General features: G+C 47.6%; 3 protein-coding genes and 1 non-coding gene across 14 annotated transcripts; 3 read left to right on the top strand and 1 right to left on the bottom strand.

The window, feature by feature from the left end:
• Positions 1 to 23549: 23549 nt before the first annotated feature.
• Tfcp2 (transcription factor CP2) lies at positions 23550 to 79477 on the top strand. 3 transcript variants are annotated; one of them, XM_076556850.1, is made up of 16 exons: positions 23580 to 23715; positions 23916 to 24055; positions 46454 to 46605; positions 47057 to 47133; positions 49167 to 49272; positions 50658 to 50764; positions 52523 to 52675; positions 54125 to 54235; positions 54545 to 54633; positions 64658 to 64706; positions 65283 to 65376; positions 66104 to 66194; positions 69286 to 69416; positions 69830 to 69972; positions 75565 to 75616; positions 77274 to 79477. In XM_076556850.1, the coding sequence occupies exons 2-16, from the start codon at positions 23934 to 23936 to the stop codon at positions 77309 to 77311; spliced, it is 1515 nt and encodes a 504-aa protein (XP_076412965.1). In that variant the 5' UTR covers positions 23580 to 23715; positions 23916 to 23933; the 3' UTR covers positions 77312 to 79477. The 3 variants fall into 3 exon arrangements, with proteins under 3 accessions (XP_006981970.1, XP_015855947.1, XP_076412965.1); XM_006981908.4 differs by having other exon boundaries at positions 23550 to 24055; XM_016000461.3 differs by having other exon boundaries at positions 23553 to 24055; positions 77277 to 77779.
• Positions 79478 to 85830: 6353 nt separating this feature from the next.
• Csrnp2 (cysteine and serine rich nuclear protein 2) lies at positions 85831 to 102427 on the top strand. Of its 4 annotated transcripts, XM_042265123.2 has the most exons (6): positions 85831 to 85969; positions 86596 to 86711; positions 91479 to 91711; positions 93885 to 94144; positions 97086 to 97382; positions 99252 to 102427. In XM_042265123.2, the coding sequence occupies exons 3-6, from the start codon at positions 91561 to 91563 to the stop codon at positions 100173 to 100175; spliced, it is 1632 nt and encodes a 543-aa protein (XP_042121057.2). In that variant the 5' UTR covers positions 85831 to 85969; positions 86596 to 86711; positions 91479 to 91560; the 3' UTR covers positions 100176 to 102427. The 4 variants fall into 4 exon arrangements, with proteins under 4 accessions (XP_042121057.2, XP_042121056.2, XP_076412961.1 ...); XM_042265122.2 differs by lacking the exon at positions 86596 to 86711 and having other exon boundaries at positions 85860 to 85969; XM_076556847.1 differs by lacking the exons at positions 85831 to 85969; positions 86596 to 86711 and adding an exon at positions 90321 to 90456.
• On the bottom strand, positions 99075 to 113135 carry Letmd1 (LETM1 domain containing 1). Of its 6 annotated transcripts, none has more exons than XM_042265126.2 (9): positions 112940 to 113130; positions 112299 to 112450; positions 110365 to 110480; positions 109716 to 109798; positions 107188 to 107374; positions 106969 to 107070; positions 106720 to 106872; positions 105040 to 105136; positions 99075 to 99292 (listed from the first exon to the last, which is right to left on the bottom strand). In XM_042265126.2, exons 1-9 carry the CDS (start codon positions 113059 to 113061, stop codon positions 99156 to 99158), a joined length of 1149 nt encoding a protein of 382 aa, XP_042121060.2. In that variant the 5' UTR covers positions 113062 to 113130; the 3' UTR covers positions 99075 to 99155. The 6 variants fall into 6 exon arrangements, with proteins under 6 accessions (XP_042121060.2, XP_006981971.2, XP_015855948.2 ...); XM_006981909.4 differs by lacking the exon at positions 99075 to 99292 and adding an exon at positions 102828 to 104201 and having other exon boundaries at positions 112940 to 113135; XM_016000462.3 differs by lacking the exon at positions 99075 to 99292 and adding an exon at positions 102828 to 104201 and having other exon boundaries at positions 105040 to 105089.
• A 4714-nt stretch (positions 113136 to 117849) lies between these two features.
• Positions 117850 to 118013, top strand: LOC143269836 (U1 spliceosomal RNA). The gene has a single exon (XR_013046608.1). It is a non-coding gene; the product is annotated as a U1 spliceosomal RNA (small nuclear RNA).
• The last annotated feature ends 12570 nt before the right edge of the window (positions 118014 to 130583 follow it).

The raw sequence follows: 130583 nt of genomic DNA, 5'->3' as shown, positions 1-130583 counted from the left end.
GGAATTTTGCAGAACCCTGAAACAATGGGGCACCAGCATTACGCTAGCATTGATCTCAAACCCTGATATTTAGTGCTAATTAGCCACACAAGTGTGGGATCAGTAATGTGGTCCAGCACAAGGCAGGTGTTTGATAATCTTGATAATCGCCACATGGAAAAGTAAACGTGCTTCATCCCTTTGCCTTCAAGGAAACAGTGAAGTCTGAGACCCTGGCTTTGGGAATGCAGGCACAAGGGTTATACTTAGGCCTGAAGCTTTGGACTGTGAAACTTGGGAGTGAACAGAGTCTGAGCAGAGACCGCATCAGGAGGCTCCCGGGAGCTGGGGGCACTGGCTCAGGCCAGTTCAGAGTGGTTTCTGGCAGTTGGTCCAGGAGATTTTAGACTTTAGAGAAAGGGGGGTAGATATGTACAAGACTGCAGTTTTATTCCCACACTTGAGAAGGTCATTGCTCTGCAGATGGTTTTGAAGGGGAATTTTTTAATTTTTATTTTTTAATGCGCTGGAGAAGTGGCTGGTTTGGAGACTGGAGAAGAGAGAAAGCCAAGATGGTTTGGATCTGTGGGACGTTAGGAACGTCCGATTAGTTTTCAGCCACAAGGTGCTGAAAGCTCACCAGGCCTGAGAGGCTGCCTTGGAGAGCTGGGGAGAGTGAAGGCTGGGTTGGTCCTGAAAGGGTCTCCTGGGGTTAGATCTTTCCGTACCTGGAGGAAAGCGCAGGGGTTGGCCTAGACACCCAGAAATGCTGATTGACCAGAATAATTGAGAAGGGAAGCCTGGAGGACAGAAAGGTTGGGATCCATGAAGCCTGAGTCCTTAAGTCTGAGATGACTGAATTGTCTCAAGGTGTCGATAAGACAGCTAAGGTGTTCTTTCTGTCAATTAGAGCTAAGCTTCACCCATCACTATGTGCTACGCTTTCTTCTAAATTTGCAACGTTCATTGTCTCAGCTGGTCCTCACGATGATGTCACGATAACGTCATGCATTAAGAGCTGCCATCAGAGTCCCTTGACAGCTGGGGTCAAGGTTCAGGGAGGATGAAAGTGCTCAGAGTCACTTTGTTTCCGAGCGGCAGAATCGGGACTTGAACCTGGGCTATCTCTACAGCTTTTTTGTGTGTTTAACCAACACCTCACTCTGGACAGAGGATGACATCTTACATTTAAGAAGTGTCCACTTTCAGGACCTGAGCTAGGGAAACAAACCCTTCACAGTACATTTCTTTTGGGGAAGAGGTTTGAGATAGGCACTCACCTATGAGACTCGCAATCATTCTCAACTTCACCACAGTCCATAAAAGTGGATTAGGACCTTTTGTTATTGTATTTATTATGTTCAACAGGAACTATGCTTTTATAGGTTGAATTAATGGGTTCAGAAATCTGGCCTGATGGTACCTATTGCTGAATTTCTAGGGTGCTGGGCCCCTGGGACCCCTGTCTCCAACCCTGGAGCTCTAACTTCACTCTAGCTGCAGTGGGAAGGGAGGGGGAGGGGAGTCTGTGAGGCGGACTGGACCTGGACTGGGTCTCAGAGCAGGCTGTGTTCCATAGGATGGGCCAGTGCTCAGGAATTCTTTTTGCCATCTTGATTTGTTTTAGGATTATAAACAGGAATACCCTTGTGAATCTTAACTGTACTTCAAAATTCAAATTTAGGCTCAGACATTTCCAAGAAATACATGTCTATCTCTCTCTAAATATTCTGCCAAGGATCAAGTTCCATCATGTCCCTGAATATGGCAGAACTCTCTCTTCTAAAGTGCTAGCAGTATTTCTGGTTTGGGAAATCCATTGCCTTCTATGGATGAGAAAACAGCTTCATCCAATAAGTCTTTTTTTAAAGATTTATATATTTTAAAAAGATTTTTCTTTAAAAAAAAATTTTTTTTTTGAGATAGAGTTTCACTCTGAAACCCTGGCTGACCTAGAGCTCACTATGTAGACCAGGTTAGTCTCAAACTCAAAGATACATCTGCTTCTGCCTCCCAAGTACTAGAATTTGTTCACTATAGACCAGTCTGGCCTCAGACTCACAGAGATCCACCTGCCTCTGCCTTTTGAGTACTGGCATTAAAGGTGTGCCTCACAGTGCCTGGCATTCATGAAATATTTTCAATATTTATGTATTTTATTTTATGTGCTTGAGTGTTCTGCCTGCATGCCTATATTACCAAATGTGTGCCTGGTACCCTGAGAGGTCAGAAGAGAGCATCAGATCTCCTGGAACTAGAGTTATAGATAGTTCCATTATGTGAGTGCTGAGAACCCAATCTGGGGGCTCAGTGGTTAAGAGCACTGGCTGCTCTTGCAGAAGACCTGGATTGGGTCCCCAGAACCCACATGGTGACTCACAACTGTCTGTAACTCCAGTTCCAGGGGATCTGACACCTCTTCTGACCTCTGTGGGCACCAGCCATGCATGTGATACACAGACATACATGCAGGCAAAACACTCAAGCATACAAAATCTACAAATCCTTTTTTATTAAATTTTTTCATTTATTTTACATACCAACCAGTTTCCCCTCCCTCCTCTCTTCCCATTCCCTCCCTCCATCTACTCCTCCTCTGTTCAGAAAGGGGCAGGCCTCCCATGGGAGTCAACAAAGCATGGCACATCACTTTGAGGCAGGACCAAGTTCTTCCCCCTGCATCAAGGCTGGGCGAGGCATCCCTGCATGAGGAATAGGTTCCAAAAAGCCAGCTCATGTGCCAGGAACAGGTGCCATCCCACTGCTAGGGATCCCACAAACAGACTAAGCTACACAACTGTCGTCCATATGTAGAGGGCCTAGGTCGGTCCTGCGAAGGCTCCCTAGCTGTCGGTCCAGAGTCCATGAACTCCCATTAGTTCAGGGCTATAAGTCTTTTTAAAAAATTAATAAAGTTTAGATGTATTTTCATGTCTAAGTGTGTGTGTGCACATGTGCATGCTATGGTGTATATGTGGAGGCCGGCTTGTATGAGTCGGCTCTCTGCTTACACTCTGAGTTCCCAGATAGAAATGAGGCTGGCAGCAAGCACCCAGTGATCCATCTCACCGGCTGGGATGCTTAGTTGTTGTTGTTTTGTTATTGTTGTTGTTGTTTGTTTGTTTGTTTTAGGTTTTTCAAGACAGCGTTTCTCTATGTAGTTTTGGTGCCTGTCCTGGATCTCGCTCTGTAGATCCAGACTGGGCTGGCCTCAAACTCACAGAGATCTGACTGGCTCTGCTTCCCGAGTGCTGGGATTAAAGGCGTGCGCCACCGCCATCCAGTGGGAGAGCCATTTTAAAGGACATGGAGAGAGAAAGCCTTCGCTCTTGCCTGGGATGAGTTCATCTACTGCTGTTGCTGCTGATGATTTCGCTGACATGGGAACCAGCAGTTTTAGGCTTCCCATGTGGCCTGGCCATCAGCAGTTCCCCAGGAATCCTTCAGGCATCCACAGTGCCAGGTGAGGACCACTGAGGCTCCAGCCTATGGAGAGAGCAGCGACTGGGTTCTCTGCCTCTTGGGTGTGAGAAAGCCATTGTTGGACTTCTCTTAACTTTATCATGTAAGTCAGCCTAATAAATTCCTTTTTACTCTATATATTCAAGTCATCTTTTCCTTTAGAACCCCTGAATAATATACTAGCCCTCATCATTTAATTTCCTAAGACTGAACTGCCTTGTCTATGAAATGAATTTAATGCTAACTTTTTTATGGAGGGTGGTGAAGATGAGATAATATTTTAAAGCCATTAGGCCAATACTTAGGAAGGGCTCAGAACACATGAGACTGTTTGTGGTAATATTGTATTCCCCAATACATCGTGCATCCTAATAAATTTATCTGGGGTCAGAGAACAGAACAGCCACTAAACACACATAGAGACCAGAAAATGGTGGCACTCACACCTTTAATCCTAGCCTTCTGGAGGCAGAGATTCATCTGGATCTCTGTAAGTTCAAAGCCACACTGGAAACAGCTAGATGTAGTAACAAGAGCCTTTAATCCCAGGAAGTGATGGCAGGAAGCAGAAAGGTAAATAAGATGTGAGGACCAGGAACTAGAGCTGGTTAAACTTTTAGGATTTCAACAAACAGTTCAGCTGAGATTCATTCTGGATGAGGACTCAGAGGCTTCCAGTCTGAGGAAACAGGATCAGCTGAGGAACTGGCGAGGTGAGGTGGCTGTGGCTTGTTCTGCTTCTCTGATCTTCCAGCATCCACCCCAATACCTGGCTCTGGGTTTTATTTTCATTAATAAGAACTTTTAAGATTCATGCTACAACTGTTGTTACTATTATTTGCTTATGGAGTTTCTAGGGTTAGACTACCTACCGGCAGTGGGCATCACTGTAGACAAAGCCCTGCTGGAACAGTCAGGGGCCTGCACTGTACTGTTGCGGGGGGGGGGGGGGGGGGGGGGGGGGGACTAAAGAAGACCACACAGACACAGTCTATGAGCCAACCGAAAGTCTTTATTCCAGCTGGCTGGTGACTACATTTGGGTACTCAGGATCCACGCCTTTCTCAGGGTCCATACTTAAGCAACAACATGGCATCCTGTCTGAAAAATCCCCAAGGTTCCCTTTCTGAAATTGTAAGCTAAGCAGATGGTTACAAAGGCCCAAATATGCAATTAGCAAAAAGAGACAGGGTCGGGCTGACCATTCCAGACAGCCCATACCCATGAGCGGTTTTTCCTCCCGGGACTGTTTTTCTTAAGTTCCCCCTTGCAGTTACTGGCACTGTACTCAGCAAGACAAAGTTCATCCGAGGTACCAAAATAGTCACCATAGTCAAACCACGGTCCTTGTCACACTTCCCGCTGGTCCTGTGGGCATGAGTCAAACTGTGGACTCCTTCGGGAGAAGATGATTATCTTGTCCTCTAGGATTAAGAGTTTTATCCAGTTGATTTTTGTAAACATAGCAGCCATGCAGTGAAGGGTACAAGGGCCCACAGTTAAGGGCAAGAGGAGGAGGGTTAAGGGGCTGGTGACGGCAAAGCCCAGGGGTCAGCCAAGGTAACCAGGAAAGCAGGGACTGTTAGCAGAGCCATGTCTCTCTTTCCTCTCGCCTTTACGTGGTTTCTGACCGTGGCAAGGGTCTCTTTAATGACACCAGACTGGTTGGCATAGAAACGGCAGGTTTCCCCCGTGCCATGCCCGTCAGTCTCCCTGTTTCACGAAGAGGAGACCTAAGCTCCTTTGGTTTTCTAAGAAAGACCACCTCAGCCAAGACATCTACCCGGTTTTCTAATCTGGAGATGGAATTCTCCAGTGTCCAGCGCCCAGACCTGCTTGGGCACTGAGTTATCTGAAGTTTTTTATCTCCTATGAGGACGGCAGAGGTGTGAACCGTGGCTGACCCGGCTCTTCTTGCCCCTACTGAGAGTGGGATCAAGATGGGGCCATCTTATGGTCCTGACTAGTCCTGAGTCTAGGCTGAGGTGGGGCCTGCCTTCTTCTCCGCTCTAATCGTACCTGGGGAACAATGTACACAAATACACAGAGGGGGCGTGGCCCTCACACTGATCTGAGGAGGCACATGTAGTGAGTCCATTGGTGCCGGCCCGCCAGGTGGTCTCAGGAACATGGTAGAACAGCCAATCCCTCCATGCTGGGGAGTCGCTAGCTGTTACTACAACTCTTGGTGAGGGGGGGGTCGCTAAGTCAGATTTAGAGGAGACTGAGCAAATGCCTTTTCCTTGGAGGTCTCCCAGGGTTACCCTGGACTGACGCCAATCACAGCCTGCTGAATTTCTTGAAGGGGTAAGTCTCTGGTTTAATTTGACTCCTATGTAGTATGGGGGTTTGGGGTCTAGACAGCCAACAGTCTTATCCTACCTAGATCAGGGTTCAGAGTAGCTGGGTGTTTACTGCTCCAGTTGGCATTGTAAACCTGGGAGAACAGGGCCTAAAAAACGAAGCAGGCTAAAGCCTCACAAAAGAGCCACCTTTATTCAGAGCATCAGGCGATTTATACTCTGAGGGTTAAAAATCACATAATTAAGGTGTTCAATCACAAGGACAAGCCACATGTAGTGTCTTGGTTAGGGTTTCTATTGCTGTGAGGAGACACCGTGACCACAGCAACTCTTCTAAAGAAAACATGTCATTGGTGTGGCTTACATTTTCAGAGGCTCAGCCCGTTATCATCATGGTGCGGAGCATGGCAGCGTGCAGGCAGACATGGGGCTGGCTGCAACTTGATATGCAGGAAGTGGTCTGTCTCGCTGGACATGTCTTGAGCATATATGAGACCTCAAAGCCCGCCTCCACAGTGACACACTTCCCCCAACAAGGCCATACCTCCCATTAGTGCCATTCCCTTTGGGGGGCATTTTCTTTCATACTACCACACATGGCAAAAACATGTTTTTCCATAGAGACATGACTGCCAAGAGCTGAAGCCAACTCTCCCATCCACTACACCTGGAAGGAGCATGGAAACACATTCCAAGAACAGTTCTGTGTTTTTGAAGAAAGTGAAGTCACAAGACTCTAATTTTGTTTTCTTGGAGTTTTCTCACAAGCACTCAGAATTCTCCTCTGATGACTCCATTAGCTGATGTAACTTTCCCACTGGTTTTAACACAGATGGATGGGCCTCTTGATTTGGGGTTAGGGTGGTCTTAGGTGCCTCCCCATGTGGAGTTGGGGAACAGGGGCATCTTGTGGGCTAAGGGGTCAGGACTGGGTTTCATTTCCATCGGGACCAGCAGACAGGTTCCTATTGGGACCAGTTGGTCTATTTTCCCTGGGTGGGTGTTTCTTTTGTGTGGTGAATTTGTCACCCAGGTCTCTCCCAGAGGCATATGAACCGATTCCCCAGGTTCTCCTTGTGAGCCAGTAGTGGGTATCAGCCCCAGGCCACACCCTAATTGTAATGATCATAGGGTTACATGTTCCAGGACCACAGATTGAAGGCAGTCTCTCCCCTTCTTTCTGGATATAGGGACCTTTGTGTCCCCAGGAAGATTCTGTTCAACAACCCATGGCTTCACAATGATACTGTCAGCTTCCTTGACAGGGGATGGACCATTCACAGGACAGGCAAAGAGCTGGAGGTTTTGAAGCCCCCTTTTCCAGGAAAACAGTACCACAACTGACTCTCTTACACACATCCTTTTCTTCCTAGCCCTCTGAGAGGCACAGTCAAGAGGGCACAAAGGTCCACCTGTGTAGCTAGAGTTTTTCTGCCTTGCCCACAGTCAGGACAAATCTCTGTCACCCGCCAGTCCCACAGCCGCTCAGACCCAACCAAGTAAACACAGAGACTTATATTGCTTACAAACTGTATGGCCGTGGCAGGCTTCTTGCTAACTGTGCTTATAGCTTAAATTAGTCCATTTCCATAAATCTATACCTTGCCACGTGGCTGGTGGCTTACCGGCATCTTCACATGCTGCTGGTCATGGCGGCGGCTGCAGTCAGTCCTTCTGCCTTCCTGTCCTTTTATTTCTCCTCTCTGTTAGTCCTGCCTATCCTTCCTGCCTAGCCACAGCTGATCAGGTTTTATTTATTGATCAATCAGAACAACTTGACATACAGACCATCCCCCAGCACAGCCAAGTGCAGACCATCTCAGACACCTGCACTCAGGCCCATGGTCCTAATCATCCTCTATGCGGACCTGCTGGGTAACGCCACAAAGAACCCAAGAAGGGCTCCCACAGGACATACAGAACATCCCACAGCACACCTGGAAAAGCGGTCTGGTCATCTGAAGTTATGTTAAAGAGAATCTTTCTCAGTTCCCAAGTCCTAATTTCAGGTCTATGGGGTTTATAGACATACCCCCCAGGGAGGAGGGAGAAAAGAAACATGATGTCTGCGTTTGTCTTTAGGGGGTCGGAGGTTCTGGTGGTGGTTCTTTGGTCATCATCCTCCATGGTTTATGTTAGCTGGGAGTGATGAATCCAAGGGAAGGCACACCTAGTTTGTCATCAGTTGGATGGTGAGGATGTCTGCGTAGGGTCCCTTCCAGACAGGTTCCAGGTCTCCTAACTGGAATTGGTGTGTGTGTGTGTGTGTGTGTGTGTGTGTGTGTGTGTGTGTGTGTGTGTGTTGAGGGGGGTGTTGGAGGTGGGAGATGGCAGAGTTCCTTCATGGTCCAGTTAATGGCTTGGCAAGCTTCCTGCAAAGCCTGCAAGGACTTGAGAAGGGCGTGTGTAGCATGAATCTTAAAAGGTCTTATTAATAAAATCAAACCTGAGGCCAGATATTGGGGTGAACGCTGGAAGATCAGAGAAGCAGAACAAGCCACAGCTACCTCACTTTGCCAATTCCTCAGCTGATCCTGTTTCCTCAGACTAGATGCCTCTGAGTCCTCATCCAGAATGAATCTCAGCTGAACTGCTGCTGGAAAGCATGAAAGCTTAACCAGCTAAAAGCTTCTAGTTTCTGGTCTCCATGCCTTATATATCTTTTTGTTTTTGCCATCACTCCCTGGGATTAAAGACTCACTTCTTGGGATTAAAGGCGTGTGTCACCATGCCTGGCTGTTTCCAATGTGGCCTTGAACTCACAGAGATCCAGAGGGATTTCTGCCTCTGGAATGCTGGGATTAAAGGTGTGTGCTACCACTACCTATCCTCTATGTTTAATATTGTGGCTGTTCTGTTCTCTGACCCCAGATAAGTTTATTTGGGTGCACAATATTTTGGGGAACACAACACCACCACAGGCATGAGTAGACATTTCTGTTGGGGGATATTTCGGAGTTTGGGAACAATGGAGTCGATCTTTTAATTTTACCCTTCCTTTCTACATGACCAGACTCTGTGACCTATATGCACAATGCAACTTCCAATTAATATTTAACATTTTCGCCAAATTTTGAAATACTTTGACCATGAAGGCCAGGCAATTGTCAGACCCTAAGGCTTGGGGATTAATTTCCAAAGAAGTGGTTTTTTTTTTTTTTGTTTTGTTTTTTTTTGGTAACGATTGGAACGCTCTTTGTGCAGGTGGGGTAGGCTTCCACCCATCCTGAGAAGATGTGCACAGACACCAAAAGGTAATTATAGCCCGAAACAGTAGGCCTGATTTCAGTGAAGTCCGATGTTCAGTGCTCCCCAGGTCCATTCCCTCAAGCCCAGATACCCTGAGGGACTTTTCCTGCCCCCTTTGGGGTTTACCTGAGCACAGCGGCACATCTAGAGATCGTGTCTTTAACCAGTCTCTCCAAATTTGGAACATAATACCTGGGTCTGAGGAGTTCAGCAGTTTTTGTCGTCCCCTAGGTGGGTAGGTGGTGGAGACCCCAAACCAGGCATCTTCCCAGACCCATGAGACAGGTCTGCCACTTGGAAGTGTCCGCCATCCCTCTTCATCTTGTGTGGTCACTTCCTATTCTGTCCTGTCAGGGTCACGGGGTGTATTCCAGATGGTTCAGTAAACCGGAGGCTACCAAGACTTGGAGAGGCTCCACTAGTCGAGGGCCCCTCCCTAGATGGCCACACCAGCTGCTCTGTTGCCTCTGGCTTCAGGGGACTCCTCCTTCTGGTGTCCTTTGCAAAGGACATTGGCCAGCCTCTTAGGTAACCAGATAGCCTCCAATAGGGGTAAGATTTGTTTTTCATTTCTTTCCTTGCTGAGGTTAGCAATCCCCTTTCCTGTGTAGAGCCCCATGAATAGGAGCCATGGAGAAAGCATATGGACTATCAGTGTATATGCTGATAGCCTTGTCTTTCCCAAGCAGAGTGCTTCAGTCAGAAGTTCAGTTCACTGAGCTGAGGCTCCCCTGCTCAAAGACTGTGCCCAGATAATCTTATCTTGGGTCACCACTGCTGCCCCTGCATACCCGATTCCGTCTTGGACGAAACTGCTCCCGTCTGTAAACAATACTTCATCTGGTGTTGCCAACGGGATATCATGCAGATCAAGTCAGATGAACTAGATTGAGGAAGTCACCTCAAGGCAGTCATGCCGGGGTTTTACGGGCTCATTGTCTGTCAGGAGAATGGCAGGGTTGAGGGCTGATGGTCTGTGGAAACAGATTGGAGGTTAATCTTGAATCAGGGCAGAGTGTGAGGCCATCAGGAGCAATCCTCACCCTGAAATCAGTTTGTTGGCTTCTTTTACCAGCAAGGATGTCTTAGTCAGGGTTTCTATTGTGGTGAAGAGACACCTCGACCACGGCAACTCTTTTTTTTTTTTTTTTTTTTTTTTTTTGAGACAGGGTTTCTCTGTGCAGTTTTTGGTGCCTGTTCTGATCTGGCTCTGTAGACTAGGCTGGCCTTGAAGTCACAGAAATCCACCTGGCTCTGCCTCCCAAGTACTGGGATTAAAGGCACGCACCGCCGCCGCCCAGCTGACCACAGCAGCTCTTATAGAAGAAAACATTTAGTTGGGTGGCATTTAGTTAAATGAGGTTTAGTCCATTATCCTCATGGTGGGACTTGGCAGCATGCAGGCAGACATGGCACTAGAGAAGGAGTTGAGAATTCTACATCTTGATATGCAGGCAACAGAAAGTGAACTGACTCACTGGGCATAGGAGACCTCAAAGCCCACCCCACGGTGACACACTTCCTCCATCAAGGCCACACCTACTCCAACAAAGCCACACCTCCCTTTAGGGGCCATTTTCTTTCAAACCCTCATTCCACTCCCTGGCTCCCAAAGCCCTGTAGCCATATCATAATGCAAAAATGTATTCAGTCCAACTTCAAAAGTTCCCATAGTCTATAACAGCTTCAAACTTATTTAAAAAGTTAAAGTTCAAAATTTCTTCTGAGATTCATGCAATTTCTTAACTGTAATCCCCTGTAAAATTAAAATAAAAAAGCAGATCACCTACTTACAACATATAACAGCACAGGATATGCATTACCATTCCAAAATACAGGGAAGGGAGCATAGTGAGGAAATACTGGACCAAGGCAAGACTGAAAACCAGCTGGGCAAAGTCCAAACTGTTTGTCTCCATGTCTGAGGTTAAAGCGCTTTTCAGACTCCAGCTCCTTTCAGCTTGGTTGACTGCAGCACACTTCTTTCCCTTGAGCTGGTTCCACTCCCTGTTAGCAGCTCTCCTGGGCAGGTATCCCATGACTCTGGCATCTCTAACATCTTGGGGTCACCTAGGCAATCCAGGCTTCTCTTTTACAGCTTCACACAATGGCCTTTCTAGGCCTGCATTCAGGGACACCCCTGACATCTGCCTGGCCTCAGTGGCTTTCTTTAGTCTTGGGAGCAAAATCCATAACCTCTTTCTTCTATCTTTAACTTTAAAGCCAGAACCACATGGCCAAAGCTGCCGAGGTCTGCTGCTTGCTGGGGCTGGCACATGACCCACTTGTTCGGTTACATCTCTACTGCCTTTCTCCTCTTGATAGTTACCTTCACTACCTAGGCATGGCTGTCTCCACTGCCTTTCTCCTCTTGATAGTTACCTTCACTGCCTAGGCATGGCTGTCCTTGAACTTGCCCTGTACACCCATCTGGCCTTGAACTCAGAGATCTTTCAATTACATCTTCACCAGTGTTGTGTTTTCCATGGCTTCCTTCACTGCATAAGCTTAGCTATACTGAAACTGGATCTGTAGACCAGGCTGGCCTCAAACTCACTGAGATCTGCCTGCCTTTGCCTCCTGAGTGCTGAGATTAAAGGCCTGCACCACCACACCTGGACCTAAGCTGTTCTTTAATTCCTTTTTTACAAGTTGGAAACTTAGCTGGGTGGGATCTTGCCCTGAGGTCATCAATTTCCTTTATTCCATTTCTTATTCTGTTTATCTCTTTGAACACAGGACTTAACTCTATTCCACTTCCTGGTGCTCCTTTTCTCCTCAAATTGTATATCTTGTGTTTTTCCTTGCTCAGCTTGCTCCTTTTTATTATATATCTTCATTAGAGTTACCACTAATAACCACACAACAGAGTCTGTACTAGGCTGTTTTGAGATTTCATCTACCAATGGAATTGACCCAAAACTTTCACTTTAGCCTTTTAGCAGACTCTTTGGACATGGGCAAAAATCAGCCACATTCTTTACCAAAATATCACAAAATTATCTCTAGGCCACATATTAATATTCTCCTCTGAAACCTCTTGAGTGAGCCCCCACAGTTCAAATCACACTCAACACCACTGTCTCCCATGCTCCTGCTGGTATGGCCCACTAAGCAGCACTTAAATTAAACATTCAACTGCTCTTCTAACCCACGGTCCCAGTGCATTTTTAGAAGTAAAGAGTCTGAGAGGTTCTGTCAAGACAGGGTGGGCTGCTCAGGTATCTCTCAGGAAGCTAACACATTTGCCTCCAGTCTTGGCTGTCATCCTGGGATCCCAGGGGATAAGCTGTATGGAGCCCTGGCCTTGTCAGTTTTCAGTTATCTAGAAAACAGGTGGCTGTCCTCCTTCCCCCCATTTCCATTAGGGCATTCATTTCTCCCAGTGACCCTTCTGCTTATAATAGGCACATTGATCTTTCCCTTTCTCCTGGCCTGTTTGCCCATGTACTCTCCAGTCTGTTTCCCTAACAGCATTTTCTTCCCCTGTCTGTCTTCAGCTGCATCTCGGCTGATACAAATTCCTGAGCCCATTCGGCCCCTGAAGTCACTCTAACTTCTGGAGCTTTCTCCTTATATCTGGGGCCAACTGCATGACAAGGCAATATTGCTGACTTGCTGATTTGGGGGTGCCTCTGGATCTATGGGGGTAAATACCTGGTATACCTCACACAGCCTTTCCAGAAGCCCAGCGGACAATTCATTAGGTCCCTGAATAACCTGACTCACTTTGGATAGATTGTGGGTTTTCTGGCTGCTGCATGTAGCCCCCCAAATAGTATCTGGAGAAAAGTGCTCAGAGCCCCTCTACTTCCACTGATGTTGGTATTCCAATTGGCCAGGCGGGTGGGAAGGTTTGTTCTACCTGGGCTTCACTGTCCAACATCGATCCCTCCGCACTGCCCCAGAGCCTGTTTCCTGGATCCTGTCTCACTCCTCAGCTGGCAACAAGGTGGCCTGGAGTGGCCGACAGTCATTTCAGGGTGGTTGGTGAGTGTAAAAGACAGTTTCCAACAGACCGATAAGGGCCGGTGGCTTTTCAGAGAGAAGGGAGGGTTTCGGGTCTTCCAATTATACAAGTCACTGGAAGAGAAGGGAACATAAGCCATGATGGAGGTAAGGGGCTCCCCTCCACGTCTCCTTGCCTGTAGATGGAATGTGTTGATGCTTCTCTTCGGGGGAAAACAGGGTTGCTCCTGCAGCCTCATATGACACCTGCCTCTGTGGGCGTTATCCATATGTGGAGCTGCTCCTTGTGTGGTGGGGGAAGAAGGGACCAGGTGTAGTAGAGCTAGCCTCCTAGCTCCCCTTCTGAGAGAGGCTGTCTCTCCCGGTCTCTCAAGCACCTCCCATGGGTCTGGTTGGGAAGTAAGCAGGTCGAATTTCCATCTCCTCAGTTGGAATAGGAAGAGCTGGCAATACTTTTGGTTTCTTCAAACATTCTGGCCAGACTAAGGGTAGGGTAACAGGCTAGTGGAAAATCACCCTGCCCCTGGCCTATCTCCAAACCTGGGACTTGGAAATCCTCGCTCCCATGACTCAGGATTAACAGCCAAGCAATACTTTCTGGCCACGCTGTCCTTTTCCACTAGCTCCACTGTGTATGCTCCAAAGGCCTATAAAAGCCTGCCCCTCCACCCCACCCCTCCACCCAAACCTGCTGCTGTCTCTGTTCTCACCCAGAGGCAGCCACCGTTTTGTGTTTTTGCCCAATAAATCTCTTGTGTGAGGCTTGTTGTGTGGTATGACTTTGTGGTATTCCTTGGTTCCCAGTTGCCAAGATACCCTTGTGCCAGAAAACTCTTTCATTGGCTCTGTGACTTGGACATGCTCTCCAGGTGCCTGCGCCCCCTCTCGTCCTTCATCTCCAGTCCACCTCGCCTTCCAGCTCACCTATCACTTGGCTCCTCATCCACCAGCAGCAGCTCGGTCAGTTCCCCTCTTGGTTGGTGGAAACGCTTTTCTGAGTCCAAAGGAGTGGGAGCTGGGTATCCAGTACTCCTCTGGTACTCTTGGCGGCAGAGGTACCCCCAAACTACTGTCTTTAATGCTGCAGCTGGCCCTCTTCACCATCCCTGTCCCCGATCCTTTCCTGTGGATGAGACTTCACTCCTGAGCTCATTCCCCCTCCCCCGACCCCCTTTTTTGCCTCCTTGCTTTGTTGAAAGCCCTGGCACCAGGCACCACATCTCCTTGGACTATTAACCCTAACCCTCATTAATATGGTGAAAACCCACTTATTGGCTGGTCCTTTCTTGGTCTACTCTGAGTCTTTAGGACACGCTCAGCTGCAGACTTCGATCTCTGTCTCTCTTATCCATGAGGACAGCGTCATCCACACCCTCCCATTCTCCCTTGGGATGCCATTTAGAAAAAAATCCTCTACACCTCCACCTGGCACTGACCTAAAGGGCCCCAAATTTATTTGCTTTTACAATTAAATCTGGTCTCAATATCCCTTAGATAACTAATCCAAATGGTTGCCAAACGGCACCCGAGATCCTAATATTGTTCAGCACTTTACGACTACTGGGAGCAATTGGTAAATGGAAAGAGATTCCCTATGTTCAGGCTTTCTCTCATCTCCATTCCAAACCTTGTTTTTTTTCTCTGCTCTGCCCCCACCCCACTGTGTGAATGGTCTGTCTTTTTAAGTTCCTATTGATGGATCTGCAGATGTGGGAGCTGGGAACCTGACAGGGCAGGTGAAGGAGAGAACAAGGGCATAGGCCAGCTGTGGTGAGCGCGCGCACGCGCGCGCGCACGCACACACACGCGCACACACCCACACACACACACACACACACCCCTGGTGGGCTGGTGCTTCTTTTCACTCCCTCCTGCAGGGTCCTCTATACCCAGGGCTCAAAAACTTTCTCTAAGCCTTCTTTGTTCTCAGGTTACTGGACTCAGTTTTATAGGGACTTGGGTGTTTTTTAGGTATGGGTAATATTACACTGTTGTTTCATGCTGTTCCACTTCAGTGAAAAGCTGGCTCTAGAGCTGGGTTCTGGCTCTCTGTCCTCTTGACCCAAGTGAGCTTGTTTAAAGTTTCCTCCAAAATCTCTGTCCCACGTCAGGTGGGTCACCTGACGACGTGACAGAGAATGGAGAGCAGTGCAGGACGGAAGGTCAGGCGATTCCCTTGGGGACCACTGCTGCTCACCTCATACTCTTTCTGGCTTTGGTTTAAGTCTCTAAAACTTTTGCCCAGGCATGCATCTTAAGATTTGTAAAACCATTACATAAACTTCTTCTGTACTTCCAGATGTGTAAATATTCTGGGTATGGTTAAAAATCTGTAAAATCCGTAACAAAAGGGTTAATTTAAAACTTGTAACACAGGGGCTGATAGTTAAAAAATCTATATATAGGTCATCTTGAAGGAACCGTGTGGCATGACACCATTCTGGGAATGAGGCTCCCCTGGCCTGGCCACTGTCACCTCTAACGGGAAGCCCCAGGTACTTATTAGGGTATTTGGGCAACCCATCTTTTCCCTTCTGGATTTACTTGGTCCTGACAGTTTGGGGATCCACCTCTCCTTCTAGTTCCCCTATTATCAGGGGAGGGGAAAGCCTTAACAAACTCAACAAACCCCACCACTCAGTTGTATCTTTAGGGGCATTCCCCTTACCCACTTCTTTCTAGTGGTACCAATATGCCACATGCTTGTTGTATTTTCAGGTGTGTTACATTTGTTTATGTTGCATTTGCTCAACTCTGTGAAGCTGTGTTACTGTGCCTGTGTGAAACACCTGATGGTCTAATAAAGAGCTGAACAGCCAATAGCGAGGCAGGAGAAAGGATAGGCAGGACTGGCAGGCAGAGAGGATCAAGAGGAGAAATCTAGGACAAGAAAGGAACTAGCCAGAGAAGGAGGAGGACCCAGGGGCCAGCCACCCAGCTACACAGCCAGCCATGGAGAAAGAGTAACATTTACAGAACTAAAAGAACGGGAAAAGCCCAGAGGCAAAAGTTAGACAGGATAATTTAAGTTAAGGAAAGCTGGCAAGCAACAAGCCAAGCTAAGGCTGGACATTTATAATTAAGAATAAGCCCCTGTGTGCGATTTATTTGGGAGCAAAGAGCAAAACAGAAAAAAAACCACCAAAACAACAACAACAACAAAAACCAAAAAGACCAAAAACAAACAACAACACATCCTCTTGCTGGAAAAGGACAAAGTGGGATCCTCTATTTCCTTCTCCCCCATCCACTTGACTCCGAGCTCAAAGCTGCTCCCTTTCTCCTCCTTCCCCATACCAACTGATGGACACCAAGGACAAGATTCTAACCTTCCTAGGGTTGGCTGGCTTCTTACCTTCTTGGATCCTCTCTTCCTCCTTTCTTGCTCACCTCCTATGTGAAGTGCTCCTTGGCCCCTCACACAAGCCCCTCCTTGTGCCTATTGCCAAGTGGCCTCCCAGGTGCAGCCCTGAGTATGGGACACCCAAACCCCCCTATAAACCGACATCACGCCTCTCTCATCATCCAACTACAAAACCCTACCAGTGACATCACCCGGACCCAATATCCACTCCCTCCAAAGTCTCGGGGACTTAGACCTCTTATCTCTGACCTCGTAAGAAAAAACCTTTTGTGCTGGGCAGTGGTGGTGCACGCCTTTAATCCCAGGACTCGGGAGGCAGAGCCAGGTGGATCTCTGTGAGTTCAAGACCAGCCTGGGCAACAGAGTGAGTTCCAGGACAGGTTCCAAAGCTACATAGAGAAACCCTGTCTCGAAGAAAAACAAACAAACAAACAAACAAAAAACAAAACAAAACAAAACTTTTTGCACCCCACATTCTCCCCCTGTAACACTTCCATACTCGTGGGTTAAAAAGCCAGTGGAACCTGCTACTTGGTTTAGGGTCTCCTAGCTCTGCAGTGGTTCCCTTCACCCCACAGTACCCCACCCCTGTGCTCTCCTCTCCACCATCCCCTCAAAGGGATGCCTTCTTTTCCATCCCTCTTGATTCCCAGTCACAAAATATCTTTGCCTTTACTTGGACCAACCTAGACACTCACCTTACTATCTAAGTCATGTGGACCACCCTGCCCTGGGGTTCCAGGACAGCTCACATCTATTTAGACCAGGCTTGGGCCTCTGATTTATTCTGTCTCTTCCTAAATCCAAGCTTATACAATATAGATGATCTTCTCTGGTCCGTCCCTACAAACTAGTCAGGCTGACATCTCTACTCTGCTAAACCTCCTGCCTGGTTGGGGATACAGGGTCTCACCCTCTCAGGTCCAGCTGTCCAGCCTTAGGCTATTACCTTAGACAGCAAATGCCTGATCCAGTCACTCACAGTCCCCACCACCGAGGACAAGATTCTAACCTTCCTAGGAGTGGCTGGCTTCTTACATTCTTGGATCCCCTCTTCTTCCTTTCTTGCTCACCTCCTATGTGAGGTACTCCTTGGCCCCTCACACAAGCCCCTCCTTGTGCCTATTGCCAAGCCTTGTTGTAAACTTCATTGGGTCCCCCCCTCCTTTCCGCCAACCCAAATCACTGATCAACAGGTTGAACTAAAAGCTTGTACCTGGGCCTTTCAACTAGCAAAGGGACTTGGCTGCTCTGAGCCAAGCTCTGATCCGACTCGAGCTACTGTATGGCACTCCCAAGGTATGTACGGGTCGTTCATTTCTCTGCTTTCTGCCACCCACCACATTTGGTTCCACGTTCTAGAGTCTGCCTCTTCGGCCACTTCTTCCCTCCACCTCGCCTACTCAGTAAGTGTGTAGCTGAAGTTTTCTCTGGTCCTGCCCAGCCCCACAGACCCTGCAGCTACTTATAAAATAACCATTCAGAAGCTTATATTAATTAAAACTGCTCGGCCATTAGCTCAGGCCTACCACTGACTAGCTCTTACCTGCTGTGGGATGTTCTGTATGTTAAATGTGTTGCTCTGATTGGTTAATAAATAAAACACGGATTGGCCAATAGCCAGGCAGAAAGTATAGGGGGGACAAGGAGAGAGGAGAACTGGGGGAAGTGGAAGGCTGAGGCAGAGAGATGCTGCCAGCTGCCGCCATGACAAGTGAGATGTAAGGTACTGGTAAGCCACAAGCCACATGGCAACTTATAGACTAATAGAAATGGGTTAATTTAAGATAGAAGAACTAGCCGGGCGGTGGTGGCGCACGCCTTTAATCCCAGCACTCGGGAGGCAGAGGCAGGCGGATCTCTGTGAGTTCGAGGCCAGCCTGGACTACCAAGTGAATTCCAGGAAAGGCGCAAAGCTACACAGAGAAACCCTGTCTCGAAAAACCAAAAAAAAAAAAAAAAAGATAGAAGAACTAGATAGCAAGAAGCCTGCCACGGCCATACAGTTTATAAGCAATATAAGTCTCTGTGTGTTTACTCGGTTGGGTCTGAGCAGCTGTGGGACTGGCGGGTGAGAGAGATTTGTCCTGACTGTGGGCCAGGCAGGAAAACTCTATCTACACTTACACTTAAACTCAGCCCATTTTTGTTAATCTATATGTCACCACATGTTCCGTGGCTTTACCTTGTGCCATTACATGCTGCTCCCTAGTCAGTGGGCTGGCATCTCCTGAATCAGCCTTCTTGTTCCCAGAATTCTCCTTGTCCGTTTATCCTGCCTATACTTCCTGCCTGGCGGCCAGCCAATCAGCTTTTTATTTATCAACCAATCAGAGCAGCACATTCACAGCATGCAGAACATCCCACAGCACAAGTGTGTTGTCTCTCTGGCTCCTGGAGCCTGCCATGTTCTCCAGAGCACCCACCACACGGGCATCGCCCCACCACATGGGACACTGTCTAGATACTATGATGCTTGCTCCCTTCCCCTTACCAGAACCCTCCCTGTCTCCCTGCCTGCTCCCCCAGGAGCTGACTGCTAAGTCCTGCAGCTTCCTTAAGCCCTTCTGGGCCTCTTCCACCTTGTCCCTCCTGCCTCTTGGCTCCCTCTGGAAGTCTCACGGCTTCTCTCTGCCCTCCTGGGTGCTTTTCTTGTCTCTCAGCTCCCACTTGGAGCTTTTATAGAAACTCCCTTCCATGGAGTTCGTTTTCCGACCCTTTCTCTCTTCCTCCACAGACTCCGATTTTATTAAAGGCTTGCTCTGATACTACAAACAGGTTGAGCTCAGTACAGCCCAATGACCACAATTAGCATGCTCAATTTTCAAATTCTCTCATATGGTAACACCTGCCACCATACAAACAAATGATCCGAAAATCTCTTATATCTAAACTTGCTCTTTCCCCCTCTATTTCTTATTTATAGCTGTCTGGGGTAGCTCTTACATATTAGGTGTTTAATGTCGCAAAGACCCCTCTACCTCTGACTAACAGCCCACCCTACAAGGGTTGGGAGATTGCCTTATCTCAGGCTGTCAAAGGCCAACCCAGCTCTCCTTCACTGGGGCTTACCCCCATGCCTGTTTTCTCTATGACCAAAGGGAATATTACGTACGAAATGGCCAGAAACTTATGGATGTTGCCCATATTTGTCCTGCAAACACCATGAGACAAATCTCGGTCGTCCTAACTCCCCTTTCTCATCTTTACATACAGGAGCAATCCACCACTACATGCAAGACCCACGGGACACCAGATGGGAGGTGTTGTTGGCAAACTGCTTTGACCTGTTCAGGAAGTGGACTACAAGCATGGTCAAGATACAAAGAGAACGCCCCTCCCCCAACACCTAGGTATAGAAAAAAAATAGAAGCTGTGATCCAGCATTCACCAAAGCTTCTTACCTCCCTAACGGCTCCCCTCTTGGATGACACTGATCCCACCTCTCTGTCCCCACCGTCACTCCATCTCGATTCAGACCTTAACTTCTGAATATCAGCTACTAACTAACACTCTGCCTGGCCACCTTGGAGAATGCTGGTTGTGTGTCCCTCCTGCGTCAAAGTCACGGCCAGCATCTGTGGCCTCGCCCATTAGCCTATTAGACTTTCTTACCTCGCTGCTCATTAACTGCTCTAAACCAATTATCACTGCCACCCCGTATCTTTTCCATATCCCTCTCTTCAGTATCGCAGACTGCTTTCACTCCTCAGGGATTCATTTTATGGGCACACTGGATTCTTCAGACTGTAGCAATACCCCAGCCCTCAGCACCACCATCCAGCCCATATCCCTGAATGTTCACAATGCCTCCACCATTCACAGAACTCAAATTTGCTGCTGCCTACCTGCAGGATGGTCTAAGACTTGTACCCTGTTGTTCTCTTCCCTAAATTAGAGGTGATACCCAGTAAAGAACCCTTGCCGGTTCACAATTTCATCTAGGACCTCCAACCAGTGGCTCAGACCATCCTTACCCTCTAGGACCAAATAGACTCACGAGCCACCATAGTGCTACGGAATTGGTGAGGATTAGATCTTCTAAAGTTGGAGAAGGGTGACCTTCTCCTTAGGGAGGAATGTTACTTCTGTGTCAATCAAGAGAGTGTAGCAAAAAACAAGACCCAACACTCCAGACAGATCTCCAAGTCATAAGGAACACCATGCCTCTGGCTGGTGGCTCACTGATGTTCCAGTATGGATGATGTTTCTTACCTCCCCTTCTCCTTTTCCTACTCCTACTAACCTGTTCCCTGTCTTATAAACGTCTTATCTAGATCTCCTCAACGACAAATTAAAAAAAACTTCTAACCAAACCTTTAATCGGTTGTTATTACAGGATTATCAGCCCCTCCCTACAGAATCAGGGGCCCTCAACCCCCATTACACCCTAACAGTAAAGATCAAGCTTGCCTCAAGGACTTTGATGCTGCCACACAGCAGGAAGTAGTCTAATGATAACACATTGCCCTCTTTCCTGAGCCCCGATTAGTTATCAATAGTAAACTAAGAAGTGTGGAATGTAGGGTAACAGGCCATTGGAAAACCTCCCTGCCCCTGGCCTGTCCCCAAAACCAAAACTTGGCAACCCCCACCCCCATGACTCACAAGTAAAGGCAAGCAATACTTATACCCACGCTGTCCTTTTCCACTAGCTCACTGTGCATGCTCCAAAGACCTCATAAAAGCCCGCCCCCTTGCCCAGTCCCGTTATTTCTGTTCCCACTCAGAGGCAGCCGGCATTCTGTGTTTCTCCCCAATAAATCTCTTGTGTGAAGTCTGTTGCGTAGTGTGACTTTTTGGTATTCCTTGGCTCCCAATTGCCAAGATGTCCTTGCACTGGAAAACCCGTCCACCAGAGGACCCTAACTCCGAGGTATGCGCATAAGTTTTCAACCATGGCAATGGGTGAAGAGCAAGGTCAATACCTGTTCCCTTTTTAAAATGTTTGTTTTTAATGTATTTTATGTGTATGGATGTTTTGCCTGCATGTGTATCTGTGTACTATGTGTGTTCCTGGTGCCCTCAGGAGGCCAGACAGGATGTTGGATCTCGTGGGATTGGAGTTATAGACTGCTGTAAGCAGTCATATTGATCGGCGCTGGAGATTGAACCTGGGTCCTTGGAAGAATGGCCAGTGTTCTTGACCACTGAGCCATCACTCCATGTCCTCTTAAAATTTTATTTTTAACCATGTATGGGGGGGGGACGGGATATGTGCATGTGAACACCACCAGTAGTCAATGGGATTGAATCACTCCTGGGCTGGAGTCACACAAGGTTTTGAGCAGTTTTTGCTTTTAACCTCTTAGCCATCTCTCCAGCCACTCCCCCATTTTCTTTTTTCTTTTTTGAGATAGAGTCTCACTCTATAGTGCAGGCTAGCCACCAGCTTCCTATATAGCCCAGGCTGGCTTTGCAAGTGCTCATGATCCTTATGCCTCATTTTCTCAAGTGCTGGAACTATAGGCATGTGCTACCAGGCTTGGCCTTTTACCTATTCTTTTTAACACAGTTTAGTAGCCCTTGTAGACTAGGCTGGCCTCAAACTCATATTCTCCTGCATTTGCCTCCTGAATTTTGGGATTAAAGGTGGGGGCTACCACACTAAGTAATTTCCTCGATTTTTGGAGGTAGAAATCCAGTGGGAGAAGTAGTTTTATACAAAAATGTAAGTCAAAGCAGACTGTAAAAATGTTCAGATGAATTATAACAATGAAGTGCACTTTCACATATAGGCAATATCTTCCAGTGAGTCAGGTTTATCCTGACAATTTAGTCCTGACCCTCAGCCTGTTTTCTGATGAGTCAAGTAAGTGCCATTTACCTTTAGAATTTGTTTTAACACACTAAGTAGACCTGCTGTCCTGGAACTTGCTATGTAGGCTAGACTGGCTTGAACTTGTGGTAATCCTCCTGCCTCAGCCTACTGAGTGCTAGGGTTGTAGGAGCGCACCACCACACCCTATTAGCGTTCTAATTACAACCCTGTCTTGAGGGTTTCTAGTAAAGTAAAACTGTTCATAGCACACAGGTATATAGCCAATGCTTAATAAAAATGGCCATAATTACTTAATCCTCAAAAGAGCAAGGTGGAGCTGGTACCATTTCATCCACCTGCTCCAGGGTCTCCGCTATGTAGCCCTGGCTTGCCTGGAAATCAGGAGATCAGCCTGCCTCTGTCTCTCGAGTACTGGGATCAAAGGCATGAGCCACACGCCATGCCTGGCTATGGTTAATTTATTTACAATTAAGTAAATTCAATCTCTGTGAGACTATTCCGAAGTTATCGAACTATAAAGACGCCAACCCTGACTTTGCTCTGCAGATCTTTCCTCCAAACTCCTCCACCATAACCTTAAAAAAAAAAAGCGGGGCATGGGGGCCCAAGCTTTTCATCCTAGCACTCGGTAGGCAGAGACTGCGGATCTCTGAGTTCCCGGCCAGTCAAAGCGACGTAGAGACCCTGTATCAAAACATCAACCAAGCCGGGCGGTGGTGGCGCACGCCTTTAATCCCAGCACTCGGGAGGCAGAGCCAGGTGGATCTCTGTGAGTTCGAGGCCAGCCTGGACTACCAAGTGAGTTCCAGGAAAGGCGCAAAGCTACACAGAGAAACCCTGTCTCGGAAAACCAAAAACCAAAAAAAAAAACAAAAAAAAACCATCAACCAACCAACCAAACAACCAAACCAAAAACGAAAAAAAACACACTTCCCCGTCTCCTGCTCGAAGGCATTAGGGAGAGGGATGACAATAAGGGGCAGTAAGTGGAGAAAGTTCAAGACGCAGCACTGGGGGCAGAAAGTCCCTCCAGTAAAGCTGGAACCCACGCCACGATCCCGAGGTGCGCGCGACGCCGCCGGTTCACACCTGGGCACGGAGGCCGCCCGCCGCCTCGGGGGGCGGAGAACCTTCGCGCCCATAGCCTATCAGCGCTGCGGGGGCCGAGCCGGTCTCCTCTTCATTGGTGGGAGGCAAGGTGACGTCACCCCCGGGCGGAAGAGAGCGCCGTGATTGGTTGGCGCGGGGACGGGGGTGGGGTGGGGTGGGGCTTGCGCTTGGAGTCTGCGCCGAACTTTCTCCGTCCGTCCAGGCTTCCCGGCGGTCGTGGGGTCTCCGCGGGGCGTGGGGACGGCGCCGCGGGAACCTGGGCGTTGCTCTCCGGGCCGACTCCCGCAGACCCGCTGGCCGGAAGTGATCTGACTGACCGGAAGCGAGGCCTGAGGGGAAAGTGCGGGTCCCGCCCCCCCGAGGGTGGAGCTTTCGGTGGCAGGGAGCGGAGGGGACGCTCCGAGCAGTTGGCGTGCAGCGCGTCTCGGCGGAGAGGCGGAGTGGAGGGCGCGCGCGGAGCGGGCCGGGGAGCTCGGCAGCGCCGGGGCTGAGCTCTGGCAAGTCCGGAGGAGTTGAGACCCGGGGGGCGCCTCACGCTCCCGAGAGCCGAACCGGAGGGGCTTTTGCCGCCGGGGCACCCTAGGAGCAGCCGGGGTGCAGCCTGCAGCTCAGGCTTGGGGTTCTGGTGCGGCGCGCGAGGGACCCGGCTCCGGCGGCGCCCCTGCCGGGTAGAGTTACGCTCCGTGCCTTTGTCCAGGGCGAGGAAGGAGCCGGGATGGCCTGGGCTCTGAAGCTGCCGCTGGCGGATGAAGTGATTGAGTCGGGGCTGGTGCAGGACTTTGACGCGAGCCTGTCCGGCATCGGCCAGGAACTGGGTGCTGGTGCTTATAGCATGAGGTGGGTGCTGTTTTCCTCAGGCCGTCCTTACCTTCTGAATAACAAAGGCTTGGAAGTGGGGGAGGCGAGGGGGGGGCACGACAGAGCTTAAAAAGCTGCCTGCAGCGGGGTGGGGAGACTTTTTCTTTTTCTCCTGTTGGTTTGAGTAGTGAGAGGTGTGGGAGAACTGGGAAAAGACTGTAGGAAGTGTCAGCTCTGCGGGGCCCTTGGAAGGAGACGGAATGCCTCCTGATCAGCATCCAGATGGTGGGAGGCTTGCGCACTGGCTGTATGTGTATGTGCGTATGCCTGGATTCACGTGAGGAAGGGGTTATTACATTGAGCAAGTGAGGGGTGTCTGGGAAGTAGAGTTGGGAACGGAGGCTTAAGTTGACTCCTTGGCCAAGAGGTCCACACATAGCCGTCTCTTACGACAAACTTGTTATAAGGCTTCTCTTCCAGGGGTTCTGTCTTTAGAAACTTGAGCTGCGAAGTTTTTAAAAAGTGACCAAGAAAGCCATGTGTATTAGTGTAGGTCTGAAATACCTGCACCCCAGCCGGCACTCGGGGAATCAGGAGTTCAAGGCCATCCTTGGCTACATAGCAAGGACAGCATGGGCTACATGAAATCCTGTCTCAAAAAAAAAATGTGGCAAAGATAACTTCTAGATGTTTCTAGACACCTGTGTATTGAGCTCATTGTCAGGGAAGGTGGGGTAGAGGAGTGGTGTAGATGAAATTCTAAACGGTCGTTTAAATAAGAAACACAGCCAAATACAGAGTTAAAAGCCCAGAGATGGAAGAGTAGCCAAAGGCTAAGACCGCCTTATCTTACCACTCGCTCCCCTGAGAGAGACCTTCTTCCTGTGTCCTCTCTTTTTATTGCCTTCTGTTCTGCCTTCCCATTGGTTCTAAACCCAACCACATGACTTCTTCGTCACTGCCTGTCTATACAGACCTCCAGGTCTCTATGGTTGGTACTGGGATTAAAGGTGTTACCATGCTGGCTGTGTCCTTGAACACACAGAGATTTTGCCTGCCATGTGATTGGATTAAGGGCCTGTGCTGCTACCATCACTCCACGTAGTTAAAAGGATATTTATTTAATGGCGTAACTCACAAATTAAGTAATGGGTAGGTCGCAGGGTCTGGGGAAGGTGTAATGCAGTCCAGCGGTGTTCTCCGGAGCTCTGCACAGTCAATCTCCACCGGTCAGCGTTCTGGCACCAAGAGAGCGCCCAGCAAGAGCGCTCGCCCATCCAGTTCTCGGATCCCCAGGCGCCTCCCCTCGCCCCGCCTCGTAGGCGTGACAGTTGCCAGAGTCTCAATAGGGGTTGGAACTTCCAGAACCAAGCTGGAATGGCTACCCACTACATCTCCCCCTTTTTGTCTAAATAAGAAGGTTCTAAACTAATACAAGACTATATACAAAGGAATGGTTATCAAATATTGTCCAGAAATATGGCCGGGCGGTGGTGGCGCACGCCTTTAATCCCAGCACTCGGGAGGCAGAGGCAGGCGGATCTCTGTGAGTTCGAGGCCAGCCTGGTCTCCAAAGCGAGTTCCAGGAAAGGCGCAAAGCTACACAGAGAAACCCTGTCTCGAAAAACCAAAAAAAAAAAAAAAAAAAAAAAAAAAATATTGTCCAGAAATAATGAGAGATAATGACCTAGATAAGATGTAACTACAACCAATGCAAACAATATCAAGCAAGAAACACATACTAAAATCCAGAGAAGTATAGAGCATAGGTAAACAGCATGTTATAAAGATCATTCAAAGGTGTCCTATCCTAAAGAACCTGAATCTAATACTTAATATGTTCTAAGATATTATATATACTAAGTTGTAACTATAACTGCTAGTCTTCAATCCCATCAAAGACCTGAGAAGGAACATAATGGTCCCTGAGAAATGGTAGATGGATGCAAGCAACTTTCGGGAATCTTGCAAGAGTAGACCAAGACAGCTGGCAGCCTGGACAGTCACCTAATGTTTCTCAGCATTGTTGGTGCATTCAAATTGGCTACAGGCCTAGAGTATCTGACAGACCATTTTCAGAAGCAGGATTTCTGAAAGACCATCTTACCCTGTCTTGGCAGAGTACAGTGGTCGCTTTCCTTGTGTCCCGCTTGTCCAGAAAGGACAGCATTGCATTTGTACTGTCAGCCATCAAGGCAAGGGCAGTTCTTTGCCCAGTAGGCCATTTTGTGCCAAAAAGACAAACTTCCAAATGGAAATGTCTTAGAAGCCCAACATTCTCTCGGGATCAATTGGTGCAGCCAGGAGCAATTGTGTCTCATGTCAACAGAATTTTAAGTTATTTAAATGCCATATTCTCTAGGTTTATGAAGTGTTTGAAGATTACCTGCCCATCTGACCTATGTATCTGTAAATCTCGATAACCTAACTAACGTAACTATAGAGATGACAGGCATAGGCTACTATAAGCAAATGTATGGTGAAGAACGATGACTTCAAAATTGTGACAATACACAAGATATTTATAACAGAGGTAGGAATATATAGTGCCATATGCAATATGACAATAACCTTAAATATATATCAATATACCAATTATCCTAAACAGAAGTAGAACATGTATAAAGTATGACAGATATAAATTTACATTTGTATCAATATATGTTTCAAATGAGAGTAGAAATATATGTACATTATAACAAATATAGTTCTGTATTTGTATCAATATACAAATTATCTTAAACAGGAGTATAAAAATAGTTTACATTTGTATCAACATATAAGAATCTATAACAGTACAAATTACAGTGCAAATTATCTAAGGTTGCTATTTTACTAAGTTTGTTTACTAGTATATACAGTGATTTACCATCATATCTTATACTCATCTGTTCCATTTCTTCTCCCCCTCCCTTTTTTTTTTTTTTTTTACAATACTGAGTTAATATTTTCTTCCACCCCCAACCCTATAACCGTCATCCATAACCCTGATAATTATGAAACCTAAGGGAGAAGGGGCGTCATTTTCTTAGAATTGCTTCCTGCCGTTTAGGGGGTGATGTTATCTGTTGAGTACTGTGAGAAAGCTCAGATAGTTAAATCTCAGTTAGACTAACTGTAGCTTCTGCAGCAAGTTTTAGAGTAATGGGTAAGATTGTCTGACATTCTGGCAAGAAGTGTAGTATGATGATGATTACCATGGCATCATTCTGGATTGGGTAGAGTTGTTGTTGTGTTGTTGTTGGGGCCCCTGCAAGAACACCCATTGCTGGGAACTGAACCTGGTCCCTCTGTAAGAACACCCATTGCTGGGAACTGAACCTGGTCCCTCTGCAAGAACACCCATTGCTGGGAACTGAACCTGGTGCCTCTGGAAGAACACCCATTGCTCTTAAGCACTGAGCCAGCTTTCCAATGCCCCAGCAGTAGTCATTCTTTATCAGCCTTCCACACAGACAGAATGTTGCAGCAGTGGTACCTGACTTATGCTAAATGGCTTGCTCTTAACCTCTGATCTCCAGGCAACTTTATTTATTAACATACAAATAAAATCACATTTCAGCACAAATAAAATATCACTGTATTTTCCCCTTCTATTCTAATAAAAAGGAAAAAAGTTATAACTAATATAAGAACTATATACAATATATACAAGCAATAAATACCTAAACAATGTCTAGTCCATTTGCATTTGACAAATTCAGAGAAAATAATTCCATTATCTATCCTATTTTGGTAAGTCCAAAATGTACCTGATTGACTTTCTATCCTAACTTATATTACTAACAGAACTATCTTTTTTTTTTTTTCCTGAATCATTCCTCCCATGGAATTTATTCAAGTCAGTTTAGCTGCAAGTGAGTAGCTACAAGTCTATTATCACCATCATGCTTAACCTTACATACAGAACAATAACCAAAGCATGTCTGCTGTCTTCTAGGATTAGTGATGCAAAGCCATTTTGCTGTGCAATAGTTTTTTTTAAATAATTTAAATTTTAAATAAAAATATTTAAATTTTTTATATGTGTGTGCATCACGTGTACATGAGTTTGAGGAGGTTAGAAGTCATCAAATTCCCTAGAACTGGAATCAGACTGTTGCAAACCATGTGGGTGCTGGGAACTGAACCTGGTCCCTCTGCAAGAACACCCATTGCTGGGAACTGAACCTGGTCCCTCTGCAAGAACACCCATTGCTGGGAACTGAACCTGGTCCCTCTGCAAGAACACCCATTGCTGGGAACTGAACCTGGTCCCTCTGTAAGAACACCCATTGCTGGGAACTGAACCTGGTGCCTCTGTAAGAACACCCATTGCTGGGAACTGAACCTGGTCCCTCTGCAAGAACACCCATTGCTGGGAACTGAACTTGGTGCCTTTGGAAGAACACCCATTGCTGGGAACTGAACCTGGTCCCTCTGGAAGAACACCCATTGCTGGGAACTGAACCTGGTCCCTCTGGAAGAACACCCATTGCTGGGAACTGAACTTGGTCCCTCTGGAAGAACACCCATTGCTGGGAACTGAACCTGGTCCCTCTGCAAGAACACCCATTGCTGGGAACTGAACTTGGTGCCTTTGGAAGAACACCCATTGCTGGGAACTGAACCTGGTCCCTCTGCAAGAACACCCATTGCTGGGAACTGAACCTGGTCCCTCTGTAAGAACACCCATTGCTGGGAACTGAACCTGGTGCCTCTGGAAGAACACCCATTGCTGGGAACTGAACCTGGTCCCTCTGCAAGAACACCCATTGCTGGGAACTGAACCTGGTGCCTCTGGAAGAACACCCATTGCTCTTAAGCACTGAGCCAGCTTTCCAATGCCCCAGCAGTAGTCATTCTTTATCAGCCTTCCACACAGGCAGAACGTTGCAGCAGTGGTACCAGAGGAGAGAGTACTGTGGGCTGAAGAGAGGTCTTTCTGGAGGAGGTGAACCCCAGCACAGAAGCAGAAAAGAAGTGTGGCAGCTGTCCTGTGGAAACTGGGGTGACTGTTGTGAGCAGCACTTTCCACTCTGTTTTACAAAACAGTATTTGGCAATGGCAGCTTGGGGATGTGAATGGCCATGCTGGGTTAGACTGATCAGCTCCAGTAGGACCTGAAGGGAAGAAACTACTTAGCTTTCTCTGACAGACTTCCCACAGAACTCATTAGCATCTTTCAGAATGTCCAGGTTTCAGGTTCTATGGAAACACCAATAGCATGACTTAACAGAACTATCTTATGTCTTTCAAATTTATTATACATACACTTACACGTCTTTAGTGAGTTTCATTTCTAAAATTTTCTTAACAAGGAAAACTATATCTAATCTTCAACTATAACTATAATCTTAAACTCCCTCAGAAACACAAGAAGGAAATAATATTACCTAAAAAAAATAAAAACAGGAAGTGCATGCAAGCGGCTTTAAAAAAAAAGTGAGTTGATAGAAACAGCCAGCTGCCTGGAGAGTCACCTGAGGTTTCTCCGCAGTGTTGGGGCATCATCTTCAGCCTATAGGCTTAGCATATCTGACAGACTCATTTGTGAAGTAGGATGTACACAAGGTCAACAGTTCAACCTCACATTGGGTGAGAGCAGTCCATGTACCAGAAGCACCTGAATTCCAGTAGTGTCATGTCATGATTCAGAATTTTAAATTCTGGAAATCGTTGATGTTTTGTTTTTTGATTCAGCTGTCCATTCTTCTTGGTTGTGTGTGTGGCTTCATCTCTGCATCCGGTTCTTCTCCACATCCTTCTATCAAATGCCAGTCTACTTAGTTACTCTTCAAGAATAACTGTTTCAGCTGCTGTTTCACTGCACACCAGAAGCCATCAGTCCACTGCCAGTTCAGCTGCCTTCAAAGAAAAGGGCACTGTATCTTTTCCGGATTGCAAAGGCCACTTCAGGGATGGTGCCATATTGTCTTGGCCTCAGAAGATGCCTTTTGTTAAAGTCACAACCACACTTGTCTTGGCAAGAATTGGTAGTCCTTTGTTTCGTGTCCTGTCTGTCCATTTTGTCCTGTTGATTCGAGGATACTTTGTTGTCCAGTGGCTAACCTTTGCTACAATGAAAGTTAACTCCATATGCAGTTTCTTCAGTGCCCAATTTTTCTCTGAAGTAGACTGGTACTGCCAGAAGCCGACATGCCTCATAGTCATAAAAAAAAAGAAAAGATTTGTAAGTTATTAAAACATTTTAAATACCGTATTCTATAGATCTCTGAAGGGTTTGAAGATGACCTGTCTATCTAAAATATATCTGCTCAATCTTGAAAACATACCTAATATGACTATAAGTTCGATTGTAATGTCTAACTACTAACTTTCATTTCTTTATATCCTAATAGTTGGTGGTAATAACATTCAAGGATTAGCAAATTGCATTACATTGTTAAATGAACAGTATAAATACAATATCTTGAACAAGATTAGAAATATACGTATAGCATTTTCTAACAATATCAATCTCAATATATATATATAATTTATACAATATACAAGTTATTTATACAAATCCAATGTATTTAAAACTAGTAATTGTCTTTTAAATGTAGATTCAATAATCTATCTTTTTATTTTTATCGTATCTATATCTTCTCTTTATTTTTCCAAGTAGATTCAATAATCTACCCTCTATTCTATCATTTCTATATATCTTTTTTTTTTTTTTTCAGAGTTGAGGACCAAACCCAGGGCCTTGCGTTTGCTAGGCAAGCGCTCTACCCCTATCTTTTTTTTTTTTTTTTCCTAACAAGAACCTTAAATCTAATCTCCTTTGATTATCCTTTTTTCTGACCCTTAACATCTTGTAACCAACCCTGTAAACAATGAAAATTATCCCAGACCCCAAACCCATTAAAAGACCAAAAAAACCACCCGCCCCACACTACCTCTTTGGGAATGTGGGCATCGTATTCTTAAAATTGCTTCCTGCTGGATATGTGCAAAGGCATCTTTATTCTGAAAAGAAGAATTTTAGGTTAATTGTCAAATTCTAGGAAAAGTAGCTATATCCCTTGTTTTCCAGTCTGTGCATAATACCAAAGTTCAGGGCTTATCTCAAGTCCCTATTCAAGTAGTCTTTGAAACTGGATCATCTCAGCTAGCCATCTCAAAATTGCTCTGAGCAGTTTGTAGTCCAAAGCTAATCTGTAGATGATGTTTGTCAGCTTAGTGGTATTATTATTGTCCTCGTGGAATTGTTGTGGGACCCCATCTTCTCCCTGGAGACTTCAAATTTGATGTTAGGCCTGGTCATGATTTCCTTCAGAAAACTGATAAAGACTCGAACACAAAGACATGTATAGGCAGCTAATTGAAGCCTTTTTTCTAGAATTAGTTAGTACTCTATATGACCATTAATATCTTAACAAAGTTTAAAATATATATATATATATATATATAAATCTTGTAACTTTTGATATAAAATTCAAACTTTAAGAAAAGTTTAAAGAATCAGAATAGAATCAAAAAATTGAGATTAGTAGTAATAGAATAGTCCCTTAAATTTTTTGTTGTTGTTGTTTGTTTGTTTTCTCCTGTTCCATATCAGAAGACGGCTCTTTCTTCTGGCATGATACAGGGAGTTTACATTTTCCTTTTAACAACATGCTTGAGTTTAAAGAATCAGAATAGAATCAAATAGAATAGTCCCTTAATTAATTTTGCTTTTGTCCTGTACCATAGCAGAAGATGGCTCTTTTATTCTGGCATGATACAGGGAGTTTGCATTTTCCTTTTTTTTTTTTTTTTTTTTTTTTTTTTTGGTTTTTTTTTTTGGTTTTTTTCGAGACAGGGTTTCTCTGTGTAGCTTTGCGCCTTTCCTGGAGCTCACTTGGTAGCCCAGGCTGGCCTCGAACTCACAAAGATCCGCCTGGCTCTGCCTCCCGAGTGCTGGGATTAAAGGCGTGCGCCACCACGCCCAGCTGCATTTTCCTTTTAACAACATGCTTGGTTTTAAAGAAGGAGAGAGCCATTCTCCAACTCCAAAGCCAGCTTTATATTTAATTGAACTGGGACTACAAGAAGACCAATAGTGTTAAATGTCTTTAGAGAAGAGCAGAAACAAACATTTAGGAAGACTTAGGAAATTTTATAGATGATATACCAACGGTTTTTAATGAATTCTTGCTACGTGGGCACCAAATGTAGATGTAATTCTAAGCAGTCTTATTAATTAAGAAATACAGGGCCAAATAAAGAGTTAAAAGCCCAGAGATGGAGCAGTAGCCAAGAGCTAAGACCGCCTTATCTTACCACTCACTGCCGTCCTTCCCCTGAGAGAGAGATCTTCTCCTGTGTCCTGTCTTTTTATTGCCTTTCTGTTCTACCTTCTCATTGGTTCTAAACCCAACCACATGACTTCCTTATCATTGCCTGTCTATACAGACCTCCAAGTCTTTATGGTTGGTTCTGGGATTAAAGGCGTGTGTTACCATGCTGACTGTGTCCTTGAACACACAAAGACTCTGCCTGCCATGTGATTGGATTAAGGGCATGTGCTACCACTACCAGACTTCTGCTTAATGGCTTGCTCTTAGCTCTGATCCCCAGGCAACTTTATTAACATACAAATAAAATCACATTTTAGCACAAATAAAGTATCACCATACTGTGCCCCACACAACCGGGAGCAAGCTTGCCCACCATTCATGTTTCCACTTGCCAACCAGGATGTCAGTGACATCAGTTACCCAGAGAGGTCTGGGGAGGTCTTAGGACTTAAGCTTTATCTGGCCCCTATTCAAGATGGAAGTTTTGTTCAAATTGGCTTCAGTCTGGTTCCTTCTTTTATTCCCTCGTCTTTGTACATTATTCAAATCCTTGATTATCTATTTCTGACTAAGTGATTGCACTGGGTCCTTAGGACCATGGGCTTAACTGAATTAACTTTAGAGGGAACAAGTTTAACTAAAGCATTCAGGATGCAAGGCCTTATGAAGAGCAGGAGGAAAAGAAGGACCAGTTGTCCTGCTAAGGCGTGAGCAAGGTGGTTAGCCAAGGGGACCAATCAAAGGGATTCAGGTACCAGTTGCCAGCGTGGCTCCTCTGTTCCTTTCTATCCAGTAGGTTTTATTTTAGTTTTGCTAAGTTGTCTAGGATTATTTCAGAATGATTGGCATAAAAACAACAGGTTTCTCCCAAAGGGAATTTGCCTTTGACTTAACATTTTCAGCATGTTAAGGAAACAGGGATGATGTACTCTTTTCTGTAATTACTTCCAGCTGAAACTGGGGCGTCAGTTGTCAGAGCCTTGGAAGGCTGAAAGGCTAGTCAAAGGCTGGGCAATGAGGCATCTATCAGAAGCCTCTGATTAGCTGATCCAGGTGAAAGGACAGTGCAGATGAGTGTTTACAGCTCTCTAAAGGCAGTGGGACCTGGGAGAATGGAGCTGATAAATGAGGTGGACTAAAGTCTTAAGCAATAGCAACTTAATTTAAAGCATCAGGCAATTTATACTCTGAGAGTTAAAAAGAATCCTATGAATAAGGTGTGTAATCACAAGGACACGCCATACAAGGGAAAAACCTGTATATTTCATAGAAGCATATGATTAACCGCAGCTGAAGTAAGCTCACTTCTATCTGCTACACCTGGGAGGAGATAGCACTCTTTTATATAAAAAAGAATATTATTTCTATGTTGATAGTCTTCACACCAAATATGGTTTCTTGTGTTGGAGCCCCTCCCCCCCCAATTTATTTGTGTGTGAGTGTGTGTGTACACATGCTATGGCACTTGTGGAGGTCAGGGGACAACTTTGAGGAACTGGTTCTGGTCTTCCACCATGTGGGTTCCAGGATGGATTCAGGTCCTTAGACTGGGTGGCCAGGGCCTGGACTCACTGGCTAATGGACTCTCAGTGCCTGGGGCTTTAGCCACACTCCTCTCCCTCCTGTGGTAATTTCCCCTGCTGAGATGGCCTCCCAAGTGCTGGGATTAAAGGCGTGCTCCGCCACTGCCCAGCTCCCTCCGAGACTTTTAAGGCTAAAAATCTGTTTTCTAGAACCACTTTGGTGTTGGATAAAGTTGCAGACCCTAGCTATCCAGGGATCAGAAGTCTCAAACCTGTCCAACCTAAGGAGGACATGAGAAGGTTCAAGCTTGATTTTTTGGAAATCTGGAATAGAAGGTGTTATCACTTGGGTCATCAGACCACATAGCAATACAGCCAGTACAACATAGGCACACACATACACACCATCCCCAGTACAACATAGGCACACACATACACACCATCTTTAAGGTTTGTCTTTTATAAGTCCTTTTTTTTTTTTTTTTCTTTCAAATAAGCTAATCAGACTTTTTGGGATGTGCTTAAATTTGGTTTTCTTCTGACTTTTTTTCCTATTTCCATTTTGGAAAAATCTTTAGGACCATACTACTATCTGAAATGCATTTTCAGGGCTGGGGAGATGCCTAGTGGATTCTGCTTTACAGGCCTGTGCTGCACAGGAGCATCTGAGTGTGCATCCCTAGCATGCACATGAAAAAGCCGGTACAGCTGCCTCAAAGCACTCCCTACCCCAGGATCACTGGGACCTGACTAACATGCCTGTGTAAATGCAGGTGGAGATCAGAGGTTGGTGTCATGTTTTCCTCATGGAAGTTACAGATGGTTGTGAGCCGCCATGTGGGTGCTGGGAATTGAACCCAGGTTCTCTGAAAGAGCAGCCAGTGTTGAGCCGTCTCCCCAGCCCAAGCTGATTGTTTCTTTCATTGTGCAGAAGCTTCTTAGTTTCATGAAGTCCCACTTGTCAGCTGTCACTAATTCTTAGGCAAGTGGAGTCCTATTCAGGAAGTCCTTCCCGACACCTGTGTCATGTGGGACTAGGAGATGCAGGCACATGGTTTGTTCATTCTAGCAGTTCCAGTGTTGGATGTGTGGGGTTTTGATCCAGTTGGAGTTAGTTTTTGTGCAAGGTGATGGGTACAGGTCTCATTTCATTCTTCTACTTGCGAACAACCAGCTTTCCCGACACCATTTGTTGAAGACGCGTTCGTTTCTCCAGCGTTTGGTTTTGGGATCACCATCTAATAAAGTAGCTGGTGTGATGTTTGATGTTGGGGTCTTCGATTTTGTCTCGTTGGTCTGTGTCTGTTTTTGTGCCATGATATGCTGTTTTTATTACTGTGGCTCTGTGATGGATCTCAAGTCCCGGAATTGTGTTCCCTTTAGCATCATTCTTTTTGTTCAGGATGGTTTTGGCTGTCTGGGGTCTTCTGGTCCCATATGAATTTTAGGATAGTTTTTTTGTTTTTGTCTTCTTTTTCTGTGAAGATGGGGGTTTTGATTGGGATTACATTGAATCTGTAAATAGCTTCTGGTAGAATTGTCATTTTCACAATGTTGATCCATGAGCATGGGATGTTTTCCCATTTTCTAGTATCTTTATCTCTTTCTTCAGAGGTTTAAAGTTTTCACTGTAGAGGTCCTTCCTTTCTTGGTTTGATTTATTCCTAGATACTCCATTTTCTTTGAGGCTCTTGTGAATGGGAATATGTCCATGTTCTCCTTCTCTGTATGTTTATTGTTGGTGTACAGTAAAGTTGTCAATTTGTGCAAGTTGATTCTGTAGCCTGCCACGTTCCTGAATTTGTTTATTGTTCCTAGAAGTCCTGGTAGAGTTTTTGGGATCTCTATAGCATCATATCACCTGCAGGTAGGGGTAGTTGACGACTTCTTCCCATGTTTGTATGCTTTAGTTCCTTCTTGTGTGACTGCTCCAGCTAGAGCTTTCACCGGTTGAAAAGGATGGGAATAGTGGGGATCTGTCTGTCTGTCTTGTTCTGACTTCAGTGGGATTACTTCAAGCTTGGCTTTATTTAGGACAATGGTTCAAGACCCCCTTGGGGTTCTATATCAGATATTTACATTACAATTCATAATAGTAGAAAAATTATAGTTATGAAGTAGTAGTGAAATAATTCTATGGTTGTGGGTCACCACAACATGAGGAACTGTATTAAAGGTTTGCAGCATTAGGAAGGCTGAGAACTACTGATTTAGGATGATGTTGGCTGTGGGTTCCTTGTATGTAGCTTTTATTATTTTGAAGTATGTTCCCTCTAAGCCCTACATTCTCTAGGACCTTTATTATCAAGGCATGCTGGATTTTATAAAGGGCTTTTTCTGCATCTCTTGAAATGATCATGTGAGTTTTGTCTTTAGGTCTATGAATGTGGTTTATTGCATTTATTGACTTGTATATGTTGAACCGTCCCTGCATTTCAGGCGTAAAGCCTACTTGGTCATGGTGTATAATCTTTTTGATGTATTCTGTATTCTGTTTGGAAGTATTTTATTGTGTATTTTTGAGTCTGTGTTTAACAGGGCTATTCGCCTGTAGTTTTCTCTTTTTCTGTTGCATCTTTCCCTGGTTGAGGATCAGTCTGACACAGTAGGAGTTTGGGAGTGCTCCTTCTGTTTCCTTCCTTCTTTATTTTAATAGTTGAAGAAGGACTGACTGTAGATCTTTGACTATCTTACAGAATTCTGCTATGAATCCATCTGACCCTGAACTTTTTTTTTTCATAGTTGGAAGGTTTTTTGTCATTATTTCAATCTCCCCATTTGTTATGGGTCTGTTTAGGTTGTTGACTTCTTGGTTTCTACAATTTGCTGATTCTTTGCATTGTTTTGTTTCTGTTTTGTTGATTTCTGCTCTGATATTATTTCTTGCCACCAACTGGGTTTGAATTTGTTTTGTTCTTGTTTTTCCAGTTTTTTTTTTTGAGTTGCATCATTAAGCCATTTATCTGTGCTCTTTCTGGTTTGTAATGTGGGTGTGTAGAATGGATTTCTCATGGAGGACTGTCTAAAGGATGTCTTTGTTTTCATCTTCAGTTAGTTCCAGGGAGTTTCTTTCTTTCTTGATTCCTTTGATCCACTCGTAATTTAGTAGTGAGTTGTTTAATCTCCATGAATTTGCATATTTACTAGAGGATTTTTTAAATTTTTTATTTTTTTGCTGCCAATTTTAAGTTGGATTGCACTGTGGTCAGATAGGATACAGGGAGTGATTTCAGTCTTTTTGAATTTGGGAAGATTTGTTTTGTGTCCCAGAATGTGGTCTGTTTTAGAAAAGCTTCCATGTGCTGCTGAATAGAATGTGTATTCTTGTATTCTTTAGTGTTTGGATAGAATATTCTGTAGAAATCTGTTAAGTTCATTTGAAGTCTGATGTCAGTTATTTCTGATGTTTCTTCTTTCCTTTCTGTCCAAATGACCTGTCTATTGGAGAGAGTGGAGTATTGAAATCAACTACTATTAATGGATTGATGTTAACATTTTTCATGAGATTAGGTGTACATGTGTTTTGGATAGTGATGTCTTCTTGGCTAACTGTCCCTGAGTGGAGTGGAGTGTCCCTCGTGGTCTCTTTTGATTCGTTTTAGGTTGAAGTCTGTTTTGTCAGACAATAGGATAGCAACGTCTGCTCGATTAGAGTGCTTTGTTCATCCTTTTTACTCCAAGGCAGTACCTGTGTTTCTTTCTTTCTTTCTTTCTTTCTTTCTTTCTTTCTTTCTTTCTTTCTTTCTTTCTTTCTTTCTTCCTTCCTTCCTTCCTTCCTTCCTTCCTTCCTTCCTTCCTTCCTTCCTTCCTTCCTTCCTTCCTTTTCCTTCTTTTTTCTTTTGGTTTTTCAAGGCAGGGTCTCTTGTATTCCAGACTGCCCATGAGCTCACTGTGTAGTAGAGGATGATCCGAACTACTATATATTTTTTAACATTTATTTATTTATTTGTGTGTATGTGTGTTTGATGACAAGTGCTTCTGTCTGCTGAGCCGTTTCACTAGGCTGCCTGAACGTCTGGTCCTCCTGCCTTTACCTCTTAAGTGTAGGCTATAGGAATGTTCTGCCATGCCTAGTTTACGCTACAGACCAAACACAGGGTCTTGTGCATGCTGGAGAAGCACTCTACCAGGTGATCCACATCTCCAGCACCCATCTCATCCTTTAACAATTGAACTTTCTATACCTTATGTTTGATTAAAGATAGGCCAAATTGGCCAGGCATAGTGGCGCACACCTTTAATCTCAGCACTCGGGAGGCAAAGGCAGGTGGATCTCTGTGAGTTCCAGGACAGGCTGGTCTGTGTAGAAAGATGGTCTCAAAAAACAAAGAACAAACAGAAAATGATATGCCAAATTGACAACAGTCTATATAGCACTGATTCTGCAGAATTGAAACAGAAGTATAAAATCCCATCAGTAATATTTACTAAGCACACATGAGTCTTAGGGTTTCTACTGCTGTGAAGTGACACCATGACCATGGCAACTCTTGTAAAGGAAAACGTTTAATTGAGGGGGCCTGCTTACAGTTTCAGAGTTTCAGTCCATTATCATCATAACGGGGAGCATGGCAGCATGCAGGCGGAAGAGGTGCTGGACACGGAGCTGAAAGTCCTACGTCTTGCAGGCAACAGGAAGTCAACTGAGACACTGGGTGGTGTCCTGAGCATAGGAAACCTCAAAGCCCGCCCCCACAGTGACACACTTCCTCCTACAAGGTTATACCCACTCCAACAAAGCCACACCTCTTAATAGTGCCACTCCCTATGAGATTATGGGGGCCAAATACATTCAAACTATCACAACATAGAAGTCATCACTTCAAATAGCTTCACTGAAATGAGTTAAATGAATGAAACAATTTGATAATGTAATAAAATGCTTACTTACACATTGGCAGAAACTACAGAGAGTCTACCAGAATGGCTTTTCCTAATTTGTAATCAGCTTACCCTTGAGAACAGAGCAGACTTTCCCCTTGCTTTAGCATATATTAATTATACGTAATAGGTTTTCTTCTGACATGCTCATTTTGATAATTTTCACCCTGCATTGCTCTCTCTTGTACTCCCACTGATCTTTCCCCTCTTTCCAGCTAATCCTACTTTCATGTCATGTGTGTGAGTATGTGACAAGAGCTGGTGTCTTAGTCAGGGCTACCATTGCTGTGAGGAAACACCATGACCAAAGCATCTGGGGAGGAAAGGGTTTATTTGGCTTCCACATCACAGTTCATCATCAAAGGAAGTCGGAGAAGGAACTTAAGCAGGGCAGGAACCTGGAGGCAGGAGCTGATGCAGAGGCCATGGAGGATGCTGCTCACTGGCTTGCTTCGCATGGCTTACTCAGCCTGCTTTCTTACAGAACCCAGGACCACCAGCCCAGGGATGTCACCACCACATGCCCTACAGGCTTGCCTGAAGCCTGATCTAATGGAGCCTTTTTTTCAATTGAGGTTCCCTCCCCACTGATGACTCTAGCTTGTGTCAAATTGACATAAAGCTAGCCAGTACACTGGCTTTTATACTTCCAAATTGGTTTTATTTTGAATGCATTTTGTTTAAGAGTACTGGCTGCCCTTTCAGAGTTACTGAGTTCAATTCCCAGCAACTACATGATGGCTCACAACCATCTATAATGGGATCTGGTGCCCTCTTCTGGCATGCAGGCATACATGCAGACAGAGCACTCATACCTAAAAAAGAAAATATATAAATAAATAAAACTAAAAAAAAAAAAAAGAAGAAGTAGGGGCCTTGGACTGTGTTTACCAGGGATCTTTAGTCTGCATCTCTAGGATTGTGGAACTGAAAGTTCTTTTGCTCCAGCAATAAAGACATGTAGTATAGAAAAACATAGGTAACTCTAGAATGTAAAATCTCTGATGAAGGGCTGGAAGGATTGCTCAGTAGGTACAGGCGCTCACTGCTAAGTCTAATAACCCGAGTTGTGTCCCTGGAAACCACATGATGGAGGAGAGAACAGACTCCAGAAAGTTGTTGTCCTTTCTCCCTCAGACGTGCAGAGTGTGTGTGTGTGTGTGTGTGTGTGTGTGTGTGTGTGTGTGTGTCTGTGTCTGTGTCTGTGTGTGTGTGTGTGTGTGTCTCTGTGTGTGTGTGTCTCTGTGTGTGTGTGTCTGTGTGTGTATGTGGGTGTGTGTGGTGTGTGTGTATGTGTGTGGTGTGTGTGTATGTGTGTGGTGTGTGTGTATGTGTGTGGTGTGTGTGTGTGTGGTGTGTGTGTGTATGTGTGTCTGTGTGTCTGTGTGTGTGTAAATAAATGTAGACATATTTGGGGCAGCTGTACTGCTTTGGTAATTTTAGAATCTCAGCCTTAAATGACAGATCTTTGCTTAGTCATGGAGACTTATGTGGGGTGCCACACAGTGGGGACCAGGGCCTGTTGTTGTATGTTAGCCTACCTAGGCACTGAGCTTGGAGAAAGACAATACCAACCTGCGTTAATGAGGGTTGAGCTGTTGCTATGTCAGAATCCAATTTACCTCGATTCCTGGTAATCTTCATTAATCTTTCACAGAAATCAGCAGAGGTGACTGTTTGTCAGAGTCAAGTCTCCCAATGCCTTTTCTCACCTTGCTTTCTGTTTTCTACAGTGTTTGTTGTAGCTGATCTTGAGAATTGTGACAGAGTTCTTTTCTAGAAAACTCCATACTTCTATGGTTTGAAATAGTCTCCAGGGAGCAAGAGTGTTTTTCTCTGACTGATTGATATGCCTAGGAAGGAGAGATTCCCCACCTTGCATGCTCATTCTCATTAGGTCTCCTACAGCCCAGACTGGCTCTGAGTTCACGGTCCTCGTCCTTCAGCCTCCTGGTGCTGGGTTAGAGCTGTGCACCATCACACTGGGCTTCTCCACTCTTTTGTTTTTTTGGAAAAGTATTATTTATTTTTATTTTACATGTATGAGTGTTTTGCCGGCATATATGTATGCCCTGTGTGTGTACCTGGTGCCAGTGGGGGCAGAAAAGGTATTGGATTCCTAGGACTGGAGTTAGAGATGGTTGTGAGCCACCATGGGTGTGCTGGGAATCCAGTCCAAGCAGCTGGTACTCTTAACCACTGAGCGTTCTCTCCAGCCTCACTTTCCTCTTCTAACTGCATCCATTTGGACAGAATACGTACAGTTACAGGCCTGAGGAGGAGGGAGCGCCTTCCATGTCTGTTCTTCTCAGTACTTCTTAGCTACCGGCAACTTTCATGAAAACTGGGTGGAGTGACGCTGGGCTCTGTCCCAGCTCTTGGAGGTGGAGACAAGAGGATCTCTAGACTGGGGCCGGCTTGGGTTACGTAGGAGATTCTGCCTTTCAATACAGCAGACTGCGTTTCGTGAGCGGGACACGTGTGAATCTGGCGTTTTATTTTGGCGTTTCTCTCCTGCGGTGCTGTGGGTCAAGGCAGAGCCTCACAGACGCCCTGCTCTGCATGGAGCTCTTGTCTCCAGCTGTCTCTTCCCACTTAAGCTGGGCGTGGTTATGTGCTTGCTTGTGACCCCAGGGTGTGTGAGGGATGGGGACAGGCTTGTTGGGCTGGTAGCCACCAGCCTAGCTAGGTTCAGTGTGATGTCTTTCTCAAGGGGATAAGGCTGAGAGTGAGAGAGCAGGACCCCGACCTTCTCTGGCCTGTTTCCAGAAGTGCACACCCTCCTCTCAGGACACACACACCTCATACACACACGTGTGCACAAAAAACATTAGGAAAAGAAAACGCCACAGACAAAAGATGTACTTTTTGAGCTAGGCACACACTTGTAATCCCAGCACTCTGGAAATGAAGGTAGGAAGATCTCTAGATAAAGGCCAGCCTAGGTTACATAATAAACACTCTTAAAAACAAATGCAAAAATTCCTGTAACTTCATCTCCAGGGGATCTCACATCCTCTTCTGGTGTCTGAGGGTTCCAGGTGTACATCTGTTGCACATATGTATAGAATAAATAAATATTTTTTTAATGTAGACAAACAAAAAGATCGAGTATTTAAATTCTTCAGTACCATCCCCTTTCTCCAAAGGTTTTGTTGTTGTTGTTGTTGTTTTGGGATAGGGTTTTTGTTTGTTTGTTTGTTTGTTTGTTTGTTTTTTTGAGACAGGGTTTCTCTGTGTAGCTTTGCACCTTTCCTGGAACTCACTTGGTAGCCCAGTCTGGCCTCGAACTCACAGAGATCCGCCTGGCTCTGCCTCCCGAGTACTGGGATTAAAGGCGTGCGCCACCACCGCCCGGCTTTGGGGTAGGTTTTTTGTTTGTTTTCTGAAACAGGGTCTCACTGTCTAGCCTCGGCTGGCCTGGAACTACAGACCTGGAGGTCAAGGCCAGCCCTCTGAGTGCCGAGATTAAAAGTATGCACCACCACCACCATACTTGACTATGATTTTTCTTATTTACAAAAAATATTTATCATAGAAAGCTTCAAATACATAACAAAGTAAACATAAGATAATAAGCACCATATACTCAGAGAACCCTGTTTTGGGGCCCTTAACATGAAATTTATCATTTATACCTCTGCCAATTTCCCTTCTTACTCTCAATTTTTTTTAAATAAAATAATTATTTTTTAGTTTATGTATATGGATGTTTGCATGCATGTATGTGTTCCACGTGTTGTGCCTGGCACCTACGGAAGTCAGAAGAAGGCATTGGATCTCCTGCAACTGGAGTTACAGAAAGTTGTGAGTCACTGTGTGGGTGGTGTCAATTAAACCCTGGTCCTCTGCAAGAGCAGCCAGTGTCCTTAACTGTCCTTAACTACTAAGTCATCCCTCCAGCCCCTTAAATTCTTTCTTCTCTTCCTTCCCTCCCCCCGCTTGTCAATTTTATACATGTATACAGTATTTTGATCATGGTCACCTCCATTTCTCTCCCCACTTCCCCAACTCGCATCCTTTTTTTTCCTCAGTGAGTCTGGATAGTTCTGCCTGTGTGCACATGAACTGTGGGATCATCTGCTAGAGCATGGCCACACCCCCAAATACAGATGTCTTGCCCTCCTTCAGAGCCGTCAGGGTAGCTCCTCAGCCAGCCCTGGCCCTGTGCACCTCCCCACGCGTGCTGGAGTCTTGACTGGCCTGATCTCATCTGAGTCTCACGCTAACCACAGCTGCTGTGGATCTCATGAGGGCAACAGCCATGTCATGTCCAGGAGACAGCATTTCAGAACACTTCTTTGTGTCTCTTACATGTTTTTCTGCCTCCTGTGACATTTCCTGAGCCTGGGGATGGGCGTTTGTATGAATGTCCTGTTTAGTGAGTACAGTCACTGATTCTCAGCGCTTTGACCAGTTGTGACTTTCTGTATTGACTGTTGCCTGCTGTAAAAAGCTTCAGTGACAAAGGGTGATTGCAGCACAGATCTATGAATATAAATACAATACTTAGAAAGCAGTTTGACTGCATGGCCATTTAGCAGAACAGCAATAGGAGGTTCCCTGAGGGCCTGTGACCGCCTCGCTCCTAGGCTTCTGACCAGACAGACGTACAGTAGGTAGGACTTCCCTCCTGTGGAGCAGCTGTCCCATCTAGTCAGAAAGCACTTGGTTGCCACCATAACCTGCATGCCGTCATTCCACCACTGGGCACATCTTCCTGGGTAGGTCCAGGGCTGACAGGAAGATGACTGATAACTTTTCTCCCCAGCAGCCACATAGCACCTTCCAGCCCCATGAAAGTGGGCCGGGAGCTTCGTGACCAGTTCCAGATGGATGTTTCTGTATCGTTCAGTGAAAATGTGTGGTTTCTTCAGCAGCAGGGTCTCATCATCTAGTTATGGGCAATGAAAAGCAGTGTCAGTAGCCTGTGTTGTTTTGGGGGCCTCCATAGACTCCCTGACTAATCATTCTTTAGGGATCCCATGACTGTCACTGCCATTTTAATTTAGTACCCCATGTCTCCTGGGAGCGGTGTGTAGGGTGTCTCTGTTCAAACTCCTTAAGTTTTCCCCCCCTTTTCTAAAGTTGTATCATTGTACATTTCCACTGGTAGATTTTGAGGTCTCATTCATTTTTAAAAAAATATTTATTATGTATACAGTGGTCTGTCTGCATGTATGCCTTCATGCCAGAAGAGGGCGCCAGATCTCATTACAGATGGTTGTGAGCCACCATGTGGGTGCTGGGAATTGAACTCAGGACCTCTGGAAGAGGAGCCAGTGCTCTTAACAGCCACATAGCACCTTCCAGCCAGCTCTGAGCCATTTCTACAGCCCGAGTTCTTGTTCATTTAAATCTTGGTGTTCTGGTGTGTACATATTCTTCAGAGGAAATTGAAATACATTTTATTTTGAGAGTTTTATGATTTGTCTTCAGATAATTGGAAATGCACTATGATTTGGTAGATTCTAAGAACACTTAAGCCGGGCAGTGGTAGCGCACGCCTTTAATCCCAGCACTTGGGAGGCAGAGGCAGGCGGATCTCTGTGAGTTTGAGGCCAGCCTGGGCTACAGAGTGAGTTCAAGAAAGGCGCAAAGCTACACAGAGAAACCTTGTCTCGAAAAACCAAAAAAAAAAAAAAAAAAAGAACATTTAAAACACAAACTAGAGTGACTGTTCATCAAGATTCAGAGTAATGCCCACTATATCTAAGGTTAAAGTTTGTGAGAGAAAGATTTTGCTGATTGTTTACATCTATTATTATTTTATGGTTTCCAAAATATTTCTGATGTATTTGTTCTTGATCTGTTTTGAGATAGTATCTACAGTGTAGGCCAAGCTGGCCATGAACTCACAGATGTGCCTCAGCATCCTGGTAGCTGAGATAGGCATAAACAGACTTTCTTGTGACTTTTAAGGAATTATAAATATTGTAGCTGGGTGTGACAGTGCCTGCCTGTAAACCCAGCACTTGAAAGGTAAAGATAATAATGTCAGGAATTCAAGGATATCCTTGATGACATAGGGAGTTCAAGGCCAGTCTGTGGTGTATGGCGAGGCCCTGTTTTGTTTTGTTTTGTTTTATTGTTTTTAAAAAAACAAAAACAAAAAACAGGGAGCTGGAGAGATGGCTCAGTAGTTTAAGAGTCTTCCAGAGGAACAGTTTGATTCCCAGCATGCACGTGGCCGCTCATAACACACTGTAACTCTAGTTCCAGGGGATCTTAGACCCTCTTCTGGCCTCGACAGACACCAAACATGCAATGCACACTAGTTAAAACACCCATACACATAAAATCAAAAAACAAAACAAAGCTGGGTGGTGGTGGTGGTGCACATCCTGTGAGTTCCAGGCCAGCCTGGTCTACAGAGTGAGATCCAGGTCATCCAGGACTGTCTTGAAAAACCAAAACCAAACAGACAAAACAGCAGAAACAAGTTGTTTAAGTCCTGTAGTGATATATTGTGTACCCTAATAAAATTTGCCTGAAGATCAGAGAACAGAACAAACCACTAGATTAAACAAAGAAGCCAGGCAGTGATGGCATACACCTTTAATCCTAGCACTCGGGAGGCCGAGATCTGTCTGGATCTCTTGAGTTCAAAGCCACCCTGGATTAGATGAGATGATTTCAGTCTAGGAGAGAAACAAGCCAGGCAGTGGTGGCACATACCTTTAATCCCAGTATTTGGAAGTCACACCTCTTTAATCCCAGCATTAGGAAGGTTGAGACAGGAAATGATGACTGGGCAGAGAAAGTTATGTAAGGCATGAGGAGACAGGAACTGAAGACCTTTTCAGGCTGAGGAGTCCTAGAAGTAAGAGGTGGCTTGTTTCCTTTGTCTCTCTGATCTTTCAGCATCCACCCCAATATCTGGTTTGGGGTTTTTTATTAAAAGACCATTTAGTAATTCGTACTACAAAGTCCTTAGCGTAGATTAGCTCATGTGTTTATATAAAGTTACTGTAGTTGCTTTTGAGACCAAATGCATCTCGGAGTGTTGCTTAAACAGTACCCAGTGCTGGATAGTGAATAAAGAACAACTTTACTTAGTGCACTGTTCGGGGATTGGCCAGCCAGGTATTGGCACCTGCTCTGCTCCGTTTAGGGGTACTTGGCAGGTAGCATCACACATGGAGTTAGAGAAGGCCCTTATAAAACGCCATGCTGTCAGGAACTGGGCTCCACAGGACTCTGCGTCTCTCTCAGCGTGCAGCCCCCTCAGCCTTGTGTGCGTTTCATTTCCAACAATTCTGCTGTCTCAGTGTCACCACAGGAGGGGCAGACACACAGCTTTGGGGAGACTGCCCGTTGCTAACCCCTGGCCCGGACACCCTAGACTTGCATTTTCTGTGAGTCCTGTAACACGGGCTTGACACGCATGTGCTGTCAGAGGATGTTGTCATTAATTACGTTCTAGGTCGGAGGATGTCACAGTAATGTTGGAGGTGGTTTTACAAAGTTTCACCAAGTAAATAGTGTTCATGGCACCGGGCAGTGTTGGCGCACGCCTTTAATCCCAGCACTCGGGAGGCAGAGGCAGGTAGATCTCTGTGAATTCGAGGCCATCCTGGTCTCAAAAGTGAGTTCCAGGAAAGAGGCAAAGCTACACAGAGAAACCCTGTCTCGAAAAACCAAAAAAAAAAAAAAAGTGTTCATGGCTTTTCAAAGACTTCTGTGGCTAATTCTTTTATTAAGTTGAGTGAATCTGCTTTTGTACCGTTATCAGATATTAATAGAAGTCGTTTGTTTTATTTTAGTGATGTCCTTGCGTTGCCCATTTTTAAGCAAGAAGAGTCAAGTTTGCCTCTCGACAACGAGAATGAAATCCTGCCTTTTCAGTATGTGCTTTGCGCGGCCACCTCCCCAGCGGTGAAGCTCCACGATGAAACCCTGACCTATCTCAACCAAGGTCAGATGTTTTCTCACTTCCTGGACAGTAGAGACTGCTGGGCCTAGGACGTGTGACTGTAGACACTAAGGTGACAGGGTAGACCTGTGTAGTGTGACCTGTCACTCTAGAGCCTTATGAGATGGTGTCACCGACTCATTTTGTCTGCCCATTTCCAATTCATGACCCTTGGTTATCACTCTATAACTGTAACTAGCGTTATCAGTATTATTCTACCCAGCCGTGGACAGGTTGCTTTGACTTTGTGTTTTACTTTCCTTATCAGTAAAAATGGGGTTGATGATAACTCAGAAAGTTGTGTCTGTTACGTGTGATAGGGTAGGAGAGTGCCGGCACAGTGCCGGCCACTGTTGGTACCAATAGTGCTATTTGTACATTCGGCAACTGTGTTCTTTCTCCCTGAGTCTGGATAAGTGAATTGTGATAGGTGTAATTTGTAATTTTCTTCTAGGACAGTCCTATGAAATCCGAATGTTAGACAATAGGAAACTTGGAGAACTTCCAGAAATCAATGGCAAGTTGGTGAAGGTAAAACAAGCAACCTGTTCTTCCATATAAAAGCTTTCGCTGCTCCTTTCCGTTTTTCCTGTGCTTGTTTTCTTGGCAAAGCCTCGTTATCTATTCTAGGCTGGCCTGAATCCTGGATCCTGCCCCAGCTTAGCAGAGGGTAATGCTGGGATTCCGGGAATGTGCCATCAATCATAGATAGCTGTTAGTCCTTTTCTTTCTGTTTCATATTCTTTCAGATCCTTACAGGCAGGGCTCGAAGATACCTTTTTGTCAGACTGAGAGATAAACTGAGAATCTTCGGGGTCAGATTAAGCTTTGCTGTTCACATGGAGTTTTTAATTAACTAACTATGTGGCTGTGCGTGTGTACACATGCCACAGTTTGAGTGTGGAGGTCAGAGGACATCTTGAGGGAGTCAGTTTTCTCTTCCTACCACGTGGGTTCCAGGGATTGAATTCAGGGTTGTCCGTCTTACCTGCTAAGCCATCTTGCTGGGCTTCACGGGTTTCTCAGAGTTGCGGAAGACTTGCCAGTCCTTGTCAGGACAGCTTCCTAGTGGGGTTGTTTTGGGTGGTAGAAATCAGCTCCCTAAGGATTTTAATTTTAATGATAATTTTGTGTGTGTGTGGTGCTGGGGATCGAAGCCAGAGCCTACTGTATGTTGAGCAGATCTCTGCCACTGAGCTACATGCACCCCCAGCTGTTCCTTAAGGGTTAGGTTTCTGGTTCTTTGGCTACCCGGGCTTATAACAGGGAAAGCAGAAACTGCTGTCAGTGCCTCTCCTTTCTTCTTGTTGCATCCCGGATGTGAGCTGAGTCCGCAGCAGTTTACTGGGGTCACCACGGAAAAGGGCTCAGAGTTCTCACTTCTGACCTGTGCGGTCTGACCTGAAGATAAGGGCAGCCCAGGAGCCAACAGTGTTTCCAACAGTGCGACAAGGATGCTGACTTCAGTAACTGGGATGGGTTGTCTAGGACTGCCTACCCACTGCAGGAGATGGTGCATGCTCTGTCTAAAGATCTATATAAGATCTAAATAAAGATAAATAAATAAATAAAGATCTGTCTAAGATCTAAATAAAGATCTATAGCAGAACCAGAACCCAACAGCTCCCGTTGATAAATAGCGTTTGCTTTGTGGACTGGTGGTAAGGATTTGGAGAACTCACAGCAAACTTGGTACAGGAGTTCATCAGCCACTTTAAAAGTATGGGGGAGGGTGGTAGTTACCCCCACAAGGTGAGAATAACAGGAAAGTTGCCGGGAGTAGCCTAAGACCCTCGGTGTTTACAGGTTGTGTGTAGGATTGGCAAGTGGGTCCTCGTATGTGTCGTACAGACCCGAGGATTAGGCTGGCAGGATGGCTCAGCAGGCGGAAGCTCTTGCTGCCAGGGGTAGGCGACTTGAATTCCGTCCTCCACACCTACTTGGTGTAAGGACTCGGTGGTGTGTGTGCGTACACTCCCCCAGTAAGGAAATAAAGAAGGAAATGTAGTAAGACTCACAAAGAAGAAAAAGTACTTCCCATGGTGGTTATGGTGGCACAGTGGTTGGAGACTGTTCAAGGCTGGAGCGGGCTGTGTAGTGAGTTGGAGACCAGGCTAGGCTACCTAGTGAGAGCCTCTCAGCTTCACTTAGGAGTCCGTCAGCAGCTCAAGTATATTCTCAGCTAACTGTAAAATTGATGTGTGATCCCAGCGCTTGGGAGGCTGAGGAAGGAGGAGGATCCAGAATCTGATGCCAGGGCTAGAGATGGCTCATTGGCTAAAAGCGCGTGCAGCCCAGCCTGCCACCCTGACTGTGAGTCCTGGGTGGAAGGAGAGAGGCGTCTTCCTCACTCTGTCTGCTGCCGTGATTCCTGTGGTACGTCCACAAATGCCCATGCGCACACCCACCCCACACTCACACAAAGGCTGCGCGGGAGAGCTCCTGAGACTCACACAGAAGAGTTTAGATTGTGTGTAGAAGCCAGCTAGCATTAACTCTGCTAGTCCTCCTTTGTCTGAACTGGTTTTCTAGACTCCTGTGGCCTGACACTGTCCTTCCTTTAGAGCATATTCCGGGTGGTGTTCCACGACAGACGGCTGCAGTACACCGAGCACCAGCAACTGGAAGGCTGGAGGTGGAACCGGCCCGGAGACAGGATTCTTGACATAGGTGAGTCAGGAGAAGCTGCTGCTTGGAACCGTCCGGCTGAGTCTGGAGCTGGCTCTGCAGCTTGACTCCCCTGATTGTGTGCTTCCGAGGCTAAGCCAGCAGGGACCCTGAAGTGAGGACTGCCAGGCATGAGAAGGTCACTTGTAAGATGACATCAGGGTTGAAGCAGGACATGAACACCGAGTTCAAAGCAGCTTGTGCGTTGTTTCAAAGTGCTTTTGCTTTGAACTGTAGTAATATAAGTATTCATATGTAGTATAAAATTTCACTTTTTCCATTTTAGACAGACTGTTGAATAACATTAAGTGAATTTACTTTGTCTAATTATCACTATTATCTGTTTGCAGAACTTTTTTTGTCTTATGAGACTGAAATCTGTACTCTTACTTAGTAGCTCTTCATCCTGTTTTTCCCCATGCCGCTAGCCACTCTGCTGCCCTGTCACGGTCTGCTCCGGGCACCCCATGGGGGTATTTGTCCTTTGTGACTGGCTTCTGTGAGTTGGCAGTAGCCTTTCAAGATTCACCCATGTTGTAGCATATGTCAGAGTTTCTTTGCTTATCCAGTGTCCACGACATTCTGTTTACTCCCCACCTGTGAGGGACACGGATAACGTTTACGGTCGGGCTCTTTTGAGCAGTGCTCCTGTGCACGTGGTCGTGATAATATGTGTTTGAGCCTCTGCCTTGGTTTCTTGTTTGTCTGAAACAAGATCTCACTCTGTAGCCCAGGCTGGCTATGAGCTAGCTCATGGTGCTTTTGAGTGCAGACTGCTGATATGAGCCACCACACTCAGGCTTCTGTTTTCATTAAGAAGTGGGAGTGTTGGGCCATATGCCAGTTCTATTTTTAATCTTTTTTTGAGAAATGCCTGTCATGCTTTTTACCAGTAGCATTTAAGTACTGTCTATATTTGACAATATTTATAATTTTCTGGTCCAGTCCTTAAGAGGTAGAAGCAGGAGGATTGTGTCTCAAAAAGTTTCATCATTTTCCTATTAGCGTTAGTATGTAGACTTACTATAAGTTGCTTTCTTACATAAAACCACAATAGTCGTAGGCATGGTAGCTCATGCCTATAGTCCCCGCTGCTCAAGAGGGGGAGGCAGAGTTGCTGGAGTCCAGGCAATACACTGAGACCCTCATCTTAAAAACAAAAACAAGCCAGGCGGTGGTGGCGCACACCTTTGATCCCAGCACTCAGGAGGCAGAGCCAGGCCGATCTCTGCGAGTTCGAGGCCAGCCTGATCTACAGAGTGAGTTCTAGGACAGCCAGAGCTACACAGAGAATCCTTGTCTGGAAAAACCAAAAACAAACAAACAAACAAACAAAAAAGAACAAGGAGCCCTCAGAGTTGTTCAGTGATTCCTGTTGTATTTCTCAGATATCCCAATGTCTGTGGGTATAATTGATCCCAGGGCCAATCCTACCCAGCTAAATACAGTGGAGTTCCTGTGGGACCCAGCAAAGAGGACATCTGTGTTTATTCAGGTAAGGCATCCCAGTTGCCATTACAGTTAGAGAGAGCACCTGTTACTGCCAGTGTGTTTTTAAAGACTAAAACCTATCAGGGCTGAAGATGTAGCTCATTTGGTAGAGTGCTTGCTGCATGCATGAGGTCCTGGATTTGATCCCCTGCACCCCATCAACCTGTGTGGTAGTACACACTCTGCTCTTAGCACTTGTGTAGTAAAAGTAGGAAGATCAGAGTTACAGAGTGAGTTCAAGGCAGTCTGAGGTGTGTGAGCTGGTGTCTCAAACAATAAACTAGCAACAACAAAAATAAAGAATAAGATCTAATGGTGGTGCACGCCTCTAATTCCAGCACTGGCAGACCTCTATGAATTTGAGGCCAGCCTGGTCTACATATCGAGACCAGGACAGCCAGGGCTACCCAGAGAGACCCATCTCAGAACAAACAAAAAGAAGAATCTTGTTTGCGTGTGAGTTGTGTGTGTGTGTGTGTGCACCTGTGCAAGAACATGCGTGCTACGGCCTTCTGCGTGCAAAGCACACATTCATCCCCCTAGCTGCAGCTGTTTCTCAGGGTTCCAGCCAGTCGGGGTCAGGCAGCTCAGCAGGAAGAATTTTTTCACTGTTCCTTCTAAGTTTATGAACTCCATTTACTTACATCTCTCTGGAATGTTTGCTGTTGTTTGCATAATATACCTTTCCTGATCGTAGATAATGTGCCAAACAATTATGTAACAGGTAAACTGTTCTCTTTTTATTGTTATCCTTAGTTTTTTTTAATGTACATAAAGTTGGATTTGCATATGTGATTATGTCCTTTGGGTAAATTCCTCAGAATTCTTTTATTTGCAATAATTTCAACCAGTAATTCATTAAATACTTAGAGTTGAGGTTGTCACTATGTTAGTACTTTGTAAACGTTTTTTTTTTTTTTTTTTTTTGGTTTTTCAAGACAGGCTGGCCTCGAACTCACAGAGATCCACCTGCCTCTGCCTCCCGAGTGCTGGGATTAAAGGCGTGCGCCACCACCGCCCAGCTGTAAACGTTCTTTTAAGACTTTGAATAATAGTCCTTTGGAACAGGAATAGTCTTTGAAATATTTCATTTTAACTTTAATATTTATAAAGTGAATATAAATAAAATATTTTTATTATTTTTAGATTATGTTTATGTGTGTTAGAGTGTGGATTTGTGCATGAGTGCAGGTGTCCGCAGAGGCCAGAGGCATTTAATCTCACTAGAGCTTGAGTTATGGGCAGTTGTGAGCCACCTGATGTGGGTGTTGGGAACTGAACTTGGATCCTCTGTAAGAATAGTGTGTGTTCTCAATGGCTGAGCCATCTCTGTAGCCCCAGGAATAGTCTGAGGCTTAGAGCAAGTCCACAACTAATCCAAGCTAGTGTGTGGCCAGCTAGACAGGGCTACACTTACCAACTGCAGCCTTAGACTGCAGCAGTAACCAGCCAGGTGTCCCCAATCCATCTGATTTTTGTATTTACTGTTTCCCAGCCATTGGAAAGTCCCTCAAGCAGCCATTTTGTTTGTTTTATGGAGGCAGGGTCTTTGATGGCATTAGGCCTGTAAATTTACTTGCTTACATTTGTGAATTACTAATATGTTTCTAATTTCCTCCATTAGCCTGTGAGAAATGAAAAGAATTTAGTGTGTATTGATAAATGCCTATTGAAGGGTTTGCCTCTGTTAGCTGCCTGGTGTGGTGGTGGCGCTGGCCGGTGTGGCCGGTGGCACTGAAGCCTCGGTGTCACTTCTCTCCAGGTGCACTGCATTAGCACGGAGTTCACGATGAGGAAGCATGGCGGAGAGAAGGGGGTGCCTTTCCGAGTACAAATTGACACCTTCAAGGAGAACGAGAATGGGGAGTACACTGAGCACCTGCACTCCGCCAGCTGCCAGATCAAAGTCTTCAAGGTATCCCGGGCCATGCACTGGCCTTAAAACCCTCCTTTTTGAGGGAGTTGGGGGTGGTTCAAGACAGGGTTCCCTGGCTGTCCTGGAACTCACTTTGTAGACCTGGCTGTTCTCGAACTCACAGAGATCTGCCTGCCTCTGCTGGGATTAAAGGTGTGTGCCACCACATCCACCTAAAACCTCTTTATCATTCCATTTTAACAGGAGGTGTCCAGGTAGTAAGCCAGCTTGTGTGTTTTTAAAGCTACAAATTGGGGCTGGAGAGATGGCTCAGGGGTTAAGAGCACTGGTTGCTCTTCCAGAGGTCCTAAGTTCAATTCCCAGCAACCACATGGCGGCTCACAACCATCAGTAATGAGATCTGGCACCCTCTTCTAGTCTGCAGGCAGAACACTGTATACATAATAAATAAAATTTAAAAACAAAACTACAAATTGTCTGAGCTAGATGCTTAGACAACCTCTGGTTGTCACTTAAGGTTGTTTACATGGGGATTGGCGGGCAGTAACAAGAATTTACAAAGCAGGCTGCAGGCACAGCCGGGTTCTCAGTAAAGCCTGTTGACTTGTAAGCTTTTCTGTACCTCAGAAATCATGCAGATTTGACTGATTTGGGTACATTAATAGTTTGTGTTTCTACTTATTTATTATTTTTGTTGTTTTGAGGCAGTCATGAGGCAGAAATAGGTTTTGAGGTAGCCCAGAGTGGCCTCAGATTTGCTAAGTAACTAAGGATGGCCTTGAACTCCAATAATTCTGCTTCTGCTTCCAAGTACTGGGACTGTCGGCGTGTGTCACCACTCTCTGCTCAGTCTTTGTTTTTATCACATGGATAAATAAATTCTCATTGCAAGAAATTCAGGGCAAGTGTGGTGGCTCAGGCCTGTAATCTTTGCACTTAAGAGCCTAAGGCAAGATTGCTTCAAGATCAGCACCAACTTGGGCTGTGTATCAAGGTCAGATAAACTAGGGGAACATAGCAAGTTTCTGTCTCAGAACCCAAGAAGGAAGCAGGGAGGTGAAGGGCAGTGGGGAGTCAGTGGACTGTGATTGCCCTGGTTTGCTCTGCTGTAGTTACTCTTCCCGATTCTAGAGGTCACAGTTGTGGTCACTTGTAATGCATGTTTCTGGTCCCTTCTGTTCTTCAATGAACCTGCACACATACATTTTTCTTTCTTTGAAACATAAGTGGGAGTATACTGTAGGGGTGATTTTGAGGCTTGATTTTTTTTTTTCCAGTTAGGTATGTACTGTAGTGGTCTTTCTATCTGTCAATCTTTCCAACTGCATCAAACATTTAAACATCTATTTTCAGACAGTGAGGGTGATGCACCCAGTCTTTACATTAATGTACACACATGTGTTTTATGTGTGAATAAGTGTTTTAAAGTAATATTTCTGGGTCCAAGTGTGAGTACTTGAATTTAAAGCAGCCTGTTTCTCATTTCAGCCTAAAGGTGCCGACAGAAAACAAAAAACAGACAGAGAGAAAATGGAGAAACGAACACCCCATGAAAAAGAGAAATACCAACCTTCCTATGAGACAACCATTCTCACAGAGGTGAAAGGATTTCCCAGTTCATAATTTGTACTTCCATTCATTCATTCATTCTGTGGTGCTTGGAATCAGACCTGGGCCTTGTGTATGTTAGGCAAGCTCTCTATTACTGAACTACATCTCCATCCCCATGTCATTCCCAAAAGAAAAAGCAAATTTAAGAAAAATACGTATGTCTATATTCCTTTCCAGCCTAGTCTAAACTTGGTCCTGAGCATATTTTCTTGGCTAATGAAGATATGCTAGTACAGTGAGTGTCTTAGAGGTGACAGAACATGCTTTCTCGTTCCCTAAGTTCTCCTTTGTTTTTAGTGTTCCCCATGGCCTGAGATCACCTATGTCAACAATTCCCCATCGCCTGGCTTCAACAGTTCCCATAGCAGTTTCTTTCTTGGGGAAGGGTAAGTCTAGGAAATGCAATTGGATTGTGTTTGTACTAAATGCACATTCTTTGTCCGTCAACAAGTTCTTTCCAGATTAGTAAGTGCTTCCATTTGGTCAGCCTTTGACCAGTTTTTGTACTGGTTGAGGTTTGCACTCTCCTGAAAAGAGATGGAGATTTATCTAAGAACCTTTACCCTCAGACGGTGTCAGGTAGCATCAGATAGTGTCTTCTACAGGAGAATTTTGTGATGAAACTGATAGTTTTGGTTTCTTGTCGACTGTATTTTGTTTGTCTTGTGGTTATTGCACTTCCTGTTCACGCTTGCCCCAGAGAGTGGCCTGGGAACTCGAAACACGGTTATATGGACATTTTTTTTTTTTCTTGTTAAGAATCCTTGTGAGGCCTGAGGTATAACTCAATAGTAGTGCATTAGGCCTTAGGTTTGATCTTCGGTATCACAATTAAGAAGCACATAAAAGAAGGAGCAAACTGTTTGGCTGTGATGTTTCAGTTGGATTTGTTTATACTATGTTCAACCTACTTCTTAAAAGATTTAAAAAGTAGCTCAAATATTTGAAAAGTAACAGTTAAGAACTAATACCTTTGTTGGTATTAGTTATAAAAGTAATACATCTGTCTATAACCCCGATGTCATTGTTAAGTTTGAACATCAAGGTTAAAGTTTTCAACTACGACAGAAATAAAGAAGAGAAGGGGGTGGTCGTTTGTTCAGAACAGGGTCTTGCTGTGCATTCCAGGCTGGCTTTGAATTGTTACATAGCCAGGCTAGCCCTGAGTTCACAGCAGTTCTGCTGCCAGACTCCCTAATCCCGGGGTTACAGGCCATTACTATACCATGTTTCTCATTTGTTTGTTTGTGTGTGTGTGTGTGTGTGGTCTTAGCTGTGTTTCTAAGCTGGCCTTGAACTCCTGGAGCCAAGCAATCCTCCTGCCTCAGCCTCTCAGGTAGCTGACTAAAGGCTTGCACCACTACATCTGGCCCAGAGGAGCTCTTGAAATAAAGGGTTTTCTTATTATCCTTAGGGGGACGATGCCGTCCACTTAGAGGCAATTTAAAATATCTGCAGTTTAAGGGTTTTTTCCTCAACTTTTTCTCTCATAAAGAAAATAAACATTAAGCAAAAGAAACTATAAGAAAAACCAAAAATGTGGAGATAAATGTTGAATAGCAAATTAAAACTAGCCGGGCGGTGGTGGCACATGCCCTTAATCCCAGCACTGGGAGGCAGAGCCAGGCAGATCTCTGTGAGTTCGAGGCCAGCCTGGGCTACAGAGTTAGTTCCAGGAAAGGCACAAAGCTACACAGAGAAACCTTGACTTGAAAAACCAAACCCCAAAAAACAAAAAACAAAATAGAACTAATTTTGAATCAACTTTAACCAATAATGGATTGGGGAGCTGGAGATACAGTCCAGTGGGTAAGAGTGCTGGCTTCCCAGTTGTGAGCCACAGCTTGCATACCTGCACCCATGAAATCAACCAGACATCTCACAGACTCCTGTAATCCAGCTCCAAGGAATCCAATGCTCTCTTCTGGACTCCACAGTAGGTATACACACTGACATGAATCTTTGAATATAATTTCACAGACATACACACATTTACAGATAGATGGATGGATGGATGATAGATAAGATTAGATAGATAGATATATAGATAGACAGATAGACAGACAGACAGATGGACTGTAGATGAACAGTCTTATTAAATAAGAAACACAGAGCCAATTGCAGAGTTAAAAGCCCAAGAGGTCAGAGCTAAAAACCCTTTCTTACCCTTGCTGTTGAAAGACCCCCGAAGGCAGTCTTCCCTCTGGAGAGACCCTCGCCCAGAGATCACACGAGACCACAAGTCAGATGCAAACAGCAAGAGGCTTTATTCAGGAACACGGGTACCCGGGGCAACACAGTCCCTCAAGAAGCTCAAGAGACTGGTGCGCCCACGGGCTGGAGCGGAGGGTTTTTATAGGGTCGGGCAGCAGGAGCACGAGGAGGGCGGGTTCAAACTCAGGGCAGCCCATGGTTTACAGGGTTCTGATTGGACGATTCAAATGAGGCCGGGTTCAAACTCAGGGCAGCTCGTGGTTTTTCCCCCCGAGCTTGACACGCCTGCTGTCTGGCTCCAAGCTGTTTTTCTGACCTTTAGTACCCTTTTCTGGGGCCAGGAGGCCGGCCGTAGACACCCCGCGCTTTTCAGACCTTACTTGAAATGGCGTTAGGCTAAGCTAGTATGCTGGGGTCTTTCATTCCCCCATTTTCTTATCTCAGGGAATGGAATCCTCCATTCATGGGGAAGAATAGGGATGTGGCTCCATTCCCACTTGGTTGAGTCGTTGGTATTGTTGGGTCAATACCAAGGTCTGAACTATAGAAACACATTCCCTGATAAATTGGACAAGTCTGTTTAGGATGTAGGGCCCGAGCGTCAGAAGGAGCAATAAAATCAGAAGGGGCCCTATAAGGGTGGAGATGAGGGTGGTGAGCCAGGGGGACCTTCCGAACCATCCTTCAAACCACCCCTGCTGTTCTTTAAAGAGTTTTTGTCTCTGTTCTAGTCTCTTTCTTAACTTAGCCATGCTATCTCTCACCACCCCAGTATGATCCGCATAGAAGCAACATTCTTCTCTAAGGGCAGCACATAACCCCCCTTCCTGCAGGAAGAGGAGGTCTAATCCCCTCCGGTTCTGCAGAACTACCTCCGACAGGGAGGTGAGTGACTTTTCCAAGGCACTCACGGATTCCTCCAGTGCCTGGATATCGGTATGCATGGCAACCTGGAGTTGTCGGAACTGGTTGGTTTCCATGAGGGCAGTGGTACCTGTGCCTATTCCGGTGGCGATCCCTCCCATTGTTAATCCACCTAGTATCAGGGCCAGGGTTAGTGAGACTGGCTCTCTTTTTATACGGGGGACCCCTGTTTCATATCGGGCATAGATATCTTCAGGTGTATGATAGACTATCCTGGGGTACAGTTCTATGAGCACGCAATAATCGGCCGTATTAGCTAGTATTGAGGGGGAGAGGCATGGTGTAAGTCCAGTGCTACAGGCCCAGTAAGTTCCGTTGGGAGCCACGAGATAATGGGGTCCTGGTACAAGTACCTGGGTGCGATTACACAGGTGTTGGTAGGTGTAGGGTACTGTCCCCAGACATAGTCCTTGTCCTGACACCTCGGAGATTGTGAGCTTATGCTGAGGTGTTGAGGCACATCCTGATGGGGGTGAAGAGGAATTGGTGAAGCTTCCGACTACGGCCACCCCCTCATAATAGGGAGGTGTGGAAACTAGGCATAACCAGCACTCCTGAGTCCGATTTGGGCTAGTAACATTGAGGGCTGAGTAAGCGCCCTCTATAAGATTCAATAGCCGGTCTCCCGTACCGGGTCTGGGTGGTTGGAGGGTGACTGGGGTTACAGCGGCATTCGGAGACGTGCTTGGGCGAATGGCCGAATTGGGTCGGGTGGTAGCCCTCGGGGGTGCTGGAGCAGGTAAAGAGGGGCGCTTTTGGTCAGCGAGAACCTGGTTGGGGCCTATAGAGGCGGAGGGCTCCTCAATTTTAAGTTTAATCATAAAGGTAAATCCCTGGTCCTGTCCTGTCATGAAAAATCTAAGTCCCCATGTTTTTCCTTTAATCCAATCTTGTGCCATCCCCCTTCCTTTCTGAGTAAAGGATATGTTTAGGGGGTTGCAGGTGAAGTTTATACAGGGGCCCTCCCCCTCCCAGTATGTACTAAGCTCGCCTGGGAAACCCCAACAATGTGCTCGGGTGAGTGGGCGCCATGTGCGGCTTTCCCCTTGGGTAGTCCTTTTTACCCTAATGAGGTCCCAAGTGGACGAAGGCTTCCAATAGGTATTGCCAGTTGTTTCACATCCCCATTCTTTACAGAAGTAACTTTCATAACCCCCACATTGGCTAATCAGCTTTCTGTCCCTACCATCCCGGGGGGCAGACGTAGAAGGATAGTTGTGACAGGGCTGCCCTGGCTTCAGGGTGGCCACATCCGTATCTCCCGTCACTACATTTGCAAGTTCCCTTACCATCCTGACAGACGTCTGGTGCTCTGGGGTTCATGGGGTCAGTGGTAGGGATGTCCCAGTCCTCTGACCCTGCTGCTAATTGGCAGAGATCTGGATGTAAGTTAGGCCACCATGTAAAGGGGGTGTGAAAGGCGGTCGTTTGCCAGACCGTCTCCCCAGTTTGTGAGATGACCTGCCAAGTGAGCCTCTTAGCTAGGTGCGGGCTCTCTGCCGCCCTAGTCCCCTGGGGGTAGGTAGAGATTAAGAGGAGGGGGAGGAAGAGGAGCCGCGGGTCAACCTTATTTTTAAGGGGTTTCGTGTATGGCGCACTGTCCATGTTGACTTTCTGGATCCTGCTGGGTCGGGTTCCCTGGCAGCCTTCACATGAGAGGCGTGGATCCATGCAGCAATCCCGTCGACCTTGAGTGCAGTGGGGGTGGTCAGCAAGACAGTGTAGGGCCCCTTCCACCGTGATTCCAGGCTCTTGGTCTGGTGTCGTCGGACCCAAACGGAGTCCCCGATCTGGAAGGGGTGGGGCACCACCGGCTTGTCTAGCTGCTCCTGATAAGCCTTGGCCAGGGGCTTCCAGACCTCCCTCTGCACCAACTGGAGGGCTTGAAGATGTGCTTCTAAAGTAGGGGTGGTGGCAAGAGAGGAAATATCAGGATGGAGAAAGTTTACAACAGGAGGTGGGGCCCCATATATGATCTCAAAAGGGGTTAGGCCGTGTGGGCCGGGGGTATTTCGGGCTCGATAGAGAGCCAAGGGAAGTAGGAGCACCCAATCTCTAGTGCCAGTTGCAAGCGTTAATTTGGTTAAAGTCTCCTTAATTGTTCTATTAGCTCGTTCTACCTGTCCTGAGCTCTGGGGGCGGTATGCACAATGGAGTTTCCAATCAACCCCCAATAGTTTGGCCACCTTCTGACTTACCTGGGAGACGAAGGCAGGTCCGTTATCCGACCCCAATATTTGAGGCATCCCATACCTGGGGAAGATTTCTTCCAACAGTTTCTTTGTTACCACGTTAGCCGTCTCATTCTTGGTTGGAAATGCCTCGATCCATCCAGAAAAGGTGTCCACGAAGACCAGGAGATACCGGTACCCGTAGAGTCCAGGTTTTACTTCTGTAAAGTCTATTTCCCAATGAACACCAGGACGATGGCCTCTTTGGCGGGCCCCCTTGTTTAGATGAACCTTTCCTGCGTTGACTTGAGCACAGGCTGGGCAGGTAGAAGTTACCTGCTGGAGTACCTGATCCTGGTTCAGCAGCACTGCCCAGGTGTTTTCTCTGTCTAATAGGGTCTTCATCTTGTTTTTGCTCAAATGGGTCAATGCATGGAGGAATCTCAGCATATATCGGGTATGGGAGGTTGGCATGACCATCCGGTCCCCTAGTATATATGCCTGTCTTCTTTGTTCCCAGTCCGCCCCCATTTTCTTTGCTAGCTCATGGTCTTCTGGGCTATAGGGCACGGGGTCTCTCTCAGGCTGTGGTCCCGAAATTTACCCGGTCTGAGTCCAGCAGTAAGGCCTGATAGTTAGTCATTCTGGCGTTAGAAAGCCATCTGTCCGGTGGTTGTCGGACCAAGGCCTCCACTGCATGGGAGGCCAGCACAGTCAATGGTTGTCCCAGAGTCAGTTTTCCGGCATCTTTGAGTAATACGGCAATGGCTGCCACCATGCGGAGGCATGGAGGCCATCCTGTAGCCACCGGGTCCAATCTCTTGGACAAGTACGCTACAGGTCTCCTCCAAGGTCCCAGTCTTTGCATCAGTACCCCCTTGGCAACACCTGAGTTCTCATCCACAAACAGCTCAAAGGGCTTGGTTAGATCTGGCAGACCCAGAGCCGGGGCCTCGAGTAAGGCCTTTTTGATCTGTATCGCGTGCCAACCCCAAGCCCCCAGTCTCTGCCCAGGCCTGAGGAAACTCCCTCAGCCAGTTCTGTAGCTCCTCAGGTGACTTCTCCGTGGGTTCTGTCTCAAACAAACGGTATTCTTCCTCTAAACTGAGGGCAAGGATTTGTAGGGGGTCTCCTTTAGGACCTGTGACTCTTGGTCCCTTCTCATCAAGGTAGATTTGTGCCTTTAATTTGGTTAATAGGTCCCGTCCTAACAGCGGATGGGGGCATTCAGGTATATACAGGAAGGAGTGAGTTACTTGCCCTGATGCCAGTTGGACCTTTCTCTCGGCAGTCCAGTGATACCTCTTGTTTCCAGTTGCCCCCTGCACCAGTACAGAATGCCGGCTAAGAGGCACTCCGGCATGGGTTAGGACTGAATGGTCGGCACCAGTATCAACCAGGAAGGTCACGGGCTGCCCCCCGATCTTGAGGGTTATCCTAGGCTCAGGGGGGGGCTCCTGGCCTCGACTCCCCTAGTCCTCTAGGTTAAGGAGGTCCACGGTTTTGGGCTTGGGTCGGTGGGGTCCTTGTGGCTTCTTGGGGCAGTCTCGGGCCCAGTGTCCCTTCTTCTTACAGTAAGCACATTGATCTTTATCAAGGGGTGACCTCCTTCGCTCTCCCGACCTATCTCCCTCTCTCCGCTGTCCCTGAGACACAACGGCGGCCAAAACCTTTTTCATCTCCCTATGTTGTTTCTTGTCCCTTTCCTCACGTTTCTGCCATCTCCTTTCCTCACGCTCCTCAGGAGTTTCTCTCTTATTGAACACTTTCTCTGCTTCCTTCAATAAATCTAGCAAACCTAGCGCTTGCAAACTTTCCAACCGCTGCAATTTGGTTCGGATATCTGAGCTAGACTGGTATCTGGATCATACGGAGCGTACATCCTATAAGCCTCCTTCAGCCTCTCTAAAAATGCAGCGGGTGATTCTTCCTTTCCTTTCCTTTCCTTTCCTTTCCTTTCCTTTCCTTTCCTTTCCTTTCCTTTTTCCTTTCCTTTTTCCTTTCCTTTTTCCTTTCCTTTTTCCTTTCCTTTTTCCTTTCCTTTTTCCTTTCCTTTTTCCTTTCCTTTTTCCTTTTTCCTTTTTCCTTTCCTTTTTCCTTTCCTTTTTCCTTTCCTTTTTCCTTTCCTTTTTCCTTTCCTTTTTCCTTTCCTTTTTCCTTTCCTTTTTCCTTTCCTTTTTCCTTTCCTTTTTCCTTTCCTTTTTCCTTTCCTTTTTCCTTTCCTTTTTCCTTTCCTTTTTCCTTTCCTTTTTTCCTTTCCTTTTTCCTTTCCTTTTTCCTTTCCTTTTTCCTTTCCTTTTTCCTTTCCTTTTTCCTTTCCTTTTTCCTTTCCTTTCCTTTCCTTTCCTTTCCTTTCCTTTCCTTTCCTTTCCTTTCCTTTCTTCTTTTTCTTTTTCTTTTTCTTTTTCCTTTCCTGAGCCAAATTGGTAGGCCTTCTGGCGGCCACTCGGAGACCCGCTAAGAGCAACTGGCGATAGAGACGTAGATGCTCCCTACCTTCAGGTGTATTGAAGTTCCAGTCTGGGCGGGTCAAGGGAAAAGCGGCATCGATGATATTTGGGAGTTGGGTTGGCCTCCCGTCATCGCCCGGAACCTGCTTCCAGGCCTCCAGGAAAACTCTCTGCTTTTCTTCTTCCTCCGAGTCCCCAGCGAGCGGGGTCATCATGGGGGGGGGGGCGGCCGCCGGGAAGGTCGCGGCCGGCGCCGTGACAGGAGCCGCCGCGAGCGCAGCCGCCGGGAAGGTCGCGGCCGGCGCCGTGACAGGAGCCGCCGCGAGCGCAGCCGGCGGGGTCGCGGCCGGCGCCATGACAGGAGGCGCCGCGAGCGCAGCCGCTGGGGTGGTCCCGGCCGGCGCCGTGACAGGAGGCGCCGCGAGCGCAGCCGCCGGGGTCGCGGCCGAAACGGTTAAACAGAAAATAAAAAAACGACAGACAGACACAAATGAGACTAACACACGCTGCGCGGCTTCAGTGTAAAACCGAAAGCAAAAACTCAGATGGGGACACGGAGTGTTTGAATTCTCCGTCCCCTACCAGCACCACGTATTCTTCTGATTCGGGGGTGGCCCCGAAAAACCGTGCCCCAGAGGGGACTTCAAACCGTGCCCCCGAAGGGGACTTCCCGTGCCCCCAAAGGGGACTTCAGAGACCCGTGGAACGTCTTCCAGGGTCGCAGTGGCGAAGTCCGAGCTCGTCAGCTCCTTCAGCCCCACTGACTCCAGACCGATTCAGGCGCGCAAACAGACAACATTCAGATAAACCGACAACACTCTGACAGGACAGAAACGACATACACCAAGGCCGGCCGGCTTACCTCCTGACAGTGGGTCGGTGGTCCCGAGGCGGGGGGTCTCTAATCCCGGACGAGCCCCCAAATGAAAGACCCCCGAAGGCAGTCTTCCCTCTGGAGAGACCCTCGCCCAGAGATCACACGAGACCACAAGTCAGATGCAAACAGCAAGAGGCTTTATTCAGGAACACGGGTACCCGGGGCAACACAGTCCCTCAAGAAGCTCAAGAGACTGGTGCGCCCACGGGCTGGAGCGGAGGGTTTTTATAGGGTCGGGCAGCAGGAGCACGAGGAGGGCGGGTTCAAACTCAGGGCAGCCCATGGTTTACAGGGTTCTGATTGGACGATTCAAATGAGGCCGGGTTCAAACTCAGGGCAGCTCGTGGTTTTTCCCCGAGCTTGACACGCCTGCTGTCTGGCTCCAAGCTGTTTTTCTGACCTTTAGTACCCTTTTCTGGGGCCAGGAGGCCGGCCGTAGACACCCCGCGCTTTTCAGACCTTACTTGAAATGGCGTTAGGCTAAGCTAGTATGCTGGGGTCTTTCACTGTCACTGCCGTCCTTCCCCTCAGCAAGAGACCTAATTCCTGTGTGTGTCCTTTTACTGACTTTCTATTCTGCCCTCTCATTGGTTGTAAACCCAACCACATGACCTCCTCATCACTGCCTGTCAATACAGACCTCCAGGTCTCTATGGTTGGTATTGAGATTAAAGGCGTGTGTCTCCATGCTGGCTGTGTCCTTGAATACACGGAGATCTGCCTGTCATATCATTGGGATTAAGGTCGTGTGCTATCACTGCCAGATTTCTGCTATGGCTTTCTATTAGCTCTGACCCCCAGGCAACTTTATTTATTAACATACAAATAAAATGACATTTCAGTACAAATAAAATATCACCATAGACAGACAGACAGACAGACAAAGTAAGTAGACTGCAATGGCCTGGGTCAGCAGGATAGGCCCGTGTAAAGATGGAAGGAGATCTGACCCTACAGAGTTGACCTCTCACCTGCACCACCACAGAATTGTACACACACAGCAACAATTAACCAAAATTTAAAAGTGAATAAATAGGGATTGGAAAGCTGGCTCAGCAGTCGGAGCACTGGCTGCTCTTCCAGAGGACCCGGTTCAGTTCCTAGCATCCGCATGGCAGCTCACAAAAAGAGTTGTTTTCAGAGCTGAGGTAGTGCAGTTTTTCTTTGTTTGTTTGTTTTGAGCAGGGTCTCACTTAGCTTTGGCTGACCTGGAACTGGGTCTGTAAACCAAGCTGGCCTTGAACTAATAGAGATCCACCTGCCTCTGCCTCCTGAGTGCTGGGATTAAAGGGGTGGACTACCATGCCCAGTCCAGTGTATATTTTCTTCTGACTCTTCTGTGTTGTGTGTGTGGTTGTCGGTCTGGTTAACATGGAGTGATGCGTGCTTACAGCGGTAAAGTACTAGGACTTGGTGTCCCAGTGCTGTTTTTCCTCTTTTGAACTCAGCCTTACGCCTCCTAGGCAGACACTTTACTGCTAACTATATTCCTAGCTCCTCACAGATAGTTATTATGCCATCATTTAATCTGTCGGTTTCTGTTTACTGAAATTTTGATATTTTTCCTAGGTCCTCAGTCATAAAAATGTTTCAGTGTCATAGTCTCCCCTCCTCTGACACGTCTGAGTTAGTCAGCACACACTCACACCCGAAGCACTCTGAGAGCGCGTTTGCAGATAAAGTAGAGACTCTTTTAGCTCTCCACACTGAAGCGGGCGGTAATAGACCAGAGCGTACCGTGGACTCATCCTTTCATCTCAATCTCTCTCCTTAGAAACGGCTCTCCAAACCATCAGCCAGAGCCACCCCCTCCAGTCACTGACGTAAGTCTAAAGCCAATGTCAGCTGTTCGTATGTGTACTACTGTTGTGGTGACTGATTCTGTCACTCATTCATTCCCTTCCTTACTGAAGTTGTACGAGGGACTGGAAACAAAATAGAGACAAGAGGACCCCGAAAGCTGCTTTCTTGGTTTGCTTGTTATTAGCCAGACTTGGACTGTGCATCACAGGCTGGCCTTGAACTCACTGTGCAGCCCAGACTGGCTTAGGACGCAGAGTAGTCATCCTGCCTCAGCCTCTCAAGTGCTGGGGTTGCAGGTTGCACCGCCCTACCTGGCTGCTGCAGCTTCTCTTTCTGTGGAGCTCGCTCATTGTGTTGCCCGGGCTGGTCCAGTGTGAGCTGTGTGATTTCTGAAATGGCTGCCACTACAGGACCCCTCGACTGTGAAGAGCTTACAGGCTGACAGTGAAGTATCTCTGTGGTTGGAGAAGAGCCTGTGTGATAGAACAGTTCCCGGACACTCCCTGTGTGGTGTAGGGTGCAGAAGAGTTTGGTTATGTTATCTAACGAGGTAGCAGGTAGACTATTGAGATACAAAAGAATTCGCTCTCTTTCAGAACCTCTTGCCCACAACCACGCCTCAGGAAGCCCAGCAGTGGCTGCATCGAAACCGGTTTTCCACATTCACAAGGCTCTTCACCAACTTCTCAGGTTAGATTAGTTTTTCCTTTTGCCTTCTCCAGCGTGGGGTGCTCATGTGCCTCGCAGGGCCTCTTGATTGATGTCTATATGGGTGTGTGTGGCGGGGGAGGTGTCTCAGTCTTTTTTTAATAAAATGAATTTCATCAGACATCTCAGACTTTCAGCTGTCTATAATCCTACTGGAGACTCCTAGAGAGAAACAGTCTTTAGTCGGAAAATGTTTATTCTATATAGCACTTTAAAATGTGTGATCCAAGGGACATTCACAGGCAGGCTGTCCGTATTACTTGTACAGTCCGGTTTATGCAGCCTCTGTGTGCTCTGGGTAGGAACGTGCAGTTGATGAGATGTACTGGTGAGAATCTTTCTTCGTCTGTGCAGAAGAAAGATTCCATCAGGATGGAACCTGCTAGATACGTACTACAGCAGGAGTGTATGAGGGAAACTGGGAGCAGCTGCTGTGAGTCTGTCAGACTGGAAGGGTGTTTCACAGGAAAAGCAGCTGGCCCGCGCAGCACCCTCCATCTGATGAAAGCGTAGGTTAAGTGGAGAAGTTAATTGCATGAGAACTGAGACAGAAGATGAGGCAGAGGCCGAGGCACAGGGCTCTGTCTGTTCTAAAGACTGTAACAGACTGCTGGTGAGGTGTCCTCAGATTAGAGCCCAAATTTAAAAATCTCTTACAGAAGAGATTTTGCCTTTATCATTAACCTTTTTTCCCCCCTGTTTATTCCAGGGGCAGATTTGCTGAAACTAACTAGAGATGATGTGATCCAAATCTGCGGCCCTGCAGATGGGATCAGACTTTTCAATGCATTAAAAGGCCGGTATGTGCTTTCAAGATACCCATGGTTAAGATACCAGTGAGATTGAATTTCAGATGTATTTATATCCTGAATTTTTCACAATACTCTGCACAGATAAATATATCTTGTCAAAACATTAAAACAGATTCTAGCCGTGGGCCAGTGAATTGAAGGTACATGGTAAAGCGAAGTGTCAGCTCTCAGAAGTTGTCTTTGGCCTGCACCCCACAGGGACTCTGATATGGGCCCCCACTACGCACATACAGATGTACACACAGCGTGTGTGCATGCTAAATCAATGTTTTGGTTTAAAAAAAAAAAACACTTTATTTAAAAAAAAAATCCCACTATATACCAAATAAACACAAATGAAAAACATCATTTCTTACATTTGATCCCAAGAACTCCTTGTGATAGTCAGTTCTTGTTTCCAGCGCCTCTCATCGGGTAAACGGTTCCTGTCTTTATGGTAAGGTAGGTACTTGTGTAGGCTCTGGAGGTACGTTGGCGACAGTGTACCCATAAAGAAAAACAGTAAGTATTTTAGATGGTGCTAAGAGCTTTGAAGGGAACCAGACAGACAAACTGGGTATGGCTCAGCTCTTAATCCTGGCACCAAGGAGGCTGAGGTAGGAAGATGGAGAGTTCAAGGCTATCCTTGATTTTGTAGTAGCTTCAAGGTTAACTTGGACCAGAGACTCTGTCTCAACAAAACAAAACAAACACAAAATAAATCAAGTTTGTGGTCTATGGAATACCCTGATGTAGTCAGAAAAGACACTCTGTGGAGGGTGTGTGTGTGTGTGTGTGTGTGTGTGTGTGTGTGTGTGTGTGTGTGTGTGTGTGTGTGTGTGTGTGTAGGGTGTGTGTGTGTGTTCAAGTTCCAGACCAGCTGTGTGTGTGTGTGTGTGTGTGTGTGTGTGTGTGTGTGTGTTCAAGTTCCAGACCAGCTATGTACTGAGACACTGTCTTGAAAAAACAACAAAAAAGAGTAATTGTAATCCTTTTTGAGTTTGTGTGTGTGTTGGGGTGGTTGTTTTATTTTTGTTTTTAAATGTTTTTGTTTTGTTTTGAGACAGAGTCTGGCTACATAGCCCAGGCTGGAATTGAATTTGCTGTATAACCTACCCTTGGACTCAGAACTTCCAGCCCCAACCACTTAAGTGCTGGAATTACAGGCATGTGTTACCATGTTTGGCTTAGTAATAATAATTGATAGGAGGAAAATAAGATATACGACAACAGGACTGAATCAGTTGTGAAAGATTTGTATTTGTACCTCACACGTACTGCATTGAGTTGACGGTAGTCTTAGGAAATCTTGTTTATGAGAGATGGTCTCATATCTCAGATTGGCCTCAAACTGTGTATGTAGCTGAGGCTAAAGCTTTGAATTCCTGGTCTTCCTTTCTTTATCTCCTGATGCTGAAGTTACAGGAGTGTGCTACCACCTTGGCATTATTGGAAAACTTAAAGGAAAGTGTCTTAGGGTTTCAGTTGCTGTGAAGGGACACCATGACCATGGCAACCCTTTTAAAGGAAAACATTTAATTGGGGTGACTCGCTTACAGTGTCAGAGGTTCAGTCCATCGTCATAGAAGGGAGCAGCCCGTGTGCAGCAGACGTGGTGCTGGGGACGGAGCTGAGAGTCCTCCGGCTTGCAGGCGACAGGAAGTGGTCTCAGTGACACAGTGAGAGAAGCTTGAGCAAGAGACCTCAGAGCCCGCCCCACAGTGACACACTTCCTCCTCACAGCGCCGCACCGCCCTTTGGGGCCATTTTCTTTCAAACTACCACAGAGATAGATAAAAATTCAAGGATTAAGGGCTTGAGAGATGGTTCAGAGTTGATAGTGCTTTCTACTCTTCTAGAGAACCCGTGTTTGGTTCACAGTTACCTAGAACTCCAGCTCCAGGAGATCTGATGAAACCCTTTTCTGGCTTCTGTGGGCGGGGGCGCACACACACACACACACACACACAGCTTTGCTTTTTTTTTTTTTTTTTTTTTAATTGAAGGATGGGTTGGAGAGATGACTTAGTGTCTAGAATCCGAGGTTTAGTGACCTGAGGAGAGGAGATCTTTCAAAGGCTGGGGATGTAGCTCAGTGGAGAAGCCTTTGCCTCCCATGTGCGAAGCCCTGGGCTCAATCTCTGGTGCCACAAATCAAATATAATAATAGGTAATAGAAGTAAGAATGTAAAAGTTAGTAATAGATCCTTTATTTGTAAGGGTGTTATCTTAGGAGTATTTCAAAATGGAAACAAGTGGGGTGACCAGACGAAGAAGCCCTGAGGGAGGAAGCAGACAGGAAGAGAGTAGGCTGCTGGGGGCACGCGCTGATGGAGAGCAGATCATCCACTTCACTTGCCAGTGTTTCCTTCCTTCCTCCCCCCCCCCCCCCTTCTTAGGTTCTGTGTATGTGGCAGGGGAGGAGTCTGTGTCTGGGGTCCTGTGGAGGTCGGAGGACAACTTGCAGAAGTCAGTTCTCTCCTTCCACCATGGGAGTCCCAGGAAATAAAATCAGCTGGCAAGAGCCTTTACCAGCTGGGCCATCTCGCCCACCATATATAGTATTTTTAAGTAAACAGCATATCTAGAACCTGACCCTTTTATAAAACAGTGACTCTTGCATGTTAAATATTTCTAGCCATAACTCCAAAGCTCCCAAACTCCATTGACTCCAGAAGCTACATGGTCCTTTAAAGGACCAACAGTCAGAATCAGGGTTTAGTGACGACATCTTGGGAGAATGAGGCCCCTGAATTGCCATGTCTAAGCTGGCACTAGGGTTCTCTTCCCCTCTCTACTACTACACCTGCCCCTTCCCCTTTCAGTGCTGGGAACAGAACCCAGGGCCTGAAGCGTGCCCGGCCAACAGTCCCATCCCCACACCTACCTTCTTGGGAAAGCAGAGTTTAGAAGCTTAAATGGCGCCTCCTGTTGGAACCAAGGAGCCTAAAAAACAAAGCCCACTACCGAGAGATAAGGAAACAAGTTGCATTGAGTTCATCTCTGCTCTCTACAGTGATGTAGGGGCTCAGACCCTACTGTGGGCGCTTACCATGGGAAAACACTGTAAAGCTGACAGTCCCTTTTCTTCCCCACATAGGATGGTGCGTCCAAGGCTAACCATTTATGTCTGTCAGGAATCGTTGCAGTTGAGGGAGCAGCAGCAGCAGCCGCCGCAGCCACAGCCACAGCAGAAGCAGGAAGACGGAGATTCGGATGGTACTTTCTTCGGTAGGTTGTTCTGGGCAGCCCAGGACAGGGAGGAAGAAAGGGGAAGCAATAACTCATGGGCAGGTGTGACGGGAGTTTAGACCAGTTCAGCATTAGTTAGAGTTCTAGACGTCATGGCAGTTGCCCACATTTGTTGAGCTCTTAATCTGTGCCACACGCTAGTCCCAGTACTTTTTGTATGCTTAAGTTCTTAAAGCTAGTAATGTCCACAGTGCTATAGGTTTTCTCCTCTCCAGTCTTTAGAAGAGGGAATGGCTAGGTTTGTTGAGTAACTTTTCCCAGGTCACATTGGCAAAGGGTAGCTGAGGCAGGATCTGAAGCCAGGCTTTGTGATTTGAGAGTCTCTGGAAAATGAGCAGGTTACCTGCAAATGCAGATGGCCTGTGCACTGACCACTGGGCTTCCTTTTGCAGTATACCACGCTATCTATCTCGAAGAACTGACAGCTGCTGAATTAACAGAAAAAATTGCTCAGCTTTTCAGCATTTCTCCTCACCAGATCAGCCAGATTTACAAGCAAGGGCCAACAGGAATCCATGTGCTCATCAGTGATGAGGTTGGTTTCTCAGTCCTGTTGAATTACATCCAGAGTTTGTTAGGGCGCGTGGAAAGGCCAGGAGCACTCTGCCAGAGCTGGACTCCGTTTTCTACAGAGAGGCTTAGGTTTTTAATTTTAATTCTTTGTAAAAAATTTTAACAGATGTGGTCTTGCTATTTTGTCCTGATGGACCCTGAACTTATGGGTTTACATGATCCTCCTGCCTCTGCATCCTGGGTTTCTGACAGTATTGGCATGAAACACTATGTCTGGCTTAGATTTTGTTGTTTGCTTATACCTCTTAATTTTTAAAAATTATGTATAAGGTTGGGGGTGGTGACACACCCCTGTAGCCCCAGCACAAGGAGAATTGGAGGCAGGAGAATCATGAATTCAAGTTCATCTCAAGGCCCACTTGGTCTACATGAGATGGTGTCGTCACCCACCCCGCCCCAAGGGAAAAAAAATGAAAACCCAAAACTGGCGACGGCGAGGTGGCTCCTCAAAACTGGCGACGGCGAGGTGGCTCCGCGATGAGGAGTGTTTGCTGCACAGGCGTGAGGACACAAGTCGGGCGCCAGCACCGCGGTGTGGTGTGGTTTTAGAGGTGGTTATGGTCCCCCATGCCTGCAACCCCAGCACAGGAGGGTCACTGTGCTTGCGCTCTGCCAGCCTAGCTGCTGCGGCCAGGTCGGGAAGTGAGCTCCATACCTGCTCTAAACAGAAAGTAAGGTGGGCAGTGACAGGGGCCACCTGATACTGGAGTTTGACCTCTCGGTGTGATTGTGTGCTCATACACATGTGCATATATACCAGTATACCGCACAAACACACACACACAACTATCCTTTGCACATTTTTAGGTCAATTTAAAAAAGTTTGAACAGTGGTAATTTGTTACTTGCATAAAAAATGTAAAAATTGTCATTCCTAGACCACACACACACACACACACACACACACACACACACACACCACCATTTTACAATGAGATGGTATGGCTCAGCTGTAAGGAGCTTGCTGTGCAGATCTGAGGACCTGAATTAGGATCCCACTACCCCTGTAAAAGCCAGTCATGGCAGCGTGTGCCTGTAATCCCAGCACTAAGGAGGCAGAGACAGGAAGTTCTTTGGAGACTACTGACAGGTGTATTCAATGGTGAGCTCCAGGTTCAGTGAAAGACTGTCTCAAAAAGATGAAAAGCAATTTAGGAAGACAGCAGATGTTAACCACTGGCTTCCACATGTGCATGCTGGCACACCCTCCACCCCCACCCCCAGAATGCTTAAGCAGGGAGAGCTGATGCTTATAATTCAACATCTGGAAGGTAGTAGTGCCATCCCTGGCCAGTTTAGTGCCAACCTGAGGGAGAGCAAAAGAAAGATTGATATTATTCTGGTTACATTCTTTTTAGCCTAAATACAAATCTTGGTTTTTTTCCCAGTACTGGAACTGAAATCAAAATTACAAGAGTGATTTAGGAGCTGGAGAGATGGCTCAGTGGTTAGAACACTGGCTGCTCTTCCAGAGGACCTGGGTTTGATTCCTAGAACCCACATGGTGGGCCACAGCTATTCAAAACTCCAATCCCAGGGTATCTGACATACTTTTCTGACCCCCACGGGTACCAGGCAGGCACATGATGCATAGATGTACATGGCAGGCAAGCATTCGTAGTCATAAAAATTTTTTTAAATGATTTAATACAATTATTCATTTAAAAAAATACAAGTATGCTCTCTCTCTCTCTGTGTGTGTGTGTGTGTGTGTGTGTGTGTGTGTGTGTGTGTGTGTCTGTGTCTCTGTCTCTGTCTGTCTGCCACATGCATGTGCATGCAGGTGTGGCCCCACCCACGCATATGCTTGTGGAGACCAGAGGTTGAGGTTGAGTGTTTTCCTCAGCCGCTCTCTCCCTTAGGTTTTAGACAAGGTCTCTCACTGAATTGGAAGCTTACCAATTCCACTAGGCTGGCCACTGAGCTCCAGGATCTGCTGGGTTACTGGCACATGCCACTGTGCTCAGCTTTTCGTGTGGTGCTAGGAGTCCAAACTCAGGTCCTTACAGTGCACAGCAAGTATTTTACCACCGACTTAACGTCTCGCCGGCCCCTTGCCTGTCTTCATTGGCTTTACATTTTTTGAGATAGGGTCTTTGTGGTGAGGCTAGCCTTAAACCCCCTGTATAGCTAAGGATGATCTTGAACTTCTGATCCTCCTGGCTGTGCTTCCCAAGTGCTGGGGTTATAAGTGTGTGCTAGCCTGGCTCCCACAGAGTTGTCTTTGTTCTTGTTTTTTAAACGGTGTGTGTGTGTGTGTGTGTGTGTGTGTGTGTGTGTGTGTGTGTGTACAAGTGGAGGTCAGAAGAGGGTGTCAGCCTCTGGAGCTGTGGTCACAGGTGGTTGTGAGCTGTCTGGTAGTGGTAGGAACTGAACCTGAGTCCTCTGGAGAACAGCAAGCACCTGTAACCACTCTCTAGCCCCTCCCATTGTTTTTAAATTTACATTTTATGCTTGAAAATCCCATTGTTTGTCCTGTACTTCCTTGAAGCAAAAATTTGTTTCAGCCAAATAACTTGCTTCAATAAAAGTTGAAAACTTATTTCTTCTGAATAGAATTATCACACAGAGATGATCAAAAATAACGAGTTGGTATTTATGAAACATCAAGTTAGAGGGTTGAGGTATAGCTCAGAGGTAAAACATGCTTAGCATGCAGAAGGCACTAGATTTGATCCTTAAAACTTCCAAAGAGGCCGGGCGTTGGTGGCGCACGCCTTTAATCCCAGCACTCGGGAGGCAGAGCCAGGCGGATCTCTGTGAGTTCGAGGCCAGCCTGGGCTACCAAGTGAGCTCCAGGAAAGGCGCAAAGCTACACAGAGAAACCCTGTCTCGAAAAACCAAAAAAAAAAAAAAAAAAAACTTCCAAAGAGGAGAAGAAAAGAAATTAGACATGCATCTCCTGTGTGGGTATGGTTAGTTTCTGGTTTAGTTTTTTTAAGGTAGGATCTCATGGCAGGCTCACTGTGCACTTTGGAATGATCCTGAACTCCTTGTCCTTCTCCCTCCATCTTCAAGTGCTGTGATTATGATTACAGCATGCACGAGCATGCTTAGTTTATGCAGTGCTGGGGCCAAACCTAGGGCTTACTGCCTGATAGACCATTACTGTACCAGCTAGGCCTCATCCCAGCCCCTAGGCATCTATTAGAGAAATGGATGGAGTCACTCAATCCCTTCGCCATGCTAGTCGGACATGGGTAATTCATCTGCAGTTGAGTGCTGCCCCCAACTGTGAAGATGGCATACAATTCAGCATCAGTTCCGTCCCACTTTCTGCTCTGATGGAAGCACTGTGAACTTGATTTTCCTAAATTGATACATTGGGATGGATGGAGAGGTGACTCTGTTACGCAATGGATAGTGCTTTGGACTTCTAGAGGCAGGAATGGATGGGGGTTTGCTATAACAGAATCACTGAATTTGTTTTATTTTTGAACATCTATATTATGTACCAGAAATTATATAATAATGTTGCTTCAGGTCATCCATGTTTTGACAACTGTGATTGGGTCACTCAAGTTAGACATCATGACACTCAAATGTAGAGGTCTGAGAAAGGTATATGGAAGTTGGAGATCTGGTAGTCAGGTCCTCTGTATGGGCCTGTTCATGTGTTTGTACCTCTTACAAAGTCTTGGGGTTCACCCAAGGAAGTGCATGCTTCACTTTTACAACCACTGTTCTAGATGGCCCTAAGGAGGAACTTGTTCAAAACCCCAGACTTTATGACAAGGCTCTTACACTCTTGAGCTCTCTCAGCAGCTGTGGTTACCTACATAAAGCTGGGCCTAGCCACATTTTGTCATGGAGGGAGGAGTCTCTCATGTAGCAAACCCTCTGTGTGTGGTATGGTTGGGAGGAACACAGAAATTAGAAAGAAGTGTTTTAGCCTCTAATCCCAGTTCTCTGGATGCAGAGGCGGGCAGATCTTAGCGTTTGCAGCCAGCCTGGTCTACAGAGTAAATTCCAGAACAGCCAAGGATACACAGAGAAACCCTGTCTCAGGGAAAAAAAAAAAGGAAGGAAGGAAGGAAGGAAGGAAGGAAGGAAGGAAGGAAGGAAGGAAGGAAGGAAGGAAGGAAGGAAGGAAGGAAGGAAAGAAGGAAAGAAAGAAAGAAAGAAAGAAAGAAAGAAAGAAAGAAAGAAAGAAAGAAAGAAAGAAAGAAAGAAAGAAAGAAAGAAAGAAAGAAAGAGAGAAAGAAAGGCATGTCTTTGATTTTGTCTTTGAAATGCTAGGTTTGAGCCTAGAGCCCAGGACGGGCATGCCTGGCGTGCACACTCTCGGAGCTCTCGCCCGCCCTCGTTTTACTTTTCAGACAGTCTCACTCTCTAGCCTAAGCAGCCCTGGAAGTTGTGATCCTCCTGTAGGGTTCATTTTCACCTCCTGGGACCTGTGTTGACCTCAGTACGTCATCAGGGAGCTGATGGAAACTCAGCACTCCATCGGTTTTAAAGGTGGAGTCTGGACAGAGGCCGGAGAGAAGGCTCAGTGGTTTAGAGAGCTTGCTGGTTGCTCTTTGAGAGAACCCAAGTTCAGTTCCAGGCACTCAGATGTCAGCTCGCAACCTCCTGCAGCTGCAGCTGCAGCTCCAGGAGATCCAGTACCTTCTTCTGACCTCTGCAGGCACTAGGCATGCATGTGGTCACAGTCGAGCATGCAGGTCAAACAGTCAAACATGTAAAATAATAATTAAAAAAAATCTGGCTCCTTTGGTCATGCTCCCCAAACCCTTCTGAGGTGTCCATGGTCAGCTGACAGAGCTTGTTTGTGGCAGTTGCTGCCCTGGGTTGCTGATGGGATGCTCTTCGCCTTTCTTCGAGGCTGTGGAACAGAAAGTGGTCTAATTGGAGGTGGAAGTTAAGTACATTTATTTATTTTTTTTTATCATGACGTGTTAAGCACCACATTTTCCAAAATGCTTTGTTTCTTTTACTGTTGTTTTGGAAGGAAGGCCCTAGTAAAATTATTTTAGTTTAAAATAAATTATAATTTTACAAACTAGTCTATTTTGAAAAATTATTGAGTTTGTTTCAGATGTTGCCAAAGCCTTCCAAAGTAAGCGATATTAAGGTACTATTCAGCGTTAGTTGTTCTGGCTTATAGAACTTATGGACTCTTTAATTTGAAGCCTGCTGACTAATAGATGCCTTTGAACTAAGCTAACTAGAGCTGCAGTGTTATTCTCACACTGTCCACAAGCTTAGTTGTAAACATAGAATTCTTACACTATTCAGAAGAAACAAGAGAGCTAATCTCTACTTCGGTACAGTGTCATGAAAAGCCTCATATTCAAAATAAACCCTGCACACCAGGGTGTTAATGATCACAAATCTTTTTTTCTTTGTTTTGAGTTTTTGTTTGTTTGTTTGTTTTGTCTTTTCAAGACAGGGTTTCTCTGTGTAGTTTTGGTGCTTGTCCTGGATCTCACTCTGTAGCCCAGGCTGGTCTCGAATTCACAGAGATCCGTCTGCCTCTGCCTCCCAAGTGCTGGGATTGAAGGCGTGCGCCGCCACTGCCCAGCATGATCACAAATCTTGTTGCTTTTTACAGATGATACAGAACTTCCAGGAAGAAGCCTGTTTTATTCTGGACACAATGAAAGGTAATAAAATAGTAGAACATACTTGAACACTTCTTGTCTGTTCGTGTGTCTGTGAGGTGGGTTTATTATGTGCTGTGGCACACACAGGTCATAGACAACCTGCAGAAGTTGGTTCTGTCCTTCCACCTTGCGGGTTCTGGGAGCCAAACTCAGGTCATTTGATTCAGCAGCAAATACCCTCACCCCACTGAACCTTATTGCCAACTCAAAATAAATATCTTTGTAAGAGAGTGCATGCATCTGGGTGTATCCACAAGTATGTGTAGAGGCCAGACAATCTCAGGTACTGTTACTTAGGCACTATCCACCTTTTTAAATTTATTTTTCTACTTTAATATAAATCTATTAAAATTATATTTAAAGTTTTATTTTTATGTGTATAGCTGTTTTGCCTGCATATATATCTGTGCACCACATGAAAGGCCAGAAAAGGGCCTCAAATACCCTGGATGAGTCCCAAGTGTTGTGAGCTGCTAAATGGGTGCTGGGAATTGAGCTGTGTTCATCTAGAAGAGCAACCAGTGCTTTCCACCACTGAGATATCTCTCTAGCCGACCCCTTAAAACGTTATTTATTTTGTGTGCATACATGTGTGTGTGCCTGAGTGTATCTAATGTGTACCATGTGTAAGCAGGGGGACTGTGTTGGTCAGAACTGGAGTTAAAAACTATTGTGAGCTGGCTGCCATCTGGGTGCTGGGAACTGAACCCAGGTCAACAAGTGTCCCTAACCACTGAGCCACCTTTACAGCTCCATTGAGGTTTTTGGTTTTGTTTGTTTTGATGCAAGCTCTCTCATTGACCTAGAACTTGCCAAGAAGGTTAGACTGACTGGCCAGCGGGACTCAAGTTTTTATCCTTCCTAACACTCTGATTAGAATCACTCACCACCATCAGTGCCGGACATTTTTAACATTGTTTTTATTATCAAGTTAAGTTTAAGCAGTTTATTAGGTTGTTAACTCCCCAGCCCCCTTTGTAACGAATTTTAAAGATTTTCCAGACTGTGGGTTTTAACTTGGGTGGATATATGCTTAGCATACACAAGGTCTTGGGATGGATCCCAGTTCCTGAACAATGAAAAGATCTTTTAATGTTTTACCTTTTTGAGGTAAAATGTGGAGACTGGTTTTTTTTTTTTTTTTTTTTTTTATAATATGGTCTCTATGAAATGCAGGCTGGCTTCAGACTAGCAAACTCCTAACTCACATCACTCCGGGGGGTATTCTCCCTCTTGACAAGGGAGATGGGAAGAGCATCTGAGAGCGGCATCATTACTGACATGGCTCTCTGTGTGTGAAGTGGCTTCCTGACCTATGGGGGGGGGGGTGGAAGCACCCCGGCCACGCCACTGTTGCCTTACACCCTCCCTTAGCAAATGAGGAGATCAATGTGTGTTGTTTTATTGCCATCCTTACTGATTTACGGTGAGGCCCCATCCTGAGAGACCCAATCTGAGGTGGAAATACTGAAAATCAATAATGCTGAATCCCAGCACTCAGAAGGAAAGGCAGGGAGATCTCTGTGAGTTTGAGGCCAGCCTCATCTACATAGTTAGTTCCAGGACAGCCAAGGCTACAGAGAAACCCTGTCTCAAAAAAACGAAAACAACAACAACAACAACAAAGATCACTCCTTCTCTCTCCGTCTTTTTACAGCAGAAAGCAGTGATAGCTATCACGTCATTCTGAAGTAGGAGGAGCCTTCCACACTTGCTGGCTGCTGCTTCCTTCCGCTTGATGGCTGCCCTTTGAAGGGGTCATGACTGGAGACTGAAGGTCTTCTGGAACCCGGTTATGTGAATGTTGGAGGGGGCATGCTGGACGACCAGGCCCTGGAGTGGAATCCTAGCCCCCATATTGGCCCAAGTTGTGTGGCACCCTCAGATCCTGCCAGACACGGAGTTCAGCCGCAGTCTGAAGTCTGAAGCTCAGTGCTGGCCCCTGTTGGAGACCAGTGTGAACTCCCATCGCTAGGGAGTGCAGAGGGCAGAGCGTCAGCGGAGTGGTGGGACGTTAATCCTGTGACAGAAAGCTCTTGCCGTTGTCCTTCCTTTTGGTTTGTTTGGTTTTTGTTTTTGTTTTTTTTTCCATTTTGTTTTATTTTTTGAAACAAGGTTTCTCTGTGTAGCCCGGGTTGTCCTGGAACTCTCTCTGTAGACCAGGCTGGCCTTGAACTCACAGAGATCCGCCTGCCTCTGCCACCGAGTGCTGGCATGCATCACCACCCCCTGCCATTTTTCTAATGTGAAAGTGAGCGTCTATATCCATAAGACAATGTCATCAGGCTCGTTTGTCTCAAGCATGTGGTCACCTCTGCTTTGTTCCCTTTTTTTTTTTTTTTTTTTTTTGACAACTTCATGAGAGATACAGATTTTTTTTTTGAGATAGGGTTTTATGTTCCTGCCTCTACCTCCCAAGTGCTGGGGTTATAGGCATTCGCCACCTTGCCTATTTCTACAGGACTGGACTTGAACCGGGGGCCTCACGTGTGCTAGGCAAGCTCCCCTCCAGCTGAGCTCCAGCAGGCCCTTCCCTTTTCTGTTAAGACAGCGTCTCAGGATCTTATGTTTTGGATAGCCTGCAATACCACAACTGAATATTTGGATAATATTTATTGGGGTAGGCAGAGTGATAACTTCTGTAGATGGAGCCTCTTGTTTTCATTCCCTTAATAAACCCATAATAATTAGGGGAGAGAGTGACCCCAACTGAAGATAAGGAAATGCAGACAAGGTGGTGGTGTAGCTTGCCTGAGGACAGGCAGCCAGCAGGCAGTGGCGCTGCTGGGCCCTTATTCCTCCATGTCTCATACCACCAAATGCCACTCATCACTTTGCTGGGGCTCTGCTGGAAACGGATAAACTAGCTATGGAAGGAGGGAGAACATACCCAGGTAATTGTAGATGAAATTCTAAACGGTCATATTAAATAAGAAACACAGAGCCAAATACAGAGTTAAAAGCCCAGAGATGGAGCAGCAGCCAAGAGCTAAGACCACCTTATCTTACCACTCACTGACGTCCTTCCCCTGAGAGAGAGAGAGAGAGAGAGAGAGAGAGAGAGAGAGAGAGAAAGAGAGACCTTCTTCCTGTGTCCCATCTTTTTATTGCCTTTCTGTTCTGCCTTCTCATTGGTTCTAAACCCAACCACATGACTTCTTCATCACTGCCTGTCTATACAGACCTCCAGGTCTCTACGGTTGGTACTGGGATTAACCATGCTGGCTGTGTCCTTGAACACACAGAGACTTTGCCCGCCATGTGATCAGATTAAGGGCGTGTGCCACCACCGCCAGACTTCTGCTAAATGGCTTGCTCTTAGCTCTGATCCCCAGACAACTTTATTTATTAACATACAAATAAAATATCACCATAAGTAATGATAATGGAAACCTACAAACCAAACCAACGCCCGCTCAGTGTCACCTTGAAGCTCAAACACAGCTGGAGGTGGAGGGCTGGAGCCCCCACTGCCGGAGCTCACCGCTCTTGGATGATGGTCTCACACTGTGTGTGAGTGAGTTACTCCAGCCCCACCTTCCCCTCCCGTCTCATTTTGGCATAGTGTGTTCTTTATGCTTTTAAGCTTTACAGAAAATACATTCTTCTCCCGTTCAAACTCATGCTGTGTCTGTGTTCTGCCTTCCAAATGACTGTATGTCTGTGTGCATGTGCAGAATTGTAAAGCATTATGGGACTTCTTTTTTCACATGTAATGTTTGGGTTTTTGTTTGGTTTGTTTGTTTTTTGAGACAGGGTTTCTCTGTGTAGCCCTGGCTGTCCTGGATCTCGCGCTGTAGACCAGGCTGGCCTCAAACACAGAGATCCGCCTGGCTCTGCCTCCCGAGTGCTGGGATTAAGGTGTGTGTCATCACCACCTGGCCACATATAAAGTTTTATCCAGAAATGTCCTCAGATTTTGTTGAGATGAACAAAGACAATGTTAAAAGATTCTGTATTGGATTTGAATTTATGTGTGTGTTTTTTTTTTTTTTTTTTTTTTTTTTTTTGGTTTTTCGAGACAGGGTTTCTCCGTGTAGCTTTGCGCCTTTCCTGGAGCTCACTTGGTAGCCCAGGCTGGCCTCGAACTCACAGAGATCCACCTGGCTCTGCCTCCCGAGTGCTGGGATTAAAGGCGTGCGCCACCAACGCCCGGCTTATGTGTGTTTTTGAAGCATTTGATAAAGCTTACTTTTTTTATATATATACAGAGTTTTTTTGTTGTTGTTGTTGTTGTTGATGTTCATTAAAATAAACCTGTAATGTGGTTTCTAATTTCTTTTGGTTTGAAACAAATTTAAAACCTTGAACCCTGGAAATTTCTGGCACAGATGCAAGCAGCTTGACTTTCCGGGTGCGTGGTACCCATTATCCCGTTTTGAGGTGATATTTCTAGTTGTGTCATGGGGGTGGGTTCCCAGCCTGTACAGCTGCTTCTGTCCTCATAAACTGCTGTGGGCTACCATCCCGCCCTGTCTGGATGGTGAATGGAAGAGCTGACTAGGTGGGTGACTTGTGGGAGACAAGGTCTTCTGTTGCCCTGGCTGGCACTCGATACACAGCCCAGGCTGATCCCGAACTTTACCTCAGCCTCACACTGAAGATGTGTGACGCCATGCCTGGATTTGGATCAGTTGGTGACTTAAGGTTCCTCCAAGTGCGTGACTCTCGTGTTCTTGTGAAGTACAAATGATACATAACAATTCTGTTAATATTAGTCATAATTTATATTTCCTAATTTTTGTTTGAAGTTACTTCTTATTGGAGTAGTCTTCAAAATGATAGGAGTGAATGTATATACTATTGTTAGATTTTGTTTTTGCTTTTTAAGGCTAGGACAGCCTGGAACTGCAATTGTAGACTAGGAAGGGCCTGAAACTTGCATTGACCCTCTGTCTCTTCTGCCCAGATTCTGGGGTTCCTCACTTGTGTCTCACCTGGCTCAGGTCTTTAAAATAATAGAAGCCCCCTTGGGCTTCTTTTGAATCCCTCTTCCAAGGTATTTGCTGTGCCTGTGCTGGGTAACTGCTTAGTGATAGACCATTGTGATTGCTCACAAAGTACATTCCATGACTGACCTTTTCAGTTCAATGAACAATTTTAATTGGCTTTTCCATTGTAAGATTATTACAAGTATGGATAATAAGGTTATAGCTTTTTCTTTTCTTCTCGCCCTACTGTAAAGAGGTAGTCATTGACTGGGGTGGTTTCCTCATCCCAACACTCAGGAAACAGGCACAAGGCTGCATGATGAGACCGTCTTAATTTTTATTTTAATCGTCATGACCAGGATAACTTGTAAAAGAAAGCCTTTAATTTGGGGGCTCACAGTTCCAGAAGGTTTTCTATGACCGTCATGGCAGGGAGCATGGCGGCAGACAGGCAGACATGGGGCTGGGGCCACAGTTCAGAGCTTTCATCTGACCCACAAGCAGGAAGCATTGAGATGATGTGGGCTTTGAAACCTCAAAACCCACCACAGTGACACACCTCCTCCAAGGCCACACCCACCAACGAGGCCACACCCATCCAACGAGGCCACACTACTGGGGACCAGACATTCAAACATAGGTACCTGTGGAGACCATTCCCATTCAAGCCAACACAGAAACCTTGTCTCAAAATTTAAAAAAAAAAATAAAAATTGCAAGAAATTTTTAAACACATTTATGCACATATATAAATCTCAGAGATGCTAATAAACTGTGATTTAGTTTTAGTATTTAACGTGTCTTGAACATCTGTCTATACCAGAATTGATAGTTCTGCATTATTGTTTTGTGAAGTGAATTCTCTGTGCTCCTGAGGACCTGTCTTCCCGGCTCACTAACCCTCCTCTTTTCTTGGAGGTACCTCTTTTCCTTCTAAGTAAACTGCCCCTATTTCTGAGTGGGTTGTTGGGTTTTCTGTTTGTTTGTTTGTTTGTTTGTTTGTTTGTTTGTTTGTATTTTAGAGCAGATTCTCAGGATGCCATTTAAGTTAAATACATTTGGAAAGATTTCCTCATACATTTTCCACATATGTGGAAATTTGATGGTGGCTGGACATAAAATGGAGAATCCAGGAAGCTCTGGGTTCAATCCCTGGCATCACATATAATCCGGCAGGCATACCTGTTATCCCAGCACTTGGGGATGGAGGCAGAAAGGCAAAAAGCTCAAATGCAGCCAGTGTTTGAGGTCATCCTGTGCTCTAGTGAGCCCCTGCTCTTAAAGAAAAGTGGGACTTTATGTTTATGTGACTGATGATTGATATAGATATTAAAGCTTAACCATCCCATTCAAAGGAGAGCATGTGAAAAATGAAATCATACCCTGTTTGACTTACTGTTGTCTATTTCCCCCGGAATAGAACGGGATCCTTGTAGAAATACATGTATAGAAACATAATAGTTAAATGGGACTTACTGGGAGATAAAAGGGAGAAGAGGGTCACTACAGGGCTCTTTAAGAATTGTTAGTCACTCTTAGTCAGGGTCGCTGTTGCTGTGAGGAAACACCACGACCAAAAGCAAACTGGGGAGGAAAGGGTTTACGTTGTTTACACTTCCGCATTGCTGTTCATCACTGAAGGAAGTCAGGACAGGAACTCAAACAGGGCAGGAACCTGGAGGCAGGAGCTGATGCAGAGGCCATGGAGGGGTGCTGCTTACTGGCTTGCTCTTCATGGCTTGCTCAGCCTGCTTTCTTATAGAACCCAGGGCCACCAGCCTAGGGATGGCCCTGCCCACCATGGGCTGGGCCTTCCCCCATCAATCGCTAATTAAGAACATTCCCTACAGGCTTGCCTACATCCTGATCTTATGGAGTCATTTCCTCAGTTTTGAGGTTCTCTCCTCTGATGACTCTAGCTTGTGTTAAGTTGACACAAAACTGCCATCACTGTCACTAAGTGCACTGATTGTCAGTAATAAGATTGTCTGATTTTTATGGCCCAATAAGACTGTTTACCCAGGGACAGCAGGGTTGGCTCGGTGGTGAGAGCATTCGCTGCTCCTCCAGCACCCACTTGGTGGCTTTCAGCTGTCCAACTCCAATTCCGGGGGATCTGACTCCCTTGTCAGGCTGGGAAGGGGGTTCAATGGTTAAGAGCACTTGCTGTGCTTACAGAGGACTGGGGTTTGGTTTCCAGCACCCACACAGCGGACCATAACCATCTATAACTCTAGCTTCAGGGTCCCATGCCCTCTTCTGACCTCTGTGTGTGCATACGTGCTGGCAAACCCAGAAACATAAAATCCTTAAAAACAATATGAAAAATATTTTTTAAAAGACAATGTTTCCTCACGTAAATGACTAAGAAACGATATAGCTGGGCATAATGGCACACATCTCTCTCCTTACAATGCAAACACTTCACTGACAGCTATCTCCCCAGCCCTCCTTCTTTCATGTAAATGGTGGTTATTTTTTCATTCATTCATTCATTCATTCATTCATTCATTCATTCATTCATTCAGGGTCCCATTCTATAGCTGTGGCTGGCTCTGGACTCACTATGTAGACCAGGCTGGCCTCAAACTCACAGAAATCTGCCTCTGCTGGGATTAAACGATGTGTGGCACCACTCCCAGCCCGATATTTTGGGGCTTTTGTTCTTTTGTTTTCTTCTCCATTTTTCCAGATGGTTTCTCAGTGCAGCCCTGGCTGTCCTGGAACTCACTCTGTAAATCAGGCTGACCTCGAACTCAGAGATCCACCTGTGTCTGCCTCGTGAGTGCTGGAATTAAAGGTGTGCACTACCACCGCCCAATTTGTGTGTGTGTGTGTAAGATTTATTTTTATTATTTCTAATTATGTATAGATGTGTGTGCACACACGGGTACACAATCACATGCATGTGGGTATGCACACGAGTGCAGGTGCCTGCAGAGGCCAGAGGTATTCAGTGCCCTGGAACCGGAGTTTCAGGTGCTTGTAACCACCATGTGGGTGTTAAGATAGAGAAGCTTGTTCAGAGTCGAGCACACAGGTTCATCTCCAGGCAGTGCAGCCCAAGGATCCCTGGTTTTCATCATGTCTCCTCTGAAGTTCTGACAGGTAGATGATCAGTGCATGCGATCCTAAAGATGCTTTTCCACGGTCTGCTGTTTTCCCCTGGGCTGTTGTCTCCTAGACAACTTAAGTCTCCCATGTCACCTGGGGAAGAACATTAGAATCCACGGCACTTTTCCAAAGCCACTTAACTTCTGAGTTCCAAAAGGGAAATGGCTTGGGAGCCAGTAGAGCTGGTTTCATAGTGTCTTGGCTACAGGAAGAATGCACTAGGATTTAGAACCACCACACACACCTACACTCACTGTAATCCTGCCATCCATCCGTGGAGCCAATAAATATATACTGTGCTCCTAGACATCACAGAACCAGATATTTTAAAACTTGGTATTGGGGCGCTGGAGAGATGGCTCAGAGGTTGAGAGCACTGACTGCTCTTCCAGAGGTCCTGGGTTCAATTCCCAGCAACCACATGGTGGCTCACAACCATCTGTAATGAGATCTGGTGCCCTCTTCTGGCTTGCAGGAACACATGCTGTATACATAATAAATCAATCTTAAAAAACAAAACAAACAAACAAACAAAAAACTTGGTATTGGGAATAAAGGACATAAAGAACTGCTTAGTCTTGTGGCATCTAGTCATGTGATGGAAGACTAAAAAATAACAAACTCAATCAGTAGAAATGCCAGAGAAGTAAGAGAAAGAGCCCAGGAGAAGCAGTTGTTTCAAATTATGGCTATGATTCCAGTGCTCAAGAAGATGAAGCAGGAGCGCTAAGAATTCAAAGCTGATTCTGGCAGTGGTAGCGCATAACCTTTAATCCCAGCACTTGGGAGGCAGAGAGGCCAGCTTGGTCTAAAGAGTGAGTTCCAGGACAACCAGGGCTGTTACAGAGAGAAACCCTGACTTGAGGAGAAAGAAAGGAAAAAAGAAAAGTTCAAAGCCATCTTGAGCTATACAAACCTTATTCAAAACAAAAATGGTGTGGATGGTGTGTATGAGAGAGAGCACGCGCGCGCGAGAGCGAGCTCTAAAGTGGAGACATTTGAATAGTTACCAAATGAACCAGCATATGGCTGGTTGGCATAAGACCGCTGAAGCTAAAAGCTCGCGGTAGAAGCGTGACTGTTGAAGGGGCTACAGGAAAAGCCAGTTTATCGAAGCGAAGTATGAAGAGAGGAGAGTAGCCGGAGATAGGATGAGATTATGGGAGGCGGAACCCCAGGATGGACCTAGACCTTGCCTTATGTCAACGGAGAAACGGTAAGACAAGTCCCAAATAACTTCTTGGTCCTTATCGTGCCCATTCTAAAGATGAGCTGCAAAGAATTAAGAACACGGAGAAATCGGCAGACAAGGAGGCGCATGCCTTTAATCCCAGCATGCGGGGGTGGGGGGTCGGGGGCAGACGGATCCTCTGTGAGTTCGAGGCCAGCCTGGAGCCTACAGAGCAAGATCCAGGACAGCCAGGGCGAGAAACAAAAGAGGAGGAGGAGAAGGAGGAGGAGGAGAAGAGGAAGAAGAAGGAGAAGGAGGAGGAGGAGGAGGAGGAGGAGGAGGAGGAGGAGGAGGGGGGAGGAGGAGGAGGAGGAGGAGGAGGAGGAGGAGGAGGAGGAGGAGGAGGAGAAGAAGAAGAAGAAGAAGAAGAAGAAGAAGAAGAAGAAGAAGAAGAAGAAGAAGAAGAAGAAGAAGAAGAAGAAGAAGAAGAAGAAAGAAGAAGAAAGGTCATTGTAATTCCTTTGATTAATTTAGGCCAGCTGCAGCAAGTCATATGGGGACAACCCCATGAACGTGAGTATCACGTTCCTCAGGCGTGGGCATGGGGTCCTGGTGCGGGGAGAAGGAGGGCTTTATAGGAGGATTCCTTTAGTTCGCGCGGATGTGTAGCCCAGGGCCGGCAGCCTCGCGCTTGCAAAGGCTGCAGCTGCCCTGATGTCTGTCCCCAGGGGTCCGAGGCTCGTTCCAGGGCGGGCTAGGGCTTTGCGGCACTGGCCGCCTCCGACTCCCGGCATGCCACTGGGCGTGGGCCGGGTGGAGACTCCATTTCCCAGGCTGCCCCGGGGCCCGGCCACGACGCGCCGGCGCCTATAAGAGGCAGAGCGCTGCAGCCGGAGCCTATTGTTAGCCGGAGCCGGGGCGGTTCTGGGCTGTGCTGCCCGGGGTGCCCGAGTGCAGAGCCGCCCGCCCCCCGCCGCCTGCCGGCCGGCCGGCCCACACACCCTGCAGCCCCGGGAGCCTCGCGACGGGCCGGGGGACCAGCACGCCCCGGGCTCCCCTCCTTGCACACGGGCTGAGGCGGCAGCGGGGGCGGCGGAGACCGTGACGGGAGAGGCGGCGGCGGCGGCGGCGGGGCCGGTAATGGGCCTGGGGTGCGGGGCGGAGGGGTCCGCCTCGTCCTTGCTCGGCAGCCGCTCTCGGGCTGTGGTGGAGCCGCGCTCCGGCGCAGAGCCGTGCGGAGCGAGGGGGCGGGGGGCGGGGAGCCGGGGCGCCTCTGGGAAGAGGCGTGGGAGCGAGCGAGGGGCGCCGGGGACGCGGGCCGGGGACGCGGGCTGGCTCGAGGGACGGCCGGGCGGGCGGGCGGCTTGGAAGCCGGCGGGCGGGCGGGCGGGATTGCGGCGGCTGGAGTCCGGGATGGAGTGGGCAGTGATGTGGGATGGAGGGAAGGGAAGGGAGGGGAGGGGGCCCCGAGGAAAATGTGGGAGGAGTGGCTGGGAATTTGTGAGTAGCGGGCCGGAGGATGTATGTGGAAGGGCTGTGTGCGGACTGCGGACGACCGACCGGAACGAGCGAGCGGGAAGGCTAGCGGGAATCAATGGATGGAGGGCCGACGGGTTCCTCCGCTGCGTTAAGGGGGACTGGTGACCTGGACATGGACCTTCTGCTCTGGTTCCCGATGCCTCCCGTGTTTCTGGCGTTATGTGCGAAAATGAGAGCATTGCTTGTCCTGGTTGCTAGCTCGATCTTTTTTTTTTTTTTTCCAGGCCCAAACACGCAGCCGCCTGCCACCCATCCCCATTTGAGTGCTATGGTCTTGATTCATCCTTTCGAAGGGTTTAGAGTGTCAGTGTGACATACAAACTGTTCTTCAGTATGAAAGGTTAGAAGTTCTTCTCCCCAGGAGACAACACACTGTTGTCCTTGTCCTCCCGGTTTCCAGTTCGTGGTAAAACCGCAGCCGATTCGCGTTCTCCTTTTCTTTGGTGTCTTTAAATCTTACAAATCTCTAAAACCAGGGTGTTGGTATGTGGCAGAGTTATAAATGACGCTATCCTTCAGAGGAGAGTTAATGCAGCATCATGTTCCAGGTCTCCCACAAAGATCTTGTGTCTTCTCTAGGATGTGGCTTTACATGTGGAAAGCCAAATTCTAACCTCGTGTTGGTTAGTAAACGGGTAGAAACCCGGAGTGGGGGCGGGAAAGGGCCTTCTTTAAACACCCAGCTGGAACAGGAGGTTTTCAGTGAGTACCTTAAGTGCTTTTCCGATGTCATGATCTTGGTGATGACAAGGACGCATGGATCTGTGAAACTGTAGATTTGAGGATCACCCACAGTATCTTGTAAAAGGGACGCAGGGTAGGGCGTCTTCCTCAGATTTACTGGATGGTGTGAGGGCAAGCTTTCTCCCCACAGCTCTGCCTCAGTGGTGGCCGGCAGCCTAAGATCCCTTGACCTTTAGCAGAACACGAGGTTCTGGGTTCTAGTTGGGTGGAAAGGCTCTTTCCTGTGAGGTGAACCTTGTCTTAGGATTTTGGACTCACTTAAGAAAAAGGCTCACGTACCCAAACTTTACAAATGTACTCTGCGTCCACAGTTGTCCCGACACTGCCCCGCTTGCTTATTTATTTATTTGTTTGTTTGTTTGTTTAGAGGCGGTGTCCCTTTACATAGGCTCTCTTGGAACTCACTCTGCAGACCAGGCTGGCCTCGAACTCACAGAGATCTGCCTGCCTCTGCCTCCCTTGTGCTGGCCACACCCAGTTTTTGCTATTCTTTTCGGTCCTCATCAGCCCGAAGAAGGCTTAGACCTAGTACTGCAATGCGCATGCTGGTTTTATTTGGTGCTAGCTGAATGTCTTCTGTGTAGATAGCTATGAACTATATTGTGTACCTTGGGGAACCGTTCAGCTGGACACACTTAACAAAACACCGTAAGGCATGTCGTCAGAATGGGTCAGCTGACTTCTCATTTCACCAGCATGTAGAAGCTTCTATAGAGAGATACCATTATTTGTTGTTTGAGATGTTTAGTTAGACGGTTAAGTATTCTGGCCTGCATTTCTAGTCTCGCCTCGGTTATTTCTGTATAGGTTTGACTGCTTGGATATAAGGCATGAAGTGGAGGGGTAGGGATCGAAACAGGGTTTCCTGTAGCCTTGACTAGCTACAAATTTGCTTTGTAGCCAAGGATGACCTTGAACTCCTGCTCCTCCTGCACTTAAGTGCTGGGATTCCATGCCTGTGCCATCAGGTGAGGGTTAATGAGTGTCATCTGAACTCAGGCGTTGATCTTTTGCCAATGGTTAAGGGAATAGTTGAACCCGTGGGAATGGCTGGTTCTTCATGGAACCTGTTCTCGTGGTTACTGTGGTACTACATGAGTTCTTCAAGGCAGTGTGGGACTAACTAGGTGGGAGGCTCATGGTCAAGTTCATCCCAGAGAGCTGGACAAGGAGAGCTAAGTTGGAATATAAACATACATTGTTTGCCAGGAGATGACGATAGAGATTTAAGTTCTCCAGTGCTGGAGGGCTGCCCTTGGTGCACACACCTGGGATCCCAGCACAGCAAGAGGACCACTGTGAGTTCCACACCTTTCTCCAGAAGCAAGCTGGGGCCTTATGGGGCCAGTCTGGGCTATATCACAGGAAGTATTGCGGACATCCCGAGCAAGGTGAAGAGAGCTACAACACTGCATCTCAAGAATTTTCCAGAGTATCGTCCATGAAATAAATGGTTTTTGTTTATTTTGTGGTGCTGGGAATTGAAACCAGGGAAGGCTTCCAGCGTGGTAGGCAACCACTGTACTACTGACTACACCCCCAGCCCTTTGATGGAAGAGGTCATATAGATCAGTGTACACATTATTTACACGTGTAGACCTGATTATTGACAGCTTACGGAAATTACTTTTCCTTACGTTTTGACGTCTTTCCCTCTCCCTCCCTTTCCTACCTACCTCTGCCATTGCCCAGAAGTCAGAAGATGTGAACGAAGAGGCTTAGAGCAAGCAGCCGGCATCGCCACACTCAAGGGCACAAAGTAGCCCTGACCAGAGGGTTCTCTGGAGGGCAGCTGAGTCAAGATAAGGGGGAATTTTAGTAATAAAGATGGCTTTGGCCCAGATCCAAGTTCATGTGAGACTTAAAGAGTAATGGTCAGAGGAAACCCACACGCCCGGAAGCAGAGGATCCTAAGGAGAGAGCAGAGTGCACATTTGCTTCCAATCACAAATCCCTGAGTGCTTCCAGGCTGAGGAACGGCCATTTTTCTAGAAGCTCAGTTAAGTTGAAGGGGCGCTTAAGCCTTTTCCAAGAAAGCGGGTTTTCTGCTCAGTGTTGGTTTCTCCTGTGGTTGAGAAGGCACTGGTGGTGTGAACCCAGCAGACAACAGTCTCCTTTTCCTCTGTAGTAGCCACATGAGTACTTAGTGACAAAGGTGTCCCCCCCTCCCCGCCCGCCCTGCTCCTTCACCCAGAATAGAACAGAACGAGACATTTGTTAGCTGAAAGGCATCATCTTTAGCCCAGCTAAAATCCTAACCCACACAAAGCCCCTTCACTCCTGATGCTTGTCATTTCTAAGACGGTGACCTGTGGTCAGACCCAAGGGTCACAGCTGACACCTTGGACTCATTGGATTCTTTAAAAAAGCTTTTCGGATTTATTTTATGTGAATAGGCATTTTTATCTGCATATGTGTCTGCATACCACTGTGTGCTTGGTGCCTGAGGAGGCCAGAACGGGGTTTCAGACTCCCTGAAACTGGAGTTAGAGGGCTGGGTGCTGGAACTGAACCCACATCCTTTGGAAGAGCATCCAGCACTCTCGACTGCTGACTGCCAGCCTTTTAATTTGTCTCTCTATATTTTTTTTAATTTATTTTTTTTAAGACAGTTTCTATGTAGCTCTGGCTGTCCTAGAATTCACTATTGGACTAGACTGGCCTCAAACTCAGAAATCCACCAGCCTATGCTTCTGAATGCTGAGATTAAGGTGTGTGCCACCATGCCCTTGATTATAATTCTCTTTTGTTTATTTGTTTTGTTTTTCAAGAGAGGGTTTCTCTGTGTAACAGCCCTGGCTGTCCTGGAACTCTCTAGGCTGGCCTCAGACTCACAGAGACCCGCCTGCCTCTGCCTGCAATTGCTAGGTGTTCACCACCACCCTCAGCTCCTTGATTATAATTCTTAACAAGATCTTGATTTGAATTGTTCTTCTTGGGCAAACTTACTTAAGGGATGTGCTTGTCTGAAACCTATGAAGGCAGAGGTGCTTCAGTTCATCTTGTGACTGGAATGCAGAATTTCTATATGATCTGAGTAGGTATTTTAGGAAATCCCCAAAGCACGCACCAGGTCTGGTTAACTTTGTAGAGCTGATCTAAATTGCTACTAAAGATGTAGTCCAGAAAACCAGGACTGTAGCAGATCTCTCTTGTCTGTCTCCACAGTGAATTCTGGGTAGCTGCTCTGCAGTAATGCAGCCTTGTCTCCTGGGCAGTGCTGCTAATCCTGCTGTACAGTTAGCAACCAGTGAGATCATAGTGTGGGAAGTGTCTTTCCTCGTCACATGTGGGTTTGGCTCTGACAGCATTTCTCCTGCAGATCCATGTCCTTTCAGAACGTAAGTCCAAAGAAAGATGGAGAAAGATTGTGCTGGTGTAGCCAGGACTGTCACTTCTTTTTCTGTTTTCCTTGGTAGTTTCTTTCCAGAGGCCAGAGACTAAAGCTCTACTTCCTTCTTTGCACAGGGAATGATGAGAGACCAGTATAAGACTGAGAACAAGTCTGGTTTTTGTTCCATTTATGGGGATGGGATCAAACCCGGGGCCTTGTGTGTACGAGGCAAGCGCTCTGCCACTGAGCTACACCCACAGCCCCACTTTCTGGGTTTTGAAGCCAGTGCAGATTCTAATCTTGGCTCCTTTCTTGAGTACTAAATTTGCCCTTTCTGGGAGCCTGGTGAGACACTTCACACTTGCGAAGATCTGGGTCAAGGGTTTTCCTGACTGCCAATGTCCTTCAACATTGAGAGCCTGCGGCAGAATTTCCCCAAGTGCGGTCCAGGGATTATCTGCCCCTAACATACTTTGGAAACTGTGGGTTCAATAATCAGGTTGTGAAACGCTGCACAGTTTTCCTCCTGCCTTGACCATGAGTGCTCATAAGTGTATTAAAAACCCCTAAGAGGTTTTGCCATGAGTGGTTTTCTAAACTATTTTAACAGCAGTCCTATTTTCATTCAAAAAGCTATTAATATCCATGGAACTAGTGTATTTAAGATATGCACTTGGGGAAACGCCAGACTATGTTATCACTGGGCTAAATACTTGGGTCTGACTTTGGTTTAGGCAAAGGCTCTGCTGTCTTTGAGCTAGTCCCCCAGTGATCCTGGGAGTGCCCTCCTGTGTGATCTGAAGAAAGGGAATGGCAGCCTGGGTCAGTGACTCCTGTGGCCAGCAGGATGGGAAGTGAGTAAGAACGCTGGCCAGAGTCGGCAGAGAGACGACCTGGTCCTGGGAAGGCAGACTAGTGCCAGGCCAGGTGTGGAGCTTCTTCCTCTTCAGTTAGAGCCATGTGCTTCCGGACGAGATGGGTCTGTCTCGCTCGGGACAGTAGTGCTGACTCTTCTTCTCCCCTGGGCAGAATCCTAATGCTCCTGGCTAGCCGGTGGTGAGCAGCTTTGGGGCCATCGTGGTTGGCTCCCCAAGGAAGCCTTTTGAAGCCAATGGATGCATTCTCGGGCTCGGGGCTCAAGAGGAAATTCGATGATGTGGATGTGGGCTCCTCAGTTTCCAACTCAGATGATGAGGTCTCCAGCAGTGACAGTGCTGACAGCTGTGACAGCCTCAACCCTCCCACGACCGCCAGCTTCACCCGTGAGTGAGCCATCCCTGCCTCCTTCCCTGCCTCCATCCCTGCCTGCCTCCATCCCTGCCTGCCTCCATCCCTGCCTGCCTCCATCCCTGCCTGCCTCCATCCCTGCCTGCCTCCATCCCTGCCTGCCTCCATCCCTGCCTGCCTCCATCCCTGCCTGCCTCCATCCCTGCCTCCATCCATCCCTGCCTCCATCCATCCCTGCCTCCATCCATCCCTGCCTCCATCCCTGCCTGCCTCCATCCCTGCCTCCATCCTTCCCTGCCTCCATCCTTCCCTGCCTCCATCCTTCCCTGCCTCCATCCATCCCTGCCTCCATCCATCCCTGCCTGCCTCCATCCCTGCCTGCCTCCATCCCTGCCTCCATCCTTTCCTGCCTCCATCCATCCCTGCCTCCATCCTTCCCTGCCTCCATCCATCCCTGCCTCCATCCATCCCTGCCTCCATCCATCCCTGCCTGCCTCCATCCATGCCTCCATCCATGCCTCCATCCATCCCTGCCTCCATCCCTGCCTGCCTCCGTCCCTGCCTCCATCCATCCCTGCCTCCATCCATCCCTGCCTGCCTCCATCCCTGCCTCCATCCATCCTTGCCTGCCTCCATCCCTGCCTCCATCCCTCCCTGCCTCCATCCATGCCTCCATCCATCCCTGCCTCCATCCATGCCTCCATCCATCCCTGCCTGCCTCCATCCATGCCTGCCTCCATCCCTGCCTGCCTCCATCCCTGCCTGCCTCCATCCCTGCCTCCATCCATCCCTGCCTCCATCCATCCCTGCCTGCCTCCATCCCTGCCTGCCTCCATCCCTGCCTCCATCCATCCATGCCTCCATCCATCCCTGCCTGCCTCCATCCCTGCCTCCATCCATGCCTCCATCCATCCCTGCCTCCATCCATCCCTGCCTCCATCCATCCCTGCCTCCATCCCTCCCTCCCCTCCATCCCTGTCTCCATCCCTCCCTGCCTCCCTTCCTCCCTCCCTGCTTCCCTCCCTCCCTCCCTCCCTTCCTCCCTCCCTCCCTCCCTGCCTCCCTCCCTCCCTCCCTCCCTCCCTGCCTCTCTCCTTCCCTCCTTCCCTTCCTCCCTCCCTCCCTGCCTGCCTGCCTCCCTCACTCACTCACTGCCTGCCTCCCTCCCTCCCTGCCTGCCTGCCTGCCTGCCTCCCTCCCTCCCTCCCTCTCTCCCTCCCTCCCTCCCTCCCTGCCTCCCTCCCTGCCTCCCTTTCTCCCTGCCTCCCTTCTTCCCTCCCTGCCTCCCTCCCTCCCTGCCTCCCTCCCTCCCTGCCTGCCCGAGTTCCCCAGAGAGCCCCTGCAGCCTGAGACTGCTTCTGTCCATCCTGGGGATTTGCCCTTTCCATAGTGTGTCCTTGGTTTTTGGAAAACCTCACTGCATACAACATACAGCATAGGCTGAAGTCTGATTCACTCTACTTGGGTTTTGGTTTGGGGTGCCCAGAATGGGTGGGATGTGATGAGAAAGGAGGACCTCAGAGGACTTGTCCAGAGGTTCAAGAAACTAACTGGAGCAGGAGTAGATGTCTGCTTTGGACCCTGGGCACCTCCAGATCTCTTCATTCCTATTGTCTCGATCCCATAGCTCTCCAAGGGTTTGGACCCTGACAAGAAAGCCCTGAGGGGTACTATTGGTTCTGTTCAGAACACTCCTGACAGCTTTTCCAGTGGCACCTAACCTGGGCACAGTGGCATCTCCCGAGGAGCCTGAAACATTTATCATCAGGCCTGTTAGTGAAGATCCCCACTGTAGAATGCTGTCCGCTTGAGTTTTCTGGGGTGGAAATGTTCCTCGTCGGCATGGCCCACTGGTAGTTCTTGGTCACATGTGGCTACTGAAATACAAACTGAAGAGCTGAATTTTTGAAATTGAGTTTTAATTAGTTTAAACTATCACATGGCACTTTTCTTTTCTCCTGAAAAGAATACCTAGTGCTCCCCAGTTGCTGTCTAAAAATAGACTTTGTGGCCATCGTTTAGATGAAGTCAGTCTGGAAGTAGTGGTATGAACCAGCTGAGGCTGAAAGCTCTTTCCAGTTTTGCATATGACTTAAGACTTGGAAATAGTCTCGCATTAGGGACGAGTTAAGAGCCTAGATGAGTAAGAGCAGGCGAGAGCCCTGAGCAAGCCATCTCGCGATCAAGACCCATGTGTTCTGTTCACAGCCACATCCATCCTGAAGCGGCAGAAGCAGCTGCGGAGGAAGAATGTCCGCTTTGACCAGGTGACTGTATACTACTTTGCCCGGCGCCAGGGTTTCACCAGTGTGCCCAGCCAAGGTGGAAGCTCTTTGGGAATGGCCCAGCGCCATAACTCTGTACGCAGCTACACCCTTTGTGAGTTCGCACAGGAACAGGAGGTGAACCATAGAGAGATTCTTCGTGAGCACCTGAAGGAGGAGAAGCTTCATGCCAAGAAAATGAAGGTGCCTATGGGGCCTGGGGCCTGGTGCTTCCTGCATGCTGAGACCAAGAGGGAAGCCCACTGTGCTCAGTGATAGCATTTATCCAGAGAGTGCTGTTTATTTTTCTAACGAGAAGTCTCATACTTTCAATCGGGTCTTAGTTTGAGTCTCCTGTCATCTCTGGCGGCACTGCCAACCAGAGACAAAAGACTGCTTTCCTGCCTCTGCTGTCCCTTCTTCCTGTCCCAGGGAAGCTTTTCTAGTGTTGTGTGAACACCTGAAACTTCTCAGGCCTGTCACCAAGACAGCACAAACTTCAGCTTGTCAGTGGTTGTCTTCGTCCTCATGAGCAGAGCAGAACAGGTTTCGGATCTTTCACCTTCTCTGAAGGTCCACTGCCCTCTGACCCCACATCATCACCCCAGAAGACTGACACCGTCCCCCTGGTGCAGAGAGTGGCATGATTTCACAGTTAGATTCATAGACTAGAACACCACGGTACTGGAGAGGTGGCTCAGCACGTAAGAGCACTTGTTACTCTTTCAAAGGATCTGGTTTGGTCTCCAGCACCACATGGTGGGTGGTTCCTGTGGCGGGACTGGAGCTTGTTATGTCGACCAGCTGGCTTCAGGTCACTGATGTCTGCCTCCCCCTGTCTCCCAAGTGCTGGTGTTAAAGGCCACCACCAGATGTGGCCAAATAAATCATTCTTTAAAAAATACTGCAGCTACTGCCCTCTGCTGACGGCACCAGCAGACCCTCCCCAGACACCCGTGTGTCTGCCTTAGCGTGTTACGGCTCCATGTCAGAGTTGCCGTAAGTCCTTCCATGTTCCCAGAGATGAGGGCATAGCTCAGTGGTAGAGCACTCACCTAGTTCAGGAGAATGTGTGAGTGAGAGTGAATGGGTGTGAATGAGAAGTCTTTTCTGGGCCCAAAGCATGGGGTGGCTGCGTAGACAAAGCTGACCAGGCTGTGGCGGCAGAGGGTACAGACTAACTAGGTTCCACCAGTTTGCAAGCTCTCAGCCTGTTCCTAAGGCCTTACACCTGTTCCTGTATTGACAATGACATTCAGCCTTCCCTTTCTTCCCAGGAATTCTGTCACTGACCCTGTCACCTCTCTGTTGCTATAGCAACAGCTAGACAAACATTCTTCTCTGTTGCGGTGAAGGTTTCCTTTCCTCTAAGACAGACGCTGGCCTCCTCCCCAGGAAGGTTTTCCTGTCTTTAGCGCCTATAAGGACACAGTCTTGAAGTAACATACATACAGTGTCTCTCGTGTGCCGTTTAATATTTCTTTTCCTTTGGGGCTATTCCAGTGAACTCTGTTAGAACTCTGTGACCTTCATTACATACAATTTTCTAATATTTCAGTTTTGTTTTATCCATATGGGATTCGTTATTGTAAGTAGTTTGAAGTGGTTGTTTTTGTCTGTTTTTGTTTTGGGGGGTGAATCTCATGGAGTCCATGCTGGCCTTGAACTTGCTGTGGATCAGGGCATAGCTCTGAGCTTTTCTCCTCTTGCCTCTATCACTTCCATGAGCCACCACACCTGGCCTTGACTTTTCTTTTCCTCAAGAATATCTAGTTGTCCCAGCACTGTTTAGGACTAGCCGGCTGCATTGCTCCGAAATAGCCCTTCTGTGGAGATGGGAATTCTCCTGCTTGCTTCTCTGGCCCTGGCCTTTGAGGACAGCAGGAGCCCTGGGGAGGAGCCAGGACACAAACAAATAGGAACAGTCCTAAGGTCTACAGAGAGGAGCCTGGCAGCTGCTTGCCTGGTACAGAGGTAGCAGACGAGAAGTTGAGCGGGCGGGCGGGCGGGCGGGTTTCTCAGCTCCTCCGTTCCTTCCCCACGGCAGTGAGGTGCAGGCTTCCTGTGCTGTGCTGTTGCATCACGCCTCCCACAGGGTTCCTCTCCCGCACTGCTCCGGGAGTCTGATGAAATAAACCAAAGACTCCAGCGACTGGGCTTTCAGCCTGCTAGCAGCTTCCAGGGCCCCAGGGGTGGGGCCTCGTTTTCTTTACTTAGATCCTCTAGTGAGTTTAGAGCTCATTCGGCCAGAAATTGTCTCCACCTGTCCTTCCAGAGTCCTGCCCTGGCTTTCTGTCCACCTCAGTGCAGAAAACTCAGATTTCTGCCCGTAGATAGCACACACAATGTTACTTACACTGCCCTACCTCACAGGGTTTTTCTTTGAAGTGAGGTAAACCTGGATTAAAGGAAGAAAATACATCTGTTCTGGGCTCTGTGTTGGAAGTAAGAGTTTTGGTAGTGGTTAATAGTGGGCTGCCCACTCCCTTAACAGTACAGTGCAGTTCTTCTGAGTACTCAGGTAATTATTTACAGTATGGGGATTCAGTTCATTGACAAACGCCCTGGAAGCTGGTGCTATACTTTAATATGCCCTTTTTCTCTGAAGGTAGTTTTGGGTTCTCCAGGGTTAAAGTTGAGGGTGTTTTACAAGGTTACCAGTGTCGCTGAGGACACCCAGCCACTGATACAGTTATAATGCAGGTAACAGTCTAGAAATGGAGGAATGTTTGTGGCAAACATTCCTCTGGACAGGATCTTGCTGTGTTGCTCCATGCCCCAGCCTCAGCTTCCTGAGTAGCTGGAGTCACAGCTGTGCTGCCAGACCTGGCAGAGACCGGTCTCTGAGGATCTAGGACTCAGAAAGGTAATGTCTCTGGTTGTGACAGGGTAGTATGAGCCAGGAAAAGTTTCTGTCTTTCTGCTCTGGTTTTTGACCGCATCCTGTGCCGCCCAGTATGGCAGCCATTACTTATTTTGGCTATTTAAATGTAAAACTAAATAAAATCCAGTTTCTCAGTCTTTTCATGTCTGGTGTTCCACAGTGGTGTAGGACAACACAGCCCCTCCAGGCTGCAGAGCTGGGGACTGTCCTAGTCACTGCATTGCTAATGCTCCAAAGCTGACCCTTCCTGTCTCCTGGCAGCTGACCAAGAATGGGACAGTGGAGTCAGTGGAGGCTGATGGCTTGACACTGGATGACGTTTCAGATGAAGACATCGATGTGGAAAACGTGGAGGTGGATGATTACTTCTTCCTCCAACCCCTGCCCACCAAGAGGCGACGGGCCCTGCTGAGGGCGTCCGGGGTCCACCGGATTGATGCCGAAGAGAAGCAAGAACTGAGAGCCATCCGCCTGTCTCGGGAAGAGTGTGGCTGTGACTGTCGGCTCTACTGTGACCCAGAAGCATGTGCCTGTAGCCAGGCTGGGATTAAATGCCAGGTCAGTCAGATTTGGCCTGAGATGGTATATATCTACACCAAGATTGGGGGTGTGGTGGGGTGCCAGTGAAGATAGAAAGCTTCCCATCCCGGGATGGCGGTCCTGTGGCTGAGACGATGCTCCAGCTCCACAGCCTCCCAGAGACAACAAGAGGGCAGGATTCTTAGACTGTGGAGGTGCCGTTATCCTCTGATGTGCCTCAGAGGTGATAGCAGCTGGCAGCACAGGAGAGATCGAGCTTGCATCTGCCGTTCGCCAAGTGTTCCTTAAATAGTGATTCTGAAGGAAACAGAAATGAGGGAGCCCAGGGATTCTTGCTTTTTTATTTTGCTTTTTCGAGACAGGGTATTTCTGTGTAACCCTGGCTGGCCTGGAACTCACTCTGTAGCCCAGGCTGGCCTCCAGAGAGATCCACCTACCTCTGCCTCCCGAGTGCTGGGGTTAAAGGCGTGCGCCGCCGCCGCCGCCGCCGCCGCCGCCACCCGCCGCCGCCGCCGCCACCACCACCACCACCCAGCTCAGCCTATGGATTCTTACCTGCACACAGCATCTCTTTCCAATTTTGTGAAAATCAAAGTAGCTTTGAGATTCTCTAATTCAGGACCAGACCTGAGCTGGCAGAATTTAATCCTTAAGTATCTTCTTGGCATTCTAAGCGATTGTATGAATTCCTGTTTTCCTGGAAACCATGTTGTCCTACACCACTGCAGAACACCAGACATATAAAGACTGAGAAACTGGATTTTATTTAGTTTTACATGTAAATAGCCAAAATAAATACTACCCCAACAGGGACACATAGGGAACGTCACTCTAAGGGTACCGGTGTTGATCACTGGGGTTGAGACCTTTAACTCTTTCCTGTGGCTTTATTTAGTAACAAAGGTCTGGTAAAGTATTTCTTTCCAGACGGCAGTCCCGGGATGAGTCATTTATTCACAAGCCTGAGAATAGTCCTATGAACTGGTGGGACTGGATAAAGATTTCTTTTGGGTCTAGAGATTTCAATAAGCTGATATTATAGGATGTGTTTTATTGTCTGCTCTATCATTCTTCTGAGTTTTATTTTGGGGTATTAAGGGCAGATAAAGAGGCAGAAAGCATCTCCTTTCTAGTTTTTTTCTTTAAAACTGAATAGCCCAGGCTGGCATGGAACTCACCATGTAGACCAGGCTGGCCTCAAATTCACAGCGATTCACCTGCCTCCGCCTCAGTGTCGGGATTAAAGGCTGTGCCACCATGCCAGCACATCTCCTTTCTAGATAGCCCTGGCTGTAAGTAATTATCTTGGTCACTGCTTCAGAACTACTCTGGTTAACCCTCAGGGAGAAGCAGGTGGTGAGGAGCTGGTCACAGCGTGAACCTTCACTTTAGCCCTCAGCACTAAGGCGTCTGCTTAGTCTCCCTAGAGTGTATTGCATTGAAGTAGCAAGATCTCCACTCCCTTACCACGCCTGTCACTGCAGAAGGCTTGGGCCCAGCCTTTTATTGTCCCGTGAACCAGGTAAGTTCCGGAAGTCCCTGAGGCACAGCACTCTCTTCTACTCTGAGATGTCAGCATTCAGAGGTAGCACTAGACTTGCTAACTGGAAGGAGCCTTTGATGGGGTTTTGTCTTTTTATTTAGAAGAGGAAACAAAGCCCAGGGGAGAAAACAGATAGATGACTCTAGAGATGCCGGCACTAATTAATGGCTGAGCGGAGATGCGGTGGTCTGATAACCACTGCCAAGTGCTCTTACTGTGCTGCATGTCAGCTTTGAACTGGTCACTGCTTAAATCCCAGCTGCCCGTGTGTGCCAGCTGATGTCACCTGCTCTGCTGTTAGAGCTGTTGGTCTTATCTTGCCACAACTTCCTGTGTTCCCTCAGGTGGATCGAATGTCCTTTCCTTGTGGCTGCTCCAGGGATGGCTGTGGAAACATGGCTGGGCGAATTGAATTTAATCCAATCCGAGTGCGGACTCACTACCTCCACACTATCATGAAGCTGGAGCTGGAGAGCAAACGGCAGGTGAGCCGCCCCGCAGCCTCGGAGGACGAGCCCTTGCCTGCTGCTGGCTGCAGCCTGTCTGGAGCCCAGAGCTCCGAGACCCAGGACTTCCAGGAGTTCATCGCCGAGAACGAGACCGCAGTGATGCACCTGCAGAGCGCAGAGGAGCTGGAGCGACTCCGGGCGCAGGAGGACCCGAGCGGCCCTAGCGCTAGCTTGGACTCGAGCATGGAGAGTCTGGGCGTGTGCATCCTGGAGGAGCCCCTGGCTGTTCCCCAAGAGCTGTGTCCAGGCCTGGCCGCCCCCATTCTCATCCAAGCTCAGCTGGCCCCAGGTTCCTCCGTCCTGTGTTTTACTGAGAACTCCGAGCACGCGGCTGCCTCCGCCGTGAGCAGCCCGCCGTCCTACTTGAACAGTGGTCCTCTGGTGTACTACCAGGTGGAGCAGAGGCCAGTCTTGGGAGTGAAAGGAGAGTCTGCTTCAGAAGAGGGCACAGCCTCCTTCCCCAAGGAGAAAGATCTGAGTGTTTTCTCCCTTCCTGTTACCTCGCTGGTGGCTCGCAGCCCCTCAGACTCAGCCGCCCTCTGCAAACCAGAGGTGGGGAAAACACCCACTGTTGACAAACTATTGCCTGATGACTGCAGCCCCAAGGAGCCCGAGAGCGAAGACTTCCACCCCTCGTGGTCTCCCTCAGGCCTGCCCTTCCGAATGGACAATGAAGAGGACTGTGGAGGGCAGAACTCCCAGCAGAGTGAGGACCGGACCCCTGAAGACTCTGCCCTAGAGCTCCCTCTGACAGTGTGACCCGAGACAGACACTGCTCATTCTCTATTTATTATCTAACGCCATTTCAAAACAAGACTGCTGCTCCCAGGTTATTTTATTGAAAATCTTAGGAAAATGGGTAGGAAGGGGTTGTTAGCACTTGTATTTTTAAAGGGAAAGAGACCAGCCTCACTCAGTTTCCAGTACTGAGCTCTCTGGGCCACCGGAACAAAGATGTCGGTCACACAGTGAGCTGGGTAGCTCAAGTAGCTCTTCTTTATGCATGGGGCCAGAACTAAGGATGTGAGCAGCTAGCTCCCTGCAGGGCAGCTCCTCCTCATCCATCTTGGTGTATCAGTCACACTGTTAGAAAGGCATCTCGGCTGAGTCTAGAACGGAGGCCACAGAAGAATCTCTGCTTCTGTACAAAACTCCCATCCTAAAAATTGACCCTGCTTTCTCCCACCTCTTAACTGGGAAAGAAGTTAATTTTCAACGTGTTTTGTGTTCCCTGACCTGCTCTGCAAATGGGATTCCTGGTCTGTAACTTGAATTCTTTCTTTCATATGTTCTTAGGTTCTAGAGTTAAACTTCTCTGTCTTTTCCCCATCTTTTCTCCTTAAAAGAAAAAAATCCAGGTTGGATATGGATATGGTACAGAGCATAATTCATCAGGTAGAACATTCTGGAAGATGACTGTATGCTTGCTTTCTCACCTAGTGTGTACACACACACACACACACACACACACACACACACACACACACTCACACTCTTTTTGGGAGAGCTTGGCTCTAAATGGAATATAAAGTGTAGTACAAGGTCATCAGCTAGTTAAGATTTCTCTATACATACCCTTGTGGTCCTTGGTTATCTAGGGTTAGAGAGCTCTTTGGATGTTACAGTTCAGTCCCCGAGAACTTCAGGTTTTATTGGACCCCTCCATCTTGGAGATTTATGAAAACAAAGTCAAACTGATTCTTAGTATGTGACATAGGACTCCCAGATTCCAAAGGATTCAAGATCTGATTATAATCTTTGGAATCTATAGACTGGGACTCAGACTCAGCACTTACCTCAGAGTCCTACTCCTCTCCTGTCTTATTAAAGGGCACGGATCCCCATTCAGCACTGACTTCTTTATTGGCAATGTTCCCTCTGCCTCCTGGTTAAATGGAGGTGGCAAGAGCAAAACACAGTTTTCCTCTATCGTTCTTGACTAACCAGGAAAGAAAAACAAAACTTACTTTGATTTTGAGACAGGGTCTCGATAAATAGCCCTGGCTGGCCTGGAACTTACTATGTAGCCCAGGCTGGCCCCCAGCCTGCGGCAGTCCTCCTCCTGGTCATGCATCCCGATTGCTGGGTTTGAGGTGCACACCACTTGGCTCAGCTGTATTTATTTTTGGTGGGATAATAAGGCCCTGGTGTCGCAGAGCGAACTTGACTGTGGGTGGCAGCAGAAACATCTCTAACTCCCCGACCCTAAGCCTGGAGCCCCCTGTATTTGATACAGATCCTGATTTTTACCCATTCTGCCACTGCTGTTCATTTCTGGGTTTGCTTGGTTTTATTGTTGGAGCTCTTAAGGAAATACCTATCTCTCTCCAGCCTCACAAGAGTTACCTTAAGTACCAGAGGCCAACATACTCTCACCCTCACCTAGAACTCTCAAACCCAAAACCAAAGCTAAACTGAGACTTTTACTGGTGGAGAGAAGAATCTTGGAAAGTTTGCTGGAAAGGAGGATCCGGCACCTTTCCTCCTGAAGACTCCACCTCTGAGCCCCTGGACTTGGACATTCATTAAGGAACATACTAGTCATTGTCATAAAGACTAGCCAACCCCAAGATACTTGGTATTTCTGTATAACTCTAGTTTCTTATTCCTCTTCATTAATTCCATGTTCTCATTCAAACTGATCCCAAACTTCTGAGTGCTAACTATTTAGCATTGACGAATGTCAAGGACCTTTTCTACAACTGAGTCCATCAGATTTCTGGTGCTAACTGAAAGTGATAGTTCCTGGTTGCTAGGAAGGCTTGGCCTCTGGTCACAGAAGCAGAACGGTCCCCTCAGGCAGGCCTAGGTGAACTGTGGCCCATCACCGCAGCTCTCGTGGCCATGCTGTCTGTCTCCTCGCATACTGAGCACGGGTCATGTTCTCAGTGTGAATCCAAAGCTTGTCTGGCTCTCTGAAAACAACTTCTCCCTCTAGGTTCTTTACATTGTAATAATGCTGTATTTAAAGAGAATATTTAAATGTAATATTAAAGAAATATTCAAAAGAAGGGTGTGATACTACCTTCACGAGCTGCAGTTACGTGTGGAGAGGAAGGTGCTTCCCTTGCTGTGGCTGTGGGTCTGTCTAGGTCAGTTAGGAACTGATGTCCGGGGTGGGCTACTGTGAGAGAGAGACGTAGATTCTTGTGTTCTGAGCACAGAACCTGTCCTGCCTGGGTCGCCTTGGGCACCGCTGCAGCCCCGACAGCCTCTACCTCTTAGACCCTGCTAAACGACAGCTGTTCTAGTGTGTCTGACAGAGAACACTAAACAGCTCCTTTCAAATTTGCTTTCATCCCATCAGAAAACTGGGTCCCAACCAATTACATATCCATTAGTTATGTTACATCAGTCTTGTAAAAAGAAGCCTCAGGAAAATGAGTAAAGTGAGTAAGTAATTCCCAAAAACAGGTTTCAGGCAGTCTTTACTTGGTTTAAACAGTGCTTCATGCATTTACAGTAAGTTATCACAGGTGGACACACAACAAACAGCCAAGCCCAGTTTACGGTCTTGTAGATCTCCTGGTCTCCCAGGGCCAGGCAGTAAGGAGTACCTTACACGATTTGACCATGGCCTAATGAAGGCAGCCACTGCCGGCTCCAGATGCCTCAGGGCAACCCAGTGGGGAGAAAACACGGAAGGAAGGTCCTTAGGGCCGTGTGACAGACAGCCTGGGAATTAAGACACTGGGGGACAGGTGCGGGGAGGGGCCGGGCAGCCGATCCTCTTCCTTTTCACCTTCTTTAGAATGTTCCCATAAATTAAGGATACTAAAGGAAGAGGGTGGACGGTCCACGTTAGTGACGTGGAAAGTGCTCCTACTTTTGGTCACATCAAAAAGGACAGGACAGGCCTAGTGGCTCATGCTGTAATCCTAGTACCCAGGAAGCTGTGGCAGAGTTTTCAGGATTGCTAGGAATTGAAGGCTAGCCTGGGCTATAGAGTGAGACTCTGTCTCTTTTAAAACGCCAAAATAAAAGAGGCAGGGATGAGAAAAGACCGGCAGGGCGTCTGGGTGCAGGCCCAGGTGCAGCACCCCAGTCCAAGCAGCAGTGTTCTTGGCACCCAAAGTCTCCGTGGAAAGGGCTGAGTGTCGAGCACTTGGCCAGCTCCTCACACCTCCCAGAGCACTGGTGCTTCAGCTTGGATCCCAGCACAAGTAAAGAGGCCGTCCTCAAACAAGGTCTCAGGAAAACCAGCGAAAAACCCCCTCACGGATGTGAAGAACACGGCAGTGAGGCCAGTGTGACTGGGACCTGTAGCCCCAGCACCCAGAAGCCTGAGGTGGGAGGATCCCTTGAGCACAGAAATTTGAGGCCAGCCTGGGCAACATAGACTCATCTCAGGAAAAAAATAAATAAAAATTTAAAAACAAACCATGGCAGTCATGAATTTTAGGCCAAATGATTCCAACCTGGGCAAAAACTGACTTAATAGGACCTAACCATTACATCACAACAAAAGTCCAGTACCAGAGGTGCTTGCCAGTTCCAGGTTAGCATGACGGGACGGCACCACACGTGTGTTTAGTTCAAGCTGTGAGGTTCAAGCTGTGAGGAATGGCTACAGCTCCCAGATGGGTAGCGTGCTGCGAAGCCCATAGGACCTGCTCTTCTGCCTCCCACACTAGCAGTGTACAGACTGCTGGCAGGGGCTTTGGTCCCACACTACTACATTATTGACTGCAGGACGTCACTCTCCACGGTTCACTCAGCGCCTTGTCTCAAGGTAGTTGGTGGAGAGCAGGACCACGCTGTGCAGCAGGAGGGACAGCTCGGCCTCTGAAAACACCGTCGGGTTAGTGCGTGGCCAGAACAGGGTTCACCTTTTAACTGCCTTGAGCAGAGCTTGACACCGGGTAGAAAGCCAGGGAGGGGAGCTACATGGGACCATTCTCTACGAATCCCTGCTTCACCCCTGCATGCATGCCTTCCTCTGCCCCCAGTATCTGTGTCTCACAGGGTGCCGGTCACCTTGTGGTAGAAGTTGGTGCTGTGAGGACATTTCTTAGCTTCGAGACTGCCTCTCACCCAGGACAATCCTGTCCCTTTCCTTAGCGCCCCAAGCTCAGGAACAACTGGCAGTGTCTAGATACCTTTTGTTTGGCACCCTAGAGACAAAGGACTGTGCCTGCCATGGGATGGGTACAGGCAACTGTTAAACAGACTTGTTCAATACCTTGTTGTGCATGAGAAGCCCCCTAAACAAAATGCCAGGAGTGCCCAGGCCATGAAGCTCTGCCTCAGAGCAGCAAGCAGTCCTTTTGTCCTACACAGTCTGTGCTGTAGTAGGCACCTGAGTCTGTGTCTGTTCAATTACAAAAGAAATATAGGACAGAGAAAAGCTTCATGACACTCGGCACGTAATCCCAGAATAAAGTACAAAAGTGAGTACTTTGCATGTATGGTAGTGCAATGCGTGTAATCCCAGCATTCAGGAGGAGAGGCAGGAGGATAGCCGCAAGTTCAAAGCCAATTTGGTACATCCTGAGTTCCAAACCAGCCAGAGCTACACAGGGAGACCCTGGTTTGGGATTTGTTTGGTTTTTATTGTTGTTGTTGTTTAGTTTGTTTTCTAAAGCTCACATTTCAGCAGTACATCCACAGAGGTTTGCCTTACCTTTTAGGCTGCAGGAAATCTGCAACCATTCTCCTAACCAAGTCCGACACCTGTCATCAGCAATATGGGTAGAATTCAAGCCACGAAGATAGCAAGCCTGCACCACTCAGAAGAGAAACATCCTTAATAATCATAGAATGCCAGAGACAGAAAGCCACAAGTGATTGGACCTTTTGAGTAAGTTGCAACCTCATTCCCATAAGAAACCTTCACCACGTTGCTGGGTGGTGGCACACACAGGCCTTTAATCCCAGCACTTGGGAGGCAGAAGCAGATAGATTTCTTGAGTTTGAGGCCGGCCTAGGCTACAGAGCAAATTCCAGGACAGCCAGGCTACACAAAGAAATCCTGTGTCAGAAAAAAGAAAGAAAGAAAAGAAAGAAAGAAAAGAAAAGAAACCTTCCCCATGCAATGTAAACTTCAGATGCAACCAAACAGGCCTATCACTACATGTCCTGCCATGGCCCACGTGCTGAAGGCTTTGTGCCAGGTTAAAAACATGCCCCTGCTAGAGTGCTCCTGCAGCACACACAAGGCCCACAGGACACATCACAGCAAAAGCCTAGTCCTTGCCGGGCGGTGGTGGGGCACGCCTTTAATCCCAGCACTTGGGAGGCAGAGCCAGGCGGATCTCTGTGAGTTCGAGGCCAGCCTGGGCTACCAAGTGAGTTCCAGGAAAGGCGCAAAAGCTACACAGAGAAACCCTGTCTCGAAAAACCAAAAAAAAAAAAAAAAAAAGCCTAGTCCTGGAGACCAAGGCTTCAGCTCACAATGGGAGTTGGGGTCTGACTTCCTCTGGGCTACTGGAGGCAGGTGGTGGGAACTAAAAGATGAAGCCTAGAGAGGTCTGAGTCAGTGAGCGCATGTCCTGCAGGATACCAGCCGTCCGCTTCCTGTCCCTTTCTACCACCACCACCACCACCACCACCACCACCCACCCCCGCCCCCGCCAGGACATGAACAGCTTTGATCCATCTCATAGTCCCAAGATGCACTGCTTCACGGCACCAAAACCAACGGGGCTGACTGCTCAGGACCCAAACCTCCAAAACCGTGAGCCAAAAACAAAACAGAAACAAAACACACCACCTTTCCTCTTTTAAGTTGATAAGCTCCAGTATTTGTCACAGTGGAAACTGACTGGCACATCTGTATGATCTAAAACAACTGCCCTTGCATTTGCTTTCAACAGGCCGTCCTGTACCCCTCCCAAGGCTAGGGGCACAGCCTGTTCATCAGGCCCTGCTCAGGGGCCTTGCTTTTCCTATCTTTTTTTTTTAAACCCACTCCCACTAGTTATGTACATTAAGAAAAAAATCCACAGAAATAAAATAAAGAGCTTGGGGCTAGGTATAGTAACTCTGACTGTAATCCCAACACTTGGGAGATTGAGGCAGGAGGATTGCTTTAAGTTTGAGGCCAGCCTGTGCTACATGAGATCCCAGAGGAGCAGGTGTCAGCATGTCACCACGGGCCTGTGATCCTAGCACTTAGTCCAAGGCCAGCTTCATCTACAAAAAGAATTTGAGGCCAGCCAGGGCTACAGAGTGAGACCCTATATAAAACCACCACACAACCCAGAAACAGCTCGAGTTTTGATACAAGCAACACGAAGAGCCCAGTGCGCTTCGAGCCCACCCTGGGGCACTGCACTGCTTGATGCTGCAGCTAACTTCTTACCGATTTCACTTCCTGGGCTGTCAGCTGGCCAATCCCCAGCTTTGCCAGAGCCCTGTCCAGCTGGTGAATCTCAGTGGTAAGACTCTTTAAACGCCATCTCAACAAGGGGGAAGGCAGGTGAGGTGTGAGGAGCACAGCTCGGCTCAAGGCTCTCTGTGACACAGCAGGGTAGGAAGAACATGAAATGGTTTTACTTTACAGCCGAAAACACAGGGAGCCCGTGGACACAAAGGGCCTCAGCGTGCTCACCATCTGCACAGCCTGGAGTTGATTCAAGCCCAGGGGATGAGTAGAGAAGCACTCTCTGAGAGGCAGGATGTCATGAGCTGTCGGGTGGGTACCGTTCCGCACCTTGTAAGAAGTAAGAAGTGGGTAGATTTTAGAGATCCTGATCAGCTGCTCCTAACCAGCTCTTGTGCACAGCGACCTCCCGGGTCCAGCTGGAGAAAGGCTTGGCTAGAGCAGTACCTTGATGCCCAGGTCTGTCAGATGCCACCGAAGCCTCTCATCGGAAACCAGAGTGCTGGCCCTTTCTAAGTAAGCAATGACCTCTGAGTGGGCCTGCTTCCGGAGACTGTGATAAATATCTAAGAAATCAACTTGTTGTTTGGGGGTCCAGAAATGCTTGACAAGCAGTTGCCTGGGAAACAGGTACCTACAAGGAAAAAGCATCACAATGTCACTTTCCGAAAGTGGACTAACCAGGCATCTGGCAGAGACATGCCTCTCTGCCCAAAGACATGCCTCTCTGCCCAACACTCTCTCTGCTGTAAGTCTCAGCCCACGTCTTGGCATGGTTGCAGGTGGCGTTACTGAAATGTGGCTGCAGAGAAAGCCTGGCTGCAGCAGTCAGATCAAATGCCTCCTTCTGAACTAAAGCAGGTAAAAGAACATTCTCAGGCCGGGCAGTGGTGTCACACGCCTTCTGTAATCCCAGCACTCGGGAGGCAGAGCCAGCCTGGTCTACAGAGTGAGATCCAGGACAGGCACCAGAACTATACAGAGAAACCCTGTCTCAAAAAACAAGAACAAACAAACAAACAAACAAAAAAGAACCTTCTCAGGACAGTTTCATACAGAGCTGGATGCTGTGTGTGATGCTGACAACCTACCCCAGAACAGTCATATGGACACAGCATTAAAAAGGCCATGGATGTGCTCTGTAATTCAGTTACCCACAGGTAAGGGAGCTTTTTAAACATGGCTACAAATCCTCTAGTGCTTCTTTCATGGGCAGGCAAGGGTTATTTCCCTCTTCGTTTTTTCCCCACTCTGGGTGATTAATTCATACAACAGAGCAGAAAAGAGTCGATAACCTCTAAGACTGAGATATCGAAAGCACAGGTAGGTGTTACAGCACTGGGAGTGAGGCGGACAGACTTTGTGAGGTCCAAGACCGCCTCCGTGGTGAGGCCTTGGGCTTTGATTTTAAAAAGTCTTGTGCTCGTTGGCCCACTCGTCCCTGGAGCTCCGGCTGTGTCTAAGAAGCGCCACCAAGCAGGCTGCCAGCCTGAAAAGGCTGTCCGTCTCCCAGTGCTCCCATCAAAACACCAGACAGAGTGAGCTCAGGCCCTCCTCTGGTTCACCCAACAGCTAACCCACCACTGTCGAGCCTGTCAACAAGTAAGAAAGCCCATCACTCTCCCGAGCCCTGTCCAATACTTGATTGTTTTTCCTTTCGTTTTTTTTTTTTTTTTTTTTTTTTTTGGTTTTTAGAGACAGGGTTTCTCTGTGTAGCTTTGCGCCTTTCCTGGAACTCGCTTTGGAGACCAGGCTGGCCTCGAACTCACAGAGATCCGCCTGCCTCTGCCTCCCGAGTGCTGGGATTAAAGGCGTGTGCCACCACCGCCTGGCTCCTTTCGTTTTTTAAGACAGGGTTTCTCTGTGTAACAGTCCTGGCTGTCCTGGAACTCGCTCTGTAGACCAAGCTGGCCTTGAACTCACAGGAATCAACCTGCCTCTACCACCCTCCCAACCCACCCCCCCACCCCTGGCCAAATACTTTCTTTTGAAGTCTGGTTTTGTTTATTTTATTTTTGATTATGTGCATGTGAATGCAGATGTTCAGCGCCCAGAAGAGGATGTCAGATCCCCTGGAGCTGGAGTTACAGGCAGCTGTGAGCCGCCCAGCATGAGTGCTAAGAAGCAAACTGAGGTCCTCTGGGGTGGGGGTGGGGGGTGCAGCATGTATGTGTATGCTCTTAACTGCTCAGCCATCTCTCAGCCCTCTTTCCATATTCTTGACCCCCAAATCATGAGAAGATTGGTGATTTTTGTCTATTATGTTCTGCAGCTGCCATTGTACAGCAATTGATATCTGATCTCTGGCTATGAAATAATAAAGCCATGATATCAGAATATGAAAATTATTCTTTTCTGAAAAACTTTCCAAAGTGGTGTTCCTCTAGGAGAGTGAGATGCTGTCTGTGGGGCATGGAGAAAGTATTAAGGTCACCACTTCACACACCCAGGGCCACCGAGTCACCTGCACCTGTTACTGTGCTATGTCAAGACCTGACACGTCACTGAGCAGTTTTTAACAACTTTGGGACAAGAGCTGGAGAGGTTCAACAGTTAGCAGCATTTGCTGATCTTACAGAGGAGCCAGGTTCAATTCCCAGCACCAATATGACAGCTCACGACCATCTGTAACTCCAGTCCAAGGGATCTGACGCCCTCTTCTGCTCCACAGGATCCTGCATGCATAGGGGGCACATAAGCTCACATAACCACAAATACATAAAAGACAAGAAAGTAATTTAAAAATAAATAAATAGATTTCTTGGCTTGTTTTTGTTTTGTTTGTTTGAGAAAAGGTTTCATGTAACCCAGGTTAGCCTTGAACTCATTCTATAATCTAGGCTGGGCTTGAACTTCTGATCCTCCTGCCTTTGTCTCCCACGTGCTGAAATTATGTGCCACTACATCAGGCAAAATGATTTTTAATTCTTAAAAAACATCTATAGTTCCGAGATCTAGTGGTAGTATGTACTCACATGAGCAGGAAGACCAGGTAGTTGGCAAAGGGTGGGATGGAAATGATGCCTATGAAAAGACACTTGCTGATATCTCGACGGAACTAGACAGAAATAAACACGGATGCCGTGTTAACCCACGTGCGTTCCTGATAACATGGACAATCCCTCCATCCCACTCACTGGACAGTGAACTTGAAAAAGGACCAGGCTTATTTCTATCTTCTAAATGGTAAGTTCCTGAGGGTAGACCTCTGATGTTAATTTTGTATCCCAAATACTGAGTAGAGGGCCTGACCTCTTATCAAACCCCGCAGTGAACTCTTTCTGACTCGCAGAATGTCTCCTGGACTCTGATCGCAGCTTCCAACTGCCTGTCACATCACTGCCCAACACTTGAGGCTGCCCTGCAGCTCTGTGCAGATCTCCCTATGTTCAAAACCAAACTGGATTTCATTACTCACAAATTCAATCAGAAGATGTGCCAGAAATTCTACATAGCCCTGCTGTGAAGTTCATTCTCAATGAACCCAATCCTGACAAACAGCTGGATGCCTCATAGCAAAGGGAAATATGTGACCAGTGATGAACAAGAAATGAAAGAAACAAACTTAGGATCTGGGTTAATTACCTCACCACGAACTTCCGGACATCTGGCCCTGGCCCATACCTGTCTCAAATGCTCCATCTCCCGGTAAGAAAGTTGATGAAACTTTATATTGTGCTTCCACATATTTGCCTTTATTCTTCTAGCCTTTTTGCCATCAGCCCATAACATCTGTATTCCTGCCCCATCAAAGCGGAGGACAGAACGCGATGTTATCCCAGTTTGAATCTTACCATAGCTTCCTACTGTGTTCACTCACATGCACACACTGGCCCCTCCCCGGCACCGCTACACAAAAGCCTTCAGCTAGGAAGCCTGAAAGCCTCTGAGACCTCCCCATCCTTTTTCCCAGCATATTTCCCAACCAAATCATGGTCTGCCATAGAGTGCTCTCCTTTGAGCTCAGTACTCATCCCTTGCTTTAAACTCTAGCTCCTTAACACCAGTGCATCATGGTCAACTACGTGCATTAACTGTTGCCCAGTCAGATTAACTCGCTACTCTCTGGGGCATGTTTACAAGTTGCATAATTTGACATACTGCTATGATCCCCTTTTGAATCTTCATTCTGTGATAATCCTTATATTTATCTAGTTTTTTAAAATGCTTCCAGGGCTAGAGAGAGGGCTCAGAGGTTAAAAACACCTACTGGTCTTGCAGAGGATCCAGGTTCAGTTCCCAGCACCCTCAGGGTGGTTCACAACTATCCATAATTCATATTTCAGGGGATCTAATGCCTTTTGACCTCTGAGAGCACCAGGCACAAACATGATACATATATACATGCAGCCAAAACAGTCATACAAATAAAATGAATAAAGTATTTTAATGCTTCCATTTTTATGAGCAAAATGTTACCAAGATTGGCTTCAAATAATATAGACTGTGTGTAGTGTGTGTGTGTATGTGTGTGTGTGTGTGTGTGTGATCAGTGGCCATGAACTACTTTTGAGTTTCAAGTTTCTGCTTTGTTTTTACAGGATCTTGCTATGTAACTGAAGCTGGCCTGGAAGTCCTGATCCTCCTGTCTTGGAATGCTGGGTTGTGGGATTGCAGACACAGACCCACCATGTCTGGCAAGTCAGCCATTCTCACCTCCACTTTATAGATAAAGGTAGGTAATTGTTCAAGTCCATGAAGTTGATAATAACTATAGTAATATTCAGAGTTGACAACATTCTATTTTCTTTTAATTAGCAGATAAAAGTATAGGATATAATAATAGTAATAGGGGCACTTACTGTATAGATACCATATTAACATAGATCAGACCCTGTTCTAAGCAAGATAGATAGATAGAATCTTCACAATTAGGTATGGTGGCTCAGGCTTGAAATCCCAGCACTCAGAAAGTGGAGGCAGGGAGATCAGAAGTTCAAGGTCATCCTCAACCACACAGGAAGCTCAAGGCCAGCCTAAGCTGCAAGACACCCTTTCTAAATAAATAATATTCACAACTATGCAGTCCCTAGGTAGGTTCTATTATTCTTGTTTTATAGATGAGAAACCCAAGAGACTGACAATTTAAGTCACTAGGGCAGGTGCACAGTCAGTAAGGCACAAACCAGGATTTGAACCAGGCATTCTGGTTCCAGAGTGACCAAGTGGCAGTGCAGGTATCACTTCGCTGGAACTAGCGGACCTCCATTTTAAATCAAGTATATAAAGTGCTACTTCCACTTCAAGTTACCTAAGCCGGCCCATCGGATAAGCACTTAGACCACATTTTCTTAGGATAACAGATAAATCACTGGGGCAGGTCTGCACAGCCACCGTCCCCTCCTCTTGTGAAGGACATGGAAATTACATCCACGCCAGTATTGTCAGGAGGTGTGCATCGTAACATCTTTCTAGATATTTAAGAGGTGACAGCTTGTCAGAATTAATGCTCCAACATCCCAACTCACATCCCTGCAGCAGAACCCCGCGCGCGCACATGTGATCTCACTGACTGTAACTCTCTAGCTGGTTGGGGGGATCTCTAGTTCAGTGTTTACCTTTCATGAAGACTGTGTATAAGGCATAGAAGCGGGGGAAATGGCGGCCCAAGAAACGATGGTAAGATCCATTGATGGCTCTGGTCTTGGTCACCATGTAAGCAACCAAGTTCTTCACGTCCGCCTTTGGAGAAAGATGGAGCTTTGAAGACCTACAAGGAAGATCAAAAAGAGACTCTCTGTGATCTAGCAGGGGCCACTTCGTCCCTGGGGCCCCTGACTGTAACATCAAGTTTCTGAGGAACGACTGACTGCCCAAACTCGAAAGCTCTGGACACCAGAGCTCCTGGGTCTGAGAGAGGCGGCAGGTCGGGCAGGCAAAGAGATGTAAACGGCATGAGCATGGGGTGCGCGCAAAGCCGGGGTGGGGGCCGGCGGCAGGCAGGCGAGCCAAGGCCAAGTGGCAGCTGGGCAGGGGGAGCCGAAAGGGGAGCTCAGGGTGCGCGGGAAGAGCAGACAGCGCGGAGCCCAGAGGGTCGGGGGCCCGCGTCCCGGAGGGAACCTGTGTGGAAAAACAAAACCCGGGCGGGGGGCGGCCAGGGCGCGGGACCCCGGGACGCCGCGGGACCCCGGGACCCCGGGGTGGAGCCGCTCCAAGGGCGGCCACGTCAAAAACGCTCTTCTCTCTCCAGGGCCCTCACCGAGGGGCTCGCCACGCGGGGCCCGAGCGGCCCAGCTGCAGCCTCCGGGTGACGAAGGGTCCGGGGGCGACGGCCGAGCCCCACAGAGCAGCCCGAGCCCAGCACACCCTGGACAGCGCCATCTTCACGCCGGGGAAGCGCGCGGAGGGAGGGGTCGCCCCCGGGGTCAGGGTGCGCCGCGCCCAGGCCCCGCCCCGCCCCGCAGCGCGCACGCGCCGGACAGCCCGCGGGGCGCCCCCCGACCGGGCGAGCCTGGGGGAGGCGGGGCCGCGCGCGCCCGGAGGGCCCGGATTGGACGCGGCGCCGCTTCCGCCGGCGGGACCGGAAATGGGCCGTCCCCAGCGAGCGCGGGCCCGGCCCGAGGGAGCTCCGGCCCGGGAGCCCGAGGACGCCGTCTCCTTGAGAGGCCCTCTGCCCTCGTCCGGTCCCCAGGGCCCCGGGGCTGGCAGGCGCTGCCCTTGACCTCTGCGGGCGCCCAGGGCGCCGGGCTCGGCGGTGGCGGGGTGGCTGTGCACACGGGGTGACCGTGCACACGGGGTGACCGTGCAGACCGGTGGCCGTGCACACGGGGTGGCCGTGCAGACCGGTGGCCGTGCACACGGGTTGGCTGTGTAGACGGGGGGTCCGTGCAGACCGGTGGCCGTGCACACGGGGTGACCATGCACACGGGGTGGCCGTGCACACGGGGTGGCCGTGCAGACTGGTGGTCCTGTAGATTGGTGGCCGTGCACACGGGTAGCGCAGCGCCCTCTGGTGGCGGCGGCGAGAAGCGGGACTGTCCGCTCTCCCGTCAGTCTGGCTGCCTGTGTGGACAACCGCGGAGGACGTTTCACCTCTCCCTCCTTCCCTCCCTTCCCCCTTTCTCCCTCCTTCCCTCCCCTCCCTCCTTCCTTCCCTCTCTCCCTCCTTCCTTCCCTCCATCCCTGCTCTGCCCTCCCCTCCCCAGCCTTCTGGTCCTCAGGGGCCCTTGTCACATAGTAGGTGCGCAGTGACTAATTTTGGGAAAATGACTATGAGACCGGGGAGTGTTCACTACGGCCCTGTCGTGTCATAGGCATTTTACCCGACGGGGCGGGCGGGGCGTGCTGAAGCCCGTGTCCGAAGTCGGTTTCACACTTCAGCGTGCAGGACCTTGGTGACGTCACTTCAGTGTGTTTCCTGAGCAGTGTGCCTGTGTTGTAAGAATTCTGTGAGGATGCAAGGATGAGAGATGTTGGCAGAAAGCTCCCACGTCTGTAAAAATGTCTCGATGTTAGGAGGGGCTGGTGACGTGATGGTGATGCAGTCCCCAGGCTGTACTCCGCAAATGCTGCGTAGATGAGGTGGGCGGGGTCGGAAACTGACCAATGGCTTCTCTCCATTCTCGGGTGGCTTCCAAGTCCTCTCAACCACTGTGGCTCCCAGGACTGTTCGGTTCAATAATAGCAGAACTCCCAGGAGGAGAGGGCGGCGGAACACAGGCGGTTTTGTAAGAGAAATGCAAAGGCATTGCCAGGAAAAGCAAACTGAAGGCAAGACATGTCCTGTAGTGGTGGGGTGGGGCGGGGAAAGGTGGGGAGTGGGGTGGGACTGGGGGTGGTCCACTAGGTACAGTGCTGTGCAAGCCTGAGGACCTGAGTTTGGTCCCTGACACCCATGTCTAAAGCCGGGCATGGTGGTGTGTGACCCACGCGGAACTTCAGAGCCAAGACCCTGGCAGGAGGAGCCCTGGCACTTGCCGGCCAGCCAGTCTAGCCAAGTTAGCAGGTCACGGGGTCAGAGGGGAGCCCGGCTGGAGAGGATGGACAAAGGCAGTACGGACATACATATATCCAGCCGCACACGTGTGCAAACGCGCTCAGAAACACACAAAAACCATGGCGGGGATCCACTCCTCGGGGTCGTTTCCGGCGTCTTCTTTTCCCTAGCCCTCACACACGCAGCCTGCCTTGTTGCTCTAGCTCCTGTTTCTCCAGCCTCCCTGCCTGTCCTGACTTACTCTGTGCCGTCCCGGGAGCCTCCCACAGATTTCTCTGCCAGTTTCCCCTTCCTCTAGTTCCTCTGGGGAGCCAGAAAACACCGTTTCTTTTGCACTGTGTTTTGAGACGTGAGCTCAGTGAACCCTCGATGGCCTCGAGCCCCAGTTCTCTCTGCAGCCTCCCCAGGACTAGAATTCTGGGCACACAGAACCATGCGCGGCTCAGAGAACACTTCAGAATCGTCCGTCAGGCCTGTTAGCATGTCATCCCAGCACTTGTGGTCCCTCAGGAGGACCGTGAGGTTCAGGCCAGCTTGGGCCACATAGTGAGGTTTCTCTTTCTTTCTCTTCCCATCTTTCTCTCCCTTTGCCCCCTCTCTCCTGTCACCCCCTCCTCTCCTCTTCTATGTGTCCTCTTTCTCTCATCTGTTTCCCCTCTCTCTCTCCCCCACTCCCTCTCACCTCCCTCTCTCTCATACACACAGAGTTAAACACATGTGGAGTTTAAATGTATACAAGAAAACTATGAATTCCCACACTTCCCCTTTTCTATTGTAGGCCGCAGTGTCTGGTTTTTGTTTTTTGTTTTATATATATATATATATATATATATATATATATATATATATATATATATATATATATATATATAGTACTGCTTGGGAAAGGTGTAGCCTGGAACAATCTCAGTGGGGTTTAGTTTTGCAAGATTGTACAGACCAATGGATAGAATCACTTAAAAATACAAACGAGAGGGAGAACAGCAAAACCTAACTCATATTTAAAGTGTTATTCTGCCGGGTGGTGGTGGTGGTGGCGGCGGCGGCGGCGGCGGCGGCGGCGCGCACGCCTTTAATCCCAGCACTCGGGAGGCAGAGGCAGGCGGACCTCTGTGAGTTCGAGGCCAGCCTGGGCTACCAAGTGAGTCCCAGGAAAGGCGCAAAGCTACACAGAGAAACCCTGTCTCGAAAAACCAAAATAAATAAATAAATAGTTATTCTGACATTTACTCTTCTAGCAGCTTCTGCTCATAACTCCAGACCCAGGGGATCCGACAGCCCTGCACTCAAATGCACACACACACACATAACTAAAAACAACAGAGGGCCTGCAGAGACGACTACACAGTTAAGATTGCTTCATCCTCTTGCAGAAGATGCAAGTTTGGTCCCCAGCACCCACATGGCAGCCCCAGGCACACACAGATACGGACACACTGGCAAAACATTCATGCGGGTAAACTTAAATTATTTCTTAAACGGGCGGTGGTGGCGCACGCCTTTAATCCCAGCACTCGGGAGGCAGAGGGAGCAGATCTCTGAGTTTGAGGCCAGCCTGGTCTACAGAGTGAGATCCAGGACAGGCTCCAAAACTACACAGAGAAACCCTGTCTCGAAAAACAAACAAACAAACAAAACAACAGAAGCCAAGTGTTGCGATTCACACTGGTAATCCCAGCACTGGGGAGACTCAGGAGTCACCAGTGGTAATTCAAGGTCAGCTTGGGCTACATGGTAAGTAACTCTATGTCTTGAAACAAACAGAACTGTGAGCCCTGGGTCTAAATCCCCCAGAGCTCCCTCAGATAAAGTCCGAGGCAGCAGTGCATACGGTGTGTGTGTGTGTGTGTGTGTGTGTGTGTGTGTGTGTGTAAGTGTGAAGGGGAGGGAGGGAGGGAGGGAAGGAGAGGAGTTCCTGGAGAGTTCTGCAGCTGGTTAGCACCTAGCTTTGATCTACCTTTTGTGTCAAGCACCTTCTGTTTGAAGTATGTAAATCTTACCTGAGAGTTTCCTAAGGGTTCCAAGCCTACATAAAACCTGGTTACAGGAGGACTCAGCAAACTGAGACGTCCCAGTAGCCAGCCGGTAATTTGCACTGGCGCTGTCTCTTTGGGGAGCTTAAATAAGAGGTTTTGATATATGGAAATTGACTTGAATTTTATAACAATAAAAAAGCCCTTTGGCGGGCTGAAGAGATGGCTCAGAGGTTAAGAACACTGGCTGTTCTTCCAGAGGTCCTGAGTTCAATTCCCAGCAACCACATGGTGGCTCACAACCATCTGTAAGGAGATCTGGTGCCCTCTTCTGGCCTGCAAGGATACATGCAGACATTACACTGTACAATAAATAAATAAATAAATTTAAAAAAAAAAAAAAAAAAAAAAAGCCCTTTGGCAAAGCCGTAGTGAGTCAGTTCACCAGAGGCTGACTCCCCTGCAGCTGGAAAGGCTAAGTTAATCCTAGAGTGCCCCTGTCTCTTCCCTCCACAGACCCGCGTGAACCCACACCTGGCACAGCATTTTTCCACCTTTATTTTATGTGTGCGGTGTTTTGCCTGCGTGTGTCTGTGCACCATGTGCAGACAGTTCCTGTGGAGGCCAGAAGGGGGCATCAGATCCCCTTGAAACGGGAGTGACAGACAGTTGGGAGCCCTCTTGTGGGTTCTGGGGATGGAACTCCGGTCTCTCTGGCCTCAAGTGCTGCCCAGCATTCCTATGGGAAGATGGAAGGTAAAAATAGAATCCCCAGGAGCTGGGGTCAGCTCTCCTGGAATGTGCTGCAGGGCAATGTGGAAGCCGGGCAGACATCTTCGGCTGTCCTCTGACTGCCCATGTATGGCCTGGTGATGGGTTCTGACACTCACACATGGATGCTCACACACGTGCACAACGATAAAAATAAAAAAGGAACGTGTGCCTGCAGAGGCGGTGGCCGACGCTGAGCCAGCCACCTGGGGTCGTGTTGGAACAGCCTGTGTGCACGCCAGTGAGTGTGAGCTGGAATACACTGGAACCGCAGTCGTTTGAGCCAGGAAACTTGGGAGGCCTGTAGTAACTGAAGTCCATTCACTGAGCCAAGGTTTATTGATGTGAAAATGTCCATGGCGGTTCCGAGCAAAGGTGCAGGCAGAGGAGATGACACAGATTATTGGGGGATTTATTAAAGAAAGCCTAATACTTGCCTGGCAGGGGAGATACCATGATCACGAAGGTGGTTTTCCCAGGGTGAGGCTTATCCATTGCACTCCGGATGTGCTGACCCCTGCGATTTCCCCAAATGCGGGAAACTCGACTGCATAATTTGTGGTAGTGGGGGACTGCATTCACGCTCTCCCCTGAAAATAAAAAAAAAAAGAAAAGAAAGCCTCCACGTTCCCCCATGTGGAACTGCATCTGCATGGGTATAGGAGTATTTTGCCTTCATGTGTGTATGTGCTCATGCCTGTAACACCAGGACGTTTTGTAAAACGGCATACCCACGGTGCCCCAGGATCGCCATGCAGAAACCACCACGGTCGGCAGCGTGGTGGGCGGAAAGTTACTCACATGTGGAAAGTTTTATTATTAAAGGGGGAGGGGAGAGGGAATAGGGAGAGAGAAGAGAAAGGAAGGGAAAGAGGGAAAGCAGAGATGTGCACTACCTCATGGTGAGGAAGGAAAGGGAGGCAAGGGCTTTTTTTTTTTTTTTTTTTTTTTTTGGTTTTTCGAGACAGGGTTTCTCTGTGTAGTTTTGGTGCCTATCCTAGATCTCGCTCTGTAGACCAGGCTGGGCTCGAACTCACAGAGATCTGCCTGGCTCTGCCTCCCGAGTGCTGGGATTAAAGGCGTGCGCCATCACCGCCCGGCAGAAGGGTTTCTCTTAAAGGGGACTTTAAGTAAGATGCCATCAGGACGCTGGGCGGGTCCCCAAGGGGCAGCTCAGAACACTAACAGGACGGCAGAAGCAGGTGTTGCTGAGTTCCAAGCTACCTAGACTACAATGTGAGCCCCGCCCCCACCCCCTCCGTGACAACGAAGGAGAGTGTGGAGGGGGGCGGTGGTTCCTTCTGCCTAGGAAGAAAAGAGCACATGACTGTGGGCTAGAAATTTTAGACTCAGCTTTTAAATAGTTCCCAAATTATTACCAACTGATTATTGTGGTTGGGAAGGGGTGGGGTGGTTAGGGCTCTTTTTTTTTTTTTTTTTTTTTGGTTGTTGTATTTCAGGTTTTTGGTTTGGTTTAGTTTTTTCTGAGACAGGGTTTCTCTATGTAGCCTTGGCTGTCCTGCAACTCACTATGTAGACCAGGCTGGCCTCAAACTCCGAGTCTGCCTGCTTCTGGCTCTCCAGTGCTGGGATTAAAATAATGCGCCGCCGCCGCCGCCGCCGCCATCGCCACCACCACCACCACCACCACCGGATGGTGATGGCGTACACCTTTAATCCCAGCACTCAGAAGGCAGAGGCAGGCGGATCTCTGTGAATTTGAGGCCAGCCTGGTCTCCAAAGCAAGTTCCAGGAAAGGCGCAAAGCTACACAGAGAAACCCTGTCTCAAAAAACCAAAAATAAAATAAAATAAAAAATAATGCACCACCACTCCCCAGCTGTATTTCACTTTTTCAATAGAGGCTTCAGAGTGGTCTAGGCCATTTATTCTTTCCTTTCTTCTGGAAATATTAAAACAAGACCGGAAAAAAAAATACCTACCCATTTGTGGGTAGATTTTCCAGAGATATGGCTAGTATAACACGAAAAACAGTGCCCACATTTTCTGTGGAGTTGAGGTTGGATATTTATAGACATTCAGCATTTCCTAGAAGCAAAACGGTAAGAAAGTGCATGGATGTGTTAGGTGGATATAAATTATCTCAGGCTGGAGCAGAAAATGTTCTTGTTTGGAGACCATCGGAGTGACTGTCCCTGTCCAGCAGCAGGAATAGCTTGAGAAAGGCAGACACAGACCCTGAAATCGAAAGGCAGGTGAGCATGAGCTGCTTTTGTGAGCCGAAACTTGTCTGTAAGGCCATGGGAAACAACTCGTTAGATGAGCATTGTATCACTTTCAGTAAAGCATTACATACCATAAAAGGCTCGTGTGTGTGTGTGTGTGTGTGTGTGTGTGTGTGTGTGTGTGTGTGTGCATAGTATGACTTTAAAACAGAACAGCCAGGAGAGTGATAGAGCACCTCTTTTTTATACATAGTACATGGGTTCCAGCACCTTGTCTGCCTGCACACTGCCATGCTTCTAGCCATGATGATAACGAACTAAATCTTTGAAACTGTAAGCCAGCCTCAATTAAATGTTTTCCCTATATGAAGCTGTGGTCATGGTGTCTCTTCACAGCAATAAAACCCTAAGACAGCTGAAATATTTGAATACTTGGTCCCTAGTTGGTCTGTTTGGGAAGGATTAGGAGGTGTGGCCTTGTTGGAGAAAGTGTGTCACTGGGGGTGGGCTTTGAGGTTTCAAAAGCCCAGGCCATTCCAGTTAGTTAGCTCTGTCTCTGCCTCCTGCTTGTGGGTCAAGGATGTGAGCTTTCAGCTACTGCTCCAGCACCACACCTGCCTGCCTGGCCCCCCACCAGGATGGCTGTGGACTCAGCCTCCAAAACTGTAATCCCCCAAAGCTGCTGCTTCTGTGAATTGCCTTGGCCATGGTGTCGTCACAGGAGTAGAAACTAAGTCAGGGACCTTCACTCAAAGACAAAAAAAGCCCAACAGCAACAAAAAGTGGCTTCATTGATGGTGATGGCATTAAGAGTTTATATAACACTGATAAAATCTGAGCTAGAAAACATCTCTAAATACATCTATTTGTGTATGTATGTACACATACGCACATACGTATGTGATGCGGTCTCCAGGGTAGGCTCCCCTTTCAGTCAGGCTGGCTGAGCTCCAAGGATCTGCCTGTCTCTGGCCGGCCCCATGCTAGGGTAAAGGCACATGGAGCCATACCAGCTTATACAGGGGTGCTGGGGTGTGAACTTAGGTCTTCCTGCTTTCACAGCAAGCACCTGTACCCTCTAAGCTGTCACCCCAGTCCCAGGACAGCTCCCTGTGTCCCAGCTACCGGCTCTAAAAAATGACTAAAGCAACATTGGGGGATTCCTGCAAGTGTCACAGCCGGCCAGCAGGAAAAGGATCTGTGTGAGCTGGGAAGGAAACTCGGTTCAGCCAGATTCAGCCGGCGCTGATTCAAACTTCTGGAGTCTGACACCAGGCCAGTTTATTTTAGACATAAAAATCCAGTACAATTTTGGGGGAAAAAAGTTTCCTGGTAACAGTTATCCCAATCCTTTATGCACAATAACGCTTAAGGTGTGACTACATTGAAACTCCTTTGCAAAGTACGTGTGACCATGAAGATGGGTTCTATAGCTTAGGGCCTAGGATCTGGTGTGGTCTCTGGCCAAGATAGCATAGAGGTCAGCAGGCTATAAAGGACATGTGACATCCCCCCTAAGGATGGGTTCTATTGGCTGTGAAAAAAAGCTAAAGATCTAGGGAGGGAGAGTCTGGGGTACAAGTTCTGGGGGACTGGGTGTGGCAGCATGCACCTTTAATCCCAGCACTCAGGAGGCAAAGGCAGACTGATCTCTGAGTTTGAAGCCAGCCTGGTCTACAGAGCAAGTTCCAGGACACCCAGGGCTACACAGTGAAACCCTGTCTTGAAGAAGCCCAAAAAATAAGAAAAGAAATGTCAATTGTTTTTGTTGTTGTTGTTTTTGTTTTTTTTTTTTTTTTTTTTTTTTTTTTTTTTTTGGTTTTTTGAGACAGGATTTCTCTGTGTAGCTTTGCGCCTTTCCTGGAACTCACTCTGTAGTCCAGGTTGGCCTCGAACTCACAGAGATCCACCTGCCTCTGCCTCCCGAGTGCTGGGATTAAAGGCGTGCACCACCACTGCCCAGCCGAAATGTCAATTGTTAATGAACAAACAGAAGCTTGGGGGTGGGTGTGGGGCAGGTATTTGCTGCCTAACTTTAATCCTAGTGCTCAGGAGGCAGAGGCACCTTGGTTCCAGGCCAGCCAGTGCCACATAGTAAGACTTTATCTCAAAAGAATCAACAGTAAGAAGAGAGAGGCTAACAAGGCGGATCGGTGGATAAGGACACTTGAGTTCTCTCTCCAAACACGCGTGGTGGAAGGAGAGAACCAACACTGGAGGCTGTCACCTGTCCTCCACGGGTGCACTGTGGCGTGAGCGTACCCGTGCACACGTGTCTAAATGTATGTATGGGTACCACATGCATGCCTGGTACCCAAGGGGGCCAGAAGAGGGTCCCGAATCCCCTGGAACTAAAGTTTTAGAAGGTTGTTTTTGTTTTTATTTTTTGGTTTTTCGAGACAGGGTTTCTCCGTGTAGCTTTGCGCCTGTCCTGGAACTCACTTGGTAGCCCAGGCTGGCCTCGAACTCACAGAGATCCACCTGGCTCTGCCTCCCGAGTGCTGGGATTAAAGGCGTGCGCCACCACCGCCCGGCTAAGTTTTAGAAGGTTGTAAGCCACCGTGTAGACTGAACTCTGGTCCTCTGCAAGAGCAGCAGTGCTCTTAACCACTGAGCATCTCTCCAGCCTCCAAATGGTATCTTTAAATTGTCCCAGGTCTATGGATGCAGTAAATGGGGACCGGCTGGAGATGTAGCTCAGTGGAGTGTTTGCCCAGGACACAGGAAGGCCTGGGTTCCGTCCCTAGTGCTGTAGACACTGGATGTGGTGGTACAGGCTGTAGTTTCCACAGGGAGGAGAGAGGAAAGAGACTCAGAAGATCAGGGTTATCTGTAACTACAGCAGGAGTTGAGGCTAGCTTGAGCTACCTAAGACCCTGTCTCAGAAGAGTCTACAGGATTGTGGGATTGTGGGGGACTGCAGACAGGAGACCCCAAGGCCACATACTATTTACTCATCTGTGGCTCACCATGAGCTTTTGCTGTTCATTCTTCGTCTAGCTGAGAGTCTGCTCTTCAGCCATTCTCCTGGGTTTCAGGAAAATGAAGGTGAATGCAAGGCAGGCCTTGCTCTCAAAAAGCTCAGAACTTTACGAGAGAAGATTGGCAGCTGAGGATGGTTGGAGTAGGGGCTGGAGAGATGGCCCAAAGGGGACATGAAAGGGGACATGGGCCTGGCAATCCAGCATTTGAGATTTTTTTTTTTTTTTAAATACCTTATTTGCTACAAGCTGCAGAAATATGAAGTAGGAATTCAGCTGATTATGACAGAGCATTTACCTGGAAGAGTCGAGGGCTTTTCCAGAGGAAGCCGAGACTCAAGGAAGTGTTGGTGCCGTTGGCTCCTGACAATATCAGCTGTTTTCTGCTGAGTTTCACGTGCGCGATTATAGCTTCCCTAGTTGATTCCTTTTCTTAAGAACGTCTAAACAGTGTGGACTGATCATTCTTTGGGCTAGTTTTTTGGTATACAATTAAGGTATTTGGATAACAGTCACACAGGCAAGGCTTCCTTCTTCCAGGCTTTTTGTTTCTCCTCTTCAGCATTAGTATCAGATCTCTCCTTTAGCTAGCATCCGAGGCCAGGGCCAGCTCCGGACAATAGCATTTTATCTGAGATGCCTCCCAAACATCCAAGGACTGGGGCCAGACAGAATAAGCATTCCAGACCACCTCCTAGTCTCCTGAATTAAGGTTAAATATTCATATGGAGACACTGCCTGGACCAGGCTGCCATTAGGTACATAGCTTTGTTTTCCTGTGCAAATTAAGCTCAGATCCTCCTTTCTTATACAACCTTGGTGGTATCTCTAGACTTCCCTTTTGACATTTCACTTAGAATAAAAGGGCCTTTTGCATACCAGGTACATCAAGCTGTGACACAGGCTGCTTAGCTACCCCCCCCCCCCCCCCCCCCCCGCACGCCCTGCCAGAAGCAGCCAAGTTTTACAGAGACAGTTATGGTTCCTAAAGAGAAATAGGCAGGGGGCTGGAGAGATGGCTCAGAGGTTAAGAGCACTGACTGCTCTTCCAAAGGTCCTGAGTTCAATTCCCAGCAACCACATGGTGGCTCACAACCATCTGTAATGAGATCTGATGCCCTCATCTGGCCTGCAGGGATATGTGCAGACAGAACAATATACATAATAAATAAAATCTTTAAAAAAAGAGAGAGAGAAATAGGCAGTTTCATTTTACTCATGATTTATACTAACATTGTAGACTCTTAATACTTTACCTAACCACTTCTAGAAATGTAGTTTGAGCACATAAATTCCCTTTTTCTGACATATTAACCTGATAATTAACTGATTTTAGCTCTTAGTTGACCCCACCTCCTTTAGCCATTCCCCTTTGGGGTTGTAAAAGAAACCCTTACCTGCCTTTATGACCCTGTAAGAATTCACACCTGAGCCGGGCGCTGGTGGCTCATACCTTTAATCCCAGCACTTGGGAGGCAGAGGCAGGTAGATCTCTGTGAGTTCGAGGCCAGCCTGGTCTACAGAGTGAGAGTGAGTTCCAAGACAGCCAGGGCTACACAGAGAAACCCTGTCCCTAAAAACCAAAACCAAAAAAAAAAAGAATTCAAGCCTGGGTGACCTTGCCTTGGCCAGAGAATTGCTACTCTGTATGGATCTATAACTGAAAACCTCTGAGAGGACTAGAGGAAGGAGGTGGAAGATGGGAGAATTACGATAGAATTTAGAGAGAACAGCAGGAAAATGTAGAGAGAGATCAGGCAAGAGAGGAGCTAAGGATGAGAACAGAACTGAAGCTATGGAGATAGATTTCAACTCAGAAGAATAAAGTGTATTAAAGAATTTCATGTGCACAGATTCATTTGATGTCCCTCAGATTAGTATCCCAGCCACTTATAGCAGCTTCCCCAGGACTCTGGGAGAAATCTCCCCAGGGCAGGTATCTGACAGGAATTTAATACTTATTTTATTTTATGTGCATTGGTATGAGGGTGTCAGATACCTTGGAACTGAAGTTACAGATATTTGTAAGCTGCCATATGGGTGCTGGGAATTGAACCTGGGTCCTCTGGAAGAACAGTCAGTGCTCTTAACTGCTGAGCCATCTCTCCAGCCCTTTGTTTTTGTTTTGTTTTGTTTTGTTTTGTTTTGTGTTTTGTTTTGTTTTGTTTTGTTTTTTGAGACAAAGTTTCTCTGTGTGGCCCTGGCTGTATGGATTTCACTCTGTAGACCAAGCTGGCCTTGAACTCAGATCCACCTGCCTCTGCCTCCTGAATGCTGGGACTAAAGGCGTGTGCCACCACTGCCCAGCTTGCAGTTCAGGACTTCTAAAGGAACAGCTTCCAAAGACAGCAGTCAAGGCAGGCACTTTTGTTTCTTGGTTTTTGTTATGAGTCTTACTACATAGTCCAGGCTTGCTTGGAACTTATTATGTAGCCCAGGCTGTCCTTTGATCACAGCAATCCTTCTGCTTTAGTGTGTCAGGTAGAGAGGTACAAGTGTAAGCAATCTACCTGCTGCAACCAGAGGGCAGGGCCGCAGCTGCGGCCCCTTCCTGGGAAGGCCTGCAGGTCTTGGGGCTGAATGCTTCCTGGTCTTTAGACTGTTGGTGCAGCCCTGGCTCCTGGACCTTCCAGGCTTCATTCAGGACATTTCTATAGGGATATCTTGCACACAATGGATGCACCCCATCTCTGTGGCTTCACAGTTCCCTTCCTTCTTTTAGAGGGGCGGAGGGGGGGAAGGGTTCTTTCTGTGTAGCCCTGGCTGTGCTGAAGTTCACGATGTAGACCTCGATCCACCTGCCTCAGCAACCTGAGTACTAGGACTACAGAGAACTTTTCAAAACTCACTTTATGTGACACCGCTCCTTTGGGCTCTTTGTCCGGGTCGGGTCCCTGGAGCAGGACTTCGTGGGTACATCGGACTATTTGGAAGGGCGTCCTCAGGACAGAAGCTGGCTTTCCTCTGTGTGCTATGGAGACACTCCGTTGTCCTTTGCTTTACCGCGATGCGATTTAAGGCATCAAGAGCAAACATATGGAGGGAGAGCTGGCCAGGGCCCAGGGGCTTCTGGGAGCTTCTGTGTGAGCCGTGGGGGAGCCACGGGAGGCTGGCCGTCCGCCGTGGCATCTCCATCACTTCTTGGCTGTGTTAATGTTCCGTTCAGGCTGCTTAGGCGTTCTTGTGCTCCACACACTTAGGGTGGGGTGGATGGCGGGATCTTCCAGGTGGTTGGTGTTAAATTAGTTAATACACGAAAATCGCTTAGGCCGGTCCCCTGCCACCAGGTGCTTTTATTACTGCCTGCTCGCACCTGCTGTTACCCAAGGCTTTGACCTTCTCAGGCGTCTTTGCTCGGAATCCTTCGGGCTGTTGCCAAAGATCCCCCAGGCCAGTGCTTTCCAGCCATATTATTAGTCTGAAAGCGCAGTAATTACAGGCGAAGACAGGCGCTGTGCCGAGTTCTGGAAAGGAATGTTAGTCTGAGACGTTCCTTCCGGCCCTCGGACTCTCTGCGGTAAAGTCTCCCCGGGCATCTGGGCTTTATTAGATCTCCTTCTCCTTCCAGCCTGTTAGGCAGTGTGTTCATTCACTTGTGTTCGCTGGCTCTGGTTTCGCTCGATGGCCCAGGTTGGCCGCAGACTCTAGCTCCGCTCCACAGTGAGATGACAGGTGTGGGCAGCTTATTTTGGACACGCACCTAGAAGGCGGTGACTGCAGCACCCAGGCTCTCTCGTGTTTCCGGAAGGCCTGTGGGACTCAGGAGGGGAATTCCCCAGCAGCCTGGCAGCACCTCTTGTGAAGGAACAGGGAAGCTGATGTGCCTCCGAGATTCCGCTCAGAGGAAAGCCGTGGTTCCTCGGGTTCCTCGGCAGGGCTGTCATTTGTCACTCACAGAATCAGGTTCCAGAAAGCCAGAGGCGTCTCCAAGTCTGGGGATTGAGCATTGTGTGTTTATCCGAGAACAACAGCTAAAAAAACCGAACACAAAAGCTGCTGTTTGCTACTTTATAATGCATTTTTGTAGGGATCTAAGTACTCTGCAGCCTCCCTTTCTGTCCCCCGTCCTAGGACATCCTGCAGACAATGAAAAACATGGAGCGTGTTGTTCTCTGACTGGAAGCTACGATAAGGAGTTGGGACCTAGGATCCACTTTTGCTTTGGAGTAGTACGTTACTGAGATTTCAGAAAAGACCAATGGTCTTGTGCTTCATTGGGAACTCACTTAATCTCAGCACCTGCGGTAACCACAGCTACTCCAAAAGCTCACGGTAGCACTGCCCTGAGGACATAAACCTAGATGTTTAGAAGGCGATTTCATGGGCACGTCACTTACACTTGGCAGAACAACAGCAGTTGCTTCCCTTCCTGGACCCGTGACTTCCCCAGCCAGAGGCTTCTGACCGGGTTTTCTGTCCCTGACATAAATGCCCTTCTGTGGAACAAGCCTCAAGTCCAGTCATAAAGTGTTGGTTGCTTACCCCCACGACGGTCACGCCATGTTGATACTGCCTGGCAAGTTCAGTCGTATAACAGGCAGGGTCGATAGCTGAGTAAAAGTGTTGGTGACAGTTGTCTGCCCCCCGCCCCCCCAGCCTGCATACCCTCCAGCTCTATAAGGGCTCGGCTCAGGGAGTCCCAGCTCACTTCAGCTTGAGTGCTCTGTGTCCTGTAAATCTGTAGCTAGGGACCTGGAATTCTTAATTGTTTAAGGAGCTGGGATGCAGGTGGGTGTTGGCTCTTTAGGTGTTTCGGTTGTTTGAATGAAAATGGCCACCATAGACTCACAGAGAATGGTATTATTGGTGCTGTGGCCTTGTTGGAGGAAGTGTGTCACAAGGGGGTGGGCTTTGAGGTTTCAGAAGCTCAAGCCAGGCCCAATGGCTCACTCTCTCTTCCTGCGGCCTGTGGATCAAGGTGTAGAACCCTCAGCTTCTTCTCCAGCACCATGTCTGCCTGCAGGCAGCCGAGTCCTACCGTGCTGATAATGGACTAGACCTCTGAACTGTAAGCCAGCCCCAATTAAATGCTTTCCTTTATAAGAGTTGCCATGGTCATGGCATCTGTTCACAGCAATGAAACCCCAAGATAGGTCGTTTGCCCATTTAATCTGTCAGCTGACTTCAAAGCTCTGAGGTGTTACGAGATTTGCTACACCTGGTGGGAAACAGTAGCCGTTATCTTTGTGGTCTAGACAGATAAACAGGCTGCCAATAAAAACTTCTCATTGAATTTCAGGTTGTTCTTTTTGTTTCCTTTATCTCCAGTATCTCTGGCTGTCATCATCTTCTGTTTGTTTGTGTTTTGTTTTGTCTTTTGTTTTTGGGGGGAGTTTTTTTGGTTTTTGTTTTTGTTGTTTCTCACACAGGGATTCTCTGTGTAGCCCTGGCTGTTCTGGAATTTCCTCTGTAGACCACCTTGGCCTTGAATTCAGAGATCGACCTGCCTCTGCCTCCTGAGTGCTGGGATTAAAGGTGTGTGCCCCCACCTGGCTGTTATCTCCATTTTTATCCAAATATGTTTTTGAAGAAGCAGGAGCAAATGATGAGTAAACCAGGATCCTGGTGACAGTGAGTGTTGGGGTGAACCAAAGGCTGAGCAGAACGGAAAACACCAATGACTCAGAGTCCAGCGGGAAAAGTTCTGCAGCCTCAACAACCTCTGCCCATTCTCACTCACGCTCCACCCCAAAATCACCAACCCCAGTCAGTCAACGGTCTGGGGCTGAGGCCGCCTCACCCATCTCCAGCGTTCGGCGTTTTGCCTCATGCTGTCCTGTTGGCGGCTTCCTAACCACTTGGCTCTTTCTCATCCTCTTCCTGTGTGATCTTCTTTCCGCTCACCTGCCAGTTTTGACATATGAGTTAAAGGCAGACTGGGAGGAGTCAAAAGGAAAAAAAAAAAAAAAACACGGAAACTTGTGGTGATGTATTGTGTACCATAATAAACTTTGCCTGAAGATCAGAGGACAGAACAAGCCACTAGATTAAACATAGAGTTCAGACAGTGGGTGGTGGCACACACCTTTAATCCTAGCACACAGGAGGCAGAGATCTGTCTGGATCTCTGTGAGTTCAAAGCCACCCTGAACTACTCAGTCTCGCAGAGAAATAGAGTCAGGCGGTGGTGGCGCATGCCTTTAATCCCAGCATGTGAGATCTCACACCTTTATTCCCAATATCTGGGAAGCACACACACACCGTTAACCCCAGCACTAGGAAGGAAGTGATGGCTGGGTGGAAAAAGGTATGTAAGGCGTGAGGAGACAGGAACTGAGGGCTTGTCAGACTGAGGAGTCCTAGAGGTGAGACAAGGCAGTGGCTTGTTCCTTTGTCTCTCTGATCTTTCAGCATTTACCCCAATATCAGGCTCCAGGTTTTTTTTTTTTGTTGTTGTTGTATGTTTTTTAAAGATTTATTTATTTATTATGTATACAGTGTTCTGTCTGCACATATGCCTGCAGGAAGAGGGCACCAGATCTCATTTCAGATGGTTGTGAGCCACCATGTGGGTGCTGGGAATTGAACTCAGGACCTCTGGAAGAACAGCCAGTGTTCTTAACCTCTGAGCCATCTCTTCAGCCCTTTTTTTTTTTTAAATTTAAGATTCGTGTTACAGAAACTGATGAGCCAGTTTTTTTCCAGCCAAAATCTGTTTCTTCTGGATTGTTTGTGAAATGACCCAAGTGAGGCAGTATGGACAACCATGCTGATTAAGCCAATTAAAAGTTCTGAGTCTCTTTTTTTTGTCGAGGGCCACACCAAGAGAGGGCTCGTGTCTCTGGAAAGTCTCTTGGTGCCCAGGCTCACGGTGCAGTGCTGTTAAAGTTCCAGCACATTCGGAGCAGTGCTGGAGAGCGTGGGGGTTTGCAGAGGCCTGGTAACATCTGCATAATTTGTTAGGACCGTGGTCAAGGTCAGGGACAGTCCCAAAGCCTTTGCCAAGGCCGTTGGGTGGCAGTGAGGAAGGAAGGTTGAGGAGGGTCTGGGCAGACACACAGGACAGGGGTGACGTCACCTCAGTCATTTCTCTTTCTTGTTTGTTTTGTTAGAATGTTGTTAATTTTTTTTGGGGGGGGTTGTTGTGCTTTGCTTTTAGACAAAGTTTCACCCTGTAGCACCCTACTGTGGAACCCACCAGACTGTGAGGCCCAGGCTGGCCTCCAACTAATAGGAATCCTTCTGCCTCAGCCCCCCCCCCCCCAGTACTGGAATTACCGTATGATCCGCCATGATCTTTTTTGACCAATCTCACGAAGAACCCCAAGCTGGCCTAGAACTTGCTATATAGCCCAGAGTAGCCTTGAATCATAATCCTCCTGCCTCATTCTTCTGAGTGTCCACACACTCATGCACACACACACACACACACACACACACACACACACACACAAATAAATAGTTTTTGAAAAGGATAATGGGGGACTAGAGAGATGGAGGATGAAGGCTCACAGGATTTCCTTGGGTTCTTAGAAATCCTAAGCTTTCTTCCCTGCTTAGGATTAAATGACATTTCATAACACTACAACTATCATACAGTCCCTTCTTCCATTTGGTACTCAATACCAAAAAGTTCTAGACCCAGTAAACAGTGTGCACACGCTTAGGTCCTTCCTGCCAGCATGGGTAGTGCCCTTTGGCAATTATGTGCATGTGGGATGTTCAAAAGACTAAACTCACCAGGACCTGGGCGATGCTCCAAACTCACCAGGACCTGGGCGATGCTCCAAACTCACCAGGACCTGGGCGATGCTCCGGTCGGTAAAGACCTGGGTTCAATCCCCAATACCCGGTGGAAGGAGACTCCTGAAGGCTGGCGTCTGACTTCCACCACCAGGCACAATAGCATGTGTGCACACACCTCCACCTGCACTCACAAATAAATAATGTCATTTTAAAAATATAAAGACTAGGCGCCGTTGGACGGCTACAGGGTTCTGGAAATCAGCGGGTGAGCCGAGAAGGATTTCAGGCTCAGTGTCTGTTAACACAGCGCC

The sequence above is a fragment of the Peromyscus maniculatus genome, chromosome 20, assembly GCF_049852395.1.
Source record: "Peromyscus maniculatus bairdii isolate BWxNUB_F1_BW_parent chromosome 20, HU_Pman_BW_mat_3.1, whole genome shotgun sequence".
NCBI lineage: Eukaryota > Metazoa > Chordata > Mammalia > Rodentia > Cricetidae > Peromyscus > Peromyscus maniculatus.
Note: the sequence above shows the minus strand (reverse complement) of the source record. Positions and strands in the feature narration are given on the sequence as shown.

Coding starts and splice junctions, on each gene's coding strand:
- Tfcp2 (XM_006981908.4), top strand. CDS start 23,934: ATGGCCTGGGCTCTGAAGCTGCCGCTGGCGGATGAAGTGATTGAGTCG. Junction 64,707..65,282: donor CACCCCCTCCAGTCACTGAC/GTAAGTCTAAAG, acceptor GCTCTCTTTCAG/AACCTCTTGCCCACAACCAC. Junction 65,377..66,103: donor GCTCTTCACCAACTTCTCAG/GTTAGATTAGTT, acceptor TGTTTATTCCAG/GGGCAGATTTGCTGAAACTA.
- Csrnp2 (XM_042265123.2), top strand. CDS start 91,561: ATGGATGCATTCTCGGGCTCGGGGCTCAAGAGGAAATTCGATGATGTG. Junction 94,145..97,085: donor TTCATGCCAAGAAAATGAAG/GTGCCTATGGGG, acceptor GTCTCCTGGCAG/CTGACCAAGAATGGGACAGT. Junction 97,383..99,251: donor AGGCTGGGATTAAATGCCAG/GTCAGTCAGATT, acceptor GTGTTCCCTCAG/GTGGATCGAATGTCCTTTCC.
- Letmd1 (XM_042265126.2), bottom strand. CDS start 113,061: ATGGCGCTGTCCAGGGTGTGCTGGGCTCGGGCTGCTCTGTGGGGCTCG. Junction 107,375..109,715: donor TACCTGGTCTTCCTGCTCAT/GTGAGTACATAC, acceptor TTTTCCTTGTAG/GTACCTGTTTCCCAGGCAAC. Junction 107,071..107,187: donor TGACAGACCTGGGCATCAAG/GTACTGCTCTAG, acceptor ACTTCTTACAAG/GTGCGGAACGGTACCCACCC.